Raw genomic sequence first — 144,179 nt, 5'->3', positions numbered from 1 at the left:
TACAAACACTTCTTTTTCGTATGTATGCTTGTTGTTTTTAAATGAAGAGATTCTGCATCTATCAACTGCTTGATCCATCAGGTGTATTATCACACGCGAAATTTTGGTAATTCACAGACTTGGGACACTTCCTAGTCACCGGTCGGCGATGTAAACAACTGCTAAGTATCACATATGGGCAATCTCTGCAGAAAATGTGTTTACACCAAGAATAGGAGATGGCCCTATAATACATGCACACCATATCCTACTAAAGTGTGCACCGATTAGAGTGAGTGCGTGCTTGTGTTTAGATCTTCCTCACAGTTAGCAATATTCCTGCAATATGTGTAAATAATCAAGCATGTACCAGACAATCCAGTGATCACATGTTGACGAATTGGAAACTGATGACACGTGTCAACCAAGTCAGTGAGCCTGACCACCTGATCCTGTTAGTTGACTCATACAAGAGGCATGGGTTACTGAAGGCCAATATTCTGACCCAGACCTTCACAGGTGCACCAAATTGAGAATACATTGGACAGTTGTTGAATATTGATACCGTTTGATGGCATGAGGTAATAATATGATGAATTTTTAACACTTATGCCATATAAAGGTCACTGTTGAAAAAGAATTACTAGTCTCTATAACACAGTGAAAAACATCAAAAAGCTCTATAGATAGAGGAGTCCTTTCAAGTCTAGCTGGTCCACACATGTTTACTGGAATGTTTGTTGCAGGACCATCCTGTACCTGTCTGTGGTGTACTGCATCGGGAACCTCATCCTGGCACTCACGGCGCTTCCACCCAGAGAGAAGTAAGTACCTTCAGTTGGGTCAATTTTTCCAAGGACTATATGGATCATGATGCCTCGGTCGGTCAGTTTCACTGAATTGTAAAATGATGCTTGCAGACTTTACTGACTAACATGATGAGCACAGAGCTCATTGAAACAGATACTGTTAACTGTAAAAAAAATAAAAAGTAAAATATTATTCAAGAACAAATTGTAACATGACTAGTGAAGAGACAAATATATATGTCTATACACACTTCTCATTCAGACAGAACATCTAAATGTTCACAGTGTTACAGCAAGCATCATGGACGCAACAAAACGCTTTCATGTGTAGACTACAAGTAAAGTACCTAAAGATCGACAGGTCACAGTACTTGTAAGTTGTTGACAGGTTCCTGAGGGTTCCTAATGGATATTTCCAGGATCGGTCCCCTGATTGGTCTGTTGGTGATAGGCCTGGGGACAGGAGGCATCAAACCATGTGTGTCGGCATTTGGGGGAGACCAGTTCCATGCCTCGCAGGTGAGATATAATTATGTAATTCAGTTTCTATTGGAGAACAAACTCCAAAACTCTCATTCAATAATGTTAGTTCAGAATATTATCATTTGAGGGATATTGTCATTTCAGGGATATTGTCATGTCAGGGATATTGTCATTTCAGGGATATTGTCATTCTGTAATATTGTCATTTGAGGGGTATTGCCATTTGAAGGGTATTGCCATTTCAGGGTTATTGTCATTTCAGGGATATTGTCATTCTGTAATATTGTCATTTGAGGGATATAATCACTTGAGGGGTATTGCCATTTGATTGGATATTGTCATTTCAGGAGTATTGTCATTTCAGAGATATTGTAATGTCAGGGATATTGTCATTCTGTAATATTGTCATTTGAGGGATGTTGTCATTTGAGGGGATATTGTCATTTCAGGAATATTGTAATTTCAGGGATATTGTCATGTCAGGGATATTGCCATTCTGTAATATTGTCATTTCAGAAATAATGTCATTTGGGATTTTTGTCAAATCAGGAATATGTCATTCAGAAATATTGCCTTTTCAGGAAAAAGAAAGGACAACATTCTTCTCCGTATTCTACTTCATGATCAACTTAGGCAGCGTCCTGTCAACATTCTTGACACCTATGTTAAGAGGTAAAAACTTTCTTCAGAGAAGCAGAGATGTATTTAGCAGCTGCTCCAGCTCGCATTGTGCTGTCTAAAAGCAATACAAAGTTAAACAGTGTTTGTCTCAAAGATTTTGCAGATGTTTTGCAGCTTGACTACTAATAATGAAACACACAACTTCTTGTTTATTGCATAGAGTGATGTTTTGATGTAGAGTAAATTTAAGCTTGATAACAATGTAAGAATCTACATTGAAATGTTGCTGTATTCAATAAAACATGATGTCATAGATGAATTAGGATGCGATGACATGTGTCAACCAAGTCAGAAAACCTGACCACCCGATCCCATCTGTCACCTATTACGACAAGCAATGGTCACTGAAGATCAATTCAAACCCGGATCTTCACAAGTAAATTCCGATCAAACAATTCATCGACTACAAATAGTTATAAGATTTCAGTCCTGCTTCACTATGAAAATGTGAATTTCTCATATGATGTATCCTCAATAAGGGTTTGTTTTAAAATGTAGGTGTTGACAAGGTGTTCACCATCAGTCAGTGTGGGATAAGAAGATAATACACTTTTAAAATTCTTCCTCTTCATGAGTTTTTTCAATATACTACCCTGGAAGCTGTAAAAGTATGTGAAGCACACAATGGTCCATTGGTTTAATAATGCTTTCTGGATTGTTCACATGAATATAATCTTGCATACATAAATAGACTTATTATTATGCTTTTACTAACACATCCAAGTAACTGGGTGATGTTGCAGAGCTGTGATGTCACATCTGGCTATCAGTCTTGCACCATCTCACAACCTCATTAACAATGTTCACCTGGGATGGCTACCAGTTGCCACAGGTAAACAGCTATTGATGTGTTTGCAGAGAGATATATTTTTAGTTCTGACGGCACAGGATGATATTTGTGTAAGAGACGTGTTTGTAGAACAGGACTAACGTTGCGGAACATATGGTACTAGCAATTATCTTTTTTGTAATGAATACAACATCTTTTCTTCAAATATTATTAGTGATTTCCATGTTGAGGTCATAGTCAACAAAACATTGTCATCGTACAAATACATGAAGAACACCTACAACATGACACTAAAACCTGTTGTTTGTGTGAGATCCAGTAATATAGTTTTGACAGTAGATTTTGTATCATCATCAGTTACTCGCAATTCTATGATGTCATGAACTTGATGATGTCATAATGCTATTGCATCACTGCACAGAAAGTCTAATGGCAGGACAGTGTTCACAGTGTTCAATTCATGGTCATATATTTGATATCAAAAGACACTAGAGTGAGGTTTTCTATATGTTGTTTTTCATTGCACTATGCCGTGGCTGTATTATGATACTGACCTAATAAATAGAGTCCTATTGACAATATGTTTACTATATTATTACTTCAGCACCATACATTTTCTATGTATGAAAACTGCCATTGAGGAATGTTTGTTTACAGTACTTCAGCACCCATCAAGGATGCAGCCATTAACAATCTCCGTCACAAATATATCCTCACCCACCAGTAAGAGGGTCACACAAAGTATGTGATTTTCTTACTACCAGCTATCCGACCTAAATGTTTTTAGAAGGCTGAATGGGTTAAATAGCTGAATTTGTGTGTTGAAGGTTAGGTAACTGACTCTGAGGGTGTAGGCTGAATCCAAGATGGGACTCCAAATAACAAAAATACTACAATTTCTTTTGTGTGTTCAAATTCAAAACCAAAACCAAAAAAAAAAAAATCTGTACTTCACATGCAAAGTGTAATCTCAACATAGCATACGCTCCTTTTGATCACTTTCCCCAAATGCACTGTGTATTTATTTGAATACCATTTGATCATGGTACATTAAGGATAAGTCCTTACTATATGTATTCACTTCTAGTTTATTTTAAATAATATTGGTTGAAACATTTCACTTTCATATATCAAGACTAAGACAAGTTGATGAAAAGCTTGTTCTGCATGGCCCGTAGGGTATCCTAGATTGTTAAGAATATATTAGCATCTTCTTTAAGTGACATTTAAGAGCTGGTATCATGAAGATGAACAAATTTGTTTGACAACTTCTTTATTGCAATAGAGTAGTATAGGGAATGATAGTTCTGGACCACTTTCAAGAAATGTCTCTACAAAGCCTTATTTACTAAATAAGGCTTTGGTTGGGCCCTTAGCTCTTGCTACTATTACCCCTACTACAAAAAAGTTGGCGGTAATTACTGTGCCTTGGTAGGAGGTAACACTGTGCCGTACGGTACGATCAATAATTCTTCTCTTACAAATCCCCTACCCGGCCCATCCCTCAAGTAGTACAAGTTAGGTTCGTCGGCTTTCATATCCACTTTATCTATGTTGTAAGTTTTGACTGACCATATAGGATCGGTGGCTCGCTTACGGCTATCACCCTCGTGTTCCCCCGGCTGGTATAGATACCTCACTAGAGCCCTATCTGGTATCTGTTTCTCCTTCCCACGCAATGGAGCGGCCGACTCTGCAACTATTGATTTTAGTTTGATAGCGTCTGCCGGTTTCTTACCGGTGAGACGGGTGACTTCATGGTTGATTGCCGACACCACCTTGGGTAACCTCGTGACCCATTCAGTCGATCGTTTTCCAGGGGTGGTCATCTCCCTAGCATATTGATAGCCGAACAAGCGCTCAGCCAAAGTCCTATTAAATCTCTCAACTATGGCTTGGCTGCGATGGGCTCCGGCCGTGCCACGCCTGACCTTTGTATCGTGTTTGGCTAGCAGTTGTGACACGGCACCCATGAACTCCCGTCCGGGGTCAACTTGCAGCTCTGTTGGCCACGTCAGTGGGCTGCGTTTGTATATGCGTTCAAATCCTCTGGCTACCTGGGCCGAATCTTTCGTGGTCAAGGGTTCGGCTTCCTTGTAACGACTGGCTACGTCCACTACGGTTAAGGCATACTTGTACCTCTTATCGTGGGGTAGGAACAGTAGGTCTGCCTGGTGAATGCTATTAGGTATGTTAATACCGAACCTCCTTCTAGGCACGTAGCGTGGTGCCGGCAAATAGATCTGCCACAGGGCTTGTTTTTCAAGCCACGCTTTGGCTTCCTCCGGGGGTACTCGCGCTAGTTTAGCTAGCTTATCTACTGCGCTAGCTCCTTTCCAGTACCCACGCGGGCTGTAGTAAATAGCCTCAAATTTTTTCATGTCCATACGCGTATGTGTTTATACCATCAATAGCTATCCAACGTTTCGTGTCCATAGGCGATAGGGACGTCTTGTTTATAGTCAGTCCGTATATCTTATGTCCATCACTTCTAAGTGTGTTCATTTTATGCCTAAAGGTACGGGTCTTGAACAGGGCTTCCTTGAATCTGGCGTGTTTGATGTGTTGTTTCACCACATACTTCTTAACCCCCTTAGCCTTCCGGATCTCACTATTGTCGGCTTTCAGTATGGAGTACATCTTAGGTCTCAAACCTATGTACTCGGCTATGGGCGTGCCAGCACACTCGTCCTTCATCTTACCTAGGACCTTTTTATTTACAGTACTGTGTATGGCATGGGTCTTAGGGTAGTCGCTGGTGTCGTATAAATCGAGGTGTTTTTTCATGTCCTCGTACACGTCCTCGGTTCGAATCTCCATCAGCAGGGAATCCGTGTCAGTGTACAGTACTTCACACCTGTCGCCGTACTGTTTCTTGAGCTCGTTGTAGTAAAAGTCGTACATCAGGTGTTTGGATAAATCGAGGATGCTCATCCCCACGTAAACAGGCCGGTTGAATTTTATGTGGCTTTTCTTCATGTGTAGGGCAACCAGGTTGTCTGTGAATATCTTACTACGGTTGAATGCCGGACTGGCTATCAATTTCCTGAGCTTGTCTTCCTCACTAGATCTAACCAGCTTCACGGTCACGCGTTTCCTCAGGTTCTCCATAGTCTTACCAAACACCGAGTTGTTCATGAGCTTGTAGAGATTTTTCTCAAAATCACTGGTGGCTTTTTTTCGTAGGTCTGTGTTCATTCTGATGTAGGGCTCCATCCATGGGCTCTGGTCGAACATGAGCACCCTGTGTATTTTGGTCAGCCTCATACCCAACGACAGGTACAGCTGTAGGTTGCGATAGTGAACGATGTACTTGGTCTTATTCATTAAGTTAGGCACGAGTTTTTCAACGTCTGTCACACGCCCACCTGACAAGTTATGTTGGTACTCAGACATCCAGTCTGGGTTAACCCTCATACGTTCGGGGGCCAGGGGGTAGCTGTTGTGCGATGTGTGCGATGTTCCTTGGGATACTCTAAGTCAACCTCGAGGATATACCCTTTGTTCGAATCTGGTGCAACCCCCATAACATCAACGTGGGGTACCCATTCGAATCCCCCTGTAGGTAGATACTGACTCATGGCCCAGCCGTACAGGTTGTTTGCGTCGAGGTAGAGAATGTGATTGGTTGGTTTGTTAGGATCGTAACCTTTCACGTATTGATTATTTGCTTTCGCGTATCGTTTGGATGCCATGGAAATCCCACCTCGCAAGCCTTTCTCAATGAATAGGTGCATGTCGTAATCTGTGAGCAATTCCAAATTAACTCCGGTCTTTTTAAGCAAGGCGTCCCACGACAGACCTGGGCTGGTGTAATACCATGCGGGGTCGAGTTTATACTGCTTTAAACAAGTCCGCCTGAACGTTTCAAACACGTCGGCTAACAGCAGTACATCTGTCCTCAAGTACAGGTCGTGATAATCACCCAGGTTCTTACAACCCAGTTTATTCCATACGTTAGTCGCGTGCGAGTAATCATCTCGTGAGACGGACGCCTCATTCAGCTTGCTATAAAAGCAGTCAATAGGGGGTAGTCTGGTCTCGGTGAACTTGGCCCAACTATCCATGTACTCATAGGGGTACACACCCTTCCTCATAAGCAGGGGTCTAGTCTCGGCGTCTGTGTATCGATCGGTGATAGGGAAGGTATTGTTGGCCTTGACCAGACTGTCGAGTGACGACAGGAGGAACTGAAACGAGTCAATGAACCTAAGTCCGTTTAAGCTGAAGGAGATGTATCTCTCCATGTTGTTGGGGATGCACGTTATATTACCATCGATTTTCGCGATGGCCTGCATGATCAAGTGTGAGTCGTACCCTCTCAAGTTGTGAAAGACAACGGGGATGTTTATTGTCTTAGGGTTGATTTTAAGCTTGAGGTTGCACGCGTTGTGAGCGGCGCCTCTATACTTACCAGTTATGTGGCAGTGATCTCTCACCGAATCACCGTTAAGTGGTGAGTCGCACACGTGACAGTTAGTGCTACTAGCGTGAGCTAGCCTGTCGGCTCGGGTCATACGCATGGGAGCGATTCTATACAATGCATTCCTAATAATTTTTTCTTCCTCCTGCAAACACTTTAGAAACCTTTCAGCCGCGTCAGGGCCCCTATACACTACCGGAGCTTTCGTTTCCCCGTCACAACGGACGACAATGTATCCAAACGAACAGGCTTTATGCTCTTGTGTCTTGTGGGTGAAGCTACCACTGGGAGCCTCGCCGGCGGCAGCACTGGAGTGTGTGGGGGAATCCCCACCCACAACTAAGGCTTCGAAGTCGGCGTATATAATATAAGGTACAGACATTTGGTTCTTGTGGTTACTGAATTTTAGGATATTTTCACCTTCCTTAGGCATGTCGACTCGTATGGCCGTCTGCCCCACACCTTGGCAATCATCCCGGTGGGATTCTAATAAATCAGCTCGACTGAAACCGTGTAGGCATCGTACACAAAAGTGTTTTTCCCCAACGTGTTTCGACTGGTCGTGCAACAACCGGCTGAGATGTTTTATCCACGTGTAGTGATACTTTTCACCTCGCTGGATCATGAATATATTGATAACTTGGCAATCCTTCACCGTGCTGACCCTGTATACTATTGTTGTGTTACCTTCATACCCAAAGACATTTATAGCCAGATTATTCTGTTTTTCTACTTTAGTGATCTGGGATATGGGGGTGGGTTCATCTATACCATCCCAGTTGAGCCCATCGTCTTGGGGATAGCTAGAAAGCCTATCTGAATGAGTGCCAGCTGGAAATAAGGCTGACCTGATAGCTAACCTCAGGCAATCGTTTCCTCTATTCTTAACGTTTACTATGGCATGTTTGTTCCTATAGTAGGGAGGCAAGGCTAGGTATGACCCGCCTCTGAACGGCACGTAGTTAGCTATGTCTAGATAGACATTATCGATTTTATCTACAGCCCACCCGGACCCCAAGTGTGTATAGCGTTCTAGGTATTCTCGTATCTGCTGAAAACTTGTATCGATTGATGCGTCAATGGTCTCTGCATGTGTGACGACCTCTTGTTGACCTCGGAAGTAAGGCTGAACATACTCAGTGGTACTCCCAACCTGCTTATCGAGCGACATTTTCACTGTGATCTGAAACTTGATACTTCCTAGATTATTTAGTTCCTGGTTGACCTTATCAGCTATCAGAGGCTTGATATCTGTAATGTCTATGTTTCTATCAACGTGCATGCGCCAACCTCCCAAATAGTTGCCTACGGCGTGCTTAGTGCGCACGAACTGTAGGTCAATAGCTCTATTCTGTCGTAATAATTCTACAAGCTGTGGTTTTCTCATACGGGAATACCCGCCTAAACCCAAATCGTGTGCCTCGGCTTTCAGTTGTTTTACAGTGGGACGTGCTACGGGGGCATGTGATAACAATGCGGTTAACCCGGCTCTCCCCAGGTTTGAATAACCCGTGTGTCCAAGCTGTTTTGCTTGAGCTTTTAATTGTTTTACCGTAGGAGGGGCTTCTAAACCTAGTAATCTCAACAATGCTGACTTCCGCATTCGAGAATACCCGATAACACCTCTCTGTTTTGCGACCCGCTTGAGCTCGCTTACAGTAGACATCGTGTTTACACCTAAGAGAACTAATGTCTAATTGGTTCACAGTAAGGGGAGGTAACTCTTAATAAAAAATATTTCAATCCAGAAGAGGCCAAACTCGGGCAGCCGGGTCCAATTCTAGTAATTCTGTCAAATCGTCCCACGTACCTGGTAAAATATATAGTGTGGCTGTTTCAATCCAGCACTCGCCTTGGTTATAGTATTCACTTAGACTTGAAAAACGTTCTATATGGTATTGAGTCGCGATATCCCGCTCCCATTCGAAGGGGCGAGTATACTTAAAACCCTCTTTAATCCATACCACGTCCAATATTATCTTAAATCTGAAGCTTCCCCATAAAGCCAGTTCATATTTGAATATGTTTTTAATCACACTTTCCGCAGACATAGCTATACGTAGGTGTGTATAATATCTAATTGGATTTTATCTTGAGCAGTCGCCTACGTTCTTTTATGTAGCCTTTTTTATTCTCGTAGATGAGTTGATGTCTTACTACGTTCGCTCCGTGAGCTTTACATAGACAGTAGTGTCCTTTAACCCCGATACCACACACAGAACACGTGTAGTTAGGACTTCCCATATGGAAACAACAGAACCCCTGATTCCTGCATTTCCTACCACAGGCCTCGGTCTTCCCCATAAGTATATATTCGCATCGGTATGGAGCGGGTCTCATGTTTACTTATATAGGTATTTTAATTTAATTGCTTCGCAACCAACGCAGTAGCTGCTATACCCAACACTATGAAGCCCAGTTCACGATTCATTTGTCCCTTGGATGGTGTGTAGTACTGAGCGAGTGTGGGTTTATTGAGCGGTTCCAATTGTTTACCAGTTAGTAGGTAGTATTCTTTCATTGCTTCATCGACATCGTTGAATGTTTTAATGGCATGGTTTTCACGCTTGAGTTGTTCGTTAATAAAATCGATCCTCTGGAGACGTTTTTTAGCGTACTCAGCCTGTGCCCTTTGTAATTTCTCAGTAGCGAGATCGTGCCGCTTCCTTTCTTCCTGTATTTCAGCCGCGTGATCATCTCGTAGTTTCGAGAAGAGGAAATTACTCCCGGAAAATGCCAGGGCATTCACTAACGCCCCACCAACCATCATAGCTATCGTGGCCATCCCTATATTTATTTCATTATATTATCAGGTATTATTCCTTGTTTTACTAGGATGTCTTTTGTGGCCATCGCCATACCAAAGTTCATTATGAGCATACCCATATCCTGCAGGTTGAAATCTAGCTTGATAGTTGGTTGTTTAAGCACCATTTTAGTCAACCGAGCGTACCCTACGGCTAGACTGGCGACCACTGTGGCGTGGTATGCGTCGTTGACGAACGTTTTCCCCTCAGACATTATGTATATGATATAAAATATTAAAATTATAACATGATATGCGGGTCTACAGTGGGGGTGGGGGGCTCACTGTTGGGTGGTGGCTCACTGTGGGAGGGTACCCCCACGTATAACCACGAGATAGCCAAGGCAGCAGTTACACCTACAGCCAACAACAGTCGGGGGTTGGTCACTTTATGTTGGTTACACCACCGTTTTTTACCGGCAGCTACTCTCTTAGGATTCTTCTGTCTGGTTACTGTTGGGGGTACCCCCACTGGGGTCACTGGTTCCTGTGAAGGGGTCTCCACCGTCACCTCGGGACTCACTGGTTCCTGTGTCACCTCGGGAGCAGCATCCATCTATACTATTATTATTATTCTTTCTCTCAAATTGACAATGTTTTGCCGTGATAATCGCCGCCGTCACTGGAGCCAACAACATACCATATTTGTGGTACAGCCCGCAGCTGATAGAGCTCACGGCGTGTTCGATAAAAGGGTCTTTCTCGAGGTCCTCCCACAGGTAAAGTCGGCGCTCTGGTGGAATGGGAAAGAAGTATGACACAATACCGGTGTATATCTGGGTCATAGCCGATCCTATTGTTTTTGTCATTTCTGCTCCGAGCCGGGACTCGTATCTAGCGTACAGCTTATCGATTTCTTCGGCTGACATTTTGTGAATTTTATCCGGAGTGTAGTCTCCAAAGTAATGTTTGGCTTTGCCGCCAACAGCCAACGCCACCAGTTTCTCTCGCTTGTCATCAGTGGGGCCTGCGGGCGGCGTGGGGGAACCCTCCAACGACAATTGTTCGAGCAATTCCTCACACTCCATCTTATAATATAGCAAGTAAGATTTAGTTTTAACTATATAATACCCGATGCAGACAAAACACAGAGAAATGAAGGTTAAGTTGCACACGACAAACACTTCAAATATCATAGCTATATACTTAGCTTTGCTTAGCTTTGCTTAGCTTTGCTTAGCTTTAGCTTAGCTTTGCTTAGCTTTAGCTTAGCTTTGCTTAGCTTTAGCATACTATATATGCTACTGGTTGGTCGGTTTTTAGAACGAGCTTAGCGTGTTTAGTTTCAGCGAGCTGTTTCTTCACCCGTTCCCGTTCTAATTTACTCATCACATCGTTCTCTCTCAAACACTCCTCGAACGAATCCCTATCCTTGCAGTGAAATAAGGCCACCCATCGCGTCTGCTCCCTGAGGTCTTTCAACACCGAGTTGAACTTCTGCGTTAGCACCCAGACGCTGTGATTTGCATGCCGGCCGGAGAAGGCCAGGTACGATAGCATGTCTCTCTTTTTTGTTATCTCGCGATTAGCGCTGCAGTCGTCCAGTATGAACAGCGTCGGTTCCCCTTTAAATTTCTCGTGAAGAGCTTTCAACCAGTCCTGCAGGCGTGTTCCAGGGTCGATTTTGTGTACGTCCGGGTCCGTCATCACCCAAGGTCGCGCGTACGTTTTATTCATGCTCAGAGTAGGGCACATGATAACGATGTTATCGAACACATCCTTGTAGTAACCCTCCAACATATCCAACACGAAAACAGTCTTCCCACAGCCAGTCTGCCCGCATATGATAGCGCAGTGTGGGTCAGTGGGTAGTTGTGGGTACCCCCCACTAGTAGATGGCTTGCACGAATCTCCCATTGTCTATATTAAGTTGCGCGTCCATAATAACGTACAGATATAATTTCAACTTACCAGCGGTTTGAGCCTTCTTAGTAATCTGGATGGTTATCCCTTCGCTGCCGTTATCTATACGACGCCCGCTGCCGTGCAGTTTATCATCATCCGTGGATCGCATGTCCAACCATAGGGCGTACTTGGTGGTCAGGTATTCACCGATCTGCACGGAGCCGAGGTCCAGGTCCTTTGTTATGTAATCCCCCACTGGTAGCTTTTTTATCTCATCCCACTGCTGGTGTGGTCTCATGCCATGACTGAACAGCTGGTTGGGCACGCCCTCGATGGTCACTTCCACCTTTTCAATCTCGGGGTTGAAAAACTTCTCGCTGTCCCTCCGGAATGGATCGTAATCCTCCACGGGGACGACCAGGATACCTTTCATCGATCGCGCCGGCACGTTCAGGTTGATATTCCACACAGTGTCGCTCTTATCTCACACGACTGATCTATGCCTCAGTACGCGATCGTACAGGATAGCCATCTTCCCAGAGTACTGGTTTCGAACCTGCCTGGCCAGCTCCGGGCTAGTGACCATGTCGAACTCCAGAGAGATGTTGTCTATGGCATAACTGGCCTCATCACCGTTCGGTGTACGCACTACTTTGCTATAGTCGTTAAACGTGAGCTCGTATTCGAGCCTATCACCCAGCGCGGCCTGGTAAAACGGCGCGTGTCCCGTGAGCAACTCGAAGTCGAGCGGCACGCAGAATCGATTCCCGTATGCTAGAGCGATGGCCTTTTCACCGTCCGATAGCTTGTCTTGCTGGTCTGTCGTGAAGACGTATCCTATGCGCGCCCGGGTTGATTTGCTGATGCCCTGGTACACATCATTGACTCGTTCTCTCTCGCTTTTCCAGAGATCCTTGTAGCAGTGAAACACGTCGCTGTCGTCGATGCTCAGCACCTCGTTACCGCTTATCTTGACGGTCGTTTTCTTGATGATAGCTCGACCCACGTTCCGCACTAGCTCGCGTTTGTCGTTGTCGGAGGTCAACGTGATATTGAACGCCAGTCGAACAGTGCCTGGTACAATGAGGTCATTCTCACCAAGGTTTGGAAATCTAACCAGCAGAGTTTGATTCTGGTCTATCTTGCTGGGATTGTTGGTGATGGTCACCGACTGGCGCACGGCTCTGGCTCCTAATGGCTCTCTCAATTTTCTGAAAGGATCTAATTTTCTGCCGTACATTGTTATATAAAAGAAATATATTTTTAATACTAATGGATGAAGACATACCTATGGATGAGATACCGGGCGCTAGTGCCCAGGCATTCGATGAGACCTCATTTACTAGTTCACCATTGAACCAAGAACTCTTGGAAACAACGGTAAATGATTATTACGAAAGTTTAAGAAGAGATAAAAACTACGTTGAACCACAGGGTCGATACCATAAGAATTTTTTTATTGATACAAAGGGTGTTCTACGCCTTAAGTCTGACCCAGGGGTTGACCTCTTTAACAAGAGCAATAAAAAAACACTGGCCTTGTCAACTCTAGCCAGCCGCCATGGTGTCGAATTTATCCGTAAAAATCTAAACATGAATGATTACGGTGGTGCAATACCTAAGGCCGTTAAAGAAGATCTGCAAGTTACCAGATCCCACCTCACCACTAGAGATGAAATGACACCACAGCGTGCTACAGAAGCCTCGGACAGCATAGAAAAACTGTTGAGCACCTACTGGGACAAACCGTTACCGGGGTTTGACTTTCCGGTAAGGGAACTGCGCGGCTTAGACGAAGCCGTGAAACGCGTGCGTGGAGAACTCGTGAACAACATGGGGAAACTGAACGAAATCGACGAGCACATCGCTAGGGAAAAAACCAAACTCAACGAAACTGAAAACGATGATATGAAGCGTCGTATCAATGAACGACTACGTGATTTAGAAGACGAGAGACGTACACGATTGGAAGCCGCTTCCTCGAATCGTGAACAGCTTCGATCCCAGATCAGTCGCATTCGGGAAACAATCGATAGAATACTGAATGAGGATACAACTTTAGCCAACAGGATTCGGATATTGTTCCGGGAGCAAGGGATCACCATCGCCAGTATTCTGACTGCATTGGGTTTCATCATATCAACCCTGGTGGTGTCACTGACAGGGGGAACCCCTGTGGGGCCTGCCGGCGCGGGGGGAACTCCAAGTGGCGGTGGGGTTAAAGACTGGATAAAAAAACTCGGGGAAGGCCTAGCTAAACTGGCTGGTAAAGCCGCCGAAGCCCTTCCCGGCATCCTGGGTAGCATCGTCTCGTGGTTGTTGAGCGCTCTGTCTAAAACTGCCATGTGGCTCAGTCAAAACCTGTGGGCAGCCATAGTCGCCGTGGCGGGTCTGGTGTACGTAGCGGCTAAGAAATCTTTAACCAAATAAGTCCCAAAGTTACCCCACCAACCACCAGGGCTGTTTTATTATCAATATGCTGCTGATAGGGGGGTCCCCCCACATGAATATGGGGCACATGAACTTTAGGCTCCGGAGGTGGCGCCACTATACCCTTTTCACGTGGTGGGATGTGTGGGATATAGGGGGTGTTAATATCGGGGTTGATACCCAACTTTTGGTCCGCCGTGGCTATGACTATTTTGTTGTTATAACCCACCACTTTTTTTATTCTCAGTTGCATATCACTCGGAGCCATGTACAACCCCACGCCGAACACGTAATTGACTTTCGATCTGGCGTATTCTAACACGTTTTGGTAGCGTTCGATGGCCCGCGGGAGATCAACTGGAGAATTGATAGCATCCTCAACATTAGAAACGAACTGTTTCTGAGCGTCGTAAGCAGTTCCCTTACCGAGGATGTTGGAACGCGTCATAGACTGCGCACCCAACAGCGCCCACACGTACGTTCGAATCGAGTCGTTCAACCTGACTACCCCGGCACGAGTGAATCCTTTCGACGTGTCCAGCATGAACATTTTCCACCCGTCTGCGGTTGACTGCTCCACTTTCTGGACTGTGAAAGCAACACCACCTTTAAAGTTCATACGATCATCCCTCCATTCATTACTCGACAAAGCAAAGTCCTGGCGTAGTATATCTCGTTTCAGTAAATCATCACTGACTTCTTTCACTGATCGCGCGCCATCATAAGGAATACCCAACCCGTGGTTCGGCCCCGGCAAACGCCAATCCGTCTTCGGGTTTATTTCGAATTCATTGCAAATACGTTCTTAGGCCCGTCTATCGTACGGGTTGTTTATTGCGCCCCACGCTTTGTCCTGTGGGAGGGGGGCGCTGATCTCTTTAAGGATACGTCTGACCTGGTAGTACACGTGGAACTTGAACACAGACTGACTCAGCGGTCCACGCCGAGTGTCGGTCAATGCCACACCACACCCTGTTGTAGCGCACCACACGGCAAAGTTGAATTGATTCTGCCAGAACTGCATAGGGTTGTTGAACCAAGCGTGGACTGCCTTGATGTTAGTCACCGAAAGCTTATACTTATCGAACACATCTAAAAGCTGGGCATTGAAATACAACTCAGGAGCAACCACGATCTTCATGGGGGAGAAATCTACGTCCAGTTTAGGGTAAAACACACCAGGGGAATACATTTTAAAACTATTATATAATAAATATATATGTAATATGTACATAACACTTCCAGGAATAACGAGCGGTGAGGCCGTTCAGCTGACGCACGCGATCGATAACACGTCAGGTCAACTCGAAGTCGCACTCTGCGATATCACCTACCTACCGCAATGGACTAACATCAACATCAGCAACAATAAGCTGTTCGTCAGTGGAACTCGCAGTCAGATAACTGACGGCTACTACAGCGTTTGCTCTCTAAACGACGAGGTCTTCAAACCCCTGGGAGCCGAACTCAAGATGAACGACTCAAACGGTACAGTGGTGTTAATCAACAACGGAAGAACCTCCTTGAGGCTAGGCCGACCATTAGCGAGGATACTCGGTATGTCTCCTGACGAGATAAAACCAACAACAACCGTCACAGGCACGAAGTTACCCGATCTAGTACCGTACCGAGAGCTGTACATTCATCTCGATCAGGTGAGCACAACGTACAACATTCAAGGAGGTCACCCTTCCACTATACTGAGAGCAGTGCCGGTGAAAACTGAGAAATTCAACGACGGTAGAACCGAGTCGTTTTCACCACGGCAGTATAAGAGATTAACCCAGGGCAACATACCTGAGCTGACAATATCGGTGTTAGATATAAATCATAATCCTGTAAATATAGGATACCTCAGCTTAACGCTTCATGTAAAATGACCAGCGCACAAGGGCCCGGAGTGAAAAAATGCGTCAATATCGGGATCTCCGACCTTGCAGACACGCGCGGTTTCGACGCTCCCGGAGTAGATGGTAAATCGTACGCCTTGCAACTGAAAAACAACATTTACAAACGCGTTGAAATCCCCTCCGGTGGAACCCTAAGTGATATAGTAGATACCACAAGAGCAACAGTCAACACTAAGTACACCCTTGTCAACACCGGTGATAATAATTGGGTAATATACCCATCGTTCGGAGGTAAACTGTTCGACTTAGACGATGTTGAGAGCACTACCGTCGCCCGAAACAAGCCATATATGCTCGTCTTCACCGAAGATGACAAGTGGGTGTTGTTACCCGATAACAACTGGTTTATCAATATTAGACTCGTCTCCCCCTACGTGTTCACTGATAACAAAGACAACCACCTAAACAAAGTCGTGAACAATGGAACCCTGCTCGTGGCTTACGTCCCAACTCAGAGACGTAGCATAGTCGTCAGCCCAGTCAACACTATAGCAGCCCACATGCTATCGAGTAAACCGGCCATGCAAAACGTGAAATTGCAGTTGGTGTCTGAATTCGAAGGCGTGGTCAAGATACTAGAGAGTCTACCGGCAAACTCAACATTAATCATCAAAGTCTACCTAGGGGAACCATCGGTGAATGAGGTCGAGATCGTGAAGGGGATCAAACTCGGGTGGGTGAAACGACACCAGTATCAAGTTTGCAACGTTTACGTGCGGGTGGGTGTCGGCGCCAACACCAGTCTGCAGGGGGTCAACGTGATCGTGGAAAACAAGATATCACTAATCAATATCTTCCTGCCTGACAACATACACTTCATGGGTATGAAGTTAACCCCTGAATTATTATCAGAAAACCAGTTGGAAATTATATCGTAATAATATAATAATGACCAGTCATCATCCCAACACTACGCTTAACGACCTAGGAGATACGGAGGGATTCGATCAGCCTGGTGAGGAAGATGAATTCTACATCCTGCACTTCAAAGACAACGTGTACAGACGGGTGCCGTTACCAGATTTCACAAAGCCTAAATGGCTGATCAACTTAACACTCACCTCACGTTATATCACATTAACTGAAGTGGGGCGTATCTCTAAGATTAAGAATAACGGTATCTGGGTCGGGGATTTCATTCCGGAGAGGACATTAATAAGAAGTAGCAACAATGGGTTATCGGCTCCATTCGAAAATAAATTAACATTTAGTAATCCTGAAATAATATCCCCCCCTTTCACACTCATCATAGAAGTCTTCTTTGAGTATTCAGACAATGGAGACCCCCCAATAGTACACCAAATTTTACCCGAGGTGTTAATAAGCTGGTTTAGCATACACAAAGGCAAATATTGCCGTATTGTTATACAACAGGATACCACGGGTCCTATAAACCACTTGACAAGCCTCCGTGGGGTTTTTATTACAACAGAAAAATCTATTAGCCTCTCACCTATTACCCTGACTAGTAATCTAGACCTTGTAGGTTTCAAATACATTGATAGACTATTAACTGAAACCCAATTAAAATATCTTTCAAAATATATATTATAGGATGGGTCTGTACCCAGTCGTAGAGGAAGTAGCGAAGACACTGGAAACCGTAGATGGGTTCCGCTTGAGGCAGTTATGTGATGTGAAACGTCAACTAGAACAAGACCGTGACACGCGGAAAGCACTATGTAAAAAGTACAATAGAGCTTTCAATATCGTGGACGGGGTTGACACTACCCTTATGGCAACCAGCATGGGACTAGGGGCGGCAGGTGTTGGATTGTTAGCTACCATCGTGGCTGCACCTATAGTGCTAGGTATTGAAATAACGGCTGGGGTGACAGGGTTGGTAGGGTTGGCGCTTAAGTTAGTATCACGCAGACTTAATCGTAAGGCATTGAAACACGACGAGATCAGGGTTCTGGCCGAAGCAAAGCTGAACACAGTGAGTGAGCGAATTTCCACGGCACTCTCTGACAGTAAGATCTCAGAAGAGGAGTTTCGTTCAATCCTATCTGAACTCAAAAAATATAACGGAATGAAACAAGATATTCGGTCCAAGTCTCGTAAGTCTGCTATCAGCGAGGACGAGAAAAAAAAGTACATAGAACAGGGGATACAAAAAGCCCAGCAAGCCTTTATTATGAACACCAAAGAGATCGTAGGCGGTTCACGTTAAACTGTTTCATCGATATAAACATAACATAGGGGGAACACGAGGGTGATAGCCGTAAGCGAGCCACCGATCCTATATGGTCAGTCAAAACTTACAACATAGATAAAGTGGATATGAAAGCCGACGAACCTAACTTGTACTACTTGAGGGATGGGCCGGGTAGGGGATTTGTAAGAGAAGAATTATTGATCGTACCGTACGGCACAGTGTTACCTCCTACCAAGGCACAGTAATTACCGCCAACTTTTTTGTAGTAGGGGTAATAGTAGCAAGAGCTAATGACCCAACCAAAGCCTTATTTAGTAAATAAGGCTTTGTAGAGACATTTCTTGAAAGTGGTCCAGAACTATCATTCCCTATACTACTAATAGATGCAGTATTTTAGTGTAGATGCTAACACCATTATCAAGCAAGTGATATACATCATGGACAACAAGAATATATACATGGAAGCTGTTGGAGTTAATACAGGTCGTCAATCCATAACAAAAGTCCTCCTTCAATAGATTAGCATATATATATGATTTTATCCATTCTAATTTCATCAGATACAGTGGAAAAACATCAGTTCAACTGGATACAGACAGTTAGATCTGTTTACTGAAATAGATATTCTGTTGACACTATCTATTGTAGCAATGGCTGCAGCTGTTCCCACATATGACAGCAGAATTGAAAAGCTTCGGGCGGTTGTACAGTGAATGTGAGACCAACTGTATATTGTGTAGTTTCTCCAGATAGTGCGAAATACTGTCCATTAGTAGTCATCCTTTTTGTATGGTCCAGCTTGAATATTAATATTTAGAGAGTAAGAAAATAACTGAATTTCATGAATGAAGCAAACATTCTCTGTTTACTCACTGCAGTCATTTCATATGAAGAATCTCATGATATTATGTATATCAACACAAAGATTCATCACTACTCTGTATGATATGGAAAATATCAACCAAGTGACACTGAATCAATATTTATCTACAACAGGGATGTGTCACCCGCTTGCTTCCTTCAACATTTGTACTAATTAGTGTGTGCCATGTCATGTTGCAACACACTCAGTGACTTGGTTCGTTCCCAGCACAACTGCGGCTGTTTATTGTATCGGTCAGAATTTTACAGTTTGTTGGTTTCACATTAATTTTTTACTCACTGTGCACATGCACAGAGCGTGTGAAAATATCTACTGGCCTACCTCTGCTTGGTCGTATGTTTTACTGATAGTGTAAATATGCCCTAAAGAAAATAACCAAAACAAATGTGTAGTTTTATGTCGAATGCAACTTATCTCAATTCTTTTATGAATCAAAGACCAAGAGTAGGAAATAAAAAGCTTAATTTTTGTCAAGAAGTTCTTGTATAAATACATCTCGCCACCACCATCCTTCCCGCACATCCCCTTCTCACAACTGACATAAAACACACATTTCTGATGCAGCTGCAACCAAAATAGGGCATCAGTGATTGAAAAGCATAGGCAACTAGATGTATGTAGTCAGCTATGAACTGTTGTCACATGTATATAGTTATTTGTTTAATTTGAGTGTATTTACACCATCGGAAGTTTGCCAGCATATATTTTAGCATACTTTGCATCGAAAATTAATGTGAAACCAGAGACCATATATTATGAATGGCAAAAAGTATATGTGAATGAAAGAAATAAAGAAAAAGAACAAAATACAGAAATACATATGTGAATGAATGAATGAAAGAATAAATGATACTCTGTGCCCATACCTCCCCAAACATGTTAAAGAATGGATAACAAGAAAACATCTTAACATCAGCTGTCCTTTTTTTATATCTGCTTTGACATATTTTTACATTTGTAATTAATTCAGATATCTTATTGCTTGTGGGGAATGGCATGGGCATTAACAAAATGTCAACTGACATTGTCACATTCCCCTCAAAACAGAAAGTTTAAAACTTTCACAAAGCATTGTAAACATCTTTCCATTTTTTTTCAAGTGCAAAGATAAATAAGAAAGAAAAAAGTGTTAGACCTACATCACAAGTATCACAAGCATCAATGGCAGATCAGCTTGACAATATGTCGTATTTTTCACAAACATCAAATATACCCTAACAATTTTTCTAAAATTATAAAAATATCACTGTTACTTGCAAACACCTTTCACCTGATAGTACATTCTCATCATAAAAATTAAAGGTGTATGTTAAAGAAGTGTTTAGGACAGTACCCAGACACAAACAATGCCCTGTGAATTATTTCAGTGGCTGATCAGATCAGAACGGCAGTATGTAATATTTTTCACACACCTCAAATACACCCTATCAATTGTTTTAAGGTCATAGAACTATCACTATTACTTGCAAACATGTTTCAACTCAAGATATATTTCCATCTAGAAATCAAACGAATATGTGAAATAAGTTGTTAGCAATAGAATTAAGTCTTTCTTTACTGTGTACTGAGAATTGAAGCCAGTGAGTTATAACATGATGGCTTGAAACTTGACTACAAATCTATTATACTAATACTGACACTAACAACAATTATTTAGCTTAAAATGAAGTGACAAAATAAGTAACTTACCTTCTACTTGTAGGTTTTTGGTTGTCAGAAAACTCAGCACATGTGATCAGTGCTTGAAAAACAAACCAGTTCAGTCTAAAAACTAAGCTGCTGCCATATTGTCTACACTTGTCATGTGACGAGCCAAGGCATAAGTGAAGGGGTAAGGTGTGACCACTCCTTGCTTTAACATTGCTCATTCCCTTGTAACAAGTAAATGCATCAAAATTAACACCAGAAACTTGCATAGTAAGACATGCTTTCCATTATTTGGTGTGAACCAAAGTAAACAACTTGTTAACTAGTTTTAGGCATGTTCATTTGCTGAGAAAATAAGTTTCTGAGGGTATTAAAAAAGAACACTTTGAACAGGTTTTGGTGAAAACGTTTGTGTCATTTCATTATCTCTGGTATAGCTTCATTGATATTTAGCATTCTCATGCACTTGTAAAACAGATCCCACTTCCGACATATATATTTTCTATGTCACTAACTCATGTCATGGATAAATTATTAATCATAAGTTAAATGAACCCATGAAAATCTGGGTTAGGATTGATCTTCAGTAACCCATAAGAGGTTACTAACAGGATCGAGTGGTCAGGCTCACTGACTTGCTTGATACATGTCACCGTATTCCAGTTGTGTAGTTCTGTGTTCATGCAGTTGATCACTCGACTGGCTGTTCCAGGCTCAGTTACTTACAGATCCCTTCCATATAGCTGGAAAGTTGCTGAGTGTGGCATAAAACTATACTCTAATGATTTTCACCCCTGTAATGTGTTTCAGAAGAATGTTTTAGTTTACGTGCTAGTTGTATATTCCAGTCTGTGATAGTCTGGTGTTTTCTTGTCCATAAGTCACAGGTTTTACTGTTTAAAATGTGTTCATCTTTATTGTGCCAATGTGACCCTGAAGGTCCAGGGTAAAACAGGCCTTCAGCAACCCATGCTTGCCATAAAAAGGCGACTATGCTTATGGTAGAGGTGACTGAGGGGATCGATTGGTTCGGCTCGCTGACTAGGTTGACACATGTCATCAGTTCCCAAATTGCGCAGATTGATGTTCATGTTGTTGATCACAGATTGTCTGGTACAGACTCGATTATTTACAGACCAACACCTTATAGCTGGAATATTGCTGAGTGCGGGGTAAACCTATACTCACTCACTTACTTATTGTGCTAATGTAATGTTAAATATTTAGCCGACAATTGATGTTTTGTGATGTGGATGTAATGTGTTTACAATGGTTTACAGCTGATGTACACTGTATAGAGGACACATGTTACCCCCTTGCCTTTGGTGTTCCTGCCCTTCTGATGTTCCTGGCCATCAGTAAGTATAGACAACACGCTGTTGCGAACAGCCATTCATTGATGCTTTACGCTTTAATTATTCCATTTTAGTTAATGTTGTTTATCACCCTACTCAGCAGTGTCCAGATTTATGCTGGAGGCCTGGAAATAATAATGTATGGACCAGACAATCCAGTGATTGATATCATGAGCATCAATCTATGAAACCGGGATATTATGAGTTACAACAACCTAGTCAGAAAGTCTTGCCATGGGTGGCTTAAGATCACATTCTAGACCAGATAGTCATAGGTTAGAATATTTCCATTAAGATTAGATTTTCTACCTAATGTTATGTACATTGTTACGTTTGTGCAATTTATCCATGAACTTGGATATTTAACTGTTTGTGGCTTATGTTATCACAGCTGAAGAACTTATCATTCAACACTAGAAAAACATTTTATTTGCAGTATCAAATCCTTATTTGTTTTTATTTTCAGTTATATTTATTGCTGGGACTAGGATGTACAAAAGAAATCCACCCTCAGGGAATATTCTAGGAAAAGTTTTACGATGTATATGGGTGAGTAGACCAATGCTTGTCAATGGTCTAGTAGATAAGGCACTCGCTGGGAGAGAGAAAGGTCTGTGGTTCAAGCCTTCGCTTTATCATACTATAGGATGTTAAAAGATGGTACTGTGAAAGAGATCATTATTAAGGGAATAAATTAAGGATGTGACTGCTTGAAGTTGGCATTCTGTGTCCAAGGAAGGTATTCATTTTAAACTGTGGTATGATATCTCCGTTCCCTAGCAGTATGAAACAGGCTATATTCTGGACTATTACGACCAGTCACATAGTCTGTCTCACAGTCCCTGAACCACATTATTTTCCTTACTGCCTAGCCATTTCTGCAGTGCTTCAGCCCTAAGTGAAGCAAGACTAGATGTCCTCAGGTTCAAGATCTCTGCACTCCCTGGGGCTCCTTTTCAATTTTTAGAGTTTGTTGCTATCAGAATTATATATATTCAGAGACATTAGTCTACCAGCCGTACATACTTGTTCATACACATCTCTGAAGTGCAGTAATCATGAATGCAATGTTAAGCTGCACAGTTTAGCTCAAGGGTGGTGTCTGGAGGACATAAATCCATGATTACTTCATGATGGTATCCATAATATACCTTTTTATAAAGTGTTTTATACCTTGTCACTGTTTTTAATGATTATCTCTCTTTGTCTGCAATTCTGTCTTCTGGTTCCACAATGATGTCATCCCTTGACTGACTGATCTACTGCTTGCATGCATACATCGTAAGCTGTGAGCAACAAATATGAGAAAGAGCACATCGTTGCTTGCCAAAAAAGAATGTGTCTGTCAGACATAATCATGATTTTGCACAAATTATATTGTGATATCAGTGCATTGACTAACATAGGTTGATTGGAAGAATATATTCAACCAGAATTTGTCTTTGAACAAGTGACAATGGTCACACTTTGGCTGTCATTGGTAGCACCTCATTTTCACTGATAGGTTTGAATAATTTTTTAGTCTTATTTATTTTTTTTGCATCTGTTTCCGGAAATAATCAATACCGTTGTTCCCCTGGTTCAGACATTTTGTATAGTTGTCATGTTATTCTGCAGCATGGACTTTATAGGTCATGTCAGACAAGAGGCAAGGTGCAGGAGAACAAGACCCACTGGTTGAACCTCGCAGAAGATAAGTTTGAGGTGAGATTGGCTGGTTTCAGCAGAGTATTGGCATTGTACAGCACCACTTGCAGACTCTGACAACAAGAAGTAAACCCATCAGTCCACTGTCTGTTGATATTACTAATAATACTATCTTCAAGACTTCATAACTTGTGTCCAAGACCCACCTCCTTAAACTATGAAAATGGGCCTCTGTGGTTCTTGATGTGTGTGATTTTGTGAATGAGTTGAAACTTTACTTCCCATATGTTCTGTCACTTGGCTAACAACTTTGGAGACATCAGCTTTGGAGACGTCATGTGACTTAAACATTGTGAAGGGTTGTTACAACAATTATCATCCTTCCAAATAGAGGCAGATAATACACATGAGTCTATATAATTTTGCAATATTTAGGAATATCCAAGAAGTTATTTATAAAAGAAATTGTGGGTAACCCTTTTCACAAACATCTGCAAGCACTATAAAAACAGATTCCTCACACAATTAAGACCGAATATCCTCTGGCTGATGTTTTAAATTTTACCTGTCATTGTTTTTGTTCCAGGAAAGTTTCACAGAAGATGTGAAGATTTTACTGAAAGTATTATGGCTGTTTCTGCCCCTGCCATTGTTTTGGGCATTGTTTGATCAGCAGGTAGGTGATATATCACTGGTTTCTTGACCACACCCATGAAGGGCTCCAGGGTTGTTTATTCCTCAAGGAGTTGAGAAAGATCTTTACAGATCTGCTGTTTTAGTTACTCGTAAACTACATGTCAGAAGAAATGTCTAGAAAAGTGTGGAATATAAATTCTTAATATATATTATAAGGTGTTCACTGGTCCATGGGTTCATGTACCCTCAAGGTTTGTTTATGTTCTCTGCAGGCTTGGGGAACATAAACAAACCTTGAGGGTACATGAGCCCATGGACCCCGAAGGACCAGAGAACAACATATTTATCTTACCGAACACATGAATTTTGAACTGTTTTGAGCACTTCTGTTGAATGCGAGGCGAATCACCATTTTGCAGATGACACAAGGTACACAAATTTAGAGTTATCTCCCTTCCATCAATTTTCAATCGCAAAACATTGAAATTTTCCGTGCTTCATGCATGATTCAATGGTTTTTGAGGCAAAGAAGTATTACATTGAAGCACCAGAAGAGTTTGGAATTCCCAACAGTGTATATTGAAAATAATACATTGCCTGTAAGCAGGGTACATTGAAAATAATAGAATAGCGCTTGCCAATCAGAAAGTGACGTGTGAGGTAAGATAAAGTATATTATTAAACTTGGCGTTTCCATGTAGGGCTCCAGGTCTGGATAGGTCACTTATTAGATGTTTAACTATATATGTGTATGAATGTGTATCCCCTTTATCCCAACATCGGCCATATAGGGCTCCAGGGTTTTATATTCCTTAAGGAGTTGAGAAAGATTCACTGTTTTAAGAACTAATAAAGCACTTTTTAGGAAAAATGCCAGGATAAGTGTAGGATGTAAATTCATAATATGTTATTAAACCACACGCATATGTAGAGCTCCAGGGCAGTATATATCATGTATTTATTGTGAATATATGTCACACACAGACGTTTCTCAACCCTTCTTTCATTACAGTGAAGGACCAGGGTCAATTCCGAATTAAGGTGCAGTGAGGAAAGTCCAGATGTCCCCTGCCATGTTATTGCTAGAATATTCCTAAAAATGGCATAAATCCTTTCACTCATATGAAACATCATGTATCAATTTTGTTTCAGGGCTCCAGGTGGACTCTCCAAGCAGAAGAAATGGATGGGTCCATGGTAAGGCTTGTGCCACTATAGTGTGGCACTAACAGTAGCTGTCTGTCCCTGTTCAATATGCAGGGTGTGCATACTTGTCTTACAGCTGCTAAGGTTGGGACGGTACACTCCAAACATGGTATGGTACATTGTAAGGGGTGAAATGATACACTCTAAACACGGTATGGTACATATCATGGTACGAGACCTTCACTATGGCTTGATATATCAGATGTGATCATAATGAAGCAACTTGACAGCTAGTAAAGAAATGCAAAGATTTTTTGCAAAATGATTTGATTGAGAACTAGACAGTTTAGAAAAGGTTTAAAAAGGTGAATAAAATGATAGTATGAAAACCAAAAATACGGAATTTTTTTATTGCATTACGGTATACTGAACCAAAGTCAAAATACCATGGCTCTACCAGTACTACAGTATAACCATTTCACCCCCAACAGCTGTAAGTGCAGACAGCACCGAATCACCGTATACCAGGGGAGGTAACTCTGTATTTTGAACTTGATGACATTGCATTTCTTCACTGCATTATGAACATAGTGTCTAATTGTGCAAAAATTTCAATAGTCTTCAATAAAAACCATGTTTCCAGTGCTGAAAGATTGTGGCCCTGGTTAATATTTCTTTTTATTTCATTTAACATTCTTCTGATTTGGGTTAACATTCAGAGACTTGATCTGGTAGTGGATGCACATAGATAAGACATATACCCTGAATCTAGTTATAACTGATCTGTGATTCAGTAGGGAATTTGCTAGTGCTGATTATCCCTCAAAATATGCAGCTCAGTAAACAGAGATCAATAGTCGATCAATAGTCGATTGTAATTGTATATAACACATATGGGCAATGATAGGACAGAGCCATGACATTGTGCAAACGAGGCACAGATTAATACTACGATTGACAATAGTTCCTGTTGAGACAAGGAAAGGAAAGGAAACTGTATCAGCTGCTTATGTCTTGATTTAATAAAGGTTACAATAAGAAACATATTTTCTAAAGTTTGATTTGATGTTTATATGAATATCAGTTAGTCTTCCAAGCCCACTGATAATCGCCGATGCAGTGTTATCACTTGATTAACCGATTATTCGATCAGTTCATCAAGGATTATAATTAAGCCAAGATGAATAGTCAAGTCACTTAATGTGTTGGTAGGTTTTTACACATTCTAAGTGATGATGTGCAGTGGGTTAGCCTATCAGCTAAAGTATTCGCTGAAGACACAGGTTTGATTCCCCACATGGGTACAGTGTGTGGAGTACATTTCTGTGTCCCCCAGAGTGATAGGGATGGAGTATTGCTGAAAGCGGCATAACACTAAACTCATACACTCGCTTGATAACTGCTGCATTTTGTTAAAACCAAAACACAGTGTTTTCCCTCACTCCTTTTGTGATGGGGTATTACCCACATGTTTAGCTCAAGTGAATCCCTACATGTGAAGACTGTCAGCGATGCTTGCTAGTTCTCTATACATATCCCTGATGCATGGAGTACCAATCTGCCTACAACTGAAAATGTATTTTCATAAAATGCTTAAAATATCTGTCACTTTTAATGGAAAAAGAGTCTTGGCCTTACTTTGTTGCATGTTAAACTTGTTTTCTTCTGTCATTTCCAGGGAAGTCTTGGACGACTGAAGCCTGATCAGTTTCAGGTATGGTGAGGGTGACTTGAGTGCACTTTACAATGTAATAATATAATTTGATGTTTGGATTATATGTATAATATTCCAAGAGAACGATGTTACAGTACTCGTTGCAATGTAATATAACAGCTAGCTTGGGGTTTTTACATTGTAACGTACCAACTGTTGGGTGTTGTTACAACGTAATATAACAGCTTGGTGTTTTAAACATTGTAATATACCAACTTTTGGGTGTTGTTACAATGTAATATGAAAGCTTGGTACTTTAACATTGTAATATACCAATGTATCTGTTGATTTGTTAATGCTCCAGGTGTTGAATCCCTTGCTCATCATCCTCCTCATCCCAGTTTTTGAACACATCATCTACCCGCTGCTAGACTGCTGCAAGATCCCACACAGGTGAGTCCAGTTCACATATACTTTAACTCCTGAAGATCCATGTTAGAATTGATCTACAGTAACTCATGCTTGTTGTAACAGGTGACTAACAAGATCAGGTGGTCAAGCTTGCTGTGTTTACACATGTCATTGTTCCCAATTTTAAGAGCACTCAAAATCAAGATGTTTCATGGTATTTAATGTGAGGGATGGATATATCATTCCCTTGATAAGGGAGGATGATGCGACATCTCTGATTGCTTCCAGGCCTCTACAGCGGATGGTTGTGGGAATGAGCTTTGGTGTTCTGGCGTTTATAGTTGCTGGACTTGTACAGGTTAAACTGGATGTGAGTACCATCAGACAAGTTTGTGGCATTGGTATTGTTTTCCTTTCAGGTCTCTCATAATCCATCCTCATGTGTGCTGATATCCAAGTTTGAGAAACTTTCATGCATGCAGGTTTCATAATCCATCCTCAGTATGGAATATAGATAAATGAAGCATACCAGTTTATGTGACATGAGGATTGGTTTCTTTGTTGCTCTCAGCAGTATTCCAGCTCTATGAAAGCAGTTTGTATGTAATCATGTCTGAGCCTGGCAGTCTAGTGATCAAAAGCATGAGCATCATCCTACACAATGGGCATGTGCTCATGAGATGTGTATGCTTAATATTCTGTTTGTATGCCCCTTGTGCATGCATCTGTGTGCATACATGAGTGTCTGCTTATGTGTGCTTATGTGTGCTGATATCCAGGTTTGAGAAACTTTTATGCCTGTTTGAAATTCATCTAATTTTGATTAGTCCATATGACACCGCCAGTAGAACAAAAGTGTGTGTTCCTTCAAAGCTGGTGACTTGTCTGTGACCATAGGTTTAACGTCTTGTTTCAGGCCAACAAAGAAGCTCCCATAGCCCCTGGGGAATCTGGCATTACAATCCTGAACACTGTGAAGTGCAATATCTCAGTTACCTCCCCTTTCTACAGTGGCAACATGTCTACCTACCAGGTGAGACTGAAGAGTCTATTTTTACTTACAGGTTTATTTTTACTTACAGTGAGCAAGTGAGTATGATTTTATGCTGCTTTTAGCAGTATTCCATTATTCCAACAATATCACGATGGGACGGGGTGAGGTGGGGGAACCCGGGTTTTTGTCATGATGAGCAAATTCTTAGGCTACCACACATATTAAACATAGCATAGCTTTTGCATAGCTTAAACATCTGCTCAATGTACTTTATAGATTATATAACTTGTCACTGACTGTTTTCCAGTTGTCACTTCTCAGGCTCACCTAACTGAAAGTGAAGACAGGTTATGTCATTCCAAGGTTTCAATTGTCCACTAGATGCCATCATTTCACACTTTTGTCTGAAACATTCTGGGTCGAGTTTGGGTGTTAGAGCACCACTGGTCATTAGCAATGGTCATTGTCATTGCGTCAGAATTGTCTGGCCCATGAAGATCAGGGTTAGAATGCTTGTCGTAAGAGGCAACTAACAAGATAGGGTAGTCAGGCTTGCTTACTTGGGTGTCATCAGTTCCCAATCGATGCTCATGCTGTTGATCTCTGGTTTGTCTTGTCAGGACTCGATTATCTACAGAATGCCTCCTTATAGCTGGCATATTGCTGAGAGTAACGTAAACCTAAACTAACCCACTCACTCAGAATTGTCTCGTGACATGGTAGGTGTAAACGGAGCAGCACTAGTTTAGCTGTTACAGAGCTCCAGATGAGATTTGTCTCAGGTGGGTACTGTACCCATTGTATTTTGTTTTTTGAGTGGGTATTATGACTGTTGAGTGGGTATTAACTTTCTTATGTTTTCTCATTTACAATGAAGATGACCATGTTAGCATTGTTCACAATGTCTGTAACTTAAACATTCCCAAATATCACTCATATGTGTTACCATGGTAACCATTGTTTGTGATAAGTTGCTGAGTCACCAAAAGTAGATTAAATCACCTTTGATGAAAATAATGGAAACGTAGTGAGCATGGCAAGAAAATGATAACATAACCTGTCAATCAACACGAATGATAGTAATCAATGACGCACATGATTTTACAAATATGTTCCGTCTCCATATGTTTAAACCTTTTGCATATCTAAGATTTTTCAATGCATAATTGACACTACAGTTATTTTTCAATGTATATTTGGAAATTTTTTCTGCATATTTTACCCAGATACACATATTATCTTGGCCTCTGACTAACACTCAGGATTTCCCTGTTCCTGATACCTTGGCCTTTTGGAGACTGTGTTAATGCTTCTGTGTACCTCAAGAAAGATATATTCTGAGAAAGAATAAGCCAAACTCATAGGAGAGTTGTTCTTGTACATGTATTAGTCTATTCTATGATGTTTGTCATCAGCAGAAGGAATGATAATTTGGGACAATAGTACCACAGACTGCTCGTTCATACACGGTAGGGGAGGTATCACCATGGGATGGGGGTCCATGCTGCAGTGCAGACCAGTTTCAGACCAGTTTCAGCAGCTGAAAATTCATATATGTACCCCAAGAAACACTCTCTTAAACAAATTGAAATTTTTACTTCTGGTGCTGGCAATGATTTTTATAAATGCTGCTCAAAAGATAAAGATCCTCTCTTAAGGCTTGAATCTGAACTTCAATATGGCTGAAACACCTGACATTTTGAAAACTCTGTTTATGGTCATTGCTTGGCTATTTGTTTTCGAACTATGATGGATTTTTACACATAAGTAATTGTTTTCAGGGTTCCCCATCGTTTATTAACATTATTATTGTTTGTGTTTTTAAAGTGATGAATTGGATTTTTTTTAACAGAACATGACATATAAAATGTTTGGTATGTCTATGGGATTTCTTGTGTTATGTTTTGAAATATGTGTTGTATAATTTCATTTTTCTTAGGATGCTGGTATGTTCCGACATCAAAACAGCAACATGTCGCTGTCTGCTGCTTGCATAGAGGATAAAACAAGCTCTGTGACAGACACCTTCCTGTTTGAAGGAGCCACAGCATACCGAGTTGTTGTCATGACGGACTCACAAGGTCACATGACTATGATGCAGGTATATTGATGATTTGTCTATTTGTTATGGATTATTAGGGTGTTGTGATTTTATAAATCAAAATATCAATAGGTAGTATAGCTATAGTAAAATTTAATAGCATAACTATAACAAAATTTACAACTCACAAAAGTGTGTTCATAAATACTTGTTTAATTATTTTAGAGATAATAATATCATTAGTACAATGCAATCTGGATTTATTCCTGGTGATTCTACAGCTTATCAGGTAATGGATTTGTACAATTTTCTTGCAAGTGCTTTGGATAAAGGTAAAGAAGTAAGAGCAGTGTTCTGTGATATAAGTAAAGCTTTTAAACAAATTACAGACATTTGGAATTAGTGGTAAAGTGATAGAATGGCTAAGTAGTTATCTAAGTAACAGAGTCCAGAAGGTACTTATAAAGGGACATAACTCTACATATATTCCTGTGTTGGCAGGAGTTCCTCAGGGTTCAGTTCTAGGGCCTCTATTATTCTTAACATATATTAATGACCTTGTGGATAATATTCATTGTAACATACATGTTTTAGCTGATGACACATCTTTGTACGTAATAATACGAGATCCTGTTTTAACAGCAAACAGTCTTAATGACGATTTACGAAAAATATCAACTTGGGCAAATAACATTAACACTTAGGTCTTATATTTCAAAAAGATGCTAAATGGGCTGCTCAAATTAATAGTACTGTAGATAGAGTCACTCCTATGATAAACTGTTTGAGAAGTTTGAAATATGTGACCTTATCATGTAGGTCACTTCAGATTATGTACCAGTCTTTCATTCTGCTGTTATTTGATTATTGCAGTCACATTTGGGACAACTGCACCTCTGCTCAGAATACCGCTTTAGAAAAATTACAGTTAGATGCATTAAGGACAATTTGTAGGGCAACAAGAGGAACAAGACAACTATATGCAGAAACTAAGTTCATTCCTCTTATTGAGAGAAGACGTATACAAAAATTAACCCTCTTCCATAAAATGATAAACGACAATGCACCAGACTACTTATGTACTCTTGTCCCAGACAGCGTTTCGGCCAGTAATTCATACAACTTAAGAGATTCACCAAACTTCCAAAACATTTGTGTAAAAAGAACTCTTTATTCAAGATCCTTTTTACCAAGTACAGTTGATCTTTGGAATGATTACACGATGCCATTTTAGAAAGTGGTCAAATGCAACATATGTCATATTTGGGATTTCACTTTCTTAGTAAAGTACAAATTCTAGTACTTTTTTCGGTTGAGTCCCATCCGGGATTCAAACCCGCACCCTCAGAGTCAGGCACCTAATCGCCAGCACACAAAGTCAGCCGCCTAGCCCGCTCAGTGGAAGTCGCGGTGGCTGAGCGGGCTAGGCGGCTGACTTTGTGTGCTGGCGATTAGGTGCCTGACTCTGAGGGTGCGGGTTCGAATTCCGGATGGGACTCAACCGAAAAAAGTACTAGAATTTGTACTTTACTAAGAAAGTGAAATCCCAAATATGACATATGTTGCATCTTTGGAATGCTTTACCAAATGACGTTACAATGATTCAAACCGAAAAATCATTTATTGAAAAAATAACCCCACAACCTGGACATACATTTGGATTTGACATGATTTATGGAAGTCGATTTTGTCAAATTATTCACAGCAGGCTTCAACTAGGCTGTAGTGATTTGAACTATCATAAATTTGAACATCTTTCAAACGATCCTTCCTGTTCTTGTGGCGCTCCTCGTGAAGATACCCAACACTGTCTACTTGTCTGTCCTGATTACACTGTACTAAGAAATGATGCAGAATATTACAAACATGGATACAGCTTAAAGACAATCTTATAAGGAAATAGTGAGTTATCTGATCTTGATAATCTAGCCATCTTAAAATCTGTCTACCTCTTCGTCACTGATTCTCGTAGATTTGATATTAAATATTTTTTTAGGATTACTAGCTCTAAGAAATATATACTGGTTGTTTTTGAAACATTAACTATTAACTAGTTTCATGTGCATTTACTTTGTGGTTTGTCATGTGATTATCCTGTATTAGAACTTTGGTTTATTTACTTTTGTAAAATGCTTTGGAGGGGCATTAACATAAGCTTGTGTGCCAATCCATTCGTTTTTCACGAATAAATATGTTTAAACCAACTCTCATATCTATGAAATCATCATGGCTTCATCGTGAAACCCAGTGGACAGTAAATTGTAGTTTTATGGAGACATTATCTGATGCAACACACCATATATTATATTAAAAAATAACTTTTTTATGTAAATCTTATTAAAGATTCTTTTTCACTGAAATCTGAGTCAACAAGTTTAGCATTTCTGACTTTCCAAATACATCCTTTTGATTACTTTTCAACATTGTCTTTCAGTTCATGGATAAAAGGACTAAACCCAGTAATGGACTATCAGATGTCAGGTGACTATGAGGCCAATTTATCTTTACAAATAATTGTCCCCAAATTGTCATGTTTTCCTAACATTATGGCTGGAATCCATTTTAAAGGCATTCTGTGTTGAGTAAAGCTGGGGTCATATTTATAAAAAATCTCAGAAATTTCTACAGGTAGGAGTAATTTTTTATTCTGAGATTTTTTATAAATACGGCTCCTGGAGTACAAATGATATTGTTATTGCCACTAGCGATGTGTCTGTGGATTATTTAACTGAATTATATTAATTTTGCGAGGCTATAGGCAAAGATATGTACAGAAATATTTTAGAATTCCATACACCCTTGCTGATGGATATAATGGGTTTTATGAGTTCACATGGTGGAGGGGACTGTGGGGTAGCCTAATGGTTAAAGCATTGGTTCATCACGCCAAAGACTGGGTTTGATTCATTGTACGGACAATTCCTCCAAGGACATTCCCCTACCTATTTTGTAACCAGTATGTCAGTTCCCACATCCATCACATAATGAAGAAACACAAGCTGAGATTGTATGTATTTAGGAGCTAAATTGTATTAAAATAGTTAAGAAGATACTTGAAGTATATAAAAACCTCACTGACCAGCATACACCTAAAGAACAGGTTAGTTAATCCCTTTGCCCCTAACAAGTGAATACACATCATGCACAGATTGGTTGATCCCATTGCCCCTAACAAGTAAATACACATCATGCACAGATTAGTTAATCCCTTTGTCCCCAACAAGTGAATACACATCATGCACAGATCAGTTAATCCCTCCACCCCTAACAATTGAATACACACAATGCACAGATTAGTTAATCCCTTTGCCCCTAACAAGTGAATACACATCATGCACAGATTATTTAATCCCATCACCCCTAACAAGTGAATACACATCATGCACAGATCAGTTAATCCCATCACCCCTAACAAGTGAATACACATAATGCACAGATTAATTGATCCCATTTCCTGTAACAATTGAATGCACATAATGCACAGATTAGTTGATCCCATTTACATATATTGCACTATTTTTATGATGATTGGGGAATTGTCCTACTGGTTTACAAAACAGGTGTGGGGAAATGTCAAGATAAAGAAGTGGGGATTTGTGGGTCCTGATGGGGATATTTCCTACACTCATTTGATTCACAACATGGGTACAATGTGTGAAGCCCATTTCTGGTGTCCTCTGCCATCATGTTGCCTGAATATTGCTAATTCTGCAGAGAACATACTTTAGTGAAATATTGCCTGTGAAGGCTCTGTAATCATCGTCATACTTCCAGTGTGAAAATACAAAGTTTGAAAACATTGAATATATGTGTTATCTCAATAAGGCTGTTAGTTTAGAATCTTCATGTAGGAGTCTTTTTTACCAGACAACAACTCGCCAATCAGATTTGATGATTATATGACTGAATAATGGTGTAACTTTCCCTGATTGTTCCAGCGTTGTCAGTAACCTGCCTTACACGAACAGTTCCGAGAGAGTCAGACTGGTGCCCATGAATGGGAATAAGGTATCAGGAGCACCTGTGTACCTCAATTTGAGCCGCGATAACGCTACCGTGTACACCGGCTTGGAGCCAGCAGTGTGAGTAGTGGTTGTTAACTGAGAGGGTAGGGGAAGACAAGTGGGTAGTTGAGACAACACCACCGTGTACACCAGCATAGAGCCAACAGGGTGGGTTGGGGGTTGTTAACTGAAGGGGTAGGGGAAGACAAGTGGGTAGTTGAGACAACACTACCATGTACACCAGCATAGAGCCAACAGGGTGGGTTGGGGGTTGTTAACTGAAGGGGTAGGGGAAGACAAGTGGGTAGTTGAGACAACACTACCATGTACACTAGCATAGAGCCAACAGGGTGGGTTGGGGGTTGTTAACTGAAGGGGTAGGGGAAGACAAGTGGGTAGTTGAGACAACACTACCATGTACACCAGCATAGAGCCAACAGGGTGGGTTGGGGGTTGTTAACTGAAGGGGTAGGGGAAGACAAGTGGGTAGTTGAGACAACACTACTGTGTACACCAGCATAGAGCCAACAGGGTGGGTTGGGGGTTGTTAGCTGAAGGGGTAGGGGAAGGAGACTGTACCTCAACTGTAGTTGCAATAACGCTATATGTCACAAAGTGATCAAATAATGTACACTTGACCACAGCACGGACACCTGCAAACCTCAGCCTTACTCATCTGCTGCAACTGTTCATACAAAATTTGAAATTAGAATTAACACTCCTCCCTTTATGCTATTGTTATTAGGTGACTTGTTTTTCACAGATATCAGTACTATTATGAAAAAGGATATTTAAGCTTTATTTAAAATCTTCACTCTAAATACAGTGGTTATTTCAAATTATGTTCAAATGACTCTGAACTGAGGAAACTTTGAACTATAAAAACTGTTAGTCACCTCCGCAGGCATGGGTTTCTGAGACCAATTCTCATCTGGATCTTCATGGGTCTCATTATAGAGGAAGGTGCATGAATGTTAAGCTAGTAATTATTGTTGTTTCAATGTTAAAATGAGTCTGAACAATAACAAAATCCCAGTTAAAAAGTATAGAACTAGATACTGTTTACCTTACAGCAGTACTTGCTTTTGGGGCCAGAACAATCTGTTATGTGGGGCACTGTGGGTGAGCTGACTAAAGCGCCAGGCTAACGTTCCAGTGAGGTTGAGGTGTCGGGATCGAGCCCACTGGATGTGAACACCTTGGAGTCAACTTTATGTGCAGACTCTTTCAGTGTTGTCACTAGTGTACAGTACACAATCCTGTGCACCTAAAAGAACCCACAAATCAGTTGGTATATGACCAGCTGGCCACATGAATACGTGCAAACTCCTAGTTGTGGGCACAGCAACATGCAGTAAACTTGACCAAAGTACTCTGACTGTGTATCACAGTCCACCCAGCTGTGAATGGGTATCTTGTTAGGATGAAAAAGCCTTAATAAGGGAGTTGCATACTCCCAAGGGAGTTGGGATTGATCATACAATATGCTGTTGAGATTTGCATCCAATGATTGATGGGAAAAATACCAGCACCTTGAACAAGCATTAGCTGCATGGATATGTGCTCTGTATGAATATCCTAATTAGTAGCAGGTGTGACTGGGAGAGTCGTGTTGCAGGTACAGGGTGTCCCTGCCTCCACAGGCCCCTGGGGAGGAGTGGAAGGAGCAAGCAGGCTTAGTGACCTTCCTGTCTGGGGCCACATACACCCTGGCCCTCATCAACAGAAACTCAGCTGCAGACTTTAATGATGAGGTAAGATCAGAGGTCCTGGACCAGGAAACAGTATATCACTTTGATGTCTAGGAGACGTGTTTCATCTAGTCATCTTTTAAGTTATACACTGTTGGTTGTTGACAACCTGTCAGTGGTGGACATGATAATCTTATCTTGTAGGTGGACATGACAATCATATCTTATAGGTGGGCCCAACATTCTTCTTTTTTAGGTGGACCCAACATTCTTCTTTTTTAGGTGGACACGACTGCCTACATGACAATATTCTCTTATAGGTGGATACCACAATCTTCTCTTTTAGGTGAACATTACAGTCAACACTTGTTGGTGGATATGACAATGTTCTCTAGTGGGTGGACAAGACAATCTTCAGTTGTAGGTGGGCATGACAATCTTCTTTTGAAGGTGGACATGACACTTGTTGGTAGTTATGACTATCTTCTCTCTCAAGTGAACATGACAATCTTCTTATGTAGGTGGACATGACAATATTCTTTTAATGGTAGTCATGACAATCATCTTTTGTAGTTGTACATGACAATCTTCTGTTGCAGGCAGATGTGAAGGTGTTCCAGGGCCTAACTGAGAACCAGGTGTCCATGTTTTTGCTGGTTCCACAGTATGTCATCATCACAGTTGGGGAGGTCCTCTTCTCCGTCACAGGACTGTCCTTCGCATATTCTCAGGTAGGATACAACAAGGAGTACCCACAAGTCCTCACTTCCTATATATTCAGAATTCAGTTCAGTGTTTTGTGTACACTCGAACTAAATACTTCTTCATCTCTCATGATGCTGTGGTATGTTACAAGGACCAAAGGTTACTGGAACATATTTTGTATTCTATTTTCAGGATTACCAAAATATCTACTGTTCCCTTTTGTTGTTTTGTTAGAAATGTGACATATAACACACTGTTGCTAACTGCTGAAGTGCCGTTTTTTATTACATCATGACTGGTATCTATGATATCAGTCTACCTGTTGAGTAGCTGTACTGATATGTTGAGTTGAGACTGGCTCAGCCATTTATGTCTCAAAGAGGAGACAACCTACTCATAACATGAAATTATATATTATCTGTCCTTTGTGAATGAATTCTAAAATTTACAAAATATATTCACTTTAATTATTTTCATTATCAGCACTTTTCAATTATTCCAGACAAAAATCTGTTTGTTTAAGGGTTAGGTTGATAAGCTGAGTTTCAAGCAGCAGATGTTCTTCACAGTAAACATTGATAGCTATGTATCTGTAGACTAAAAATGGCCTACATGGTAACCGGTGATATTTGTGTATTGGTAAACACTTGGTAACACTTGGTATCTGTGTACCTGTCTGTTCGACATGGTCTCCATGATAACCCCATATGCCTATTTATCTAGGCTCTGTATGGTCTCTATGGTAACACTTGGTATCTATGTATCTGTCTGTTCGACATGGTCTCCATGATAACTCCATGTGTCTATTTATCTAGGCTCTATATGGTCTCTATGGTAACACTTGGTATCTATGTATCTGTCAGTTCGACATGGTCTCCATGATAAACCCAGGTGTCTATTTATCTAGGCTCTATATGGTCTCTGTGCTAACTTTTGGTATCTATGTATCTGTCAGTTCGACATGGTCTCCATGGTAACCCCTGGTTTCTTTATGTCTGTAGGCTCCAAATGGACTGAAGTCTGTGGTGCAGGCTGCGTGGTTGCTGACTACGGCAGTAGGGGATCTGGTTGTCGTCATCGTTGCAGAGGTGCAGCTTCTGCCGAGCCAGGTAGGATGGTGAACTCGTCAGCTTTGGTTAAAAAGTGTGTCCAAGCAAGTTAGGCTTGTCATGCTACATAATAGCTAAATACATAGGTTTGTAAGAATCCATTGCTAGGTTGATTGCATGTCATTGTTTCAGGCATAAGTCATACGCTTGCTCTGTTCACAGGTCATCAACATTGTACGTCAGCTTGACTATTTACAATCCAACTTTTTATAGTAAGAATACCTGCTTAGGGATCAATCCTTTTTGTGGGGAAAAGGACTGGGATTATTTTATTTGTAACATATGTCTCTAAAACTGCAAGAAGGTGGTGGGATAGCCTAGTGGTTAACTAGTCAGGCCGAAGACCCAGGGTCGATTCTCCACATGGGTACAATGTGTTAAGATCATTTCTGGTGTCCCATGCCATGATATTGCTGGAATATTCCTAAAAGCGGCATAAAACCAGTAACTGTCCTTCAGACTGATGAAAAGAGACACATTGTCTTCCACATACATACTTTTTTGCAAGATGATTTTGACAAGAAAAAATGTAGGCTGATGGCTTTAATTTAAAGGTATGTGCTTTTGCATCTGAAGTTTAAAAAATACCTGGTCTCCTAATAAAATCCCACAACCCTTACCTAGAATATCAAGTGACACTCCTCTTGTCAATCAGAGTATCTGATACCACTGATGTACTTTAATGTTACTCAACAAGGCTATATTTAACAATGTGTCTTTGCTGTTTAGACCGCTGAGTTCTTCCTGTTTGCCGCTCTCATGGGTCTTGCGACAATAATCTTCGCCATCATGACAGTGTTCTATAAATACCTGTATGTGACCTCATCCGCCAGCGGGAGCGACACAGATGAGGCAGGACTTGTGGATGGGGATAAGGAAGAGATGCCACTCAAGGATAAGGATGGCAAGCAAGCATAGGGTACATCACTTAAGAATAAGGAAAACATGCCTCTCAGGGACATGGATGACAAGCAAGCATAGGTTATGTCACTCAAGGATGAAAAGGAGATATTCCTCAAAGATAAGGGTGCCAAGCAGGCATATGTTAGATCTTCAGTAATAACAAGGAGCTATTCCTCAAAGATACGGATGTCGAACAAGCATAAGTTACAATACTTAAGGATGAGGAAGAGATAAGTGTGGCAGCATGCAAATGTTCCCACATGTATTTATACTTTAAAAGCAGTCGTTATTGACATTTAACTTTAATAAACAAAATTAATCTTATGTTTCAATGGAGTAGTTTTTTACTCCAAACATTTTTAAACTCTCAGGACATAGTTAGAGGGAAACCTCACAGACGAAATCAGATATCAGTCGAGAATTGTTGTTATAGAGATGGAGACTTTAACAAGGGGCATATATCAGGTTATTGGTGAACCTAGGCAGTATTTATGAGGGATCTGAGACATTTCTAAGTCAAAATGTAAGGCTATGTTTAAGTTGCTTTATGAAGATGACTTAAGTGAAATCTTTAAATTTGAATCAGAAAAGTTGAAAGCTGGCTTTTTGCCAAGACTTAATTTGGGTCTTTTTCAGAATTAGGTTCTTCTGTGAATACTGGCTATTTTCTTGTAATCTTCGACAAATGTGTGTGTAATGTATAGATATAGTAACAGATAAGGGAACACAATAAGTACAAGTGTTTTTTATTTATTTTCGGAGTTTCCCACAGTGCAATACATACCATATGAAAAAAGCTGGAAAAGAATAAAGGAACACTTGTTCTTTCAGGTGTTCCCTTATTTGTTTCCAAGAGTATATGTTAGAATTCACTTTTTGTTCTGAAAACTTTACACCTGAAATTATGTAGAATGCAGGTTACTGTAAACGTGTTATATATCGCACAGGTTTTATTTTGGCACTCTTCGTGCAAAATATTTTGCCGCCAAAACTTGTGCACCGCGAATAAACCTTTCGTTCGTTAACTATACACATGCTTACCTCTGAGTTGTTGACATAACACATCAAGTTTGAGGAACGGCATCTGTGGGAATGTTAAAATGGCGACTGATAGAATCATAAAGAATCAAACTTACTAGTAACTGTCGCTGTAATGGATTTCCCATATCGCGCACCGAAAATAATTAATGAGCCCATTCCTATAGCAGAATTACGAATTATAGCGAAAACCAGTAATGTGTGTTGAGGCCGCCATTGAAATTGGTCACGTGTTCTATTTGACCATTAGTACTTGTAATTAATAGTCAAGTAACACATCAGCACATTCTCAACAACCCGGATGTTTGAAATCACAAATTCACAATGCTATCATCAAATTGTCAGAATTCAGCACATAATGATTGAAACAATGATGTGTTTTTCAGCGCTTTATATAGTATACCATCACAATGTGTCACTTTCTAAGTTGTTAATACTTCCGTGATCTTGAGTAACCGTATTACTGTATATATCGGGCAGGCAGGGATTTCCTGTGACTTAGCAATCCATGCTGCATGTCAGGTTAAGCCACTCTGATTGTTTTTATTGCTGTTAGTGACGGCGAAAGAGACAGCTGGCAGTTCTGGCAATTAATGATTCCGCGAATAATTAACTGCGCTATGTAGTCTAAACTGTCAAGCCAAGCGAATATAAGTATGTTTACAGTATATTGGTTACCATGACAACCGATGGGACTCTCCGGCATTCTGTGGCTTAGCGATATTACCATGGTTATAAGAACATGGGCACGTTTTTTTATTATTTGCTGGATGGTGTTCGAGATATGATTGCCATGATCCCCAAGGAGTTGAAAAAGTATTGGAAAGTATGATAGTGTCCTACGACTGGGGTTAGTACTATATGTAGAGCTATGAGCAGGCAGTGTGCCTTGATATGATCAATATAAGGGGACTATTGCAATTACAATATAAAATCTCATCTATTTTATGAAAAATGAAGCTATTGATAATGCTATTTCCATCTATCAAATTCAGTCTTTCATATAAGTTATCTCACTTTTATTGCTTATACAAAAATTACAATGGATGACTTATGCTTAACATATTTCACCACGATATTTTGTTTCCTGTCAGAATGCCAAGGTCACACTAGTTAAGTCAGTGGGTCACAAATCAGATCAGCTATGATTCCCTGGTTTGGATGAAATATCAAAATATATTTATATCAGGGCAGTTTTTTATTTTCGGTTGACATATTTTGTGTTTTGGTTATTTTGTTGTGAAACAGTAGGTGCAGCTTAATACTTTTGATCATTTAGCAAGGCATCTAAGAATGAAAAATATGTTTGAATTACCTCTGTCAAGGTTAAATGATTCATTAACTGTCAAGTAAGTGTGGCCTGTGTCTGTGTATTGAACATACCGTGTTCATGCAGTATTTGAATGTTAATATAGTAAATTTGGTGATCACGATTAAGAATAGGAAAAGGCAGATTCATGAACAGGTGGACAGCTGGATGTGAGGGATGTGTCAACTGTACGCACTGATGTTTTCATAGTATGCATTAACTTGTTATGTCAACAAAGCTTAAGTGTACAAGGCAGACAGTGACTACATTGTTTCTTGATGTTTTCAACTAAATGACAAATGGTAAACAGTTTTAGGATTGTTTTAATCTACAGCATGTTTGATTGTATACTCCCAAGGACATGAGCATACCAGAACGCTTAGAATTCAGCTCGAATTATTATTACTATATTTGTTGTTTTATTATTTTAGCCCATTCCTCATTTTCTAAAGTTCAGTTATGCGTAGGTGTGATGAAGTCACAATAATTTGCCTGATTCATGTCTGTTGGTATAAGTTTATTTCTTTGGAATGGTATAAATGTTTATCAGAAACCACAATTTATGAGGGACAGTGGGGTAGCCTAGTGGCTAAGGTGTTCACTCGTCAGGCTGAAAACCCTGGTTCGAGTCCACACATGGTACAAATTGTGAAACCCATTTATGGTGTCCACCACCATGATATTGCTTGAACATTGCTAGAAGCTTGTGTCTTCCATGTGATTTTGCTGGAATATTGAAACATTAAACCCACTCTCGCATAACTGAAGGAGCTGTCATGAAGCTCTTGGTAAGATTTGATCTTCACCAACCCATGCTTGTCATAGGAGGTGACTAACAGGATTGAGTGGTCAGGCTCACTGACTTGATTGGCACATTCGTAGATTGATGCTCATGCTGTCAGTCATTGGATTATATGGTCCAGATTTGATTTTTCACTGGCTGTCATATAGCTTGAATATTGCTAATGCAGCATTAAACAACAAACAAATCTTGCGTCAAGGGGGTAGTGATTTTAGATGAGTGATATTAGTTTACTCTATCCAGCATATCTGATGTAGTGATGCTAATATAGATTGCTTGAAATTATGGTTGTGAATGTTTTGTTACAAATGTTTATATTATATTTGTGTTGTTTGTGTGTATACTTCTCTATGATCTTGTGTGATAGCTTTGTAAGATACAGTGAAAAGAAAGAAATTATTAGTACAGGCATTATGATATGATATTTATTTTGATATGTATACTTAAATATTCTTTTTATCCACATTTTATATGATTTCTACAGATGCAGTTAGTTATGCATATTTCTTAAGGGGTTGCATGATATTGCATAAGTAAAATATATTTGTAAAAAGTTGAATTTGAAAGAAGTCTCTAATGGTATTCAGAGACCACACATTGATATATTGTCTCTTACTGCATTGGACCAGTAGGGTAGCCAAGATGTGTATGTGTTCACTCATCACACTTAAGATCTAGGTTTGATTCTCCACATGGTTGTTGCCAACTCAATGCCTGTAATCTCATTGACCTTATTTAGGTCATGTTTTTTTATCACTCTGATTAAGCATGAAGCATATAGTATAGCCCTCATATATGGGTCTGTTTATTATACCAAAATTTGCTAATTTCTTTCCACCTCTCTTTATTGGCTAGGTACTGTTTGCCATGGTTTAAGGGAACAGATTACAGCCCTCAAAATTCATGCTAGTCTGATATCCTGAGTCTACTGTATTGTGTAGGGGAAGTATAATCCTGCTGTGAATTTAGTCCTGCTTGGCAAGATGCATCTGGGGACTATAAATCACAGTTCATAATTTTACTACAGACTGGAAGTGACTAAAATGGACAAAAAAATTTGGAATATAATTTTAATTGTACTGGACAAGTTTGACAATTTGTACACTCCCTGGATAAGTCACATGAAAAAAGGATTTGTTGGGAAGGATGTTCCAAACACCTTCAGTTTGTTTAATACACCTTTGAAATGTGTTGCGTGGATACATGTCTGGCAAGGGTATCACCAATGGTTACTGTTAATAGTTAGTTGTTGTTAGGCCAACTGTTCTTAATACATGTTGAATATATACTATTGGAAAGTAGTTAAAGGACACCTTCCTCATGATAGTCTCATGTAATAGATGAGGTGTTAATTCCGTTTGAGTAGTTGTGTTTATGTCAAAATGGTTTTAGTTATCACTACCTGCTGAATTAATAGGACAATATACAAAGGTTATACTTTATACATACAGGGGTTATACTTAGTACATACAGTTATTTTGCTTCCTATATGTACTAGGGTAATATTCAATACATACAGAGGTTATGCTTAATACATACAGGGGTTATGCTTAATACATACAGGGGTTATGCTTAATACATACAGTTATTTTGCTTCCTATATGTATTAGGGTAATATTCAATACATACAGAGGTTATGCTTAATACATACAGGGGTTATGCTTAATACATACAGGGGTTATACTTAGTACATACAGTTATTTTGCTTCCTATATGTACTAGGGTAATATTCAATACATACAGGGGTTATGCTTAATACATACATGGGTTATGCTTAATACATACAGGGGTTATGCTTAATACATACAGGGGTTATACTTAGTACATACAGTTATTTTGCTTCCTATATGTACTAGGGTAATATTCAATACATACAGGGGTTATGCTTAATACATACAGGGGTTATGCTTAATACATACAGGGGTTATACTTAGTACATACAGTTATTTTGCTTCCTATATGTACTAGGGTAATATTCAATACATACAGAGGTTATGCTTAATACATACAGGGGTTATGCTTAATACATACAGGGGTTATGCTTAATACATACAGGGGTTATGCTTAATACATACAGGGGTTATACTTAGTACATACAGTTATTTTGCTTCCTATATGTACTAGGGTAATATTCAATACATACAGGGGTTATGCTTAATACATACAGGGGTTATGCTTAATACATACAGGGGTTATGCTTAATACATACAGGGGTTATACTTAGTACATACAGTTATTTTGCTTCCTATATGTACTAGGGTAATATTCAATACATACAGGGGTTATGCTTAATACATACATGGGTTATGCTTAATACATACAGGGGTTATGCTTAATACATACAGGGGTTATACTTAGTACATACAGTTATTTTGCTTCCTATATGTACTAGGGTAATATTCAATACATACATGGGTTATGCTTAATACATACAGGGGTTATACTTAGTACATACAGTTATTTTGCTTCCTATATGTACTAGGGTAATATTCAATACATACATGGGTTATGCTTAATACATACAGGGGTTATGCTTAATACATACAGGGGTTATACTTAGTACATACAGTTATTTTGCTTCCTATATGTACTAGGGTAATATTCAATACATAGAGAGGTTATACTTAATACATACAGTGGTTATATTTAATACATGTACATACAGGGGTTATACTTGATTTATAATGGAGTTGTATTAAATACATACAGGGGTAGAATGCATACAGAGGTTATATTTGATACATTCCAAGGTTATATTTAATACATTCAAGGTTTATGTTTGATACATACAGTGATTATAATATTCATGACACATACTGGAGTTATATCCAATACAAAGAGGTGCTATAATTATCCTTGATACATACAGGGAGTATACTTGATAAATGCAGGGGGTGCAGTTATACTTGATACATACAGGGGGTGCAGTTATACTTGATACATACAGGGGTTATGCTTGATAAATACATGGGTTTAATTATTCTTGATAAATACAAGGGTTTTAATTATACTCGTTATATTCAGGGGTTATGATTATACTTAATACAACCAGGGTGGAACATATTCTTGATTTTGGCACATGATGTATTGACAAATCCATGTACTACACACCAGTAAAAGTATGCACTGTCAAACAATTGTCAATACAGGTGTACAGGATTGAGGTGTTGATGATGAATTTATGTCAAAATATCGCAGTATTTCCATTAATTTGTTCACTCAATTATATTTTTAATTACAAGTTAAGTTTGATTGACTATACGAGCAAAGTGCAGTCTGATTAAAGACAGTTTGAGCAAGCTGTCACATTCTAAAGCAAACTCATTAATAAATTAGTTTTAAGCACTTCCTGACGTTAATGAGTATGGGCAAACAATGAGTATGGATGAGTTTCACAAGCACTCCCATATTTGGGTGTGTAGAATGTCTTAAATTAAATCGGAGTTTATTTATCAGTTATAGAATATCTATACTGTAATGAAGATTTGACATAATAAATACAGGTAACACCCACTTTAAAGCCACAGGTACATATAATATGCATATTGTAAGTTATGTGGTTGTAATTATTTTGTGTATGTAAATTATATGTACATTATGTAAATGATATGCCATGTATATTTTCCCTATAATGAATGGTGTTATGTATGTTTTGTATGATGAGATTATATGTGTTTAGAATGTTTGTGCCTATCACACTGTTTGATATATGTTTTTATTCAATAGTATAGTGTGTAGTATGTGCTTCCACACATTCCCAAGTTAAAGCAAATCAGCTCATATTTCACATTCCAAGCTATAAGGTATTATGTACATTTTGTGAAATACAAAACCTGTTACAAAATTACTACAGATTACTGTTTGCAGCTGTAGACCAAAACAGCCGTTTAGGCAAGATAGGTACAATGGAAGTTGTCTAAACTGGCACTCAGTTATACAGAGTAAATGATCCAGTTTAGACAAAGTGACGGATTGTAGAGCTGATGATAAATGTACAAGTCACAGATGGGACTGAGATTTTATGCCAGTGTTGACAACTTGCCGGATTGGACAGATACCGGTTTGTGATCATCTTACTGTTGCCTGTTTGTTTCTATATTGGTGGCTACTTGCCCTGTTGTAGCAGAAATCTGGGAGCCAATTTGAATATACTACTCACAGGAATTTAAGGAACTCCCTTTTATTTTTGTAGTTAATCTGTGGCATTTTCATATAACTTTGGGGTAGTAGTGGTTAAAGGTGTTTGCCTCTTTATACCTAAGACCTGGGTTTGATTCTCTACATGGGTGCATGTGTGAAGCCAATATTTAATTCACAGTGTGGAAAAGATTGGGAACAAGTTCTTACAACTTTTGAACCCCCTCTCCAAAAATATTTACACTAACAAATTTAAACGCTAGTGCATCCTGTATCATATAAGCTTATTGGCAGTATCAGAAAATGTCTGTTGCATTCCTGGCCCAAAGTGGTAACAATGCTTGTGTGGATAGTTTGATCTATGAATCATGTTGTAAGTATTTGTATTACAGATCATAATGATGCTTTCAACAAGCCATCTGCAATCTCAATAACTCCATATTTAGGTAGCTTGTAGCAGTTTTTTTGTCTGCTAGTTGATGGATCTAATTTGAACATACGTCTCAAAAGAAGAAAATAAATCTCAAAAGTAAATAAATGTGTCACAGCATGCTTTTCTTCCAGTGGCGAATGGATTAAAGTAATACGAAAGAATCAGATTCAAAAACTGAATTCAAGCAATACTTGTTTGCTAGCTTGGTTTAATTAGAAATATGATAATAAATTGTGTATTTATATACTTATCCTACATCAATCACTCTGCATTTCTCACTCCTTCAGTTCTGGTGTTTAAACACAGTTGGGACTAGCCTAGTGGTTAAAGCTTTGCTTGTCATGCAGAAGACCTGGGTTCAATTCCCTACAAGAGTATAGTGTGTGAGGCCCATTTCTGGTGTCCCCTGCCATGATATTGTTGGAATATTGCTAAAATCAACATAAAACCATACTCACTCATTAAACACTATGGAACTAAGCTTGAAAACAAGTACCCAAACACTCCAATATCACCATGGTCACCACTTAATGGGTTGATCACACCATCAGGTAAAACTGTCTCACACAGCAGTCTGTGTGTGGCCCAATGGTAGGACTAACCCTGCCATGTTATACACACATAGGGTGAGATTCATTAGGTCTAAAACTTTTTTAACCCCATCGATGTAGGAAGTCATACCTCCTGTACGACGAAGCCTTTTAAGTTGGGGATGTTTTCTTACACTTCTTTTTGAGAATTCTTTATGTTTCTGTTGCTATTATCTTCTAAGAAACTACATTCATAGTGATTATATCTGAGTCTCAACTGTTTTAATATTCTTTGTTATTTCATGGTGTTATAATAATTTTACAAATTTTCTTATTGTTGCTTCAATAATTTGTTTTGGAAAAAAAATAATTAAATCATGTGTTGATTAGAATACATTCCACTCATATAATGTTAGTGAGTGAGTGAGTGAGTTAAAATTTAATGTCACATCGGCAATATTTCAGCCATATCGTGACGGGAACGGAACATTAAAATGGAATATATGAGTATTATAACAATCAGTCGACGAAGGACAGTAAAACAACTAGAACATCACAGAAATGAATGTAAAACTAGTAGCTATGCCTAAAACAATTTATCTATAGAGGACAATACAATATAAAACCGGGCTATAGATTGCCAACAACTGAAGGTAGATCACCATACTAGGGACCATGGGGACTTACAGTACTTTTGCTACCTGCATGGACCCTAGCTGGATTTACATCATCCCCTCAGCCATCAGCAATTTCGGAAATCTAGCCATACAATAAAAATACACTTACACTACCATTAAAAACGTGGAAATTTAGAATTTACTTTGTATGTTTGTGGACTTACGTACCCTCTGAGGAGGACAATAATTTTACAATACTTCAACCCCCTTTGAGGGTACAGCCACCAACAATTCAAGTTACTAATTCAAACTACCAGTCATTAAAATACATCTATTTACAGAAACATATTATTCAAAATTCAACCCAAAAATCAATTTCTTTTAAAAAACCTATAATTAAATGAGAATTAACGCTGGTAAAAAGATCCTTAATTGTTTTAACTGTAAAATACTTATCCCTTGTGATGGAGAATTCAACACAGTCAAGCAGAATATGCTTGACCGTGACTCTCTCATCACAAGGGATACAAAATGGAGGATCTTCACCTTTTAACAGGTACGCATGAGTGTATCTAGTGTGGCCAACACGACATCGTCGCAAAATAACCTCTTCAAATCTGGACTGACAACCCAAGTGGGTATAACCAATGTAAGGTTTTGTCTCATGTAATTTATTGATACCCACTTGGGTGTCCCACTTCTTTTGCATCAGATCACGGATATAAGATCTAATGGTGGCTTTGTAATCACTATAAGGAATAAGAAGTGGTGTCACAGATTTGTTGAGTGCTGCTTTAGCAGCAAGGTCAGCCAGTGTGTTACCAGAAATGCCTACATGGCTGGGTAACCAACAAAAGACGATGTCGTATTGGCCAGTAGCAAGATCATTATACAATTCAATAAATTCTATTAAAAGTGGATGTTTGCAAGAAATATTTTTAATAGCCTGAAGGCAAGAAAGAGAATCGGAATAGATTATATATTGTTTACGTTTCAGGTGTCTTTGAATATATTTGAGAGCTGTTAATATGGCGTTAGCTTCAGCTGTAAAAATAGAACTATTATCTGTTAATCTAGAAGATATTGTTCTGGATCCAATGAAAGTGGCACAAGCCACTGCGCCACCGTCCTTGGACCCATCTGTAAATAAGGGTTTGTAATTGCTATATTTATGCTTTAATTGATGATATTCTTGTTTATATTGTAAGTCATTTGTTTCTGATTTTTTTAAAAATGTTAATGTTAGGTCAACTTGTGGCCTAACCAACTGCCAAGGAGGAGAAGAAAGAAGACGGGAAGGCGATATACTTTCCAACTCAATACCGGCAGAAGAAATAAATGGTTTAATTCTGTGCCCAAGAGGTGGAACAAGAGAAGACGTTTTGTTATACAAATCCTCATAAAGGGGATTGAACACACAGTTATAGGCAGGGTTAGATTCATTAGAATATAATTTAGTAATGTATTGTAAAGACAATTTTATACGACGTTGAGTAAGAGATGGTTCATCGGCCTCAACGTAGAGACTATCAATAGGTGAAGTTCTGAAAGACCCAAGGCAAAGTCTTAAGCCTTGATGGTGGACAGAATCAAGAAGTTTAAGGTTGCTGTTGCAGGCTCCACCATATACGATGGAACCATAATCAAGTTTTGAACGTATGAGTGATCGATACAGGTGTAAGAGGGTTGCTTGATCCCCTCCCCACTTTGAGTTGGAAACAACTTTCAACAAGTCAAGAGCCTTCAAGCATTTAGTTTTAAGGGACTTGATATGAGGCAGAAATGTTAAATGGGAGTCAAAGATTAGGCCCAAGAACTTGGCCTCCTTTACAACTTTGATGGGAGTGCCATCTAGAGATAGTTCAGGGTCCTTATGTGGTTTATATTTTCTGCAAAAATGTATACAGTTAGTTTTGGATTTAGAAAATTTAAAGCCGTTTTCAAGACACCATTTATTTATTTTGTTTAAACACAACTGCAGTTGTCGTTCAATAGTATGCATATTTTTCCCACGACAAATATTAAAATCATCCACAAATAACGATCCATCAATTGAATCGTTTAAAACTTTTGATAAACTGTTTATCTTTATGCTAAAAAGTGTGACAGACAAAATACTGCCTTGTGGAACACCCTGATCCTGATTGTAATGATCAGACAGGGTAGAACCCACTCGAACTTGAAACTGTCTGTCATTTAAAAAATTTGCTATAAATTGAGGTAAACGACCTCGCAAGCCGTAGTCATGTAGGTCTCTTAAAATACCATATTTCCAGGTTGTGTCATATGCTTTTTCTAGATCAAAAAAGATAGACACAGCATGTTGTTTATTAATTAGTGCATTTTTAACAAATGATTCTAAACGCACTAAGTGATCGACAGTACTTCTGTTTTTACGGAAACCACACTGTATATCAGTTATAAGGTTATTTGTTTCCAAGTACCAAACTAGTCGATTATTTATCATGCGTTCCATGGTCTTGCAAACACAGCTAGTTAATGAAATCGGACGATAATTGGATGGATCCGTATGATCACGTCCAGGTTTAGGTATGGGTACTACTATGGCGTCACGCCATGAGGGAGGAAAGTTACCCGATGTCCAAATATCATAAAAAATATTGAGAAGAGTTTCTAGGCAGGATTCTGGTAAGTGCTTCAGGAGTTGATAATTTATGTTATCAGCTCCAGTAGCAGTGTCATGATCTTGATCAAGAGCAGTATGGAGTTCATGAATAGAAAACGTTTCATTATAATCTTCCCCATTATCGGAATTGAAATTAATAGTTTTCTTTTCTTCTTGTTTTTGATATTGCTGGAATTTTGGTACATAATTTGAAGAGGAAGAGTGTTTAGCAAGGGTTTCACCTAGTTTATTAGCAATATCTGATTTATCAGTAAGCAATTGATCTCCATGTTTGAGATGATGGACAGTAGATTTAGTACCTTTACCTTTGATTTTCTGGCCCATGTTCCATACCTTGGACATGGGTGTCCGAGAATTTATTTTGGACACATAATTTTGCCAAGATTGGCGTTTGTTTTGTTTAAAAGTACGCCGCGCTTTAGCATTTAAAATTTTAAATTTATTTAAATTATGTACCATAGGATGGCGACGGAAATAATGTTCTGCCTTTTTCCTTGCCTTCCTAGCTTGTTTGCACTCATCGTTGAACCATGGTTTTCTTATGTGTGGAACTACAGAGGAATTTGGTATACACTCATCAGCTATGGAATTCAGTTCATCAGTAAAACATTTAATAGCATCAGGAACGTCAATAAAAAGTTCGGGTTTAAGTTTTTCAGCACACAGTGTTTCATATAAAGTCCAGTTAGCCTTTGTAAAATTCCGCCTTGATGATGGAGGAACATCAGATGGAGTTACAGCTTTTAATATAGTAGGAAAATGGTCACTTCCACAGAGGTCATCGTGGACTGACCATTCAAATTCATTTAATAGTTCTGAATTTGTAAGTGACAAGTCGAGAGCAGAATAAGTCCCTGTACCAGGGTGTAAATATGTGTTGGAACCATCATTATAAATACATAAATCATTGTCAGAACAAAAGTCCTCCAACAATTTACCTCTAGTGTTTGTATTTACACTACCCCAGAGTGGGTTATGGCCATTTAAATCTCCCATTATAATATAGGGCTTCGGGAGCTGATCATATAGAGCTTGAAGATCGGTTTTGGCAAAAGCCGAAGATGGTGAAATATAAAGAGAGCATAGCGTAAACGCTACATGTAAAATAATTCTCACTGCAACAGCCTGCATATTAGTATTAAGTGAAACAGGGCTTTGAATAACGTTTTGTTTGACTAGAATGGATGATCCGCCAGTGGCCCTATCACCCAGAGGTGAAAAACAATGATATGCATTAAAATGACGAAGGTCAAATGCATCTGTTTGTTTTAAATATGTCTCTTGGAGACATAACGCTGAAGGTGTGAAATCTTGGACTAATAGCTGTAATTCATGTAAATTAGTCCTCAATCCTCTGCAGTTCCATTGTACAATATTATTGGAATAAACTATCTTTTGGGGGGATTTTTTGGGGATCTACCCCACACTCTTTTGGAGGGCGACAAGCTATGTGCCCTAGAATGGACATTGTCAGAAACGTCCATATCTTCAAGAGACCCATATTTATTAAACAATTGAATTTTATTTTGTGACCCCTTAGGAGCTCTGCCACTTGGTTGTTTTGAAGCATCAGACTTAGGTTTGGGTTTAGTTTTAACAATTTGTTGTCTATCAGCTGTTGAATGAGACTCAGAGCGTGACTGTGAAGATGACTTATGATCAGAGGACTTTGATGTAGTAGGAAGTGATTCCTCAGTCTGGGATGATATAGCAGGGTATAAAACCTGTGGGGAGTCGGAACTGACCCAAGTCAAGGTAGTTTGGCATCCTGTGGATGATTTTGTTATTTTAGAGCTGGATTCAGATGATGATTTTGCTACTGTAGCATAACTTTCTAGAAGGTCAGATCTCTTCACCAGTTTCTTTGCCTCAGAAAAAGAGATATTTTGGGTGAACTTTATTTTGTTAATCGCCATTTGCTCTTTCCATATTGGACACTGTTTTGATGAAGATGAATGGTCGCCAGAGCAGTTAGTGCATTTTTTAAAGTCACTGTCACAATCTTCTGTTGTGTGTGTCTTCTCACCACAGTGAGCACACACAACAGACAATGTGCAGGTAGATACACCGTGTCCATATTTCTGACATTTAAAACACCTGAGCGGGTTGGGGATGTAGGTTTCAACTTGGATATTGCAGTAACCCGCCTTTACTGATTTGGGAGCATTCGGCAATGAAAAAGAAAACAGATAGGTATTTGTTTGGATTGTTTCATTGTTTTTTCTGGTGGAAAAGCGCTTCACATACAGCACACCTTGATCCTTCATTTCGCATGCTATATCAAGCTCGGACATGTCAGCAAACAACCAATCACGATCTCTGACGATACCTTTACTTGTGTTCAAGGTCTTGTGAGCAGAGACCGTGACCGGAATGCCCACAAAAGATTCAATGTTCATCAGATTGGTTGTCTGCTGTTTGTTGCCACACTCTATTAGCAATGCACCCGAACGCAAGCGTCTAATGTTCTTAACATCCCCAGCAATACCTTGAATGCCCTTAGATACTGCGAAAGGGTTCAACTTCAATGGTGTCTTGTCCGGAGTCTCAATAACGAGGAAACGTGGCCAATACTCAATCGATAGAGACGGTCTATGAGAAGTATCAACAGGATCAATTTCAAGTGGACGTTTGGCTTTTTTGGGGGGTATTTCATAAGCCATGATTGGTGTCATATGGTTCATCATCCGAGCTCCCCACCCACCACGGAGTATCACAAGGACAATGCTAAAGCAAGCGGGCCTCCAGCTTGCAGCACCAAGGATACCCGGATGATATACTCCAGCAGAAGAATTAAGAGATTAATAATTCTACCAGATTGGCCCATGAGCCACCGCCTTCTGGCATAGGACTATTCGACCACCCGTCTAGGCGAAGTCAGGGCCGAAGTGGTGTATTGAGCAACAGGAACACGGTTGCAAGCTCCTATTGCCCTCAACCACCAGGATCCCCTCCTCTGCCGACACAGGGCTGCAACCCACGGCAAACGGGTTGGTGGACCAAATATCCCCCCCGGGTCCACTACGGGGATGTCGGCGAGCTCTTGGCGTTACCCAGCACCCACCACGAGGAGGTGGCTCGCCACGGGTGCCCATATAATGTTAAAGAATGGGCATTCTCAGTCTATTGACCTGTGAAGGTCTCGTGGTAGAATAGTCCTTCAGCAACCCATGCTTGCCATAAATGGCAACTAACAGGTTCAGGTGGTCAGGCTCGCATTGACATGGCATTGGTTCCCAATTGCGCAGATCGATGCTCATGCAGTTGATCACTGGATTGTCTGGTCCAGACTTGATTATTTACACTCCGCTGCCATATAGCTGGAATATTGCTGAGTGTGGCATAAAACTAAACCTACTCACTCACTCATAAAAACTGTACCTCAAGATTTATTAAATCTCTACTACTTCATTACAGTTCATACCAAACTGTGTTTACTTGTCATGCCCAAAACTCGGGTTTAGTTCCCCACGTGGGCACAATGTGCAAGGACATCTCTGATGTCCACTTTTAATGTTGCTGGAATATTGTGAAAATAATATAAAACTCACTCACAGTCTTATATCAGTGCTTCAGACCTGGGATTACCTCTTCCAAAGATGCTAATGCTCAGTGGCTTACATGATGTTATACCCAGTTATACACCATATATTCTATATATTTTCTGTTATTCCTGTCAGATTTATTGCTTTAACAATTCTGTCTTAATAAATCTATTTTGCTATCAAGCTGTTTTCTGTTTTAGTGTATTGAGATGTGAGCTATATTTGATGACTCAGCAGAATTAAACACAAGCATGTCCTCTATTTTATCACATGGGATACAGGTTATTCTATCCCAAATGCATAGAATAATGATCATGCTGTTGATCACTGGATTATTACCGACCACCACCATATAGCTGGAATATTACTGAGTGCAGCATTAAAAAGCAATCAGTCAATCCTACACTTATGAATTTCTCCTTGATATTCCACTGAAAATAATCATTTAGATTTTCATCTGCACCAGTCTCACTGATCACTCCACTTCACACAGGTGCCTGTCTAGTCAGTCACACACAGCCTGAAACAGATATACCAAAGCAAGCCCATGAAAGTCTAGCATATGTGTTATGTCTAGATTTCCAGTTTCTGAAAATTAAGTTAGTCTATGGGCTCCTTTTCATTATATTTTCTTCTTATTTTTTTTTACCATTTTTTATGTAAAATATGTACATTTCAGAAACTAGATGATAGTCTAGAGTCTGCCAGATGTTGTCTCCTTGTCAATGGAACTGGTCTGGGTGCCTTCTTAATGGGCAAGCATACCCCATCTCATGTACTGCAGTTGCTTCCCATGGAAACCAGTGCAGATCTGGGTTAGAATTGGTCTTGAGAGACCGTTCCGAATTTATGGCTGGGAGGGTGATGATGATTTTTATGGAGTTGCATGTACAATGTGAATGACTCCCCCTAAAATTAATGTGCAAAGTGACACACCCTGCCTGTCATGTACAAAATCAATGACACCCCATCCCTCAAATGCGTACAAAATTGATGATCCCCTTTAAAATCATCATCACCGCCTTTGCGTCCCCAACCCTATCCCCAAGTCATAAATTATGAACGGTTCCTTAGCTTCTGATAAGGGGCAACTTTCAGGATTTAGTGGTCAAGCTGGTTAACTTGGTCCAGCCTCAATTATTTCAAGACTACCACCATACAGCTAGAATATTGCTGAATCCTGACCCACAATGTAGCACATGTGATCTCATGTTAGGCAAGTGGGTCTGTTAGCAGGAAATGGGTACCTCATAGGATAAGTCATGTGACTATAACCTTTGAGCGCATGATGTTGGTGTGGATTTAGTGCAATATAAATGGACTAATGAGTAGATAAACCTTTTCTGTTTGAAACTCCGAGGTATGCAACAAAATTATATCCCTGGGCGGTGGGGTAGCGTAGTGGTTAAGGTGTTCACTCTTCACGCCGAAGTCCTGGGTTCAATTCCCCACACGGGTACAATGTGTGAAGTCCATTTTCTGGTGTCCCCCGCCATGATATTGCTGGAATATTGCTAAAAGCGGCGTAAAACTTAACACACTCACTCACTATAATATCCCTAAATCTATTTTAAACCTGAATACATAGCGTGAGGCATCCTCGATATCTTCAGGGTATACATTCCGATGAATCTCCACTATACCCTGAAACAGTGAATGGTTTAACCACAATGCTATCCTGCCTGCCCTCTTACATGAGATCTATGGCTCTATGCCTGAAATAAGGCCAATGCGATGTAAAACTAAACTCATCTCTTGCGATAAGAGTTGTAGAGGACTAGTTCCTAGCATGAAGCTTCAGAGGTCAAGCTACCAACATTTCACAAAGGCAGCACCCCTGCACCCAACCTTTTATCCTGAAAATTTGTAATATGACCATTTAAACTCTGGTGAAAATGAAAATAATAAAGCCATATCAACCCGATGTTGAATTTGGGTTTTACGTCGACATTAAGATTACTTAGCTCATGATGACATGCCTGCATGTGTATGTGTGGCCGCTTGAACTAGCCCTGACTTAAGCTGGTTTTGTACTGAGATACCACGCTGCAGTTAAGCATGAATACCCCAGTCATAATAGCAACTCCGCGCCGACCAGTCTCTGTTATACCCATTAATGCCGAGCACCAGGCATGTAACAAGTACCAAATTTTAACGTCTTTTGGTTTGAAACTGCCAGGTATCGAATCTGTGACCTTCCACTCTCAAATCAGACGCTCTAAGTACGGAAGTGGTGTTCATAAATCAATAAGAACAAAGTCCATGCTATATTTAAGCGTCATTTTACTCACGCTTGTGAGTTCCAAAAACTCCACAAAAAACAACTTGAGGTACAAACAAACAATATTTCCTGCCTTTCAGCTCAGGAAATGTACAGCCAAACAAATAATCATGTACAAAATACAAAATACAAGTGCATGTGTCACAAAGATGGACTCCATGTGTTTTGACCACAATACAAAACACAGGGTCAATGGTACAATGAGTGAGTCACGTGACGCTGAGACATACGAAATGCCCCTGAAAATGATACAGGAGATACCTCTGAGGGACATGATCTCACATTATTCCTACCAAAAGTAAATGATGTCCAGCCAATAAATCCTTCATCTTTAAGCCAAACGTTTGTGTTTTGTTTTACAGAGATTAAAATCTTGTGTTTTTCATACTAAGATTTTATCTGAAAGGCAACATGGATTTTCAAACACTTCTACCAGTTAATGCATTTGATTAAATCTTTGACAAAAAGACAATTTTATGGTATACATTTTTGGCTAAATCTTAGAAATGTTGTATGGATGGTGCACAGTGAAGGTGATGAACGAGTGAGACTGAATGGTACATGAGTAATATTGACATGTAAAAACAGCATGAGGTATGACAAGCAGATAGAGGTATTCACTAGACTGGGTAATGCTAGGATACAGTATTGCCGACAGCCAGGCCTTGTATACACCTTTAACAAGCTCATGTTTGAACATGGGAAAACATTGCAGGTAATGCTCACATGTTCTCTTACAATGTCCAGGTTGAGAGAAGCTGTACTGAAATTCCATTGGTATGTACTTCACTAAGGAACTTTGACAATCTAGCTGATCATTATTTCATCCCAAACTCGAAGAGAGCCCAGTTTCTCAAAGATATCTTAGTGCTTGGACATTCTCAATTCTCATACTTAAACTCTGACATGGGTTATTGCACTAAGATATCTTTGTGAAACAGGGCCTCATCTTATGATCTTCAAACAATTTAGAACATATTTGCCCCATTCTAAAAATTTCTTTGTGGGTATCCAAAGAGGTTTTTCCTATATACTTATGAAACTTAAGTGTTTACACTTAACAAGTCACAAATGTTAAGGACTATATGATAACCACTGCTGGTTAGGTATCCGTCTATAAGCATCTAAAATAATCTTACAGACTAGATTAGGTTTATCTATCAAAATCTTGTTGCAAATGTCTGATCTTGAGATGAGTTGCCTCATTGATTCATAACAACCCCAAACCCACCAAACTTTCCAGTTTTGCAGATACATATTTTAATCTTTATGAAACAACTTGAAAATGTTTCTATCATCAATGTATCAAAATTGTGAGAAAGAGTTAGACGAAAATATGCATGTAAAATACTGTGATTTGTCACAGGCTGTAAAGACCTGCATAAGTTATACATACATTTCTAAAGGCACTTTTTCTAATCAAACATGTTGCAGAAACTACTTGTAAACTCTCCCATTAAGCCACCATCATAAGAACAAATGTTCTTCACAGCAAAATAACAGTAATCTCAAAACAACAGCTTAAAAATAATCAAATTATCAAAATACTTTCTAGCTTCATAAGGGTTACTTTAAAAAGGCTCACAAATTATATTAGTGCTGTTTATCTATTTACACTTTCACCGGATTGATTAAACAAGCTAACACCAGGTTGACCTTCAAGATCCCACAGACAAGACAATAGCAACACAGGAATCAGTGCCCATACTTCTTCATCATAATATTAGCCAGGTTCAGATTTAAAAACTAATACATACTTCCAAAATGTGTCTAAATAACAAGCTTGACATTGTCGGGTCCCCATCTACAAAGCATTCGTAACATTACGAGCTACCGTAACTCTATACTTTTCATAGGCTTACGAATTGCATTGTGCTGCGAACATTTTGTGGATCTGACCTTTGATCCTCATAATCTACGAAAAGTATTTAAGAAACTTTTCATTTTAGTTACAAGATTAAACTTACGGAATTTAATTAAAATGTCCATAAAGGCAGTACCACGTACTTGGAACAAAATAATGAATCTTTTCTCAGAAAATGTTTTAACGTCTTTGGGTTTCGATGTTTCCAGGTTTTTATCACTATTCCTAATTATTTGCATTTCTAAGCAATTCTAGAAAAGCATTGTTAAATTGTTAAAAATTGAAATTGATTTCACAGCAATCTTTTAACTTTAGCACTAAAGGCTCTTACTCTTTACATATTTAACTGGGGCATTTAACCTCCAGTCTGAGAATCTTTACTGAAACTGCTGCAGTTCTCTGAGACCAATCATTCCATTGTTATTGATATGCATAATTTCTTAAATTATTACACTTTTACGTTAATGATCATTATTCGGTAAGTACCTGGTTGAAATGGTTCAGCTTAAGGAATGAGACATTTTGGGGCAATATGAAAATAAAAAATGCTTATATTTACAAAAATTTCAAATCGTCTTAACCTGTTTGTAATCAATATCTTACAATATGGCATCTGGGCATTTAATAGTTTGATATTTGAGTGACTGGCACAAACTTAAAAAATATATTGTGCCAACACTACATCTTAGTAAACTGTTAAGTATTGAAAACTATGACTGCAATACATCAACCTTCTGACAAATTGTCAGCATACACCGGGACTAAGCCAGAGACAGGTGCTCTTGTGGCTGCTCTTGAAAGAGCATTGTCAGAATACAAGTTTTGACAGCTGAAGTTAATGTCACATTGAAAACTCATCACACATACAATAATTCTTTGACAATATTAAAAAAGTTAGTTCTCTCACCCTAAGATGGCACTGCCCGTTTTGTTTACAGGTTAATTTGATCATACAAAATCTTTAGTCAAACAAAACAGAAAAATAAGAATAAGATTCTTTTTTGTATTTCTCCTGATTGGTTTCAAGAACAAGGCAGGCGTAACATTGCATATCTCACATCTGTTGAATATGAAAAATAACATCTTTCAAATGGATAAACCTGATTGAGGCATGAATTTGGGCGCATTCGGAGATGAAAATCGGGAGCACTTTGTATGTCAAATAACACGATGGTGATTCTACGAAGGATATTAATGATGACCATCATCTTCTAGTGAAGATGTCAAAAAGTATGACTGTCTCCAAACTGTCCTGCAGTTTCCTCAAGAACTGGATGAAATTAAGAATATGATTCTGATATCACAATTGAGATCATACAAGTCGTTGTCATCTAAAAAATGGTATCAAAACTCCACATAAAACTGCTCTGACATTCCGTTTTTTTTAAATGTATTAAAATGAGAAACAGCATACATTACAATGTGGTTGGTTACAGAACATTATAAATATTACAAATAAAACAAACAGCGTATTTTAAGTTTTCTTCTCATGATTTCATTTCTTCCAATGCACAAAAGTGAAATTTATTCTGTCATGTGAACAGTATAATCTTAGAAAAAAATATTTCCCGTAATTCGTCACAAATGTTGATAGCACTTTGGTGATATTTTTTTTTAAAAGATTTGTACTAATCGTAACTCAAAAACAATTTAATACATGAAATTTCAATTGTCATAGGTAACAGCACTTTCATAATACGGCAGTAATTACATTACTTTTAAACAGCTGTAACCAACTAACGACAACAGCCCCATTGCCAGGTTGAATGAACTATATCGCAATGACAAACAGCTGCCAATTCATCACTACTACTTGACAATATACTGAGGGAAAGAAATGAGGGAACACCACCTTAAAGCAGCATTCCTTTATTTATTCTCAGATTTCCTCCCAAAGCTGGTGATGAAAACTGGAACATACTAAAGGAACACTTAAATATTCCTGTGTTCCTTTGTTTGTTTCTCTCACTATATATAGTTTAACTATCAATTCTTGCAGCCATTGAATGACATCCCTGTGCTAAGAAATATTTATAACAGTTTGGAAATATTTCAACAACAAACTCATTCAACTTCTTAAAAAGTTAATGAATATACAAGCATATCTCTAAAACTTAATGTTGAGACTTCTTTAGTATTTAGTCATTCGTGAAACAACATTGCAGTAATGTATCTGCTGATGTTGATATCATGAGTATGGAATACCGTATTCAATGTAGTAAGCATCTTGTGACTTATAAGAGATCTTCCTTTTACAAAGAGACATTTGAACTCTTCAACACCCAATGAACACTCATGTTTAGTCATAGCTGTTTAAGCCAATGCACCAAAAGACCTTTGCAATGCACTAAATAATTGTTTTAATAACACATTTCTTCATGATCTAAGTGCTTATTGAGTTGAATACGGTAATGGCTGATTTGAAATTATTCATTCACAAATCAAATTTCTTGCAATCTCCATTTTACTGAAACAGGGATTTACCTAGAATTTTCAATTTAAGTGCTCATAGCAGCAAAATTGGCAAAAAACAATAGGATTCCTCCTGAAATATGCATCAATCTAAATTCTGATATTTTTTTTTCCTGTGCACTGTATATGAATATGTAAAGCTAAGTATTAAAGCTTGGCCTGTCTCTTGGTCCTTTCATCACTGAAAAACTCAGTCTATCTATCGATTGATGCCTCAGACAGCTGTATAATTGTGGTCATTAAAAAATGAGTCCACAGTAATTGTGAAAAACCAGCAGCCATGCAATGGAAAACTATTTAATAAATTTACATCACTGGTTGAGAAATTGTAATATTTTCGATTAGAGTTATCTGCTCCTGAGCACCTAGATAAATCCCTGCAAGGTGTCATACTGTCCAGTATAATAGAAGTCACAAGTATATGACAGACCCTACTGCCTTCTCAACAAAAACAGTAATATCTTTATCATGATTAACCACTGTTCTCCATGGATTGTGACAGTGCATCAAAGCTTGATTACCATTTTTGGACAATAAGGGCACAGCTGACTGAGACAACATGAACTAACTGTATGAACTTGAGTGGGTGAGGCATGCATGAATGAGTATAGACGAGATCTCTGGGAAGATTATCATGATTCTACGTATCTGTGAGTTTTTGACCAATGACAACCAAGATGGTCCAGATTCCATCATGTTTGTGTTCCCTATATCTGTCTTTTGAGGATTTAGTTTCACATCGTTTTCGCACGATTGTGTAAATTTTACAGTATTCATTTCATCATGATCAAAAGAATTTCTTTACTCAATGTTTTCTATTTGGACTTGAAAAACCCCTTAACAGACTTCCTTGAATTCTGCATAATCTTAAAGTTACACATTAAGTGATATTGACAGGAATATTTTTAATTCCATTTTTGAAACTAATTTGGCACTATCTTTTTACAAGAATGACTCTTTTAGGATCAACTTCATATGTGAATGAGAAGACGTTCCAAGATTTCTTTGGATCATTTCTAAGTTAGATTTACAAACTCAAAGTAGAAACAAGCAATAGTTCTGTTAAAGCTTTTTCTTTGTCAATCCTCATCAGTTCCTAACTTATTTTCAACAGAAATGTCCCTGGAATCCAGACCAAATGGAATGGATGAAAAATTTCCATTGCATTTGCAAAATTTGTCACGAGGAATTATATATACAATCAATCACATGGCATACATTCTATCGTTACCATTGGCAACCTTAATTGTACAAAGTTATTAAAAGTGGAAAAATATAATTATTTACGTGTACAAAAATGACATAAGATATTCAACACACCTACATTTGTAAGCCACCAAGAGTATGCATACAAATTAACAATATCTGTCTCCGAGATATATATGTACAAACAGCCTACCTAAAGGCCTGACCAGCTTTAACTCATACATGGACCAAGCTTTAACTACCAGGAACATCAAAATATCTTCTGAACATTTCGTCCTGTCACAATAGAAAATGAACATTGACACAGCATATAAATGCAAACAGATTTACCAAATATTGTCAAGCAGGAAAATGTGATGATTTGATCATTATTTGAAATACTTATAAAATATTATCACTGACATCTTTGAGTTATGAAATCCTCCTCTAAATCTTGGTCCTTATGGTCACTCAGTTGAGTGTGATATTCATCCTGATCCGTCCCTTTATAGGGCTCCAAGACTCCCCTCCCTCAACAGTACTCCCCCTACCATAGGAGAGGTACCCTCAACGAGCATCCACCCACCATCAGATGGTGGGGAGTACTGCATACACAGCATGAGGGGGTGTGGCACAGCATGAGGGGTGGGGCACATTATCAACCATACTATTGCATTCATGGAATTGTCGAATTCCCTTACTATTGTAACACTTTTCTCACAGTTTTCAAGCAAATGCCTGGCTATAAGTCTTGACTACATAGTTCTTGTACTCTTTGAGTTGTACTCTTTACATTCCACATTGTTCAAACCCATTTCCATCAAAATACTTTCTAGTCCCTGACACGCTGTGGACTCTCATTAAATTTTATAATCCTGAAGTTTCAAATAATTAAATAGATTTATTCAGTGAATTGTAATAAATTGTCGGTGTCAATTCACACCATGCAATAGTAGGATAACTTACACAGACTATCATGTGTTATAATGTAGCACAATTTCTCTCATTATGCCCCAAGCTATAAAACATGTAGTACACTCCATTCCATGAACATATCAAATACATCATATTTCTAACACATTTTTTTAACAATCTCTTAAAATTATTATTAGTTTCAAGTGAAATAAAAAAGACTGTTTAATTTGATTTACTCGTGTAAAGACAATTGATTACCATGGTTATTTCTCTTTAATTTTCACCCACCTCAAACTTTTTATCATCAATGAACCCATCAGTTAAAAAGTAGGTCTCCAAATATTAATTTTGTTCCTCTTTTTCACAATTTTGATGTGTCAGAAAAAGAATAAATCCACACTTCAACCATTTTCAAACAATAAGAACAAAATTATACTATCACTATAACAACTTCTGTACTAATGCATTGCCTACTGTATAATATAATATATAATATATCTTGTCTGAAGATAGGCTGAACTATATTTAAAGATTGTATTTATTTTACGGTCATGAAATATTTTATCGTTATCCGATTGAAAACCCATTACGCCAGGATATTTATAACTAATCAATAAGTATTTTAACACCTAAGATGGAACATTTCTTTGTTCTAAGGATCCCTCATACATTTGGAGCAGTAATTGGAGAAAATGTGGTACTACTATGAACACAACTGAGTATCAGTAGAATATCCAATATGAACAACATGACATGACTATTACATAAACTACAATTAGTTATATTTGGGACAGTGAAAGACATGGATTCTGATGAAACAACCACCCGTATGGCAGCATCTCACTCACTGGGACATAGTTTAACACTTCAAATAAGTGAAAATGTTTCAGTTGATTCTAAAATTTAGTCTCTAAATCATGGCATACATATGTAATTCTATCAAATAATGTTACATTTTCACCAATTTCAAATTGTATTTCTTCCCGCTAAATATAACTGATAGATTTAACAGTACAGAGTTCATAAAATAAATAATACACTCACAACTTAAGGCAGATCTACATTTCTTGAAAGTCAGCAATACAACATAGCTGAATTAAAATACTCAACAACCAAAGTTTCAGAATCAAATTCAAAGTTACATGAAACCTTAATTGGCACAAACAAATAACTGTGTATTCAACAAACAAAATCAAAGTTTAACAAACAAGTAGTACATCCGCCATTGATAAAAACAAGAATTACTTTTTCAAGAACCACTGTAACATTAAATCAATCGTAAACAGACTTAACTACAACATACATTAAATGCCATTCAAAAGCTAATCACAAGAAATACTTGACACTATCACTGAGGAATGCATAAAACATGGACCTTTCAACTCGAGACCTTTGGTCCTGATATAGCATCAGATATGTGTACATACTTGTGAGTTCACACATCAAAATGGCACGATTGAAACTGTATAAAAAGGTGGGTAAGTTGGAACTTACGTAGCTTTTAGCAATGTATCAGGAAGATCAAAGAGTGAAAAACGTAAAATGGGATTCAGATATTGTACTCAAGTAATTCAGTGACAAAATCTGATTGTCAAATTGAAAAGGTCAAATATATAGAAACTGTTCAACTTCACTCATATAAAAACCTACATTTTAAAAGGAGAAATGGGACTGAAACAAGCAGCTGAACTTGCCTCTTAGTCCCATAACTGTCTTGTATATGTTGACAGTGTGTGAGTGAGTACAGCTTCAAGCCGCTTTTAGCAATATTCCAGCAATATCACAGCAGGGGACACCAGAAATGGCCTTCACACATTGTGCCCATGTGGGGAATCGAACCAAGGTCTTCGGCGTGACGAGCGAACGCTTTAACCACTTGGTTACTCCATATAAGTTAACAAATCATTTTGGTTGTTTTAGTTGAATGACTTAGAAAATGATCAGATTTCCATGTTTTATGCTTTCAAACAAGAACTGAGAAAAAATGAACATGACTGAAGCAAACAGACACCAGCCTGGGTGGTTACCCATTAATACTGCACAAGGTATCAAGTGAGAAAAAAATGTCAGTTTAAAGTTATCTCCCCTTAGCTGCAGAGTTTGCCTCCATGTCAAAGTTATTAATTGCTGGTGAAAACAGTCAAAATTAATTAGGAATCTATTGCACAAATGCCATTGTCCAGACTCCATTTCTCAAGGTGTATCTTGTAGATACTGATTTGAAAGCTTGGGGGTTGACCTCACCCGGAGCCATCAATACCTGTTTTGATTTAAATCTTTTCATATTAGACATATCAAAAGTACCCTGGTGTTGGAAAAAAGACTGTTGTTGGTCATTAAATCAGTCCAGTATTTGCATCAATTAACAACAATTAAGTGTATGTGTAGAAACACTATTGGAAATTGATTACACGATGCCATTTGGAAATTGTTTGAAAATACCTGGCAGTTCTAGACCAACTGCTGTGAGATATACCTAAAATATCGTTTGCTTATAATGAGTGATATGAAAGCTGTTTGAACCAGTTATTCCATAAAACATGTAAATCTTACACCAACATGCAAAAAACTGTGTTCAGAAACCTGTTTCCAAATATACATTCGATTCAAATTCTGTTCACAAAGAGGAGATAACTGACAGATATTGCTGACAATCAACACAGTACATATTCAACAAAGAGAAAACAAATGTTTACTTTGAAATTTGTGTTTACCTGTGACTGAATTAATCAATGAATTCAAAGTCTGTTTAATATAATGATTAAAAATATTGCCTTGTCATGAGCCTCTGTAAGTCAGAATAAGAATAGAATAGCTATCTGGTTTGAAATCGGGATTAAATTCAAGTGAATTTTGAGTTTGTGATTGCTGCAGTCACAATAAAACAAAACATTAAAGCCTGTTTCCGTTTCTTAGTCTTGTTACTGTAATTGTAAACTATACTAAACCATGAAAGTGGTTACATACATTTATACATTGTCACATAATCAAACTATGATTCTAAATTTTCACAGAGTACTTTTTAGCTCTACACCTTTTCCCACATCGAAAATCGAAACATTCAGAACAAAACAAAAGAACATGATTTTCTGCTTACTGTATAAATATCCGCTGCAGTATTTTACATATCCACATCTTTATCCCCAAGTAAGGAGAAGTGTTTTCAATACAAGAATTTTCAAAGACTGGACATTGTGGCTAGGCCTCTGATTGGAGAAAACAAACTGAGCATCAATGTTTGGGAAAATATTTAACATTAAATCAAGGAATTAATTAAATCACAGGTACTCACAAACATCATGTTACTCAAAACAAACCATATCAGCACATGTTACCATGTACACAACATACCAACTATGCAATATGCACCAAATAAGACTATAATGTGAAAAATATACCCTTAACCAATGGCATATACATCAAATGATCACAAATAGATTCCACATGCGTAGCGGACACAAACAATAACAAGTAAATTTTGATTTTAGGACAAAATCCGAAACAGGCCAAAAGAGCCCATGTGGGAATGCTAGGTAACAGAACTAGTCTAACACTTTGGCCCCTAAAATATTCAAATGATCATGTCACCATTTGTTGCAGACAATTCCATTTGAATTTGAGGGGATAGATTGCACCTAGCTACATATTTACACTAGGACTATCGGAACTTATAGTACACTTCTGTAGACTAACTGTGTCAATAAGGGGGCTTCCCTGACCACCGTTACGTGAACCTGTTGTGGCTGGGCGTTCCGGCTCCAAAAATGGATCATCGGCAACAGAATCTCTCCTAGAGTCTTCCGAGTCTATACTTTCGTAACTCGTTGATGACCAGTTCCGGGCTTTCCGGTAACCCATGAAAGGATCGAAAGATGATTCTGTAGGCACAGACAGTGTATTCTGGTCGATTTCTTCAAAGTCTGGTGCTTCTTTCCTCCCGCACGCCCACTGCAACGTCTGTGTCACATCCTTGTCAGTCTGAGCTCCTTCTGGACTTGCGTATTTACGATGGCTTGTGTCTGACTCCAAACTATCAACGCTGGACACTGAACAGGTTCGAGTCGAGTCTGTTGTATCTGTGCTTGAAACTGAGCTCTTACGTACTTCGTTAGTCTCCAATTCAGGCACAGCCAGAAAGCGTCCTCCTTTGCGTGATGGTCTCTTGTTGTGGGTACGCATGTGTCGCGTGATCATGTCTCGCCGACAAGCTGCGTAGGGACACTGCGGACAGCGGTATGGTTTCTCACCTGTGTGTGTTCGTTTGTGAGTGTTCAGGTGGTCACTACGGCTAAACACCTGGCCACAATCTGTACACTCATAAGGCTTAAGTCCCGTATGGAGCCGCATGTGGCGAGTGAGCATGTCACTACGTGAGAAGGACCGATTACACACTTTACAGTAATGTATTTTATTATTGTCAGCTGCACGTACAGTCTCAGTTGGTAGATGCTTGGCCATGTGTTTAGCAAGGTTATCATAGGATGGAAACACCTGTCCACAAACTGGACATAAGTATGTCACATCAGACTCTGATAGGGATCGTTTCTCATAAAACCCTTTAGTATGTTCCTGCTTGACAGGCCCATACTGCTTGGATGGGTAGTTGGAGAACTGCGTAGGCGATGATGGGTACAGAGCTCGAGGAGAGACAGCTAAGCGATTCACCTCCGCTAGAGGACTCAACATTGACGCATGAGGAGGGAATGTGAAGAATCTTGGTGACATGGGACTAGGGGACAGAAGATCAGAGTCCGAGTGAGGACCTTCAAATGGACTTGGCATGCTGAAGTTGAAGATGCGTCCGCCTTCAGGCACTGAACACAGAGGTGATTGTGGAGAGATAAGACCGTGTGGTGAGTATGGCAGGCGATGTGTTGACCGGAAAGTGGCAGGGGAGAACTGTTTGGCTGCTGTCGGAGACAGCTCTGGCTCCTGGGGACCTTGTCCCATCCCTACACCCAGATTTGGAGAACCTAAGGATGGGGACCCTATGGATGGGGACCCTAATGCTGGAGACCCAATAGAGGGTGATCCTAGCCCTGGCGACAAATTGGGACTTGTGCTCTTTGAAAGGTCTAGGGGTTCATTTTGCTGCAAGGAGGGAGGTTTTGAACGTTTGTGAGAAGTAACAGAAGAGGTAGGTTCCATGAAGACATCGTCTGGTGTGTCTGATCGAACATCGCTGGTCCTCTTGAGATCACGTTCCGACTCTGACACTGGTTCACAAGACACCCATACTCCTCCCTGCCCCAAATCCTGGCCCTTGCCTTTCATATCCTCCAGTTCTGGAGGGTAGAAGTACACTGGCCCTTCCTTTAAGCTCTGCTCTAAGGATGAAGAGTCTGACTGAAGACTTGTCACATATCGTTGATGGAGCATTTTCTTGAATTTTCCATGCTGGTAGCTGTGACGTTCACTCTCTGAATGAAAATCTCCCTCCTCACATTTTTGAGAAGAAATCTCCCCAACCCTCCTTATTCCAAAATCCTCTTGCTCCGAGCTCCCTTGGTATTGAAGTCTGGGAACATCTTCTGTACCAGTGAAGGGAGACTGTTCTCGACTGCTACCACTGTCAATGTTGCTGGAACTTGATTCAGATATTGTCTCTACTAATGTGTTGTCATCAGCTTCTCCACTCCATAGCCGAGGTCGTTCTGTTTTTATCAACGGTGGTCCTCGAAACCATCCGTACCTAGAATCGTCAAACACCTCCCCTTCCTCTCCTGTTCGGGGCGGCATACTGAGTATCTCGTTACTTTCAAATCCAGGGTGACACTTCTGCAGATTAGGATTCTGGAATGTTCCAGTATGACTGGGGTTGTCGGGTGAATACGGCACAAAATTTAACGCTTTGTTCATGTCTTTATCCAACATACTTGGAGGTTGAAACTCAGACTTGATGTGAAATTCGGCAGGACTGATAGGTGCGGCAGTCACTTCCAAGGACTGTGATTGGCTGGCTTGAATCTTATGTTGCTCCGTGGAGCTTTGTGACGGATGACCCATCATAGTCAAATTAACTCACAAGATGGAGAGGGAGGAAGGGGAGAAGGCAGGCACAGGGTGGGGAACAAATGAGGATCCTTGGAATTCATGTTGACTCTGTAACAAAAATAGAAAATGCATTTTTCACCCCAAATGAGTAGCATTGCTGACCCTAATTTATCCAAATTAGTACTTTGGCAAAAAATGAGGGTCTTTACAATTCATAACTGGAATAATAACATCTTATCAGAAGTACAGAAATTTACATAAATCTCAAAAATGAGTTTCAACTTTCAAAATGTACTTTCTATTCAAATTAAGATGTTGAGAATTATAACATATGTTATATTTGGGATTACACTTGATCAGTAACACACTGATTCTAGAGCTTTTGTGAGTGGAGTCCCATTCAGGATCCGAATCCATACTTTCAAAGAAAGTCAGGGCAATAATCTGGCACTATCATGGTGGGGAACAACAGAAATGGGCTTCACACATTGTATCCATGAGGTGAATTGAAGTTGGTTATCAGCCTGATGAGCAAACCTTTACCACTAGACTACCCCACCGTCCAATGAAACTTGACAACATTATCAGGACACTTGAGGGATTCAAACCCATGGCACGCCTAATTAACACAACTGGACCTTCGATTTGACATGCTTTTACACAAGAAAAGTATACTCAGCTGCATATCTCAATACAGTCATTGTTATTTAGAAAGTAGCCAGTATCAGAAAATCACAGCAAGTATTCAAATGCAAAGTTGGTCAACATGTAGACATATAATAATTAACAAAATAGAATAATTTGACAGATGAAAGTTAAACAAAGTTTCCAACTTATCCTTGGGTGATGATTAAGGTGAATGCTTCAATTTTCACTTAGTAAACATTCATAAATTGTATTTTACAAATATGAAATTTGAATTAAACCACTTTTACTCAATAACAAGGAAAACAAAGCAAGCCTACCTAAGTGATAAAGTTTAAACAACTTACATGAAGTCACATTTTCAATGTGGAAGTCACACTGGCTGAGCAGGTTAGAAACCTGACTATGTGTGCTGGCGATGTACTTAACTGAGAAAGTGTAATCACATATATAACACATTAGATTTTCCACTAGTTTCCTTAGTAACCGAACAAGTCTCTAGTTGAAATGACTCACATTGAATCCCATCCATTCAGATGACAATTGACAACGAAGAATTCTCAAACTGTCTTAAATACTGTGTGTGTATCACACAAGAGAAAGAAAGTAGACTATTTACGTGGTAATTAGAATATAGGGGCCTCCCAAGGCTGGACCGTCACAAGAGTGTTGTCTGTGCAAAGTGAAGGCTTTGTATCACCCCTCCCTCTGGAAACACCTGTTGAAACAACAATCAATACTGTAGCACTAATTACAACCTAAGTCCCTCAATATGGGTTCTACCAATATACACATCAAAAATGGTTCAATCAAACTCGAGTCTCCATTGTGAAGAGTGGATGCTTCCACCATTTTGCTACCCCACTGCGCTCCACAACGTAAGCCATGAATAATGTCATGAATGCTCACCAGAGATAAGAAACATGGCAGGTTTTTTCTCACCTTTTGCATATTTGACTCAAGTTACTTCAGCAAATATTTATCACAAATTGATCCATATTTAGTTAACGCATGAGAGAGAGAGAAAGACAAAGAGAGAGAAGGAGAGAGGTGGGGTACAGCTATGTATTGGAAAACAGCTGTGTATTGTAAAACTAAACTCACTGACTATATATATATATTTGCATTATATTTTCTTAAAAATGATTAATTTAATTTCCATTGAAATGTGAGTGTAATATAAAGCACAACCCAAATCACATGACAGCATATGATGCCTTGAAACAAGACTCGGTTACTCTAGAGTGAGTGAATGAGTTGGATTTTACGCCACTTATAGCACTATCAGCAGGGGACACCAGAAATGGGCTTCACAGATTGTATCTTCAGCATGGCAAGCAAACGTCTAACCAAACGGCTACCCCATTGCACCCGTTATTAAAGAGACTGATTTAGTATATTTACAGATATTGATCCAGTAAGAAGACTTTTTCAATTCTTCGACCCTTCACATTCTGCCACTACAGTATTGTAGACTAATATTTCTGTAGGATCTGAAAAAGCTTTGCTGCTAAAAACATACATCGGAAAGCTGGGCAGACACTATGTGTGTGTATTCTCAGAAGACAGTGTATATGTTTCTTCCACGTGGAACAAACAAACAAACAAACAAACAAACAAACAAAATGTCGTTCATGTTGACAATGACATGATAAAAACTTTGACATCTCCCCTACAACCTAATCCCCATTCCCTTGCACCCTCACCCCTCTGCCTTATACAAATAAGATCTGCGAGACACTAGGTAAAATATAACCACTTATGTACACGGTACTGAGGCCATCCTGTTCAAGTGTATAACGTGAAGCAGCTTTATATGTGTCTTGGGCTAGCTGGCGTGGGAATTGTATTCCGTCTTGTTTGGCAAATCTGTCTTTGGTCTGTTACTTCACCTACAAGTCTTGAATGATCAACTTTATTTTTCAAGGTATTCTTGTAAATATGCTAAAGAGCAAGAAACAGAAATTAAATATTGTAAGGTTTAAATCAAGTTACGTCTACTAAGTGAAATATGCAAAATAGATATTTTATAAATAATAATATACCCAAATGTATTTTTGAAAAATTGTCAAATGTATCTTTTCAATAATGCACCAGTATTCATGGCATGAAATAAGGCTGTATAACCGTCTCAGACAGGCTGGATTTCTGTTGGACAGTTCACAAAGAGCCAGCCTGATGGTCTGGTAACATCTTTAGAAAGCATGTTCACATATCTGATTAAATTCAATTTTTCAAATTGAGCATTACATTTAGACTTGACAATTACTGTTTGAACACATGAATTCCAATGCTGTGAATAGGATGTGCCATGTCACACTTACTGCTCATCAGACATTAGACACGTGGTGGGCTAGTGATGCAGCAAGTTTGAAGTGTCAGGATTGAGCCCACATGTGATCTGGTTTAAAAACTTTTGAGAGTCAACTTTATGCGCAGACTCTTTCTCTGTTGTCACAACCCCTTGTGTACAGTACACAATCCTGTGCACTTAAAAAGAACTCATGAATCCGTTGGTATATGACTAGCTGACGGTTACATGAATACTTGCAAACACCTAGTTACAGACTAAGGAATCGGTGTTACGGTAAGTGGTATCAGACTAACTGCCACGGGACATCTGCCTCCCAGACAACTGTCCCCTGGCTATCTGGCCCCCATCCATTGTGCCCCCCCGCACAACTGCCCCCCCCCCATACAAGTATCAATTCATTTAAAAGGACAGATTGTGGAATATGGCTCTTAAAAATTCCAAAATGTGCATGGAGTCATATACCTCAACAACGAGACAACAAGATGGGAGGCGGAAGCTTCATCTATGGCTGTTACGCTGTGTGAGAATCTATTGGGGTGTTTCTAAAGTGTCAATTGCCTTACGTTTAATGTCATTTCTCACTTTAGCCACTACTGCTTCTCTCAAGTCTGGTGCATGTGTGTGACCATGCAGACGACCAACTACTTCCCTGCCTTTAACTTTAACCTTAGCCTTACGTATATAGGGCTATCAATTACATGTATTAGTTGGTAAGTTGTTATTATGGGGAGCACTTGTCCCAGGGGGTAAATAGCCTAGGGGGCAGTTGTCCAGGGGGCACAATGGACAGGGGGCAGATAGCCAGGGGGCAGTTGGTGGGGGGCACTTGTCTGGGGGGCAGTTAGCCTAGACCCGGTGTTACATGTCACATCATTTGAAGCACCTGCCACTTAGTTGGACTCATCTGACAATATAATGATGACGTTACCATAGTAACAGTTACATACAAGCAGTGTTTTTAACACCCAAACTACTCATATACAGATTTACATCATTTAGCACCAACTGAATCAAGGGCAGTTTGTAATATTTTGGTCCACACACAGGAATGACAACCTATATGCACATGCTTCAAACAGTATTTCAAAAGCAATGTGTTGAAAGTTCCCATTCTGCGAAGGCACCAAGAATACTGGGATACTGCTTCATAACTGCAGTTTTCTGATCTGATAAAAAACACAACAGAAATGAATAATAACGTTTCTTGATGTAAAAAAACCCTTAAATCTGGGGTAGAACTAATCTTCACTAACCAATGCTTACTATAAGAGGCAACTAACAAATCTCAAGCTTGCTAATCTGGTTGACACATGTCATCATGTTGATCACTTGATTGTCTGGTCCAAACTCAATTATTTACAGACTGCTGCCATACAGCGATGTAAAACTAATCACCCACTACAACTAGCACTGACTTCAATCCCAGTGGCAGTTCACACAATCACAATAATCATTATTTGGCAACAGTGTGGCAATCAGATTGGTGATTGCGTTTTATGCCACACTCAGCAATATTCCAGTTATATGGCAACGGTCTGTAAATAATGGAGTCTGTACCAGTGATCAACAACATGAGCACAGATATGCTCTGTGGGGAACCGATGACATGTATCAACCAAGTCAGCAAGCCTGACCACCATATCACGTTAGTCGCCTCTTAGGACAAGCATAGTCACCCTTTATGCCAAGCATGGGTTGCCGAAGGCACATACTGCCCCACACCTTCACAGGTCACAATCAGAATGGTAGTGAAGTCATGCCAACCATTCTTTGACTTTGCTGACGTTCATGTTTTCAGTATTCCTTTGAGTTAGCAAGTATATTGTTACCAAATATTAATTTCAATTTTGCTTTTGTTTTAATCAGAGTTAAACATTACATTCACAGAGACTTTGGTTTTCCAACGTGTGTTCATACTCATGTTAGCGGCTGCTGTTTATTTAATACTCATGGGTATATCAATATTGATTTCTGATACAGAATCAAATTTTGGGTTAAAATGTTACAGTCGTGTCGACTTTTTAGTTAACCAGTTGGTGGAATACTTTAAAGTGTTTCCCAACATTTTTACCAAATTGGATTTTGTTATTCATAAAGTTCTAAAAATATATGGCCTCCCAAGTTGTACATAGCCTTATGGCAGAATTTCAATGATTTATTTTTTTTTTTGACACTTGAGAAACTCCTGAGTGTTGAAGGGAAACAGCACTTCAACTCTCGGCTGTCAAGCCAGTGTCATTATAGCTTTGGCAATTAGCATCAGCAGCTCAAAACACTTTTTTCAAACTGCAAGGAAGAACTTTGTTCACAACTAGGATATGTTAACAATATACATGCCTGACAGTATGCATGAATCTAACATATAAAATCAGGATGATAAATCATAAACATTCAGTGATCTGGATGAGAAATATCCTCAACTTCACAATATCCAGATGATATATCCACAATTCCCAACTTAAAGTACTTCTTTCCATTTCAAAAAAACTCATAGCAAGTATGTCTGACACTCAACAAATGTGGACTTTTTTGTCAGTTAATAAGTTTAAAAATACATCAAGTTGAGATTTTAGTAGACTTAAAAACCAACACAAGAGTTTAATGGACTCTAGAGCAGTATTATTTCAAATATTGCAAAGTATGATACCCCTGTGCGTCCTAGTCCATTTGGATCAAAAGCGGACCAATGAATTGCAGTCTAGCTCGAAAACTAATAAATGTAACATACTGTATGAAACACTGATTATAATCAGAACATAATACCAACTCTGTGAGGTTTTTGCAAAATATTTTTCCTTAAAATACGAAAGTTGTTAAATTTTCGGTTACATTGCAATTCATCAGCCCGCTTTTGAGCCAAACAGACTATAGGTACAAGTTATAATCAGCACATATTACTGGGGGGTAACTCTTATACGCCTCATATTTAAATCTTTAGTCATTTTACTGGTGCTTCAATATCCTACCGAAGCGACAGGCCTTCCACAGGCATTGTTTAAACTGTTCTCTTAATCCTTGATCACATTATATTCGCTTCTGTCCATGATGCAACACCATCAATGAAGCAAGTCAAGTATTTCCACAGATTCTGAATCTTGCATTATTTTCCAGCTCTTTTCAATACAAATGCAGTTATTTGTGTTTATCAAAATTACATATAGGAATTTGTCCATCACTGCCCGCCTGCTTGCCCCATCTGATTTCTGGAAATAAACTCTTTACCCATGCAGTGGAGTGAGTGAGTGATTGAGTGAGTGAGTAGTGTTTGATTCCGCATTTCATCAATATTCTAGCAGTAACAGAAGTATCAACAGATAACACCATTGGATAAAACAAGCACTGAAGTGATGTTACAAGCAATGCATAGGACAACAGCAGTTGCTAGGGAAATATTAGATGAATGCTTAGTCTCTGTATATACATAATTTTTATAGAAACAAGTAGTTCCTTTTAAACTGAAAAGGAGCACCGGTGAGTCAATGTCGGGCTTTATCATTACAGGGAGGGTTGGACAGGAGAGAAGATAGAAGGTTCTGGGACTGTGAAACAACGAAAATATCTGTATTAATTTTCTATGTAAGAAATTATTCCATACATTAGCAATAAAACCGGAGTTATTCCATATTTTATTTTATTCCACTAGAATATTTCTTTACTGTAGTAACAGAAATTAATCGGCATTTTTGTAACACAGATATTTCAACACAGTATACAGCACTGACTGTATACTATACATAATGAAATTTTTTCTGTATATCATGAGTTATTATGAATATAAATTATTTTTTGACAGGTTGTTCTCTATAATAGTCATTTAAATGATTTATTCCATACTTTCTTTATAACATATGAGTTACTCTGTATCAGTAATAATGCAATTTATGCTGTATACCAGACAACAAGAGTTATTCTGAATTATTTAGGCGTGGGGTGGGGGGACAGGTTATTCTCTATAATAGTCATTTACATCATTTATTCCATACTTTATTCATAACATATGACTTACTGAACACATTAGTCATAAGACAAGTCTTATCATATATGTTTACCATTGTACATGGGAATTTCCACACATGGGAGCTCTGGACAAAAGTTATTCCTTATTCTTGGCTATTCTACATAAAAGTCATACCACATTGGTTATTTTCTACATGTCATAACATGATTGTATAGGCCATCAGTTATTCTTTAAGAAGTCACAATGCAATTAATATTCTTTACAAGTCATACCATGTTCATTATTCTCTATATATGTCATCCCTTGTCAGATATCTTACATATAGGCCAATATTCACCAGTTATTCCATACATGTCATAACACGTCAGATATTTAATATTTAGCAATATGCCACCACATATCAGTTATTCTATATGTACGTCATAACATGTCAAATAAAAAGATGTTACTTTTGTGCTTGAAGAAATATTTGAATGACAGATACATCATATTTCTAAACTACACAAAAATAGAAACTCACTGGTAGTATTTTTCGGCGTAACTTTTAGAATTTGAATCCTTGGAGTCTATGTAATCATTACATCTATGGTGAACGCTGTTTGCAAACACTTTTGAGTTTGAATCCATTATCATTGAGGACTACTCGCCAAAACACACCCAAATCTGTTTTCCTCAATAAATGCAGTAAATTGTGGGAAGAACGGGAAGAAATTCATGCATTTCCTTTTGCATGTACATTCCATGCATCATTTCCAATAAAAGTCGGAGGTGGGGGTGGTTTCAATGCTCTTGCGACAGTTGACAATCTTTGGTTTTAAAGTCATGCCTAGGCTTATTGAGGCTCAGCGCAACATGATTGGTCATTTGGAGGTTGGGTAGTCTATGTCTGCAATTGCAAGGCAACTGAATGTGTCACAGAGTACCATAGCAAGACTTTGGCAGCGCTACCAGCAGCAAGGGTCAACACGTGATCGCCCTAGGTCAGGTCGACCCCATGTGACCATGCCCGCGCAGGTGGGTAATGTAACTGATGCACTTATACCTTGTGGACGGATATAGCACTTTATAAATCACATCATCATCATCATCATCATCATCATCATCATCATCATCACAGGCAAGTATCCCTATGAATCAGAAGGGTACTTACCGTTTCGACTCAACACTACTGATAATAGATTGTACTTTTGGACTCACACACTGAGAATCCAATGAGGATTTTGTGTAATCACTTGACAAGCATGTAATTTCTGAATTCTTTCATCATCATCATCATCATCATCATCGTCACCATTAATATTAATAAGCATAACTGATCGAGACAAATAAAGTCAAATGCTGCCAAAATTACAGCGATAAATTCACATGAATCAAGGCTAGGACTTGACACAACATAGCAAAGGGACAGTTATTCAGTAACAGAGCACTAAATAACTCAGCAATCAGCTGATATGTGTGAGTTTTCGTTACTGGAGTTCTGATTCCCAGGCTTCATGCCTAAAAGTACTTGTTGAAATGCATGTGGTGACATTCCGATCAGTAGTATTGTTTAATGTTAGTTGAGCTATCAAGTAGTTAAGAAAATTGATATTTTCACTGAAAATATACTTTTCTCAAATGGAGAAATCTTAGCGTTAGTGATATAATAACCAGCACACCTTAGTTTTCCCCCGCATGCATGCACGTACGCGCACACACACACTGCATTACATGCCAGCTATTCCATGTATAAACCATATTCTATATTGAAAAACACACTCATGTATTTCATGTTAAGAAAAACAACATAACTCCCCTCATAAACATTCTTCTCCTGTACATATACTGAACAGCAAAAGAAATGTCACTGCTTTTTGTCAAGTTTTCAAATAGAAGACAGAAACATGAATGCTATCTTTCATGAGAGTTCGTTTTCAAAACTTGCATTTATTTTGTTGTCCAATATCGATATCAAGGTGAACCCACAATCACAGTGAGTGAGTTTAGCTTTACAACTCAGCAATACTCCAGTAATGGCTGGGCCCGTTTCACAAAACTCTCGCAAGCCTAAGATCTCGGAACTCTTGTACCTGGCATACTGTAACATAGGAGGTGCAAATGCTACGAGAAAAGTTACGAGATCTTAAGCTTACGAGAGTTTTGTGAAACGGGCCCCTGGGCATCGAACTGGGCCTTACCCCTAGTGTACAGTACACAACCCCGTACACTTAAAAAGAACTCATGAATCCTTTCATATATGACCATATGGTGGCCACATGACTACTTGCAAACCCTAATTACAAGTCCAGTATAGTTAAATATCTACTTTAAGTGACATCTAATCTCAGTATTGAGTTCATTTAGAAATTGTATACTCACACAAAATGTAAAAAGTAAAAGCTGAAGGTGTGTAAGAGAGTTGTGTGGCCCTGAGTGAGCCTGTTGCTGAATTAAACTCTGGTTTCACTGTCATGGCGGGTTGTGGGCATCCAAAACCTGGAACAACAAAACCATTTGTAAACATGAGGTGGCTAGTCACAACCATGAATAATATTTCAGTCAGATACATCGCACCTGACCCATCAGTCTGCTAACATGGTCAAAAGGGGTTCTAACTGCCTAACAATTACACCATACTAATTATTCATTAACTTTGGATTAACTCAACTTTTTAACAATTTACCAGTTATTATTGTCAAAAGGACACGCACAACTCAAGACCCAAGTAAAAGATATACTAAAGACAAATCAGGAGTAAAATGGTTAATGCTCCAGTGTGACTCAATTCTACCCACAACATTGCAGCTGAAAGAACTTGCAATGATACTTCTCCAATGAAGGAAAAGGTTGCAAAAACCAAACTTCACTAATTCTTTTGTATGATACAAAAATTAATTCCAAACACAGATCAAGAATAGTCTGAGTGCAAGCCCTTGAACAGAGAGCAGAGCAGCAAAATGCTCACGTTCACAGAATTCACAGAAGCACTCATAAAATGATCGTACATGACAACTGAAGCTTGACTGTTGGCCTCGACTGACACAAAATTACTGCACCTCTTCTCAGTCCGAAGCCAGTATCTAACTGTTAGCATGACCTGGGGCAGTAGTTTTATAGGAAACAATCTGATGCCAATCTGTGTGGATTTGTTATGAATGGAAAACACAGAAGAATAAAAGCAATTGCTATGTAGCCATATTTGGTAATGGCTGTTTCATGACGTTCAAACCTTGCTTATACAAGTGAGGGAGTATCGCATGTTTACGATTACACAGATCTTATGACAAATATGAGACTTCTGAATAACTGTGCGACATAACAGTTTCTGTGGGAAATTCACGTAAGGGCTGAAACTGAAGAAGAAATCTGTTGCACTGTAGCTCACCTGGAAAGATTAATGAAGTGAATGAGTAAATGAGTGAGTAGGGCTTCATGCCAGTTTGAGCAATATCAAGGCAGGGGACACCTGAAATTGGCTTTACACATTCTACCCATGTGTGGAAACAAACCCAGGCCTTCAATTCAGGGATTCTCTCATAACCCATACAGGGAATAGTACTGCTTGTTTTTCTAAAAAATTGTTTAATGGACAATATTTGTATCTTTTGGTATGTAGAACTCCCAAACAAATCACTTTGGTTACATGTGTGTTTGGTTTCGTGTACATGTCCTCGTGGGCCATATATGAAATAGTCCATACTTGAAACAGCAACATAATACTGTATTGCAGTATGAAGCCAATGATAACAAACATTAGTTGAAATATGCATGCTGCATTACATGAAATAACATGAACTAAAGATATAAAAATGTGAACATTTACCGAAACTTTTCAAGAAGTAACATATGCAGATTCTATAGTATAAACTATGAACACTACAGTTCACTATAAACAGAACACTCTCCCTAGTCATTATGCTTGAGCCACTATATAGATGGAATAATGCAATACCCTATATTCGCTCGCTAAAATTCATAAACTATTATGATTCACCTGAAAGAACATCAAAGTACTGAATCAGGATATGAATCTTACACATATATACTAGGGTGATACGTTTCGCATCACATCCCCACTGTCATTACATCTCTATTAGTCACTAGCATAGCTTCGTGAGGAAGATTGTAGAGTCATGTTATAATGAGCCATAAATGAAGCTACATGAGTGGGTCTAAGTTGCATCTCGTAACAGGACAGACATAATACAATGAATAACTCTGGGTGTGATATAAAAGTCTGAAAAAGGTTCATGCACTAACATCATATTCAATGAGCCTGAAATATTCTTGTAAGGATTCCATATCAAACTTTTCTTTCCATAAAGTTCAATCTCACCGCATATTTCTTATGACTTTCATTACATTAATGGTTAACCCTTTCTGGGTTCACCTGACTCACAGAGTTAGGAAAAAGAAACCAAATCCACTATCAATAATCAGAGGACTTGTGCTAAACTATCATTGATTATTCGCGAAATATCTACATTTTTAATGTAAACTCCAATTTTAAGAATTTTTCTTCAAGTTTTTCAAATCAGTGTAAAGGTAATTATTCTGTTTATTAATACAACAAACAGTTATCAATATATCTCTATTCATTCGTTACTTATTCAAAATTTATTCTTAAACAGGTTTATAGTAATATTTACCATAGCGTTGAATACAAAACTATTACCATGATGAATGGAAAGCACATACCTTTACGCTGTTAATTGCATGTTTATACGTGAATATTCGCCAAACTCAATGAATAGTTTACTTCATAAGTGTATTATACAAAAACAACAAAATTCTGATAAATACTACTGATTTCAATGAATAAAAAAAATAAATAAAAAATAAAATAAATTCTGATAAATAAAAAATATGTTTTTTTTACAATCGATAATTATTTTTAATCCTTCTTTCGATCCATTTTTGAACATCTGAACACCAATACTGACACAGGTGGTCAATGTCAACAGTGTGGTCCACTTTGTCTTTGAAAAAAGACGGGACCCTTGCAGGTGAAACTAAGAGTTCATCATCTCCTCCAGATGCCCACCACATAAGATGACAATGTTGTCCACAAGACTGACCACCTCTTTGTATGAAGTTTAATAAGGTTAAGTTAAATGTACAAGCTATTTAGCCAATCAACATTGAGATTACTAATGTTTCAGTGCAATTGAGCCCAGCATTCACAGTATCACACATTCAATTCACATATCTTGAAAACAGATATAAATGGGCAGCTCCAAATGGAAACTATAAAAGAGACGGTGCCATTTATGTTGTTGAGGATAGCTTATACTCCACGTTTTTTCTGAGCACAATATATTTTTTCAATGTAGCTATTCTTTAACTGACATCAAACAATTGCCAGATTGTGTTCAACATGTTTGATGGCCATTTTAGAAGTTGAGGTGATGACCAAAAATGACAATTCTTATGGGTATACAACTTATTCCATGAAAGGCGATGTTTCAACATTGATTCAAATGTCATTGTCAAGCAAGCGATGACTCTCTCCGCTGCACTAAAGCAGCTGCAACACTAAGCAGATTTCATTGCTCAAACCACAGTTTGATGATTGAGTATGGTAGACATTTAGGTCTTAAAAGGAAGGACCGCCTTTGTCCGCTTTGTATCGTGCCTAATATAGAAAATTAATATCACTTTTGTCTAGAATGTCCTTGTTATGGGAAATTAAGACATGATACTCTCCCTAAATATTATCACACATGGCCATCTGAAGTGAAATCAGCCCAACTGATTACATCAAAGAATGCATATATTATAAACTGTTTAGCAAAATACCTGGGGTTTTTTTGCCATGAAAAAAATAAATAAATTTGTCTCAGTCCCTGCCCCTACAAATGTATAACTGTACAGGTCTCTTGCTGTTGTTCACTGCTCTGACGATTGTGTATTATCAACACCTGATGTATAATGGGCCTGTGGCTCCTTTACTGAATATAAATCTCTCTCTCTCTCTCTCTCTCTCTCTCTCTCTCTCTCTCTCTCTCTCACTAATGGTAAAGGTTTCAAAGTAGTTTTTATTCATAATAACAGAAAACCATTGTCTATGAGTCTTGCTGAAAAATATCTCAATTTACAGCTGTGTCTGATCGAATCCTGCCGAACAAACAACTGACAACAGTGAGGGTAACTGCTGGAATAAAGTTGTAACACACTTCACCGAAGCTCCCATTCAGCTTTCCACCTCAGAGAACATTGATCAGAAACACTGAAAATATAAGACAGTTTCCACATGACGGTTTCACGTTCCCATTTTTTCTCATTAAAAGGTTATTTTTGCGGGCAAGATTCATAGCCTTAGACTTTGGGGTAACATTGCAAAACACTGATTAAATAAAGTCAAGGTCTTTGTGAAATTAAGCATGGTTATATGGAACCTGAAGCAGTGAGCCAGTCACGAGGGTGGGTGACTGAAGCACTTGAGTAAAGAAGACAACAGTCTTGTTTTGTTAGATATTTCCACCATCTTTACATCCAATGTTGGAATGTTTCAGTGGATTACAAGGCTTGTCATACCCTTGTAGTTGAGATTATATAATCCAAGTTCTAACCAATCATGTAGACAAATGCTTAGTCCCTGAATATGTAAATATTGACAGAGACAAACAATTCTTTTTCAGCTGAAAAAGAGCCTCAGTGAGAGTGAGTGAGTTTGGTTTTACGCCGCTTTTAGCAATATTACAGCGATATCACGGAGGGGTGGGGAACACCAGAAAATGGTCCTCACACATTGTACCCATGTGGGGAATCAAACCCGGGTCTTCGGCATGATAAGCGGACACTTTAACCACTAGGCTACCCCACCCACCCCCACCCCCGAGTGAGAAGGGAGATACTGAAGATATACTAACATGCTTCATTTAGACTTTTAGCATTGCAGCATGGGCCAGGCCAAGGGTAGGATAATGAGGTTCTTGGACTGTGAGATAGATTGCCTTTCATGACGCATGCTGTAGAGTACCATGGATAGCTACTGAAATTATTACTACTGACTCCAGTTGGTCATTTGCTACTGGCAAACAAGGATGTGTTGGACCCGTGCAATGAACGCATTTACAAGAAATAGGCAGTGCACAGCAATAAGCATCCTCGATATCTCCAGGGTATACGTTCCGATAAGTCTCCACTATACCCTGGACACATCTACGGCTCTGCCAGATAAATTTATTACCTCCCTTCACTGTCTTTTGATCCAGTCCGGTGTCTACGCTGGGAAGTTGAGTGAACCAATCACAACTCACTTTCGTTTTTTGAATTATCTAACCGATTATACTTGGCAACAGAAACCATGCAGAGGTTTTTTGCAGAGGTAGAAGGCATTCTTGCATATGTTGTTTTAAAGTTTCGGACCTGTCAATTTGTTTGTCTCCCTAAAATCTGGGACGCACTTGAGGCAAACCTTCGCAGTTGCGACCGCTACCTTTGTTGACACTGGCAAGCTCTGTTATAATGGCCGCCTAGCTGATTGGCTACTATGAGAAGGCGGAGCCAACAAAGGGAGGTAATAAATTTATCTGGCAGAGCCGTAGATGCGTCCAGGGTATAGTGGAGACTTATTGGAACGTATACCCTGGAGATACTGAGGATGAGCAATAAGCAAACCCATTTGGTTTGTGAATGAGACAGTAGATGTAGGCTAGTTTATGTGCAGTACATTACGATTAAATTGATTTAGCAACACACTTTGCTCATACGACTGTCACAAGCCATGCCCTTTGCCCTACATACTACACACGGTCACAGAGAACCTGTGGCAAAACGCCAGAGGGCAGAACTCATACATGCTAATACCAGTCAGCTGTCAGATCGGTGCTCAACTTATCCTTGTTTGCTAGAATGTACCAGGCAAGTTAACAACAGACACCTTTTCCTGACACACTCTTTCACAAAGAGATTGAACTGTCAAGCTTTTCCTTTGAGCAAATGTTATATCTCACAAAACATTATCACATCAAAACAGTATCTTCAACATAAGAAACAAACACATTAACCACTTGGAGACCCCTCTGCCCCTTGAACACAAAACAACTCCATCCAATGTCAACTTACATCTCACCTGCACTAGTAGGGACAGTGCAAAGTATATGGCAAAGAAAATGCGATCCCATTAGACATGCATATCTTCTTACCACCAAGACCAGTGACCAAACCAAATTACACAATACTATTTCACGTTAAAAACAAACCCACATTCCAACACCACATTCACTAAGAGCGATCCAAATACCATCAGCCAACAATCAATATGAAATGAAACCAAAGGTATCACTAAAGTTTGATACATCGAAAACACTATGAAAGAAGGTTGAAGCACAACACTGATGAGGAATGCTCTGGCAGGAAAGAAGCTCCCTGAGTTATGTGTAGTTAGAGCTTGTGGTTGTACAGGGTAGTCAGGTCTACCACACTCTTCAGTTGTATGACTAGCGAAAGTGGGACAATCAATACCACTCACTTCCTTCTATGGCGTGTATCTGCACTGAGCATTAAAGGCCAGTGTGTCGGCCAATCAACATCATTGATCAGTACTTACAACATCTTGGGAGACGAGGGTCAGTGTAAAGCTCAGTCTGTGTAATGCCATTTAAGGAATGAATAAACTTCAAAACACATATCACAGATTACCGATTCCTGTGATAGGTAGAAATCTAAAACATGATTCCAGTGAAATCTAAAGACTCAAATGATCTCCGAAAATAATAGAAATATATATGCTGTTAGCAACACATGACAGTGACATTTTCGTCATCCTGAAGACCACAGGAAAAAGTTGTGGCTCTGAGATGAATTGTTAAAAAATGGTGACAGTGATGGTTAACAGTTAAACTTGAATCTGAAGTTAACACTGCTAACTTGCAGGAACGATGTTGTTTTAAAATACATTTGAGAGGCAATTCAGAAGTTGTAAAACTAACCAGTTAGTTTAGGGGTATGGAAAGAAACAAGACCATGAAGGAGCAAGGTCTTATTGCAACTAATATGTTGAAACTAAAGGGAGGGGAGTTAGACTGTAGTAAAGTATTCAGAGGCCACATCAAAGATCGGGGTTCAATTCCATACATGTAAAAAATATGTGCAGTACATATATGCTGTCCTTCACAGTGACATTCCTGGATATAGCTAAAAGCAACATAAACCCTCACTCATCCAAGATTTGAGGGGTCCCTTGATACACTGAATCATCTAAACTCAAGAACCTCCGTGTACACCTTAATTTGGAATTAATGAAATTCCTGGAATCAATGATTCAATTACTTAGGAAATGCAAGACAAACTGGCTTCAATGGGAAATATCGCTTGGATGAAATCAAACAGATGGCACCTAAAGACCATTGTGATATCATCGGTTACTAATCTCTCAGCCATGTAAGTAGGTTATGTCCCTTGGGCTACTGTACGACAACATGGTAAAATCCAAATTCCAACTGATTGTTTCCAAATGTGTTAGTTTATTTACATTGCACACAAAAAAGTTCCAGCTATATTCATAAGGACTGCAAATGAATGAGTCTAGACCAAACAATCCAGTGACTGACATCATGAGCGTCTATCTACACAACTGAGATAAGGGGACAGGCATGAACCAAGCCATCCATCCATACCAACAGTCACCTTATGACAAGCATGGGCTCCTGAAGACCCCTTACAACAAAGCATGGGTTCCTGAAGATCCCTTACAATTGCATGGGCTCCTAAAGACCCCTTACAACAAGCGTGGGCTCCTGAAGACCCCTTACAAAAAAGCATGGGTCCTGAAGATCCCTTACGATAGCATGGGATCCTGAAACTCCTTATGACAAGAATGAGCTCCTGAAGACCCTGTATGACAAGCATGGACTCCTGAAGACCCTGTAAACAAGCATGGGCTCCTGAGGACCAATTCAATCCCAGATTTGCACGTATCTGCCATGTCAGTCATATCATAAGTAAACAATTAAGACGATCACCACTAAACCTTACTAACACACAATGTCATGATAACAGAGATAAGTAAAAAAAACCCAAAAAGCTATGGATTGTAAATTTCAAAAAGGTACACCTAAAAGTATTTGAAATACTTTTCATAATTACACAAATTAGTTAACTTTGTTGCAAAAAGGCAACCAAGTGCATTGTTTTCCGTAAACTGTCCCATATCCAGAACAACATCAACAACAGTGACAACAACACAATCTCTCTTCCCAACAAAGTCAATGGCCTCATTACATTGTCACTATTGATTTTATACTTAACCTACCTTTCCATCTGTGACAGATTTTGATTGTACATAGATACAAAAGGGGTGAAAGCACTAAATCTACAACAATAAATCCAGAACAACACCGAAATCAGATCAAAACAACAAACTCAGTCACAAACTGAAAAATATTTCATAACATCAGTCTGTTTATCCGGAGTACAGCCATGTCAATTGACCGCCCCTGTCATTTACCCTTTTGGTTGTATTTACAAGATCTCAGACCATTGACGTAAATTATGACTTACAAGAGAGCATCATTGGATGGCTCTATGATTCCATGATCAATACTAGAGGAAGCTGGCCATACCGTCGATGCTACTACGTCATCAAGCACAGGGAACGATCCGCAAACGGTCTTGTTTACTACATTGTACAAACGAATGTGTTTGTAGCGTGGTGTTTTTATGGACCTCCACAACAGTACAGACAAACAAGGGGGTGGATACTTAAGTTAGTGCTAACAACATGTAATTAATTACCTGTTGTACACTTGGGGTAGTATGTTTAGTGTAGTATAACATAGAGCTAATTGCTATTATTGTAGATGAGAAAAAAGAACAATTAAGACACACAAAACAAGAAGTGGCTTGTTACTATATTAAGTCTATCAGATCGATCTTATTGGTGTTAGGTAACTGCATGAATTCCTGAATGTGTGAGTGAAGTAAGAGGTGAGTCAGAGAGTGACAGGGATGGATAGATTTGTTTTGGATGGGTTGGCGGGTAGATGTTCAGATGGGAATAGATGAGGTCAGTTTGGGGTGGGTGAGTGAGTAAGGATGAGGGAAAGGAAACACTCACTACAGAACTACTTACATTCCCAAATCCTGTTACAATTGATCTCCATAACATCAAGGGAATGATGAGTTATAAGGTAGGAATGAAGCAGTCATGACATCTGTCGAACATGACTCAGGGCTCCAGATAATATTTCAACAGTTACTGCTTTTTTTTCAATGTAGGAGTACTGACTCAACACCATACTTACTCACTAACTCACTACAACTAGTCACATTTGATGCTGGCTATTAACTTTCAAAGCCAATTAGCCTCCCCGGCCAGAAACATTTTGCAATTATTTCACACACTGCAAGAGATGTAGAATAACAACCTACGTATCATGTATCTACTTTGTCTTGATATTACAGCTTTTTAAATGTCATCTGAAGTTTCTCAAGGCCAACCTCATGTTCCTCAGAGCCAACACCCACATTAGACAGTTAGTAACAAAGACTATACTAAGTGGATGATCAGTGATGGTAATTATTCTGTTCTCCACATGAACTTTCATTACTGAAACTGCCTGCACAATGCCTAGTTAAATTCTCCACATAAATTGTTTCAATTACTGACACTTCTAAAACAGAGACATATCATTCTCATAAACACGTTGCCAAGAATATTCTAAGATTTGTACAAGTTTATGTACTCTTGTTTTTGTGGGCATTTTACTACACCTGAAACACATAGTATGGAACTGAGGCACAGGGATGGATGGGTGGGTGAGTGAGTGAGTGACGAGTGTGAACAGCACTTTTAGCAATTTACTGGCAATATCAAGGCAGGGTTCACCAGAAATAGGCTTCACACATTGTGCCCATGTGGGGAACTGAACCCAGGTCTCCTTGAGACATGCAATCGCTTAAACCTTTAGGCTATCCCACTGCCCCTACTTTGATTGGTAGCAGATTAATCACAATGTTTTGACTGAGAGATAAATCAGTCATACCACCATAACAATAATCCCATTCATATCTTACCCTCCCTGCATGCTGTGATGAATCAAATTCATCTCAAAACATCAATAATTACACGAAATCATTACGAAAACAGGAAGTATTAGATGCCATAAAACAATTCATGACTCTGAAATAATCTCGGACTTAGCTCATTTTTGATTACATTTCATACAATCCCACTCGGCATCAAAAATCAATACAGTTATCTTTCTCACCTGCCCCAGTTAACGAGCACTCTGCAATGACAATCCTCTATAAGGAAGTATGGATACGAGACAGTACAACACGAGAAGTCACAGCAGCAGATTAGACAATACCTTGGATCAATATATACAAGCTTCGGTGGTAACAATGTACTTCTACAGAGGAACGTATCATCATACTCTTATGTACACACTCAACACATGAATGCAAGACCAAGAGCACAACACACTGAGTTTATTATTTTGATGTTTTACCCTTCAGAAACAATAATCCAACAACATGACAGGTGCTGATTAAAATTCTGATCCACTTCCTCTTCATTATGGTAAGATGGCGCATGGCTTTGGCTTTTTGGTATGAAGTCACAAAGCCTGATAATTCATTCCATTCCATTACCTATGACATGCAGTTTGAGGAGTGAGTATGGTTAGACGCCACTTTTAGCAATATTCTTCAGCAAGTATCATAGCAGGGGACATAAAAAACACATTGTACCATTCAGGGGAATCGAAGCCAGATCTTCATCATGACGAGCAATCACTTGAACCACTAAGCTACCCACCATCCCCTTAACTCCAGGAACAAAGCAGATGAAATGTATTCAACATGAGTCACTACATCGCTCCAATAAGCAGCAAGTGAAAGTACTGTGACAGCTTTTCCCTTAATGATTAGTTTCAAGTGTCAGCAACAGTGCCATTATTAACACACATGCAGGACACTGTTACTTACCTGTGGTCTACCCACATACAATCATCACACAACAACCATCAGTCTTACAGTTCGAGAAATACAATCATTCAGCAGCTATATAAAGCGGCATCCTCACTTGAAATGAATCAGGGAGCCATTGTACAAAACCTTAGCACTAAGGCTAAATAAGAAAAAGCGAAATGTTTTAATTGTGCACACAATTTTTTAGTGTTGTTTAAAAAAAATTTTGACTTAACAGTGTCGCGTCCTGATCGCTCATTTGTCCACCATAAGAGTGACTGTCTGTAGGAACAAGTGTGACTAAATTTACAACTCATTAACACCTGCTAAACTTTCAAAACTGCATTTCTGAGGGAAAGAAACAAAAATGTGTTCCTCCCTCATCACTTTTTGTCTATCAAAAATTAAAAAGCAAAGTCCTACCACCCTGGTCACTTCTGAAAAAAAAAAGAGCCAGAGAAACATTTAATTATTTTTATGCAACCTCAGACTTCCTTAACTCTATGGAGTTAAGGTCAACCTGCAGCTAAAACTCCTTTGAGCAATGGCACCATGGCAAACAGTGATTGAAAGCATGAGTGCCAACTCACTCAATAATGTTTGTTACTATACTGCAATATGGTTCCAGGAGTCCAGTTTAACCTATCTGTTCTAGTACTAGAAAAAAAATGCAGATCTTGGGTTCTGGGAGCAAATTTTTATGTGTCTGTTCTGGAATTTCAAAACAATGCAGATTTAGGATACTTGGAGCCTGTTTTAACCTGCAGAAAATGTCTCTGTTCTAGCACCTTAAAACAACCTCATTTCTGATGTTCCCTGCTGTGGTATTGCCGGAATATGCTAAAATGGCATAAAAGTAAACTCACGCAGTCACTCACTTTAAAACAACCCAGACTAGGGCTCTCTGCTCTATGCTAAATCAGGCAACAATTCAGTTCCAACTCTTCAAAACAACCACATCTCATAATTCTGAGCATTTATTTTAACCTGTAGATATTGACTCTGTTCAAACCCACACCAGCTTATCAATTCAAAATCTGGACAGTCTCATACATTTTAGTTTTGTCCCCACTAAAGGGAGAAAACAAATGCAGTCTTATCAATAAGGATAGAAAGTCTTGGCTGTCAATAAACCCACCTTTATGCTGTGGATAATTCACAGTTAGAGACTATCAAACTGTATATTTGAATACCCCAAATCAATTATTTACACAAAACTCCCATGCCACAAAGACTGAGTACAAGGTAAAAGCACTTGCATCAATAGTTTTCCACTCATTTACCAGCCAGTAGTCATCACTGCAGACAGTCAATAAGCTTATAGGGCAAGTTATTACCACTGGAGGATTCAGAGCAAAACAAATGTTCCCTTAATTAGTATCACACCCACAGAGGATTACTTACAAACTGCACATGACTTGGCAAGAAGCAGAGTCATCAGACCATGTGCCTCTATACTTAAACATTCACACAATCCACACTATCCTGCATGAACCACATCCTCACACTACACACTACACCATGAAATCAGATAGAGTATTTATCGATGGCCCATCCTCTTTCTTTGAACCAATGCTCATGGGGTTTGAAGTAAGTGGGGGGAGAAGAACAGGGGGTGGGGGGAGTGTTAGGGAAGGGAAACTGTTTTTATAGGGGTATATTAAGCTGCTTCACTGTGGTGGCTCCAAGTAATAAGGATTTCTATTGCTCATCATTATCATGCTAATATTTTAATACATCATTTGACCATGATACAAACTTCAAAATTAAAACAATTCAATTTTTTCGAGACCCATCTCGATTTTGTTTTAACTAATATGCAGTGACCATTAACGTTTGTTTATTGTTCAAAGCACACAGCAATATTCCATTTATATGGTGACAGTTAGTAAATGTTCAGGGTGGACCAGACAATCTAGTGGTGAAGACTGTGAGCAGCAATCGACATCATTAGAGTACCAATACATACAATCAATCAACTAAAATTTTAATGAGTGAGCCATTCTGAGCAATATTCCAGCTACATGGTAGCAGTCTGCAAGTAATCGAGTCTGGACCAGATAATCCATTGACAAACAGCAGGTACATTGATCTGCACAACTCGGAACCAGTGACACACCAACCAAGTCAGTGAGAATGACCACCCAATCCAGTCAGTCGCCTCTTAAGACATGCATAGTCACCTTTTGTGGCAAGCATGCGTTGCTGAAGACCTATTCTACCCGGACTTTCACGAGTTCAACTAAGAATGACCAAATTAACTGGATGCCCCTTACAACCACTACAGTATACCAGGTATCTGATCTAACCCCGAATCCTAATGGGGTACATAGATCTGAAACACTTGTCAGAAGGCTAAACAAAATTTGTGATCTCGACTACCAACTGAACGACATCCATTTCTGTGGCAGTGGTGAAGGATGAGTGGGATAGATGGCGGACTTTTGAGCTGGCGATTACATGCCTGACTGAGGGAGTATGGCATCATATCCCAGATTGAGCTCAACCCAAAGAAAGTCCACAGGATTCTGTACTTTACTGAGAAAGTGTCATAATATATGACATATGTTACATAAGGAAACAGTTGTAATTTCCTTGAACATTGTCCTACAATATTTCAGCACGATCATTATCGGGAATGGAATGCAGACCTACGCAATTTCTGTAACGACTAGGTTTCCATACAGCCCCTACAAGGTTGAGTGACCCATCTTATTCAGTATATGATGAAAACGAGTATCTGTTCGATTCAAGTTTACTATCTTGTGATAACATTTCAACTGACATACACAATCTGATTCTCCATGGGGTGTGACTAGCTTAACAGTTGTGTTGTTAGTTGTTGAATGTCATATGCAACAACATTCCAGCTATTTGAAGCAATGTGTAAATAATCAAGTCAGGACCAGACAATCCAGTGATCAACATCATGAGCATTGATCTACACAACTGGGATACGATGACACGTATCAACCAAGACAGAAAGCTGGACATCCTGATCCCATTAGTTGCCTTCTACAACAAGCCTGGGTTGCTGTTTACGGGATCATCACAGGTCAGTTATTAATAGGGAAAGTAAAAGACTCTCAGTGATCTATCTGGAATTTCTGTCCAATACACCTGCACTATTGACAGAAAATGTTCTCATCACCTGTACTAGTCTAGACTAAAATCTAAAGCTAATCACATGTCCTCACCAAAGACAACCCTCATTGACTTTGTTTAGATTCTTTATAAAATGCCCTATACTAATCTAGTGCTTTCACTTATCACCTGCCATAGCCTTGTCTAATTCCTTTGACTTATCAACTGAACTAACCTCATCCAACTACAGCACTGATCATCCTGACATATAGGAGAAAATCTTTGTCATACTTCTACACTGTCCTCCAAATCCCTTCACTAATCACATCAGGCCTCATCTAAATCTTTTCATTATTCACCTCTACTAACCTCGTCTAAAATCTTACACTTGTCACCTGCCCTAATCAAGTCAATACCCTTACGATAATTATTTAACCACACCTAATGATGTCTTTGCCATACCCCTCCCTGACACCCTAAACATCTCACAACAGATCTTTGTCCCTTATCCCACAACTGAAAAAAAACATTCCTCTTTCCATGACAACCTGGAACAACTCAGCATTTCACCCTCTGACCAGCCCCGCCCATGACTTATCCCATTGATTCTATTCCCTTCCACTTCCCTCCCATGGCTATCCACCTTGACCCACATCTCATGACAATTCCCTAGTATTGATAGATATATTGATCTCCCGCCGCCGCCACCACCACCCTACCTAGCTGTACATCACTCAGTGTTCCACGTCCGACCTCCTTACAAACATCAGCACCAACATCCAGAGACATACAAGCGGCCTAATCTCACCAAATCAATATCACAACTCCTTGAGCAGTAGCTACTTTTCAGCACACTTCACATTATACCACCCCCCAGACAACTTGTTCCCCTGTTATATATGCCCCCCCAAATTCATCCCCACTGCTGCAGAACCCCCACAGAAAGTCAATGACTTGCACCGCCGTTGTACTCCTTGCTACGCAAGCACCTCACATGCCATTGACCCACAAACCTTGCATATCAACCACAGAAAAATCAATTAACACATGAGTGCAATATAATTCGTATCTACTTTGCTCTAGCTGTGACTAATATAACATCAACAATTAATATGGAAACTGATACAAACAGTCTGGAGGCAAACATTGTTTGGCTGAAACAGTAACATTCATCTACCATTCTATCATGTATTCATTTGTATTATATTTGCTTATTATCACCTTATTCTCTTATTATCACCCTTATTAAAAAGCTGATTAACAAGTCCATATGAATATCTGCAAGTTAGATACACTGACACCCAGTCTACTAAAATAATAACCATTTAACATTCATTATTCAAAAATATAATGACCTATTATTCAACAGCGAGTAGATTTCCAAAGTAACAGCAAGCACATTAAACACACATAAACTTCTCATGAACAGAGATTTTAGTGCCACTTATTAACATGAAAATGAGTTGAAATAACTTTTCAAGTCGAGTACAGAGTGCAGGTGATAGCACAACCGGATTTATACCAGTAAAAAAATATTTGACCTAATTACAAGCTCAGCATCCCAACCAGGAAGAGGTTACAATTTAGGTTAAGCCTCTTCGCTTACCCTCAAGAAATTGTCATAGGCTTAAGTCAGAGACATACAGACTTCTACTTCATCATTGTTAATTAAGTTTTCTTTCACATTTGTCAATTAATTCTGTAGCAATTCATCATTTGAAAAAATTCTAGTATATCAATGTTATGCAAGTAAAGACATTTTATTATAAAAATGACTAATGGTTCATTATTATCTACATAAAATGTCTTACTGAAACATCAATATTCTTTTCATATAAATGTTTTAACAGAATAGTTCTTGAACAAAATCTTAAAATCATAAAGTTCTTTACAAATGTCAGCTAAAAGAAAGCAACATACTAAGTACAAAAAATATTCAGAGATATTCAAAAAGTTATTTGATATAAACCAGTAGTATTCTAAAAGAAACTCATGACAGAGTGAAAACACACCATGTGTGAAGCCTTACCTTAGACCTGCAAAACACTCCATGTTATTCCCTCAGACGAACTCACACCCTCTCTCTCACATGCACACACGCTAAATACGTTTCTATTGTAAAGGAGCCTCGTCTCACCAGCACATCGTAAATGAATCAATACCGTTCATTGATCAGCCTTCGCTGTATTGACCAATCACAAGCTGACCGACATATCTTCTCTGTACCTAGCCGGGTCACTACGGCCCAAGGCTTGTCCTTTAATGAGACTGGCTTGCTGCCATCACCGCTCTTCCTTCAAGTCCAGCCTGTCAGTGTAAACAATCACAAGGTCTTCCATCTTCCCACACTGGCCATGCCCTTGGAGCTATGCAACACTGGACCATCATGGTGGTGACAGTATACTGCACAGTGTGTGTATACTATGCGAGGGTGGCACTACAGAAGAGGCCATGTTTACACTGGCAGTCAGCGGGGTCAAGCCGTACAGCCAGCCACCATAGATGTGTATTCACAGAAGCAATTTCAACTTTGACCTCCTTCCCTACATTTAGCTTCTCCAAAGACGAGCTTCCTGGCACTGGTTATAACGAGGTTCTCATTTCGCTTATTTAGCATACATACATAGTTTGAGTCCATACAGGGGCATACAAGCGACATGCTTCCTCCACTGTTATTCTCTGTCATTAACAAACCACATAACTATGCTTGAGTGACTGTTACGTTATGTAGGTCAGTTCACAAATCAGCTCAATGGAAGGATTGATTAGTTAGAAACGTTCCTCACCTGAGCCCCCTACATCATCTAAACATATCCTCCCCCACCACCTGCCCAGAGTTAAAGGAACACATTAAGGTGTTAACACATGCTCTGATACCTTACTGCTGGTCAGGGGTGGGGTATATCTGTGCTTTCAATTATACCAGGCAACCTGATATTGGAGTCAGTGACACAGATCAGCAGTACATAATATATGCCCTGGTTGTTACACCAGCTGTAGAGTATAGCGTATCATTACACAAGATATCATCACATTTTGTGTAGAATAATCGTTATTTTTCAGTTAAATCGTCATTGCAATGTGTAGAAAAATTATAATTTCTTAGCTGCAATTTCATGTGTCAGTTAAGTTGTCTTTGCAAATGTTCAGGATAATTATCATTTCTAGCTAAATAGTCCCAACAACTTGATGTTTGGAATTAGACTACGACTTATTGTCTTAATATATATGATTTTGATAGTAACAAACAAACCCATTTTAATTGAAGAGGAGCCCTAGGGAGACCAGAGATTCAGAACCTGAAGACATCTAGACTTGCTTCTTTTAAACTTTAGCACTGCAGAGAAGGCTTGGCATTAGGCAAAATAATGTGGTTCAGGGACTGAGGCAGACTAGTATGGAATACGTTCCTCATTTCTTCAAATTACGTAAGACATTTCTGTAAATATATAACATGAAGATTGTTAGACTGGGGTTATCAGCATCTAGGATATCAAGTTAAGAAATCTTTATATATTCTTATGTCTTGCCCTAATGTCACAAGACAGAGATGACGTCATTGGATTCTGTCTCTCTTGCAAAGAATGTGATTAACATTTTCATCAACATACATAAGTACTTCCACTTAAGCATAGCCTATGAAATATTTTATAACAAAAAGAAACAAACATTTCTTGCATTTAAACTTTAAAAATCATTTTGCTTGTGCTAATCTGCATACATGAAAAACATACAGAACTTCAAGGCTTTTTCACAGCTTTTTCTGGGCAAATTTAAGGATAATAAGACGAACAATTATGAAAGCAAACCTAATACAAATACTAAAACACACCACTTCTAAGCACTGCCAGGTTTAATCTGAAATTCATATCAGGATTGGTTTGGTTTTCAAGGAGGTATGCACACTAAATGAAACACTGAGAACAAGAAGGGATGGTCTAAGTTAACGCTCAACACATACCACACGTGCATTCGTTTAACTGTTCCAGCTACTGTGATTACCCCCTGTAATACAAATCAATATAAGCCTTTTGAAACTATGATCTTGTGTGAAACAACTTTGTTTCTAAGTTGAATAAAATTCTAGGATTTAAATTTTTAACTGGCAGGGTAAAATTATGAGGATTCGCAATCTTATTTTCTCTTTATTTGATTTACATTTTTGTTTAAAGTGAAATTCATCAGTACGTTTTCACAACAAACAGACCATACTGACAAGCATGGATTACCGAAGACCAAACTAAACTAGGACTCAAACCCATTCTGTACAATCAAATGCAACTGTGCCATCAGCCTTCTAGGACATTAAGTTCAGGTTGAAATCCTGAGAGTATGACCACATTGTACTCAACACCATGGTCATTCTATTGACCACTAGTTTGTATGGACTCAATCACATGTGAATATTGCTGACTGGAGTGTAAAACCATATTTATTCACTCTCTTGAAGCTGTTTCAAATTACCACTGCTCGACATCCGTCCCTGACAACCTAATTAGCAGTCAGGATCATTTCCTTCTGTAGGCTTGTCCAAAGTGATGACCAATCCTGCACTCATATGTGGGTCAATATAACCAACACAGTTCATATGTACTGTATAGCATTGTAAATGTTATTGACCGTTTATTGACCGTTGGGTCGCATGGCATGGTAGAACGTGCCATTACAGCTAATCAATACTAGACACAAACTGGGTCAGACAGTAAGTAATGTTAACAACTTTAAGTGGAACTTCAACAACTCTCCTGTCTGAACAGGTCTGCCGCATGCAAGACTGCACCTTCAGTTCCGAAAAGGGGATACCCCTTTAATGTATATTGAAGAACAGTCTTTCTGAAGAAGTGGAATGTCAGTTGTGGGAATTCCATTTAAAAGGAATTGTCTGGTCCAGACCAGATTGTTTACAGACTGCCCCCATATAGTTGGAATATTGAGGAGTGCAGCGTTAAAGATCAACCACCCACCCACCTTTTAAAGACAGTATGGTCAACAGGGTGCCTTAGACAGCCCATTTTATAACAGCACTGTCAGACAAACATCTGGAGTGAGTAAGTGAGTATGGTTTTATGACACTCTTAGCAATATTCCAGCAACATCATGGTAGGGGACACCAGAAATGTTCTTACCATATTATATCCATGTGGGGAACTGAACCTGTATCTTCGACAAGAGGATGTTTTAACCGTTTTAATGTCAGCATGGCACCAGGAACACCTATTTAAAAGTGCACAGTGCAGACACAGACCATAATAAAAGAAGCTCCATTCAACATCTTTACCATAGAAATACGACCAGTATCACATACTAAAACTTCAGCCGAGAAAAAAATAAAAACTTTTAAGGATTTACTGCATTGAAAGGTGAAGAACGCCTCCTAAAATTCTGCATACCAGGTGATAAAATGACAATGATGCTGACAAACTGCATGAATCATAGCTCAGGGTCAGTTGGCGTTCAGCTGACACAATAAACCAATCCACAGCTGCTTATGTCAGCAATTGATTCAGAAAGGTGGCATTATGATGTGAACAATATATACATTCCAAAATTGTTCATAGCATAAATAGGTCAAATGTGTGATCATAATCTAACAAAATGATTCACACCACTTGACTGTATGATGGGGTAGCTCAGTGGTTAAAGTGTTCGCTCATCATGCCAAAGATCCAAGTTTGATTGCCCACATAGGTACAATAAGTGAAGCTAAAGGCGGTGTGAAAACTAAACTCACACACTCACAGCAAAAATGACAAGTTTCTATATGCAAGAAGACGGCCATCAATGTCACTCCAGGACCAGAATTTTATGAACCTCCTCTCAGTAACAACAAGACAAACATTCACAAAAGACAAAGCAGATATGGAGCCCTAAAAATATCACTTTGTTTCCAACATCAATTTTTTTTTTCTGAAATTATGGCACATGTCACAGAATCTTTCTTTTGACAAATCTTCAGTTGTTTTCATAAGAGAGGATCTTTGCTCATAAAATCCAAAAGGGCTCAGTCATGGTAACACAAACAGAAAAAAGCCATTTGTTTACAAACACACACACGCACACACACACGCACACACACGCGCACACACACACACACACACGCACACACGTACTCAGACTTTTCCTCAAAAATACTATCCTCAACCAGCCAGCTCCATAAGCTTGATGCCTACAATGATAACATAGTGAAATTGAAAACAAGGAAGAGGCAACAAAATATCTTGTTGACAACAAAATTCCGTTTTTCCTAAACTTAACAATAACAATACTTTAAAGCACGCCAGTAACTCCACAATACCTACAAGCTGCAAAACAATATTCAAAGTTCAAAGCCCGAGACAAGCAACTCCATGTGCTAGTAATAATGACAGTAGAACAGCACAGCCTGTTATTATGCTGCTACACACCCAGCTTTGTGAATGCACTGCCCTGTAGCCATAGATTAGTGATAAACAGAGCTGGCTGAACGCTGCCATGCTCTGCGACCTTACAAGGGGTAGTTTACGTTTGATACATGAACAAGCTGACTGAAAACATGATGGAACTATTTACATTAAATTTTCTATGTCAATATCTTTTTATGTAGTTTTCCTTTTCATTTTATGTACATTCAGTCTAAACAAGATAAGCATGTGATGTGTTTTGTCAAAAGCTTGGGGGTAAGGTTCAGAAAATAACCTTTAAGAAGCTGCTGGGATTTAAAGTAGGGTTATAACAGTTAGAGGTAGCCAAGTGGTTAAAGCGTCGGCTTGGTGACTGGGTTTGATTCCCAACATAGTTAACATGTATGAAGCCCATTTCTGTTGGCCCCGACATGATAATTCTCAAATATTCCTAACAGTTGTGTAAAAATGAATTTTATTTATATAAAATTTCAGGTTACAAACGAGCATAGGGATACACACAAGCACATGTATATGCATGTCTGACTCATACTTTAAAACAGAGAGAGAGGGACCTGTCCTTTCCAACCCAGGCTAATGAAAGATAATCTTTTTCTCTGTACTGCACATTTGTTTTATCTACACTTTGCAAAATGCAAAGATTGGTAATTTTCACTTTTTCAATCTTTTCCTCCTTATGTGTATATGATTGCGCTAAAATCAAATATCAGAGGTTGGGAGAATGTGATACTTCTAACATTCTTAGAGATTAGGAAAACAACATTAAAAAATGAAGAAATAAAATAAATATCAAATGCAGAGGTGTCAATATCTCATTTTCCATTCCAATCACACATCTCACTTCTATCTTTTCTTCCAAACATGTGAATGAATACACTAACACCAAATATCACAGTTTCATATGGCTATAGATATGAAAAAATCATTAAAAAGTGATAAAAATGACAATACCAAACACAGATGTATCTCGGTTTCCATTCTAATCACATATCTAACAAAGATGCATATTTTAGCAGACCTCATGTCAATCACATAACGTAAAATGGTAATTTTACAAGTTCCAGTTTACATACAGACAGTGTAATTAATGACTTGTGTTAAGCAGACAAAGGTAATCAGTGTTTGTCTCCCTTACAGGAGAGTGAGGTAGGTAGCTTAGTGCTTAAAGCGTTCACTCATCACATCGAACATCTGGGCTTAATTCCCTAAATGGGTGCAATGTAAGCTTATTCCTTGTGTTCCCTGCCATGATACTGCTTGAATATTTATAACAAAGGCATAAAACTCAACTCACTCATTCACTACTTGAAAGGTCATTAAAGTAGACTAAAGGAGAGTGTTATTCATACAACCATAATTCTGTCTTTTAATTTAAATTTTGCAAACTTAAATGCACTTTGTCCTGATCTTCAATCAGTCTTTTCAATTATCAAAATGAAAGTTTGAATAAGGAATATTATACAATTATGTGTGTATCAATGATTTTACTAAGTAAGTATCAGGATACTTTATTTCCAAAGCAAGAGTACTCTATGATTTCTTACACAAGTTTTTAAAGTAAGTATGACATGCATGCAAGTGTAATGATTTCTTCATTAACCAATATTTCTCACACATTTTGAGCTTCCTTTCAGAAAATTGCTCTGATCACAATTGCAGTCAAATGGCATCTACAGTCTTCGGCAGTGATGTTGTTTCTATAGTGACATCATCCTGACCTTATTCAAGCAACATCATCCATGCCGTTAATAATACACAGATGCTTGTAAAAATTTATATATGAACTTCAATACCTCTAACCCTGTGAGTAATGCATTTTTCAGTATGGATGTAAATAAAACTTTAACAAAACATATACAAATCCTGTCACTTCACAGTTTATTCTCTGCACACTCTGAAGGAGCGTATAAATTCTGATGACATACTTAATAATGTCATCATTTAACAACAGAAATGCTTCACATCAACACTCAGAACAGATGTGCAGACAATAACACGAAATAATCAATATAATAACTCCTCTACATAGACAAAGACTCCTCACTTAGAGGATGCTTCACGCAGTAATCACAAATATATGATTTTATCTGAAAAAGGGGACTGTGGGATAACTTTGTGGTTTGTGTGTTCGCTTGTCACACCGAAGACCCAGGTTCGATTCCCCACATGGGTACAATGTGTGAAGACCATTTCTGATTCTGATCGACTATCAGGGCTCGGGGATCATTGTACAGAAACTACATAAGTAATAAGCAAGATTACACACCCAAGTCTTTAGAAGAGTATTGTACAGGGATATATATAACCTTTCAGGCCTGAGCACAAATTCTGACCCACTAAGGGAATTATCTACCATCTGTATTGTAAACACTGGAGTGCAGTTAGGTAAGTCCGAGAAGAAAGGTGCCCCACCCCCAACTCTGATACCACACACACAGTTAACCTGCCATCACATGACGAGACTGCGCAAGTGTTAACACTCAGGCCAGGCCAACCTGGTTACTTTTAATAGCACAGACGCTCATACTCTCCTGACAATTCACATTAGCTGAATTTCATTTCAGATGACAATTAATGGCCGTCTTCATCGTAGATCATGTTTCTTGAACGTGAAACAAAGTAAGACTTTAGTCTTGTTTGCATGCAGAGAATGTATGTCCCATATGGTAGAGAATAAAACAAACAGGAGTACAAAGGAGGCAAATCTCAGCACAAAAATTAGGGACTGAACTTGGCTCAACAGAATATCTTTTTTATTTTGGAAACATGTTTTACAATAAATTTATTTTTGGGACTAAATATTTACGAAAACAGTCAGAAATCTAATAGGTTAGAGGCTTACTTGTTAAAGCACTGGGCACTGAGTTTTCTACAAAAGTCAGAATTCGTCAGAATTCATCAGAAATGACTGAATGAAATGATCAGAGGGTTGATATGATAGAAGTGCAATGGTTTGTAGAAAATTCAGAATTTAACAAAAATGACTGAATGCTTAAATTATATAATCACATACATTTTGTCTTTTTCTGTCTCTCTCAACTGGCAGACAAGGTGTTTTTCATTGATATGAGAAACAGACCAAACTCTAATTAGGTGATATGGTGTCCAGGTGTGCAGTCATAACAGATCTCACTCATTCTACACATTGATACGTAAACACCAACGGCTATGAGGCTACGGAACTATTTATCAAATGAACTAAATTTTGTAATGATCTTCAGTTGAGTTTGATATTTCCACACCCCTGAGAACAACACACTCTAGTCGATTCCTATAAATGAAAGCTTTAACCACTAGCCATATTCATAGTCCAATTTGTGACGTTTCGGTTAGACTAACAGCTGGTCTCTGAAATGAACATATTTTACTGAAAAAACATTCATAGTGAAAAAAAATAATATAATGAAATGGAGCCCTGAGACTTTCTTCATTTTCAGAAATCTAGACTTGCCACATTTTCTAGACTACGTGGGCTTTCTTGGAGATATATACTTCAGGGTCTGTACGACAGACTAGGTTTTGCTGTGTAGTATCACTATTCAGGTTGACAGACATTGTTGGTTGAGGAAATGAAGATATTTTCCAGGTTTTCAAGAAAAAAAGACAATTTTAAATATGTGCCTTAATTCTGAGACTTAATGTTAGTACAGCTGACTACCCTCCCCCATCAAGAACCTCGCTTTGTATTTGGTGTGGGTGTGTTATATAACATTTTTGTAATACATATCCTGGTTCAAGCCTAAATCATGACAAACACAGTGAAAGCAATCAGGGTTGTCACTCAAAGCACAAAGCCCCAACTGTGAAGGGGGCTAACAGGAAGCTGTGTCACAATACACTTTCTGCAGGGCTACACCTATCCAATACTGGCCCTTATCATGCATACATAAGTATGGTATTCTGAGGTGATGGTGCTGAAAGATGAGTGCATTAAAATAATGTAATGAACATAAAAAGTTTGCAACATTCAATAATAAACAAAGATGGCTTCTCATCTTAGTACAAATACATAAGAACAATGATTACTGTCAATACATGTCCATCAAAATAATTTTACGTTTAAATTTGTAAATGCAGGTATGACAAAAATAAAATGCCTACTTATCTTGTAAGGTACTACAAATGTGTTCATCTTACTTGTCAGTTGACGAGTTGCAATATTTTTTAATTGAACTTTTTATATACACACTGGCATATATTTTATACAACTCTTTACACAACTACAAGCAATCATGATTGTTTTATCTTGTTACATAGCAATGTCAAGGACTTGGTCATCACAGGACCAAACTTAAAAAGTGTTTATGTGTAATATTGAAGGTGTGCAGTCTGATGAATAACTGACTGCTATGAGAAAAATAAGCACCTTGGTGCCACTGCACAAAGCAATCTTTGTGGAACAAGTCAGTGTTAGAGTAATGGAGTAAGGATCATCTTAGCGCATCTACATAGTTGACACATGGACACAGCCAAGTAATTACATGCCATAAAGAAACTCAAAATATACTGTGACCCATTTAAGACCTGGAGGCCTGGCTAAAATTTTTCAAATCTGTGGGGGTATTTTAGACTAACAGGTAGTCTCTGAAATGAACATATTTTACAGTAAAAGTGTTCATGCCAAACCAATTATTTTTCCCGTTTCACTGATCCATGTGCCATATTTTTTCAAGAATAAGAAAAAAAAAATTCTTATTTTTCCTGTTCAAAAATTATAATCCTAATGGATTAAACTCACAAAAAAAATATGTTTGGGGTCGCTTTTTTTACCCATTTCACTTCATAACTTGCCTGAAGTAACTTTGAATGTACTTTGAATATTCAGAAGGAATATTACTTTGACTGGAAATGTTAGTTATATTTTTTTTCCTCGCCTGCCTTCAGGTTTTCAGGAGACAAAAATCCGTAAAACAAGAAATAAAACTGGTGTGGCCTCATGGTAAAAAGAAATCAAATATTACGAAATGGAGCCCTGAGATTTTCTTCATTTTCTGGGAGTCTGAAGATGTGGAAATCTAGACTTGCCATGTTTTCTTGACCTATATGGGCTTGGATACATTTACTTCAGGATATACGTGACTGACTAGTGAATTTCCATAGTTCCTTTCTCAGGTTCAGCATTATTGAACAAAGAAAGCTGTCAACTATTTTGAAGCAACTTTAAATTGTGCTAACCAGTACTAAAAATTATGGAAGCAATGTGTCTTTTAGTCCTGATGCTAGATCAATTGATTCCAATGCTCTAAAGCCACAAGCCTCAATGGTCCAGTTTCTCTTTAAACTTCAACCAAGCCTTAAAAACCTCCAGACCCGTGAAGATCTGGAATAGTACAGGCATTCAGCAACCCATGCTTGCCGTAACAAGGGTGACTATGCTTGTCGTGAGAGGCAACTAATCGAGTGGTCAGGCTCGCTGACTTGAATGGCACAAGTCATTGGTTCCCAATTGTGCAGATCAATGTTCATGCTGCTAATCACTGGATTGTCTGGTGCAGACTCAGTTATTCACAGACCGCTGCCAAATCACTGTAATATTGCAGAGTGTGGCATAAAACTCAATTCACTCAGTCACTTTCCCTTGACAATCCACAATCAGTTCAAAATTGACCTGCTGTCCAATTACCTCTGACAGGTACTGGCTGTAAAGAGGATAGAGCTAGTAGACAGACCTGGGGCATGGTATCAGCAAACAAGATTTCCATTAGTTTTTGCAATATTTATGAGAGTATATCATACAACCATATACACAAAACTCTCAAACCTTGGGCCATAACTTGTCACACACACCATGTTTGTCTGAGGCAACTAACAGGATAGCGTGGTCAGGCTTGCTGAGTGCGTGAGTGAGTTATGTTTCATGCTGCACTCAGCTATATTCCTGTATTAATCAAGTCTGGACCCAGTGATCAACAGCATGAGCATCGATCTGCATGACTGGGAACCAATGACGTGTGTCAACCAAATCAGGGAGTCTGAACACTTGATCTTGTTACTTGTCTCATACGGGAAGTATGGGTTACTGAGGATACATTCTAACCAAGACCTTCAAGGGTCTCAAGCTTGCTGACCATGCCAATGTATATCATGGTGTCCTACCTTTGTACATTGATGCTTATGATGTTGATCACTGGACTGTCTGGTTCGCATTCGAACATCTGCAGACTGCTGTCATACAACTGGTATGCAGCTGCATACAGCAATCTAATATGACATGCATTCACTACAGAAGTTAAGGTGAGCTTACGTGACAGCCACGACCAGGAACATATTGCACCAAGGCATAATAGGCTTTTATGATATACATGTATTAAACGGGAAATTATTTAATTTCAAATTGTAAATAACCTGCAAATGACATTTCAGAGCAACAATAATAAGCAAGGATTTTCAAACTGACATTTAATCCTTGCATTATGCATACTTATTCACAAAATGACATTTCAAATTATTTGATACGTGCGTCGTCACATGGCCAAACCTAGGTGACAGTATATGTGTCTGCTGGAGGCTTAATGACCGAGCACCTGCTGAAATTATAGCTGGTTATAATGCTATTCTCTCATCTTTAATCCTTGGAATGGCAAACTGAATTCACATCAACCTGGCCAATAATGTACTCGACTAAGAGTGAGCGAGGACAGTGCATGAAGTGTGAGTGAGTGATGTTATGAGAGAGAGAGAGAGAGAGGGAGAGAGAGAGAGAGAGAGAGAATGTGATTGAGTGAAACTACATGATACTTTTGACCAATAATATTCCAGCAGAGGACACCAGAGATGGTTTCACATATTGTACCAATTACAGAGAAAGAATACGAGTTAACTTTTTTACACATCCTACCAATAAGATCAAACTTTACTTCACCATCTGCTTTAGGCCCAATATAATTTTGGTTTAGTGGATAATAAAGGATAGGTATTCGCTAACATTGCCAAATATACTGACCAACAAAAGAAATGCAACTCTGTTTTTTAGTCAAGTTTTTTAAATAGAAGACATAAACATGAATGCTTACTTTTATGAGATTTCATTTACTAAAAACTTGCGGTTCATCATACATAGAGATAACATGTTTTGGTTCTGACATTTCAAAGGTAATAAATAACTGTCTTAAATATTTTGGATAAAATATTGAAAATCCCTTTGCAATATATCACTGGCTACAATTTGGGACTCTTGTCAGTTGTATGTAAGATCTCATTACCTGTACATTTCGATAATAGACAACAATCTAATGTTTCAAACATCTAATATTACCTTACATGTCAGAAAATCTATAAACAAACAGGCAGCAAAAACAAAAATTGATAACTCTACCATCAGGATAACACTGAGAGGTAGGGCAGTGAGGTAGCCTAGAGGTTCAAGCGTTCACTCATCACAGGATAGACCCAGGTTCAATTCCCCAATGGATACAATGCAGGAAGCCCATTTCTGGCGTTCGAGATGTGATATAGCAGGAATACTGGTAAAAGCAGTGTGAAACCATACTAGCACTCACATCACTCGCAAGTTTGAGCAGGTAGATAAAGATATTTGCTGACATAATTATTCAAACAGTTTCCTCAAAACCGGCACCTTTATTACTAAAGGCTGGAGGGTCATCAGTTTCTTGGAAAACAATGTCACAATCCTGTTGCAAACGAAAGCATATTAGAAATCAGAGCTGAAGGACAAAAGTGCCCAAAAGACCTTCAGTCTGGTTGCCCAGACTTAATTCATATCTTCTAATTTTTTTTCTAATCTAAGACTCACAAATCACATCTGCAGTTTTAACAGTTTTAATCTGTCCAAACCTGCCTTTCTACATGACACCCTTCAGACAAACATCCAGCCATTTATAATGCTTACATCGCTATTAATACTCCGCTTGTTTTAACACTGGAGCATCACCACAAGGGGTGAACATGGTCGTGATGGTCTATATTTGCCATATACCATAATATCATATACCTGTCATTTCACAGCACATGGCATGTTTACAGTTGAAACATGCAAATGTTTGCAACCATCAGCCACCACTTTTTTGCCATAAATACAGCTGACAAACAGTCTCGAATCATAAGACAAACAGCAGAGTCTATATCACTGTAATAGTTTTACATGACGTGGCCAAGGTGAGCTGTCTTCATGGCAGCCTTTGTGTTAACTTACTTTCAATAGATGGTATTTCACAATTCTAGTTTTTATAAATTCTAGCTTGTGTGTGGTCAGAAGAACACATGGTTCATGGGGATAACACTAGAAGACGCCAATGTTCTGTCATGCTGGGAGACGAGGTCAGGGACAGTGTAATAATTACATCCCACAAGTTATGTCATCTACAAATACAGACTTCTTGGCTTATGCACTATATTAAATTTTAACTATCAAAATCAAAAATGACTGGTACATCCATTTATACATTTCTTACAAATTTTTAGATTTCTCTTTTTCTGCCACATTAAAGTTCAAATACTGTGTCAAACACTGATAGACACTGGCATGAGCAAAGCACAATTCTATAAAATATGACAGAATAATTACAGTGTTTTACGTTTCTCTTCCTTTCCATCTTCCATCTGTCAAACCCTTTTCTCTTCCCTGCCCAAACTTCCTTCAGTCAAAACAATTTGCTTTCCCCAGCTTCCTTCATTCCCTTTTTCTCGTCTTTTTTTCTTAGTTCAAACGGTTTTTTTACCTTCTCCCCTCTCTCCTTTAAAACATTTTCTCTTCCTTTTTCTTTCATTCCTTCTTTCTTCAAAACATTTTTTCTTCCTATTTCCTTCTTTCAAATCATATTACCTTACTTTTTCTTCCTTCCTTCAAACTTTTCCTCGGACCAGACAATCCAGTGATCAACAATATGAGCATCGATCTGTTCAACTGGGAACCGATGACATGTGTCAACCAAGTCAGCGAGCCTGACCACCCAATCCTCCTATTCGCCTCTTATGACAAGCATTGTCATCTTTTATGGCAAGAATGGGTTGCTGAAGGCCTATTCTACCACGGAACCTTCATAGGTCCTCTGCACTGAGATTGAGAGATGGGCATGAGGCCAGACCAATATTTTGTTGTTGTTGTACGGATCCACCAGTTGTATTTTTTCAAGAATAGGAAAAAGAATGATAAACAGTTTTTTTTAAGGAAAATAATGTGGTTGAAAGACTGTGAGACAGCAAGCTATGATGGCTGTACAGGGTGATGAAATAAATAAGATATTCTGTCACATGTCATTGCACTCTAATGCCATGTGATGTTCACAACAACATTCACAGGTTTATATGACCCAGATATGACTGTAATATTGCTGAAAGAAGCACAAAACACTACCTACCCACCTACCCACCCCACCTACCCACCCACCCACCTACCTACACTTCATTCACACCAGCACACCTGTCTTGCATCCTCTTCCCTGTACCCTCACGTTTTAACCAACTGACAGGATAGTGTTTCTTACAGAATATTCCCCTTTATTACCTTTCTGCTAAAATGCTGGGGGTTACAAATATCTGAAAGAAATATATAAACCTAGTTGATTAATACAGGAAATACAGTAAGCTGTATTTTCTAATCCCATCACTGTTATACACAGACCTGCACAGATATTAATCCAAAAGTGTGCTATCCTAACAAGAGACACCACAAAAGCTCATAGTTTAAACAATAGACCTCTTGCTCTGACACAGGTGCTAATTTGAACCAATACCTATATTGGATACTATTCTTTCACAGCATGTATAGCAGATCAGCCACACGCAAAAACGGTTCGTGAGTGGTGTGGTAGCCTAGTGGTTAAAGTGTTCACTCATCAGGCCAAAGACCCTGGTTCAATTCCTCACATGGGTACATGTCAATCCCATTTCTGGTGTCTCCTATCATGATATTGTCGGAATGTAGCTAAAACCAGCACAAAACCTAACTCACTCATTAAGAACTCTACACCTATACGAAATTCATGTCAGACAAAGGGTGAAAAAGAATTTAAAACGAACTGACATTAGTCCTTCAAATATGTTCCTTGAAGAAAATCCAAGAATGCGTCTATACACATTGTGTCATCTGCTACAAAACTGCTTAAATTTAAAGTGGAACATTGTTTTGGGTACTGAACTCCTGAACTGTTCGAATTGCAAGATGGGGCCCTGATAGTCTCTCGGATGGTCATGGACTCCGTCCAACAAGTGAGTGAGTTTAGTTTTACGCCACACTGTAAATAATCGGTCTGTAAATAATTGGGTCTGGACCAGACAATCCAGTGATCAACAACATGAGCACTGATCTGCGCAATTGGGAACCAATGACATATGTCAACCAAGTCAGCGAGCCTGACCACCCGATCCAGTTAGTTGCTTCTTACAACAAGCAGTCACCTTTTATGCCAGGCATGGGTTGCTGAAGCCGTCCAACAAAGTTAAATGGGTAATAGTAGTGACTGAGTGAGTGAGTGAGTGAGTTGGGTTTTACGCAGCTTTTAACAATCTTCCAGTGGTGGGCACCAGAAATGGGCTTCACACTACCCATATGGGGATTCAAACCTGGGTCTTCAGCCTGACAAGCCAATTGCGTTAACCATTAGGCTAACCCACCGCCCCAAAGGTGATCTTACCATACCATATCAAAGGTGAACTCCTATACATAAGCACAGGCTTATAACCACCATTGTAGAACCATAGTGAACAGTTTTGAAAAAGTGAAATCTCACAAAACTAAGCGTTCATGTTTATGTATTTGACAAAAAGCCACAGAGTTGTGTATAGTATGATACTGCATTGTGGAACAGGCCCTGACAGCTTAGTTGACAATAAAGCATTAATCCCTTGCCATATAACTACTGACCTCAATGAGCGACAGAGTATAGACCAATACCATATGAACAATATTCCAGAATATAACAACAGCTGGAGAAACCCGACATGGACTTTACACATTGTATCCTAGACTAACGTCTCATCTTTGAAATGAGCAAATTTTACAGAAAAGTAAAAGGTTTTAAAATCAAAATAAAATAAAATAAAAAGGTGCCTTGAGACTATAGATATCAATACTTGCCACACATTCTAGGCATGCACAGGCTGCACTGGGTATACTTGTTTCAGTGTCTATATCACAGGCTAATCGTATCCATGTAGGAACCAAACAAGATGACAAGCAAACATGTTAACTACAAGAAAACAAGATGACAAGCAAACATGTTAACTACAAGGCTATCACCCAAGCTCAATGAGTGAGTGAGTGACTGATTTTGCCTCAGCACATGCACAATCATGCAGAAAATTTCAGGCAAGCCTCAAGAGAATAAAGGGTCCTCAGTGCTTAAAAGTTCCTTTAAAGAAATATTTTTTTTAACTTTATTATGAGAAGTGAGTATGTTTTTATGCAAGTTTGGGCAATATACCAGTAATACCACAGCAGAGATCACCAGAAATGAACTTCACGTATTGTAGACCAGGTTGAGAAACAAGACTGGGTCTTTGCCTGACAAGCAAACATTTTAACCACAGGGCTACCACACCATTTCCTGTAAAAGAATGAGGGTTAGGCTATTGCTGAAGTTTCCTTTAAAGAAAGGACTGTGGGGTAGCCAAGTGGTTAAACCATTTGGTTGTCATACCAAAGATCCAAGTAAATCTAAAGTCACTCCTTAAAGAATTACACTTCTTTAACCTGAAATACTGATGCTCAACTTTATTGTACATTCAAGTCTTGTTAATCCGGCATAATCCACTGCACAGCAAAATTGTCAGATTAACGAGAATCTTGGATTTAATAATTGAGACTAAATTATGTTTATTCAATTTGTTACCAACAAAAGAATCAGATAAACTGTCGGAGAAATGAAGGTCAGATTAACAAGACTTAACTGTCCTTCTAGTTCTTCCTTGGGCTCTTCCATGTGTAACACAGAACATGGTCTAACTGTACCTTGGTATTATCAAAGCAGTGTGGAGGAATTACCTTGCTTCCTACCCATCCATCATGTGACCACTAGCTGCCCCGTGTTGAGAACACAAGCCTCTACCTACCATGTGTATTTTTGACAGGTGGCAAACAGCTGTGACATTCGGTGTATATATATCACTGTGAGAGATGGTTTGCCTCTTTCAACAACCTGCTCACACAACCTAAAAAACAGAGGATCTTATTTTATTCCTTGCATCTTAAAATAGTTTCCAGCTATAGCAACTTTACAGGACATCTTTAGTTTGGGGGTTTTAGAGATGAGTTATTAATATTGTTTACTTTTTTATGTACTTTTTTAAACCATGAATATTTTGTGTTATTCTTTCGCTTCACATTTTCTTTTCATAAATGCTCCTTGAACAGATTTTGTTATGAATACAAGGACATTTCCACATCATGAAACTATCTATCATCTTTTCAATGATACATACTACTCAAACCAAGTTAAGGAACACCTACTTCTTCCATGTAACCATAATCTGACAGCTATGACAGCTCACTTTCATAATAAGGAGCGAGTGAATGAGTTACTGGGGACTTGAAACCAAGTCTTTGGATTTACAAGCAAACTCCTTAACCACTAGGCTACGCCACCACCTCAGTAATGACTGAGTGAGTGAGTATGGTTTTACATGAGTTTTAGCAATATTCAAGCAATATCACTGCAGGGGACATCCGAAATGGACATCACACATTGTACCCATGTGGGGAATCAAACATGGATCTTCAGCATGACAAGCTAATACTTTAACCACGGGGCTACCCCAGCGCCTCAGTAATAAGGAAGAATCAAATGGTCTTCAACATTTTGTAAAATCCATTGAGCCAGAAATCAGTTTCAACAAAGAAAATGAGATATTTTTTACTGTTAACCACTGTAAAAAAAAGGCTGGAAGTTGTAATATATGACCCTATTGTTAACAGACTGCAAATTACTATTATTATCAGAAAAATCTATGCACTGAAATAACATCATAATTAAATCATTAAATATCAATAATCATTAAATATTTTGCACAACTCAGAAATAAATCAATCTGAAATAAAATGTACAAATACTTAGTGACACACATTTATTTTTCTGCTTGGCTAAAGCAGCATATTAGTCATTCAAACTATATGCAAACCATGAAACACACAAAACGAAATTACAGTAGCACAAGAAACAAATCCGTGAAATGAATCAACCTTGGTAAACCTTGCATTTCTGGGGCTTCTGTTTCACTCACAACTACACTGAAGCACCCGTAACACGTACAATGTCTTCTCAAAGTAGTTCTCAGTTTACCCAGCAAAAATGGGTACCCGGAAGTATGATTGGTTAATTGGTTGTTGCTTAATGCCACACTCTGCAATGCTCTAGTCACATGGCTGCAGTCTGTTAACAAGCAAGTCTGGACTAGACAATCAACAATATCAGCATCGATTTATGGAATTGGAATACGATGACGTGTGTCAACTAAGCAAGCCTATCTAACAGATGCCCTTTATGACAAGCATTGGTTGCTGAAGACCAATTCTAACCAAGATCTTCACATGTGGAAACTGTAATAAGACTCTAAAGAATTACAAACAGTGTAGAGCAAATGTTCCTAAAGAAATGAAAAGAGTTCGAACTGACACTGATTTGGGTAATACGTTTGTAGGCCCATGAGTATTCATTTAGTGAATGAAATTTGGTGCATTGTAAACACACTTTCACTGCTCCAAATGAGGTGCACACTAGCTGAGCATGACCAAAAGTGTTGGTCCCTGTTATCACACTGAATGGGGTACTTCGTTTGAAACTGTCACACATGATTTTATGTATTTGTTTTTCTAAGCTTAATATTATCGCAGAAACAATACTTTGTACAAAACAGGACAGGCAATGATTTTTTCATAGCTATCTAAAACACACTGATTATCTTTTACTTCAGACAATGTATAATGACTGATGAAAGACCTGCTCATAACTAACAAGTGATGAAGTCGGTCTCCCATCAGGAAATGCAAATGCCTGGTAGCGAAACAAGTGGGTTCATGTAAGTGGAGGCTAAATCACTGAACGTTCTAACGGCTAGAACGTCACCTCAGGCTCCCAACTTTGACAAGGGCATACAGCTGATGATTAATTTGCATCCGTTTGAGATGAAACACAATAGACTCTTATGAAGGCATGATGACACCTCTTGTACATGAACAGTTAACTCTGGGGATAAACCTTAAATGCACATTTCAACATGCACTGATCATGTGATCAGTTTGTGACAGTAATCGTCTTCATAGAAATACATTTCATGCATCAGTTGGTTTGGTCTTTTTGTTTAATACCAAGCTCAGCAATATTCAAGCTCTTTGGCAGCAGTTTGGACCAGACAATCCAGTGAGCATGATAATCTACAAAACTGAAATACAAAAAAGTGTCAACGAAGTCAGTAAAACTGACCTCCCGATCCCCAAAGTTGCCTCTTACTACAGACATCTGTTGCTAAAGACCTAAACATTGGACAAGTTGTGATTTTGCACCACTGTCAACCTCAAAACAGGTCAAGAATCAAACTTGAATTTCACATGTCTAAGAAACTAGTCATTTATTTAAGCATAACGGGAGGATCAGAAGTTTTTGATGCACTAACGTACCTTAAATAATTACATTTCCCAAATACATATTTTTGCAAGACCCTTCCCATGTTTCTATACATATTCTTTGATGACCTACACGAAGAGACTGATTGCAAAATCAATTTCTTTCTAACGATAAAATGTTTATCTTTTCAATTCAATCAACAAAAATGCGTCTTATCATTTGTAGACACAAGCCTGCCCTTTTCTTGAGATTGTCTACATTTTGAAGTGAACCTAGATCCCTCAGACTCTGACTAAGTCTTCCCTATCGTAAGTGACAAGTTCTCTTACTATACAGCAAGGTGTTACCTTGACACTACTGAGGGTCCCGCAGACCCCACATCATTAAGTTTTCAGGGTTCTTCAGGGAAATGTGAGGGTCCAGTAAAGAAAGGGTGTAGAGAACTGTATGTTTTGAAAATAATATACAACCTCAAATGAATTGATTATGAGGACTGGTGGATGAAATGATGCATGTAACTGCTCTCAAAGAAACAACCAAATCAAATAAATACTGGCAAACATGGATAAGTTGGACTGGCGCGCAGAACTTGTTTATGAAAAGTAGACGGTGCATGACAATGAGCAGGAAGCAGATGTAGGCGAGTGCACATGCAGTACATAACAATTAAATTGATTCCATGCAAAGCTTCACACACCTTGCTCATAAGATTCTCACACGATCACGCTTGATCGCTGACAACCTGGGGCCCCTTCACTTGGCCACACTAATACTGGGTAGGTGCTCAACTTATCAGTGTTTGCCAGTAGGTGTGTTGTCAATACAACGAAAAAAATGGTGCATCCCTCAGGATATTATCTACATATTTGTGTACAACAATGAACACAGATTAACTCCATCAAATTTTTGTGTCCAATTTTCAAATGTAATATAGACAGGAACACAACACAAATCTGTATCATTATATCATTGCTTCCTAATACAAAACAAGTTGAATTTTAAAAAAAAATAATGCAGAAATGTACTGGGCCGATTTTCAGTCAGAGTACTGAACACTCCCATATGTGAATCACTTCACTGGGTAGAATACAGTTCTCACAGGGCCAAAGGGACACTGGTGGCCCACTCCTTTCAGGGAGACAACTCACCATGGGCTGACATTTGAGCATGTCTGAAACATGTGCTAAGTTCTCCTTTATACAATCATTCACGAAGTGTATATGGTAACGTTTTACCTGGAAAATTGAAACAAAAGCAGGTAGTACAAGTCAACCTCTTCTTTGAAACCCAACTCCTAAAGTTGAACTGATAACACAATGATCACAATGAAGGTGATTTGGAACGACCTACAAACACCTTTTCATTTCCAGTGCCCCCAGTGTCCACAACAGCTGACTGAAGAATCAGCCTTTCTGTACGAAAACCTGAGTGACAATGATGGACAGGCTCCCATATGATTCTGGACCTCGAACCCACAATCTACCTACACTACAGAATATCAGTGTCAAATACTGGGCTACTTCACATCGCAGAAGATGTGCCTTCAAACCACAGTGCTATAGGACAACTCTCAAACTTAACGGAAGTGAAATATGTCTTGATCCTGTCAATTTCAAGGTTGGAAAAAAGGCAGTCTAAAAGATCAGACAGCATGGATGTGTTAATATCAGAATGAATGAGCCAGTGCAAGTTTACCTGAAGTCACTAGCATGAAGTAATACTTCACCCACAATGTATACAGTCAAATAAATGGAATGGGATATTGTTAAACTACATTGTGCAGTGTATGAAACTCCTTAAAAAAAACAGGAAGCCCACCAGGCTGATAACTGAAAAATGTTTCTGGCCCTGTGAACATGTAACCAGTACTGTATTAAAAACAGGAAAGTGAGGTAAGGTGTTAAAATACTCTTACCAATGTATTACTTATCGTGAGGTAAACTTAAAAATATTCAAAAACAAATTTTACAAAGCATAACTTGGTGGTCCCTGTTGATTCATTTAGTGTCAATGCCATGTGATGAGACAAATCTGCAAAGTCTGAATGGTCAGTATGTTTGGCAAGAATGGTCTCTACATGTTGTTCATGCAATTAACACAGGGTTTGTAACTCTCCTTGTGAAAAGTTTAAATGCGCAACAGCAAATTTAACAAAAACGACTTGGTCACTGAAAGCATCCTTTAGACCAATCATGTTTAATGACAGATAAAAGGGTAGGCTGATCTGTGAAAGTTACGGTTTGATTGATCTTGAACTATACATACAGACGTCGTCTAACTACCACAATTTAAACTATTTTCATGGTAAAATATATAACCATGGAAAATGGATTGGCCAACAGGGCTGGCTATACAATAAAGTTGTTAGCCCGCCATGTAACTAGCAAGCAGCGGGCCGCGGAGCAGACCATTTCATACACTGCATTGAAGGAATAAGCCTAGGTTTTATATCCATTGTAAGTATAATTTTACACCACTTTTATCAATATTTCAACAATATCACACCAGTGGACACTAGGAATGGGCTTCACACATTGTACCCATGTTGTGAAACGAACCCAGGTCTTTGGCTTGACGACCAAATGCTTTAACCACTAGACTACCTCACCGTCCTCTCATCAACAGTATGTCAGTCATATCGTGGCATGTCAATGTAATCTGAAAACTAAGTCTGGATTGACTTAGGTCTGTAAAACCCCATGCTCAGTTACTGATGTGATGACGAAATTTAGACACACTTTGACTCAAGTCATCATTGGTCTCTGGTGTGTCTCAGGTACACAACTCTGCACACCAAGCTGCAGACCTTCATTTAAAACCCAACCACACAAAGTATAGATTTCTGGCATCAATTACACCCAAAAACTGATACCACATAATTTTTATTGCCACTGTAATATACACTACTCACAAGAAGTTAAAGAAACACAATATTTTTTCAAGTACAATGAATCTGTCATGGTGACTGCTACAGTGTCACATGCTTCCATTACACCTGAACATGCCTGGTTTGCAGAACACTGAAGAAAACTAAATGAAACTGATAATCTGACTGATGCATATTGACTAATGTGGTATCAGCACAGCATAAAGTACGCAATTGCGTGATGTGAGTGAGTGAGTTTAGTTTTACGCCAAACTCAGCAATATTCCAGCTATATGGCAAATAAAAGGAATGGGATATTGTTAAACTACATTGTGCAGTGTATGAAACTCCTAAAAAAAACAGGAAGCCCACCAGGCTGATAACTGAAAAATGTTTCTGGCCCTGTGAACATGTAACCAGTACTGTATTAAAAACAGGAAAGTGAGGTAAGGTGTTAAAATACTCTTACCAATGAATTACTTATAGTGAGGTAAACTTAAACATATTCAAACACAAATCTTACAAAGCATAACTTGGTGGTCCCTGTTGATTCTTTTAGTGTCAATGCCAGCCATATGATGGCGGTCTGTAAATAATTGAGTCTGGACCAGACAATCCAGTGATCAACAGCATGACCATCGATCTGCGCAATTGGGAACCAATGACATGTGCCAACCAAGTCAGCGAGCCTCACCACCCGATCCCGTTAGTCACCTCTTATGACAAGCAGTCACCTTTCATGGCAAGCATGGGTTGCTGAAGGCCTATTCTACCCCAGACCTTCATGGGTCGTGACATGAGTGAGTGAGTGGATGAACAACTTATATTGAACCCCTATGGGGTTATATTGAACCCCTATGGGAAACAAAATCAAGATATGTGAGGTGAACCAAAATGTGAACCCATGACCACTGGAATACCTGAACCAGTAAGATCAACCAAGAAATGAGTCAATTCTTTGTCGACCTCATGATAAGCAAATAACTAGATAAGAGAAGTGTGCAGGCCTTCCTGGTTGCATCAGCCTGTAGAGGGTGATTATACACGTTCATATCCAATCCCCCTGTAGAGGGTTATTATTGGTTTATACCCCACCCGCCTCTGTCATGACACACTACGCTTCATTCATATCCGGTAGGATAATAAAGAGATGACTTCATTGCAGGGTGTGGCATAATAAACCTAATGTACATGGCTACACAGAAGAACGTACCTGTCTTTCATCAAAGCCTGCGTTTCCCCGGGCGTAGCCGTCACACACGGTTTAATATAACAGGTCAAGCTATGGGGCATATTCAGCAATTCCCAGCCTGATAGATGTCTTCATGTCATTTATTTAAACAATAACTCAGTGCGAAACTGCAATGCTATACCTTTGTTAAATTTACATTGTCACTTACATGTCTTCTTATCATGCACAAGTTACTCAGTGAACAGCTGATCACTTTTTAAACAAATAGCAATGTCAGTGTTGCTATTCATGTACAAAATGACATAATCCTCAATTCTAAACAGTCACAAAACGTACATTCAAAATCTACCTTTAACACTGAATGTACTTTGCTGTACTGAAAATATGACCTTAGAATACGGTCCACTGTACTTTTAGTATGCTAAGGTTTAACACAGCACATTAACATGAAAATGATACCAGCCTCAACTTTATTTACTCTGAATTAAATGTACCCATGATCCACATTTTATATATTTTCTAATAAAAAATCTTAGTTAAAAGAAATGGGCTTCACATTCATCAATGAATGAATTGACAAAAAGAACAAATGATGAATGAAAATCCTACTCAGTTTCTTTTGGCATAGAGACCAACATACCTTACCTTCTTTCCCTAGTTAAATCTATTCCATTCTCAAACTGGAAATCCAGCTATCAAGCCTACAGGCAACAGCTTCCAGCAAACCTCCAATGACACCTATTATGCTAATTTCTCAGTTGTTAGTTACCACAGTTACTGAGAAAAGGTGATTGTTAATTTTCACAAAAGGTAAATTCATGAATTTTACAGGTTTATTTCAGCACCTTGATAAAGCAATTAAAACTAGCCATAAATGTTAGGATTAACTGGAATAACAAAAGAGTGATCAGAAGGTTTAAGAAAAAACAAGTAAACCCTGTTTTCCATCAACAATCACGACGAATGAAATCCAGAAATGTTTGTGTTACCTGAGAAATAGAAACAAAAGTAAACAAAGATGAGACCAATCTCCTTTTTGGAAATATTGACTGAATGTAGCAAGTACTTGTCTTTTTTGTTGCTGGAAATTGAACTGATTCTACACTCAGAAACTGCATAATGACACTGACTGAAGAGTTTTTAAGGTCAATCAGGACGACAATTCATCAATTGTGATTTTAGGACCAATTCCAAACACTACTGACCATGTTTTAAGAAACCATCAAGGAAATATTTGATTTCAAGACATGTTACTGATAACCATTTCTAATACCAACTGCAGGGAACAAAGTCCCGATATACAGAGAATCTATAATAAAAGTTACAATATCAATGGCTTGCCAAGTATATTTTTAATATTTTACTTTTATCAACAAGTGTTGCTATCAGAAGACATGAGTAAGAGATTCTGTTTATCATAACAAAATCAGTGTTCACTAGTTTTCAATGAAAATTGTAAACCTAAAGTCACTGTTTTCTGTAGTCTGACTGGTTGAAAAACATGATCAAACTGTATTAGATTCCGGGCAACTGCAAGACTATTCACTACGTATTGACACACAGAAACTTTGCAAACAATTGTTTTGTTATGTCATCACCAGTGGTGACGTCATTCAAATCATATGGTGACGTAAAGTCATAATGACGTTACAAATGAGCAACTCCAGATGCTACCGCAAGAACCAGCTGAAATGGCCAGATGATGACACTTCACTGCTGTACCCGTACCCATACCCATGCTCAATGTAAATGTGTGCAGAAAGTAAACCCCTTTGGTTTACTTTTGTGTTTACAATGTCTATAAACATAATGTATTGGCCAATTTCTGGGTGTTACTGAGTATTTGAAGCACGGGAATATTTCATCTGAAACCTTCAGCTGTCACCATCGATTCCAAATGTATTCCCGTGCTACAAATACTCAATAATACCCAGAAATTGGTCAACACATGATGTTTATCCCTTTAACAAAATCAGTTTTCATTAGTTTTCAATGAAAAATAAATATCTCTGAACATACAGTACAGTGATGTCATAGCATTGTGATGTCATGAAGTTCATGACATTATAGTATTGTCAGGGCATTGTATATGATGTGTAAATTTGATATGCAACCATGATGACAAGTCATCATAATGACATGTAACCATGGTAAGAACTAATCCACCAGAAACTTGCGGATAAACTATTTGCAACCAAAAATAAAAGGTTGATCAGTTGTAACAACTAATTATATGAAATGACACACAAGGAAAACACCAATTCCTAACCCAAACACCACATGGACTAAAAAGCAAAAGACCTTCTCACCACATTAGAAGTGTTTTAGTTTCATCAACGTAAAAACCCCATACCTCACAGTCAGTTAAATCAAAAAAGAAAGATCTTGAAAAAACAGTACCTGTCCGTGTCACTGATATACATACAGTTGAATGAGTTGGGTTTTACAGCCACTTTTAGCAATATGCCAGCAATATCACAGTGGGGGAGAGAAATGGCCTTCAAGAACTGTACCCGTGTGGGGGGCACTGATATGAAAGGCACTGAGTATCTTACCTCTCAGAATGACCAACTTGTACAATAACACGAAGCTGGAGTGGACCTGAACCTATGGCTTTATCACAGACTCCTGAGATAAGACCCCCACCCACTTATATTCCACCCACTTATACCACACCAATTGTTTATCAAAGCAATCGTAATTTGTGTTATCTTGAACTGCACTAGGCACATAACACCAACACTTTTATCCTCGTTTTAACCTAAACATTATGCAGACAGAAAAAAAATCTGACCTATCATCCATTCATGCAGTAAAATTTATACCACAGAAATATTCAAATCATTAACATTTGCCATAAAGTCGTATGCAATGCTAATTGGTCGCGATGTGACTCTACAGTCACTTATTACAGCCATGTGACATTGATATGTTTATCCTGTAACACTAGATACTTTATCATGAAGCACGAGAAGAGACCCAGGAAGTCAGTAAGTGACAGACTACTTTCACCATAGCTCACACTGAATGTCTGTGGTTTTATGTAAGTCTGCAATGTCGCACGGTGATTTAGTTCCCTCATAGGACAAAAACGGAGATTGTGAGGGTGCTCCTCTAACCAACTCCCCACAAACCTGTCTTTCTTGAACTGCATTTGACTCATTTCAGTGAGTGAGTTTAGATTTATGTCACTTTAGCAATATTCCAGCAATAGGGGACACCAGAAATAAGCTTCACACATTGTACCCATATGGGAAATCGAACCAAAGTCTTCAGCCTGAGGAGACAAAGCTTTAACCTCTAGGCTACCCCACCGCCCCGCCTCATTTCAGATTGACTAGGTTTTCTGTGGAAGGGACACATGGAGAATAGGTCGATTTTGATTTATCAAAACAGAAAAGATTTGGTTTGTTTGTTGTTAAACACCATGCTCACAACATTCCAGCTATATGGCAGAGGCCTGAAAATAACAGTGTTTAGACCAGACAATCTGATGATGAACACCATGAACATCATGATATGATAAGAGTCAAAGACTCCAATCCTGTTCATCACCATGCATGACAAGGAATGACAAGAACACCTTGATGAAGGTCAATTCTAACCCAGATCTTCTTGGGTTTGCAAAAAAATAGAATTATATATGCATGTTTGTCTCATCTGCAATAAACAGCATATCTGTCAGCATGTCAAGAAAAATGACCAGGTATGCTGAAATAGATGCAGATTGTATATTAAAAGTTTTTGCTGAGACATAACATCTAACAAACCAGGGTAAATAATTATTTGCTGTTGTTGTTTATATGGCAATCAGCCACTTTCCAACTACATGGTGATGGTCTGTAAATAATCACTTCTAGACGAGACAATCCAATGACTGATATCAAGAGCATCAAAAGGGATAAAATGACATCAAATAAGTCAGCAATATTCCAGGTATGTGGCAGCTGTGTGTAAATAATCGAGTCTGGACAAGATAATCCAATGATCAACAGCATGTTCATCGATCTATGCAACTGGGATATGATGACGTGTCTGACCATCTAATCCCTTCAGTCGCCTCTTACGACAAGTATGGGTTACTGAAGATCAATTCTAACCCTTATCTTCACTGGTCCTGTATCAATGACACGGCAGGTATCACAGTGAATCGCCATGATCTGAATGTTGAACACCATGTATCTTATGCAGAATTGTAATTACATATCGCTTATTATTGATACATCTCAATAAGCCTATTTCATCTATTAATACATATCTTGAGTCCATTACGATAATTCTTTGTGCCTTAAGATTTCTATATATTTCCCACTTACCAGCTAATGAGAGCTAGAAGCTCATAACAAGTTGTTTTTTTAATCAAATGATAAATTTAGGATTCCTCTATTCTAGTTATGCTATTATATTTATCATCTTATTTTGGTGACAAAGTAAGAAATGCAGCTAATGTGTAGTTATGCTAAGTTATTGAAACATTTCCTAAAAATTTCTTCATATGTTATGTAAATCAATACAGTCTTTATATCTGCATCAAATGATAAGTCCTAAAATGGCCACGGAGCTGGTCCGCATAAATTAAGGACATCACAGAGGGGTGGAAGGGTGACAACCCCAGTTTGATTCTCTACATGGGTACAATGTATGAAGCCCATTTCTGGTGTCCCCCACCGGTCTGTAAATCATCGAGTCTGGACCAGATAACACAGTGATCAACAATATGAGCATCGATCTGCGCAATTGGGAACCGAAGACATGTGTCAACCAATTCAGCCAGCCTGACCACCCGATCCCATTAGTCGCCTCTTATGACAAGCGAGGTCGCTTTTTATGGTAAGCATGGGTTGCTGAAGGTCTATTCTACCCCGGGACCTTCACCTGTCCTCACAATTCTGAAAAGAATGACTTGGGTACTTTTGCTAATGTTAAACTCACATCATATGTAAATATTATGTCTGCTTGGTCAGACTTCACCATTGTCTGTCTGGCGGTGGGGTTGGTAATGGTGTAGGGTGGGTGGTAGGGTGGGTGTGGGTGGAGGTGTGGGGTGGAAGAGGTGTGGAGTTTTGAGGAGGTGTGGGGTAGAGGAAGTGGAGGTGAGGGGTGTGACACGGAAGGGAAAGTAACATATGTATTGTTTTATCAAACTCCCACCGCTACTGCTTATCTTCACTCCACCCACACCATCATAGCACAGATCCTTATCACCAAGGTATTGTTATACAGATTGTTGACACTAACTTGTACAATAACAAACTGACACTGGAGATAAATCGAAAGTGAGAAATTCCATTAAAATAAAATGGACGCAAAACATTTGAAAAGACATTGGAAAAATGAAAATCTCAAATCCATAGACTTAATTTCAAGCCTAAACACACAGGAATAATATCACTCCTGTGGGCCTAAACCCACAGGAACAATACCAAACCCACAGAAATGATATCAAACCCACAGGAATAATACCAAACTCACAGGAATAATATCAACCCAACCCCAGGAATAACACAGGAATAATACAAAGTCTACAGAAATGATACCAAACCCTGGACTATCAAATCCACAGGAATGGTACCTAACCCATAAGAATAATGACCAACAATGTTGGTCTGACTATCTGGTCATAGTTTTTGTAGAGTGTAGATCCTTGTTAATGATATTAACCACTGTCTTGCTATAAAAATTGCATGCAATCTGTGACACTGCTAAAAACAACAGGCCTAAAACAACATTCACTTACTGCGAGAGTCTTAAACAGTCTCCTTGCCTTCTCAAATTTGCTGTTACCCGTGGAAACATGGAATGACTACTGATACCAATATGATAAAGGTCACAAAGACAAGCAAATATTGATTGCTACAAGCTTATGAGTATAGCACGATAAAAACTTTTTTGTCATGTTGATAAAACTGCATCTACATCATCATGACAATCTTCATGACATGTCTTCGAGGGTTTATATAGAACAGCAATGCCAAGAGTGGCCAATAGTCCCAATGGCAAATGACAAAACAAGCACCTGTTAACCTACAGACCAGTGTTCCATGGAACAAGTTCTTAAAAGCGAGTGAAGTACTCACCATGATTAATTAAATCACAACATGCCCCAACAGCGTCCACCGGCTGAGTGGTTTCCACTTATTCCTCACTCACAAAGCGATCGGAAACCTACAAAAGCAAAATAAAGAAATCTTTTTCTAGAAACACTGGCTAAAATAAGATCAGTAGGTGCAAAGCAATCATAAAGTTAGGAATGAATGTTTGGTCATTGTGATGGAACTGGGTAACTCTTGGCTTGGAGTTCGTAGCCTATTGCTGTTTGGACTTGGGTGATGCTAAAACAGAGGTTCCCAGCCTCACCTCTATAGTTTGTAGTACACATGAACCACAAGAGCACCTGCTACACAAAGGGTGTGGTTGGTGTCAAGGTTACAAGTTCCATGATCGTCAACAGCTGCTGACTCTTGCACAGACAGCAATAAAGGTAAATGATTCGTATCAAATTTGACAAACCTAAATCAATTTACTAATCAAAGGAAGACTCTATGAACTGGACTCTCAAACTACCAATCCACACACTCCCTCACCCATCCCCTCCCAACCCCAACCCCAACCCCAACCCCAACCCCAACCCATCTTCCAAGCATGTCACCACCACCATGTTCCAAACAGTATTTGACCACATCTTTCGACCAAAGCTTCATCGAAGTTGCTTCCATAACTTTTAAAGATCACTAACCTTATTGAAAAACAAAGAAGCATGAGAAATCAGTCAAAATTCATCTTGAATATCTTGACAAAAAGAAATATTCTTATGGAAAATGATGTGATATTGTACCATTTATGCATCTTTGATGACTGACACTAATTATCTGACAATGCTGAGACAATTCAATATGTTCAAGTACTTGCAAACATTGTTAACTACAACAACAGTGCAAGTAATTCTAGGCACGTGGTTGCATAAAATTTATTCTGCCTTATGTTACCATAACCCTTAAAACATGAGGCCATGCCTACAAACAGTCTGCTGCTTTCTCATTGGATGACAACAGGAATGGCATGGCATGGCTTGTGTTGTATTATACACTGGACAATAACACAGATTTCATATTACTGTCCACAGTTTTTTTTTGTCTTAAACAATAAATTAACAGACTGGGAAGTTATAATTGATAAATATTTTTTTCAAACTGTATGAAGCAAATTGACTACAACATATTGTTGTGTTAATGGCAGCATAAATGAAAAAGTTATACCAAGCACTGTTGCTCACCTGACATGTAGCTGACAGGAATTATTGGAAACAAACACACACATAGTTGATATATGCTAGTTAGTTACTTTCTGTATAAATACTGAGAGCAAAGTATTAACAAAATTATTCTCAGTGTTTTTAATGGTGCTGATCAGGGATGTCAAGTTTGCTGGCTCGTATCCATATTACATAGATTGATGCTCGTGCTGTTGATCACTGGATTGTCGCCTAGTTAACAATACACAAACAAACAAATCTAATATGTAATAATATAAACCTGCAATGAACTACATCTAAATTTACCCTGCACTTTCATTCAATTCCACATAGTGAGTGAGTGATTATGGTTTTACACCACTGTCTACAGAAAGCCAACCTACTCCGACCAATACATTCATTTCGACTCCAACCATCCCCTGAAAACCAAAACTGGCATCATCTCTACCCTCAGACGGGCCATAAACCTCTCCTCCAACAGTCCCAGTGCAGAAATAGAACACCTCCGCCATGTTTTCACCAAGTTCAACCACTACCCACCAAAGTTAGTCGATAAAATCATCAGATCCACCCTCCACCCGACAAGAAAAGAGCCCACCAACAAACCTGAACAAGCACCTATCCGCATCGCTTTACCCTTCATTGGAAAAACCTCCTACCACATCAGCCGTCTCCTAAAGCAACAAGCAGGCATTGAAACCTACTTTACCAGTTCTACAACGCTGAAAACCATGCTCAAAGCGAATGGCAGGAACACCTCTAAACAACAACAGCCACCGAAAGGTGTCGTCTACAAAATCAACCGCGGCTGTGGCGAGGCATATGTAGGTGAAACCTCCAGGCCCATAAACATCAGAATCAAAGAACACTTATCATCTACAACCAAATCAGATCGGAAATCTGCTATATCCAACCACATCATCAAATGTCCCAATCACAGCATAATTTGGGGCAGTGTAGAGATATTATCCAAAAACCACAAGGACTTCACCCAAAGAAAACTGGCAGAAGCAGTTCAAATCAGGAAACACAAGCCCTCAATCAACAGAGATCAGGGATATCTCATCCCAACTGCATACAATGAACTAATAAAAATAACAGATTAGAGCTCACCAGCCATCATTACTAATTACCCTATCAGCCATGTATACTTTGTCACAGCTACAGCCACTATTGGCTTCCTCATATTGTCTCATCATTACTACCACCCATTGTTGTTGTTAATCCCCCGCCTTTGATTCATACATACATGTTGTTACTACTTTATCCCTGTCCATGTATATAAGTCTGTTCTGTGATGGATTACTCCACTCTTGCTTGACAACGGTATAAGGATCCATACCGAAATGTCACATCATATGCAATTAAAGAAGTTGTTATCCATAAGAATCTTACCCTTTTATCAAAACCATAAAGGACACATTCCCTATTTAAGATTGTGAATTTACTACTTGGGAAACTAAATCCATGAGACGGTGACGTAAAAACATCAATTTCCAATATATTCATGCTTCATTCCACGTGATATTGGAGCTAAGACCATTCTACATCGTAGCATAGACTAAGGTAAAAAGTCAAATGCTCATTTCTAAAGAAATAAAAACAAAAAGTGTTTGCCATTAATATGGCAATGTCCAACATTGCTAAAGAAGAACAAAATATTTATGACATATAATCACCCAACATTGGTTGTCAAAGTGTTGAAGATATCGGGGGCAATGTTACATAAGTTTGAAAAGTGGTCAAAGTGTGATAGTGACCTTGAAAATAAAGTGACAGTCACCCAAATCAGCTGATGTCTCTGAATTCCCCAAATGTAGGATATCACCAAATTTGAAGACATTGGGAACAACAGATCATGAGATATTGTGTGAACAAGAGTTCGAAAAGTAGTCAAAGTGTCATTGTGACCTTAAACATAAGGTCAACGTCACCCAAATCGACTGGCCTCTACGTAATCCCCCAATGTAGACTGTCATCGAATATGAAGACATTGGATACAACTGTTCATGAGATATAGCATTAACAAGAATGGGGATGTATGGACGGAAGGACAGTGCTGAATACATACTCCCCCGTTACGCGTTGGGATGGGGCACAACAAAAACACACTGTCCCTCTAACAGACTGGTGTTAATAGCCTTCTGAAATCCAGATATTTTACTGTCCGCTTACCTAGAATTGCCGGAGTTACAAAATAATAGTATTACAATACATACAATTCATGTGAGACAGTTCTTGAAAGTAATTAGCAATGACTAACATGTCACCCACCAGGGACCATTCTTTATTTGTAATTGAAAGGAGTGATAAACATGGTATGCTTGCTGACATTACTTACTACAGGTATGGATGGAAGCTCTTATCAATAGTTTTAAAGACCATTTGCCCTATCATTACACAACCGTTCAATGAGACCTTGCATCAGAAAGTGATACCATATATAAGTTATAACTTGCACCACAGCACTGTGGTTCACCTTGGCATGACGTCTCCAGTTAAAACAACAGTTAACGACACTACTGACATTTTTATGTTTTCTAGATAAGTACTGAGAGCGAAACTGATATTAAATATGAAACGTGTTACAATAAGTTACACAATCTTTTCAATTTGCAAGAGGGTATGTACTGTTGTGTTACACCGTTATGTACCTATGAAGGCGTCAGTGAATATGGTTTTACAACACTTTTAGCGATATTTCAGCAATATCACTGCAGGTGCACCAGAAATGGGCTTCACACTTTGTACCCATGTGATGGGTGCATGCATATATATCTCTAGGCTACAACACTGCCCCTTGCCCCTTGCCTAAGAAGGAAAATATTATTCTGATGTGGTGCAGTTGCTCCATTACTCTCCTATATCGCTGCCATATAGATGGAATATTGCCGAGTGTAGCAAAAAACTAAACTCACTCACTCACTTTCCTACATGATGGCAGTCAAACAAATTCTGACAGCATCTTACGGAGAAAATGTTCTTCAGCATGATAACAAAATATATATACATGCATCAAAAACAAATACTGAAAGGATTTAAGATAATTGTGCTTTCAACAACAAAAAAATTGGTACCTGTTATAAATAGCTTTGAAATAGCAATGACAGATTCGGGTGTCATTACAGGTGTAGTTTTAGCTTAACTGGACTGATGGTTTCTGAAGAATAAACATTACAGACACTCACCACAGAGGTCTCACTAGACTTCTACTCTTTTTTTATATAAATATTTGTGCAATTTAAACAAATGCACAGATAAGCTGCGTATCTGCGAACATTACGTGAATATTTATGTAAAAACTCAATTCTTATTAAGTCAATGTTGCGTACAGGTAGACCTGAATTTTTTTTTTTACATACCCAACAGATTTGATCATACATGCGTACTGATGCATAGATAAAATAACTGGGGTATATTCAGAGCTTCTATTTCAACAAGTGAACTTGGCAAATTGCAGTCTTTCGTATCGTTTCTCATGTTACAGATCCAATTTAAAATAACATTTCAACTTTATCATGTTTTCACGATTAATGGAAAACGATAAATACCCAGCTGAGTGTGAGTGATGTGGGTACAATTTATTTGATTACTCGAAAGAAAATTTGGATTGAGATGAACACAAGCAAGTACATAACTCAATGACCTAAAAAGTTATCTGTAGCTCTTAAACAATTATATACAACACTTCTGTCTCAAAACTTTAACACAGAAATTTGTTCAGAGGCACCAAAAGCTACAAGCACAACTAATACAATTAATACTACAGCTAACTATTGATACAGAGATCAATAATCAATAACAAAATACTTATCACTTATTAATTAATATCAGAGGAGAAACAAAAGTACCAAAAGGCCATAAAAACAAACAAAACTATTTCACAAAGGTTTTTGCAATTATCCCAAATATTGATCCTTTTAGTCAGCCCTAAAAAAAATTTGATACTGAAATCTATATCTGCTTGATGAGAATAATTAAGATGAGAAAAGGATTCATATACCATTGCACTGAAGCACAGCGTTCATACACTTGTATGTATATTTCACATGAATAATTCACTTGAACACAATAAACCTGTTTACTGAGTGAAACATTCATTAAAACATAATTAAACTGTTGTAAAACCCTAGGTTAAAATCCAAACATATGGTATATTACAGGTATACCACTGAAAAGAGAATTTCAATAATATTACAAAATATGACAATAATAACTTCAAGGGCATTGCTCTACTTGATGTACGGAGCAAAATATTCATCATAACATTAGAGACTAGCATATAATTCTCGCTAACACAGCAGCTGTTTCCTAACTGCAATCCAAACAGTTTTCAAGTTAATGGTTCAACAAACATTTCAAAGTTTACATTTTTAAACTCCTGCAATTCATGAAAGAATTAAAATACCATAAAGCAGTGTATGAAACTCCTAAAAATCACAGGAAGCCCACAGGGCTGATCACTGAAAATGTTACTGGCCCTGTTAACATGTAACCAGCCCTGGATCAAAAACAGGAAACTGATATAAGGTGTTAAAAAAAAAATTAATTAGTAAATTACTTGTCATGAGGCACATGCTATTTCATACACTGCATAAGGACAGAACAATGTCATTTCTTGTCTTACAGATCTGTCTGCCATATTTTTTTCAAAAATAAGAAAAAATAATCCAAATTCATTTTGTCCTGCTCAAAAAACAAAGAGTCATCGGAAGATAACGTATCCCCCCGGCCCCCACATGTCTGCAAGGACAAATCATCTGACAGTTACTCATTGCTTTTTTAGACTAAGTTTGAATAGTTTCCATGGAATTCATGAAAATTATAAATGCCATAAATCTGTAATCAGCAAAGTCACAATTTCAAGATCTGTCTCATATACCTGCCAAGATCTGTTGAAAGATATGAAATGGTGTTTGAGTTGTGCTCTGGGAACGAAGGCCATCACTCCATTTAGAGATTGTCAGAAAAACCAAGAAAACAATACATCACAAAAACCTTTAAAAACCAAAAGGCACCACTTTGGGGTCTGCCACACATATCTGCCAAGTTTTACTGACATAATAAGAAGTTTTTGAGCTCTGCTCTGGAAACGAAACACACCTCTTTCTTTTCAGACTCGGTCCAAAACGTTTCCATGGAAACCGAGAATATCGCAAAAACCTGGAAATAGTAAAAGGCACAATTATAGGTTCTGACTGATATATCTACCTAGTTTTGCAGAAAAATATTGAATGTTTTTTGAGTTCTGCTCAGGAAATGAAGCCCATCTCTCAATTTTGAGAGTAAGTCAAAAACGTTTCCATGGAAACTGAGAAAATGATAAATCACCAAAACCTGGAAATAGGAAAAGGCACCACTTTAGCTTCCATTTGATATATCTACCAAGTTTTGCAGAAAAACATTGAATGGTTTTTGAGTTCTGCTCCGGGAACGAAGCCCATCCCTCGATTTTGAGACAAAGTCTGAAACGTTTTCATGGAAATCGAGAAAATAATAAATCACAAAAACCTGGACATAGCAAAAGGCACCTCTTTGGGGTCTGCCACACATATCTGCCACGGTTTACTGATGGATATTAAGAAGTTTTTGAGTTCTGCTCCGGAAACAAAACACACCTCTCATTTTTGTCTGAAACGTTTCCACGGAAACCAAGAAAATAATAAATCACAAAAACCTGTATATAGCAAAAGGCATTTCTGATTGATACATCTACCAAGTTTTGCAGAAATATATTGAACGGTTTTTGAGTTCTGCTCCGGAAACGAAATCCACCCCATGGTGTTCCATGGAAAAACAAAAAAAGTATAAATGCCAAAAATCTGTAAATAGCAAAATGCACAACCACAGGCTGAGGTTACTATATCTATCAAGTTTGGTCTAAAAATATTAAACAGTTTCTGAGTTATCCTCCGGAAACAAAATGATTACAGACAGACGGACAGACAAGGCGTCGACTATATCCCCTGCATTACATGCCAGGGGGATAAAAATATATATGCCAAAAATCTGTAAATAGCGAAAGGCACAACCATAGGCTGAGATTACTATATCTATCAAGTTTGGTCTAAAAATATTGAACGGTTTTTGAGTTATGCTCCGGAAACAAAACGATTACGGACGGATGGTGGACGGACAGAGGAGGCATTGACTATATCCCTCCACATTACATGTCGGAGGATATCCTAATGTTCTTATTGGCAAAAAATGTAAACTTAAAGGAAATTTTTAGGTAGTTTTTTGCCCCACATAAAGGTCATAAATTGCCAAAAGCAAAATACCTGAGTATTTAGGAGTATTACTTTGACTGGTTATTTTATGTTTATTTTTTCCCTTCCTGCCTTAAGGTCTTCTGAGGACAAATATCGGCAAAACAGGAAAAAAAATTGGTCTGGCCTAATAAAAAATTGCTCAGTATCTCTCCCTGATCCCCATAACAATCCAACCAATAGTTTTCAAGTTATTGATTGAACAAGCAATTTTTAGAATCAATTTTGTAAAATTGCTGAAATTCGTACACAATTGAAAAATATTATTTGATTTGAACTAAAACATTCAGTTATATCAGTGAAAAAAAAGAACAAATTTGTATCTTTGTCACTTTGGAAAGAATCTTCGTCTTCCTCTTTATAATGGTATACATGCTAAAATCAAAACGCTTCTTCCCAAAACATACTATAATGTAAATGCACTGGTACGAGGCAATAAGTAATCTTTCATTCAAAAGATAAGGTTGGACAGTGCTGCACCTTGTATCCTTAACTCTCTTAACTACGTACAGATGAACTTGTAAATGATATTGCACACAGTGAGTATTGTCGGTTTTTTATCTATGAAGCCATAAATGCATTATGCATACTTTTGTCTTCTGAAGATGTCGCCATTTTGCAGATAGTTTGATTAATTCAATGAAACAAAGAGACATCAGATGATGACAAAACCCCCCAGTCCCTGTACATTTCAACGAACAAATCAAGTGACAGTTACTTAAAGTCCAGCTTGAAGTTTTGGGGACAATGTCCAAACTGTTACCATGGGAATTATGAAAAATAAAAATGCTCAAAATCTGGGCATTACTTCAAGATCTGTTTGATATATCTGTCAAGTCATGTAGGAAAATACTGAACCTTTCTCAAGTTGTGATCTGGACCTTTCTCAAGTTGTGATCCGGACCTTTCTCAAGTTGTGATCCGGAATGAAACCCATTCCTCCCCTTTGTGATTAAGTCCAAATCGTTTAAATGGAAATGAAGAAAATAAAAATTACAAATATCTGCAAATAGCAAAAGGCACCACGTTTGGTTGTGTTTGACATATCTACCAAGTCTTGAAGAAAGGTTTTGAATGTTTTTCGAGATGTCCTCCGGAAACAAAGCTCACCCCTTACTCTTGAGACCATGTTCAGATCATTTCCATGGAAACCAAGAAATAAAAAAATGACAAAAATCTTCAAATAGCGAACGGCACCATGCTAGCTGATGTTTGATTTACCTACCAAATCTTGAAGAAAGACATTGAACGGTTTTTGCATTCTCCTGAAATAAAGCTCACCCCTCCCTTTTGTTACAAAGTTCAAATCATTTCCATGAAAACCAAGAAAAATAAAAACACCCACATTTTGCAAATAGCAAAAGACACCACTTTAGCTTGTGTTTGATATATCTACCAAGTTTAGCTGAAAGATATGAAACGGTTTTCAAGTTGTGCTCTAGAAACAAAGCTCACCCCTCCCTTTTGAAACTGAGACTGCAAAAAGAAATAAAAATTACAAAAATCTATAAATAGCAAAAGGCACCACTTTAAGTCCTGTTTGATATATGTACCAATTTTGATTGACAGATATTGAATAATTTCTTAGTTATGCTCAGGAAACAAAATGATTACGAACGGACGGAGAAAGCATTGATCATATCCCCCAGCATTACATGCCGGGGTGATAACAAACCTTGTAAAGACACTTACCATCAAGAAGACTCTCTAATGCTTATACCCTGCATATAAATGTAATACTGTTCACGTGCAAGTCCTATCAACTAAACAACTACAAATGAGTGAGTTTAGTTTTACATCACTTTAAGCAATATTCCAAGCATATCAGGGTCACCTGAAACGGACTTTACACATTGTACCCACAATCTCGATATCGCCAGAGTATATATTGCGATAAATCTCCAATATACCTTGGATGCACCTCTGGCTCAGACTGATAATATTATTAACTCCCTTTGCTGTTTCTGCATTCTCACAGTAGCCAAACAGTTAAGCCGCAGTTACAACCAAGCTCACCAGCGTCAACAAAGATGGCAGTTGAAGCTGCAAAAGTTTGTTCGCAATGCGACTCGGATTTGTGGGAAATCATACAAACCAAATGGTTCGAAACTTTTAATGAAACATGCAAGAACTCTTTCAACCTCCTTCAGAATACCTCTGCATCATTCATGATGCCAAGTTAAATCGGTTAGATACTAAAAAATGTGAAAGTGAGTTGTGATTGGTACGCTCAACAACCCAGCGTAGACACCTGATTGGATAAAAAGGAAGCCAAGGAGGTAATAAATTCATCGGTGTTGTAGATGCATCCACAGTAATAGCAGCAGAGATTTATCAGAACATATACCTTGGAGACATCGAGGCTGACTGTACCCATTGAAGGGATTGAACCCAGATCTTCAGCATGATGAGCAAATGCATTTACCACTGGGCTACCACGCCACCCCCAAATAAAACAGAGCAGCACGTGGCAAATATATAGTACATATCGATAGCTCATTGGCAGTAAACCCGTTATCAATTGTGACATTTCAACCAATTCCCAACACTACTGTGGCCATAAGAAAAGGGCTTCATATGTTCCAGTCAGGTTGTGAAATGACAAAAAACTTCAGTCGTTTCATGAAATAGCTGAGAGAGTCAGTAGACACAGCAAGTGACAAACAAACAGGTGTAAATGCTTCAAAGCCAAGCTGAAGTGCAACAGTCTTTGACACAATAGCTATAACTGTTAGTGACAATAAGTGATGTTGAAATTGTGATCCACTTTTGTTGATTAAGTTTTTAGTGATATTTCATGAAATGACTAAAGTCTATTGATTATTACTAAACAAAATGACACAAAATAGCTGACCCTCTTAGTCATTTCATGATATGACTGATTCTGCAATGTGACTGTACCACAAACTTTGTAGGGAAGGAAACCCAGAACACTGTTTTGACCAGCAAATACAATGAAGTAATACAAAAATACTAATATATGCATATTATAACTTAACATTCTTTATCATACCACAGTTCAGGAAAATAAATTATCTCAACATTAAAGTGTAAAGTGTAAAACTGAAATTAAAATAAATAGATAGCTCTCCAAAGTTCAAAAAGTTTCTGATAGAGCAGCCATACACAAGAGTATTTAATGTGATTACCTATCTTCAAACTAATATCTTTTTCCATATGGTATCATGAAGAGACTTCCCTTTTTATAAAAGTTGGCATTAAGTGGATTAAGTGCAGGGCCTAGATTTCGAAGCTCCCTTAGCGCTAGGATAGTCTGAAGTTAATGTCAATGCAAGGCACTTATGACTATCTCCAAAATACTACCAGTACCATACAGAGCACCTTGCTTTGTTATCAGTCAATAAGATCAACAAATATTGAATATAAGTCAATACATAAATACTATACTTTCCAGTCAGTGACAGCTCAATAGGTATGTATCAGTTATAGATATCAGTCAGTTACCTGTTCCTTGTTCAGGGAGAAAGAGTGATGCACTGTAACGATGAAATCCTTCTGTCAGTAGAATTAAGATATAAATTATAGTACCTTAAGATAAAATGTACACAAGGTATCTTAAGTCGTAGGATCAGAGTGACGTCAGCAGAGTGAGTAGGCAATTCTAACTGTCAAAGAAATAGTCAGACCAATATAGACACAAACCTGCTATTAATAGCAACGATTGTTTCACAATAGCAACATTCACCTGACGATGACATTACGTGGGTATGGACAGAAATTTATTTATGTTTAAAAATCCCCCTACAAGTTCTGAACTATTATTCACTGGTAGGACTAAAATATATAGCACTGCTTTAGCAATACTCCAGCAATATCATGGCAGGGGCACAAGAAATGGGCTTCTCACATTGTACTAGTCTGTCTCACAATCCCCGAGTCACATTAATTTGCCTACTACCAAGCCTTCTCTGCAGTGCTAAAACCTTAAATGAAGCAAGTCTAGATGTCCTCAGGTTCTGAATCTCTGGTCTCCCTGGGTCTCTTTTTCAATTAAAATGGGTTTGTTTGTTACTATTATAATTATATATATTCAGAGACTAAGCCTTAGTCTAACAGTGTACCTGTATGGAGAACTGAACCTTGGTACTTCATGCTGATGGGAAAATGCTTAAACCACTCGCCTACCCGACCACCTCGACTGTAACCGATTTGCAGTACTAAGGATGAAACATTTGGTTACATTCAGTTGTATTCTGGCAAACTTTCAAAAAACATATTCAGGGTTTTTTTGGCATTACTTGGTAAAATAGCAACAAAATTTTAAATATGTTCTAATGTATATTAATGCAAGTGATAATCTCACAGAAAATGCTGTCATTTGAAACTTAATCTCATCTGATTTTTTTAAAATTTTTGTTGGTTAACACCACACTCCACAATCTGTAAACAATTAAGTAAACTTCAGTGATTGGCATCCTAAGCATCAATCTATTCAGTTGGGGTGTATTAGGCCTTCAGCAACCCATGCTTGCCACAAAATTCAACTAATGGGATCAGGTGGTCAGGCTTGTTAACGCGGTTGACACATGTCATTGGTTCCCAATTGCGCATATCGATTCTCACATTGTTGATCACTGGACTGTCTGGTCCAGACTCAATTTTTTCCAGACCGCCACCATACAGCTTGAATATTGCTGAGTGCGACATAAAACTAAACTAACTCACCCACCCCTTAATGGTGACTGTCTTGGAATAGTTACAAGCACAATCACTCAATCACATAACACTACTTAAGAGTGAGTGAGTGATTGAGTATGGTTTTATACCACTTTCAGCAATATTCCAGCAATATCATTTCAGGGGACAATTGAATCTAGCCCAGCACGATGTACACACACTTTAACCCAGTGAGCGAAATAGTCACTGGTCTGTCTACACTTTAATCGTCTGTTTAGTTTCTACATTCACATTTCAGGCTAGTGAATTATTTTGTGGGCTAGTAACTTACAAACATAGCTAACCGAACTAACTACAAAAATTTAGAAACTATTTTGCCCACTGTCTAAGGGCGTAAGTCCACCAAAATTAAGGGTTTGAGTTGGCTTGTTTATTGGTTCGTTTATTGTTCAACACCACACCCAGCAACTTTCCAGCTATATGACAGTCAATAAATAATCAAATCTGGACCAGACAATCCGGTGATTGACATCCTGAGCGTCAACCTATGCAACCGGGAAATAATGCCATGTGTCAACCAAGTCAGAGAGTCTGAAAACCTCATCCAGCTGCTTATGACAATAATGGGTTGCTCAATACCAATTCTTATCCAGATCGTCATGGGTGCGGAGGTCACTAAAGTAAGGGTGTGGGTTCACTACAAGAAGGGTGCAAGTAAGGGTCTGGGTTCACTACAAGAAGGGTGCAAGTAAGGGTCTGGGTTCACTACAATAAGGGTGCAAGTTCGACCAAAGTATGGGTCTGTACTAAACAACCTTTGCGCTAAGACTACCTTATGTATGTTAAGGTATGTAAGCTTTGTTCACTTTAGCCTAAAGATCACTTTGTACAACAGTTGAGTGATTAAGGCTTTTATTCACATAAAAAAGGATTTTGTTTCACCTGTGTTGGAGTTATCAGGGTAATTCATTGACTTTTTCAATGTTCTGGGACAAACATTTTTGAAGCAATCCAGACGAATCAATATATTACATTAAAGTTGACGGTCACACCCTGCCTGAACTGATGACAACACTGGCCTTGATGATGATCAGCTAAAGCATGATGATATTTACGAAGTTTATTGATCGCATCAACACCTGTGGACTCAAACATGTCAAACATGGCCACCAGCGATATATTTCCGAGAAAGTATACAGCATGACACCTACATGAATTGTGTAAAATATCAAGCCAGAGATTACATTCTGCATCATACATAATGATATGCACATAAAGTAAGGGGAAAAAATAAGGGATCAATGGGAAAGCACAAGTGTTCCCTTATTTTATCCTAAGTTTCTTAACAAGCTATGTGATACAAAACTTATGAAGAAACTTTGAAAAAAACAAAAGGCACACTTGAACTTTCATGTGAACACTTATTTTTTTTTCCCTCAGGGATGGTTATCAATACAGAGCAATCAATAACCATTAATATAATTTTTCATTATTGCTAAATATCACTGAGGTATCTTCAAGCAAAGGCAAGGGGTGGTGGAGTAGTCCTGTGGTTAAAGTATTCGTTCATCACGAGAGCCCCGGTTTGATTCACATGGGTCCATTGTGTGAAGCCCATTTCTGATGTCCCTTGCAGTGATTTTACTGGGATATTGTTCAAAGCAGTATAAAACTCGACAACTAGTGAGAGGCTACATATTTATGCATGGGTCACAAACACAAAAGGCATTCTGACAATAATTCGACAGCCGCTCACGAACAAGGACAAAATTGTATCTTCTGCACGAGTAAATTAAAAATATACCTCATTACAATAGTTTCACAAGATTTTCATTATTGATAATCATTAATTTTCTGATTATTATCCTTTCAGCCAGACCTACATACAAACATTCTGTATTTCCTCATATAAGCACCCTCAGCTTCTATTTGTTTCAGGCAACTTTTGCCAAGTGTATTTATTCAGAAAGATAAAAAATGAAGAGAATTCTGTGCTTTAAAACCATCAGTTCTTCAGTCAACATCCAGTATTTACACAAGGCTTCACCAAGGAAACATGGTTTCTAATAGTTGAAAAAATCAATTGTTAAACCATTCTTTTCAATATTACATATTCCTCTAGGGCTAAAATAACACATTTCCTATCACAAAAATGTTGTATTTTGATTTGAGGCATATCTTTGTTATTAGGGTGTGCATGATGAAGTTCAGAGTTGAAAAATAAGAGTGGCAAGGCTAAATAGTTGGGCAGCATATTCGGGAATAATGACCCCATTATCCATTAAAGGTCATACGATAACATCAACATCCAAAGATAAGTAACTGATGGTTTACCAAAATAAATATGCATGCATATTTCATAATGAAACATACAGACAAGAAACAAAATGACATTCAACAAGACAGTCATTTAAGATCAGATTGGACATTTGGACATTTTGTTAAACATCACAGTTTCAAAACAAGATGACCAGCAAACATGATGCCATACCTGATGAAGAAGTGACCATGGGAAAAACATTTGAAAAAATACCAAAGACTTTTTGCAATACTAGTGTTTTTTAACAATAACATTGAATGCAATGGAAGAATGTAACACAAAGCAATATGTCTTTTCTGGTCGTGTTATCAGAGACAATTAATAACTAAACCTTGAAACCATAACTTTGGTAATAACTATGCCTAAATATTAACTGGGCTGGGTAGCCCAGATATCAAAGCGTCTGCTCATTACATCAATGGCCTAGGTTTGATTCAATATTTATTTGCAATATTCCAGCAATATCATGGCAGGGCACACACATTTTGCTCACAGATGCAACAAACCTTTGGCCTTAGGCCAACACTTTGACCACTAGGCAACCTCAAAGCCCCCTTGATGTCAAGAACAATCCCTCACAAAATAAGCTCACTTGAATAAAAAATTATTCTTTCAAGCATCAAACTGTATAATTCAAGATGAAATCCTTGCAGGTTTATGGAAAGATATATTGAAATTGCTATCTGACATAGTAATCTGTTACAGGAAATCACAATTCCCTCGGCTGAGAGAAATAACCTCAATAAGTCAGAATAGGAACTACGGACAACTGGTTCGGAGAATTGGTCAAAAGTTCAAGGCTGATCATTGCTTAAGTCACAAAGGTTTATCAAACATTAATTGAGGTTGAACAAACATTGGTTAAAAATGGAGAGATTCTCAATTCAGAGTATTATTTCTAGGTCTGCTTCATACAAGCAACAATTATATTCACAAATCTTGCTGTTCAGAGTGAGTGAGTGAGTGAGTGAGTGAGTGAGTGAGTGAGTGAGTGAGTGAGTGAGTGAGTGAGTGAGTGAGTGAGTGAGTGAGAGAGAGAGTGAGCAGTGTTGTGGATTACCAACGAACAATACAAAAACAAAGTTGGCTAACATTTTTCAGATTATCCAATCCAGCTTGTTATTGCAGATATGAATAATACAATGCCACTTGAGACTTTAATGTGATGGCTAATATATCATGAACATACACTTCCTGGAGTCGTCAAGAAATATTTAGTCATGACTTTTCAGATAATGAAGTGAGTTTTCTGAGAATTAAAATTAAAGTTTTCAGGCACTGACAACTACTATGAGAGAGGAAGCGAGGAGGATGATGGAGAGAGAGAAAGAGAGACAGGAGGTCCACTTTGCTGATACCCATGAGCACTGATGCAGCACTGACAAACGTAATCAGACGGGAACCAGAATTCCATCTCACAATGGTATGTTCCTGCATGAACATGCAACAGCCAGACAACCTGTGCCCACTTGGAATTCAAACTAATCCACTGTATAACACATCTACATGGTAACACTTCACAAGCATCAAGTCCTGCCTGATATCATAATGTTGACACTTTACACAGGCTATACATGTAATCTGTTTCGATGTGAGAATATCAGATTCCCCAATGAATCTGGTAGCTCAACCTGAAAATAATCAATAACTGATTCATTAGTTGAATTAACACACAAACAATTTACAAATGAAATATTATTAGCATGTGAATAGCATTAACAACTACATTTGTAAAGTAGCCATAATATTTTTTAAAAAATACCCCTAACGTCACTACTTAATTCAAGGACAACATGAAGATATAGATCTGTGTCATGACGCCAAACAACAAATAAACAAACTAAACACAAGACCGTCCAGGCAAATTACAACGTTTAAACATACCGAAATATTCTTAAATTCCTACCCTTACATTATAGTCACAAAGCATGTGTAAAGTGGAATTTTTCTATTTATTATGAACAATTTAGAAAATATACATCAGTCAGATGTATGTATAACTAGATGTAGTGACTAATATCATGAGCATTATTCAATGCACTTGGGCTACGATAATCTGATATTAGTCATATCAGCACACCTGACCAACCGATAACAGACTAAAGCAAGCAGAGATTGCTGGGCACGAATTCTATCCACCATGGATACAAATATCTGTTCAAGCATCTGAGGTACTGGGAATTATTGATCAACTTAATCATCAAATACATACTTAGGTTTTCAGTGAGTCCATAAGAGAATGTTGTTTTATGACAAGGTCAACAGTATTTCAATTAAGTAAAAGTGATCTGTAAATAATGCTATATAAACAGTGGATAAACAGAGAAGACTTTACAATGCCAGAGTAATACTGGCACAGTGGCAGACAACAAAGCATGTGGCACTTTAAGACTAACCAACAAGGAGTGATTGAGTGAGTTTGGTTTTACACCGCTTCTAGCAATATTCCAGCGATATCACGGCAGGGGACACCAGAAAATGGGCCTCACACATTGTACCCATGTGAGGAATCGAACCCGGATCTTCGGTGTGACAAGCAAACGCTTTAACCACTAGGCTACCCCACCGCCCCTAACCAGCAAGGAATTGATACTATCTGTCCTGAGGGTATGACTCGTCACTGGTACCAATCCTCAGACCTTGAAGAGATAATTACATCACAATGAAAAGTCAGTGTGTAATTCCATGTTTTGAGTAGGTTATTCAAAATATTAGTATTACTAATCAGCATTTTTAGAGAGAGAATAAAGGAAAATATTTGACATGTCAGTTCTATAGATACATTTTACTAAAGCTATTGTTCAAATGATGTCATGAAACCGGTTTATAACATTAATAATGCATAACATCATATCTTCTCAACAAAGAAGCACTGTGATGTTATCTGTTTTCAACTGACCAATCAGCGCTGAAAATCACTAAAGCTAGAAAGCTGTTTCACATGATCATTCTATACTTACAGTCAATAGCTTGTAAATGCAAGCACCAAATTGCAAGTCAGTTTTCACAAAAAACATGTCTTCCCTTTGATCAATTCTGTCCCAAACTTCAAAAATGTCTCTCTCAAAAAGGTTTGTCTTTGAAATACAACCCATGAGATCCATGCTTGTAATAAGTGGCAACAAACAGGATTGGTTGGTCAGGCCCGCTGACCTTATTGACACATCATCGTAACCCAATTGTGTAGATCGATGTTCATGCTGTTGATCACTGGATTGTCTGATCCAGACTCAATTGTTTACAGACCACCGCCATACAGGTGGAATATTGCTGAGTGACTTTAAACAATCAATCAATCAATCAATCAATCAATCAACCTTTGAAATAATACTGACCATTATACCTGTCATTATGACCCCAAAATCAATTATCTCGCTGAATAAAGACTTAGTTCAGATACAAAAACAACTATGGTGCCATTGGTACAGAAGCTCACCTATATCAGTTTATATAAGTTAGAGAGCATACGTGGTGGAAATAATGTTAAATTACCTCTTCAATTCTAATCAAATTAAATAAATCTTATTAACATTAGAGATAAGCAGACACAAAAGAATGTTTTCTTTTCCATGTGAAATCTTGTTAAACATTTTTATGCCTTCAAAAGCATACTTCCTTAAACATGTTAAGTGAGTGACAGCAATATCAAAACTGGGGAGACACCAATGTAGAGAAACAAACCCTGGTCTTTGCCATGACGAGCAACAATCACTTTAAACTATACGCTACCCCACAGCCCCAAAACAGTTTTAAGATCCGTATTAGGTGGACAGTGATGTAAGACAAAAGGCTGCTGACTGAGTTGGGATTTACGTCACTCTTAACAATATTCCAGCAATATCATGACAGCGGACACAGAAATGAGCTTCACACATAGTACCAATGTGGTGATTCGAACCTGGATCCTCTGCATGACGAGCCAACGTTTTAACCAATGGGCAACCCCACTGGCCCCCAAACAGTTTTAAGATCAGTATCAGGTGGACAGTGATGTAAGACAAAAGACAGGAATTATGTCAAGCACATACGTTATCACAACAAGGGTACTAGATGTTTGCAGCAAAACTAAAATAGCTACCTGTTTGATGTTCTAAATGCAAGAAAGCTTTCACCATGTCAGTGAGTGAGTGAGTTTGGTTTTACGCCGCTTTTAGCAATATTCCAGCAATATCACGGCCGGGGACACCAGAAAATGGGCCTCACACACACATGGGGAATCGAACCCGGGTCTTTGGCGTGACAAGCGAACGCTTCAACCACTAGGCTACCCCACCGCCCTTTTCACCATGTCAATACATTGCAGCATTTATGAAGTTGATCCATAAATATTGAAAATCACAACTACAGCACAAAAAATACCTTTCATGCAATGACTAAATGACTTTGTCAGCTTGATTTATTTACTAAATGAAAAGGAATATACATGTGCACCATTTTCAGTACATTACCCACTTTCCATTTGAAAACTTGACCATAATAATAAAAAAGGGATGTACACAATTAGATCCTGATTTCACATCTTATTATCATAATTTATATTTTATCATTTTTTTCAAAACTCTGCTATGTTCTCTGATTCAGTCATGCTTTCATCAACTTTTCCTAACAAAAAACACGAATAGTTGTATACAGCTAATAAACATAAGTTCAAAATCAAAATTAAAATTTAAACAAACATGTTCATATTAAAGAAAAAAGACTGCTATGAAATCAGGTAATTTCTACGTTTACAACAGAAATTGCATTAACTACCAGGTTAACAAATATCATGGAACCTATTTCAAAATTAACAATTTTGTATGTAAAGTGAAACTTGTCATTCCAGGAAACTCCTCATTCCAGACAATAACTGTTTGCAAAAATCAATACCATTACACACAGACAAGTACAATACAACCGATAACCGACAACTTTCTACACCAGTATTAATTAATTATATAGATCTACATCAGATTTTACCATTAACAGTTCTGTTCAGATTAGTGACTTCTGAATGAATCACTGTCCTTTCAGGTTGAATTTCTGAATTTTTACAAAACTCAAAAATCATAAGCTATAATAGATCCATCCTATACTTGTCAAGATTACATTCCATTTCATTTCAAATTCAGGAATGAAAAATGTTAAAGTCAGACCAAACATAACAGCGAAACTTATTGCACTATTAAACTTTCTGCATCACCTTTGAAGAGAAATGCTGATAGCCCATCTTTGTTGCTAAACTATAATTCCTAAAAAATAAGAAATGTTCTAGAAATGTTCTTTAATTATTTAACAATGCACTATCCATACTTCAGCTTTGGCTGGTTCTAATATAAATGTCACTTAGTTCTGCGTCCAGAATGAATGTCAGTCATCCCCTGTTATGACTCACTGAGCAATCTTCGCTGGGTTCACTCCTGCCAATATGGGTTGGGCCACTACATGGAGAACGGTTCATTTTTCTCCGCAGTTGCTGAAATGTGCTTCAAATGGAGGCGACTGTTTTAAACAGTTGCCAACGTGCTGGAAAATTCCTTAAACAATTAATGTGACTTTGAGCGGGTAATGATTTTGTATTTTCCCTACGACCCAATTTACAAGACTGCGTAACTTCCACTTTAGTCCCCCATATAATATCCCACTCCAGTGCGCCAGGCGCAAAAACGAAAAAATGACAGCATATGGACATTTTTCTCAACAGCATATATGAATGAGTTTGACACACACAAGATGTAACGAACAAAATTGGAAGCCGTGACCACGGACCTATTTTCAAGGTAGAGACGAGCAGTCGTCGAGGTGCCGTCTACAAGTCTCATACAAGACTCAACAAACTAGACGCAAAATGATTCACACATGAAACAAGTCACACACTCTATGACATTATGGCGACAACTGACCTGAACATGAGATTCCTCTTCAAAAGCTGTCCGTTGATATAAACGTCATCTGTAAACAACAAAAGGAGTCAGCTGTCATTGAGAAACGTTGGGGGAACTACAAAATAAGCCAGGAAACCGCAGCGTTGAATCGTTCACTTCGGATGCACTGTCCAGCAAAGTGAAAGTTTGAATTGACAAACTTTCTGCAATAACAATAAATTCAAACCATCTTGCAACCGCGAAGCATTATATAAAACCGTATTCTTCCACTTCGCGTGTACTTTTTAGTGTTTCAAATTTCGCCCCCCACCCACGCACCTGCAGCCATTTTGGATTATAGGCAGACATTGGCAGACTAGGTCATGCAGCCGTAGTTTCGCATATATGATATGGCGCAGTAAATTTTACATCCGTGACCAATCCGGTCATATTTACAGCATTTGGGTAGCTTTATTATAATTATGCATAAAATATTGACCTAAGGTTTCTGTTTGGCTTCCAGTAATTCATAATTCAATCAATAACCCGTAGCTAGGCAATCTATTTGCGTAAGAGGTGACGTCACGAAGGCATTTTTCCCCGTGCTGCCCAGTTCAAGTCTACAGACTTTTTTCAAGAGCATCATGACTGGAATAGCTTCTCCGGTACTTTCGTTGTGTGCCATATCTCACGCATAGTGCGGGCCTCTTTTCACCTGAGTGTCTACGCGTGGCGTATTGAGCGGCACCCGTAAATCTCGTGCAGTGAGGTGCGGGGGAGGGTGACCCGTCTGGTTCAGGTCACGAATCTAGGTCAGGTCACGAGTTCTCGCGCTCGTGCTGGCAAATAATCAAGACTAATGCCCCCGGTGTGAATAGAACAACTGAGTACACGTACGCTCAGCTGAAATCTTTGTTTATATACTGAAACGAATATGAAGGGAGGCACAATATTTACCAAAGCGGTGTTTGGTGCTATATCCACTTTGTATTTAGGTTGTTGTATTTTTTAAAGTAGGCTAATAAAGCTAAGGGACTTAACGCAACTTTAGAAGTTTAAGAGAAGTTTGATTTTG

At 38.5% G+C, this 144,179-nt stretch overlaps 3 protein-coding genes across 6 annotated transcripts in view; 2 read left to right on the top strand and 1 right to left on the bottom strand.

The window, feature by feature from the left end:
* The window catches only part of LOC137298469 (solute carrier family 15 member 1-like), a 55,218-nt gene extending 14,003 nt beyond the window's left edge, over positions 1–41,215 (top strand). For 2 of the 4 annotated variants that reach the window (XM_067830746.1, XM_067830747.1), the window contains exons 7-25: positions 726–803; positions 1,208–1,307; positions 1,853–1,943; positions 22,125–22,202; positions 22,666–22,748; positions 23,817–23,903; positions 24,433–24,522; positions 25,635–25,679; positions 27,307–27,342; positions 27,647–27,735; positions 27,982–28,063; positions 28,610–28,726; positions 30,627–30,788; positions 33,163–33,209; positions 34,667–34,810; positions 36,351–36,486; positions 37,023–37,154; positions 38,130–38,237; positions 38,967–39,464. In XM_067830746.1, the coding sequence (XP_067686847.1) occupies positions 726–803; positions 1,208–1,307; positions 1,853–1,943; positions 22,125–22,202; positions 22,666–22,748; positions 23,817–23,903; positions 24,433–24,522; positions 25,635–25,679; positions 27,307–27,342; positions 27,647–27,735; positions 27,982–28,063; positions 28,610–28,726; positions 30,627–30,788; positions 33,163–33,209; positions 34,667–34,810; positions 36,351–36,486; positions 37,023–37,154; positions 38,130–38,237; positions 38,967–39,155 (1,894 nt within the window). In that variant the 3' untranslated portion in view covers positions 39,156–39,464. Of the gene's footprint in view, positions 1–725; positions 804–1,207; positions 1,308–1,852; positions 1,944–22,124; positions 22,203–22,665; positions 22,749–23,816; positions 23,904–24,432; positions 24,523–25,634; positions 25,680–27,306; positions 27,343–27,646; positions 27,736–27,981; positions 28,064–28,609; positions 28,727–30,626; positions 30,789–33,162; positions 33,210–34,666; positions 34,811–36,350; positions 36,487–37,022; positions 37,155–38,129; positions 38,238–38,966 lie in introns of all 4 variants that reach the window. The other 2 variants (XM_067830744.1, XM_067830745.1) reach the window with 2 other exon arrangements.
* Positions 41,216–65,968: 24,753 nt separating this feature from the next.
* Positions 65,969–143,195, bottom strand: LOC137297981 (early growth response protein 1-like). Its single transcript, XM_067829996.1, has 5 exons — positions 143,144–143,195; positions 122,860–122,947; positions 78,185–78,301; positions 70,174–70,272; positions 65,969–69,017 (listed from the first exon to the last, which is right to left on the bottom strand). Exon 5 carries the CDS (start codon positions 68,922–68,924, stop codon positions 66,555–66,557), a length of 2,370 nt encoding a protein of 789 aa, XP_067686097.1. The 5' UTR covers positions 68,925–69,017; positions 70,174–70,272; positions 78,185–78,301; positions 122,860–122,947; positions 143,144–143,195; the 3' UTR covers positions 65,969–66,554.
* LOC137298697 (uncharacterized) lies at positions 118,424–125,140 on the top strand. Its single transcript, XM_067830979.1, has 2 exons — positions 118,424–118,527; positions 124,405–125,140. Exons 1-2 carry the CDS (start codon positions 118,424–118,426, stop codon positions 125,138–125,140), a joined length of 840 nt encoding a protein of 279 aa, XP_067687080.1.
* Positions 143,196–144,179: the final 984 nt, after the last annotated feature.

This window comes from Haliotis asinina, chromosome 10, assembly GCF_037392515.1.
Source record: "Haliotis asinina isolate JCU_RB_2024 chromosome 10, JCU_Hal_asi_v2, whole genome shotgun sequence".
In the NCBI taxonomy this organism is placed as follows: domain Eukaryota; kingdom Metazoa; phylum Mollusca; class Gastropoda; order Lepetellida; family Haliotidae; genus Haliotis; species Haliotis asinina.
The sequence above is the reverse complement of the archived record's forward strand: the minus strand, read 5'-3'. Positions and strand labels throughout refer to the sequence as shown.

What these genes read in the sequence shown, in the direction of transcription:
- LOC137297981 (XM_067829996.1), bottom strand. Translation starts at nt 68,924, where the DNA reads ATGATGGGTCATCCGTCACAAAGCTCCACGGAGCAACATAAGATTCAA.
- LOC137298697 (XM_067830979.1), top strand. Translation starts at nt 118,424, where the DNA reads ATGACGTTACAAATGAGCAACTCCAGATGCTACCGCAAGAACCAGCTG. An exon ending in TACCCATACCCATGCTCAAT is followed by an intron (nt 118,528 to 124,404) that starts GTAAATGTGTGC and finishes CACTGTCTACAG; the next exon opens with AAAGCCAACCTACTCCGACC.